Source organism: Pinus tabuliformis, chromosome 7, assembly GCF_031772625.1.
Source record: "Pinus tabuliformis cultivar Carrire ecotype Pingquan chromosome 7, CPIR1, whole genome shotgun sequence".
In the NCBI taxonomy this organism is placed as follows: Eukaryota; Viridiplantae; Streptophyta; class Pinopsida; order Pinales; family Pinaceae; genus Pinus; species Pinus tabuliformis.
Genome location: NC_142293.1, coordinates 1,670,279,254 through 1,670,423,432, shown reverse-complemented (window position 1 = coordinate 1,670,423,432; position 144,179 = coordinate 1,670,279,254). Strand labels below are relative to the sequence as shown.

The 144,179-nt window shown below is 38.2% G+C and overlaps 1 protein-coding gene and 2 pseudogenes across 1 annotated transcript; 2 read left to right on the top strand and 1 right to left on the bottom strand.

The window, feature by feature from the left end:
• Window positions 1–34,986: 34,986 nt before the first annotated feature.
• On the top strand, window positions 34,987–127,172 carry LOC149254871 (selT-like protein). The gene is made up of 4 exons (XM_089460249.1): window positions 34,987–35,220; window positions 69,251–69,336; window positions 83,067–83,385; window positions 126,645–127,172. Exons 1-4 carry the CDS (start codon window positions 35,050–35,052, stop codon window positions 126,729–126,731), a joined length of 663 nt encoding a protein of 220 aa, XP_089316375.1. The 5' UTR covers window positions 34,987–35,049; the 3' UTR covers window positions 126,732–127,172.
• Window positions 51,978–52,680, top strand: LOC149254873 (uncharacterized; annotated as a pseudogene).
• LOC149254872 (CBBY-like protein) lies at window positions 52,550–54,355 on the bottom strand (annotated as a pseudogene).
• Window positions 127,173–144,179: the final 17,007 nt, after the last annotated feature.

Sequence of the window (144,179 nt, the reverse complement as noted above, 5' to 3'; positions counted from 1 at the left end):
TGCTCATCAAACAAATAAAAGGATATGATGCCTGCATCCGCAACAAGAGAATCCAGAGGCTCAAACCTCCACCCTCAAAGCAAATCACAAAAGACCAAAAGCATGAGAATAACAACAGACACCATGACTCAATCCCCATGGTTCCCAGTGCTTCCAAATGAAAGCTCAACCTAAGCCTTCTTCAAGATTTTGTGGCAGTCTCTTTGCCATGCAATCCCCTGCATCGTATTTCCATGAACGCATAATTTTCAATGCATAAATAAACATAACAACATACCAATTACCTTATCTTGGTGTGCCAAGAACGTTGCCTTGTAACCAAACACATATGTGCCATGTCTCAAGGGACTCCAATTCCCTTGATAGATCTAGCTATAACTAGAAACCAGCTGTTATACCTGTCAAATACATGTCCATGAATATAACATATATCCACATCATGTCAGACAAGGTCAAGGTTAAGAAGACTTGATGTATGCAAAACACTCATCTGTTTGGAACTAGGGTTTCCAAATGTAGCCAAAGGAATTCTTGCCCCATTCCTTTCTTTTACCTTTACCTTGTTGCAACTGAGTCTTACAATGTATTGTCACATCACCCAATTGTTAGTTATATAAACACATCAACTATTACCTTGTCATGCTAATACCAAGCATGTTTCCTACAACTTTTGACACATGTTGACCACACGTTCCAAATCTCAATACAATCATATCTATCAATTTGAAAACAACCCTTACCAAGACTAAAAATCATGTCATAATCCATAGTCAACTCATAGTTATTAGACATAATGCTACAACTATCACCTACTACACTCAAGTACATATCAACTGTCTCAACACATATGTATTAGTACAATCATCTTAAAACAAGGTCATTGGAACACATACTCATATTATGCAATTCATCAAATATTCAACCAACTTGCAAACATACCATATTACATAAATCAACTAGACGACATAATAAACACCAAACACTCAAACACCAAATATACGACATAAGAAAACTCATACCTTAATGTATCTCAGGGGAGGCTATCTTGTTTGCACAATCAATCCAAATTAGCAAGATATAGCTTTACGACATATCAACTAAAACATAAATAAGGTCATGATATCCATAATAGTCACTAGCTAACATGTCCACATCATAAGCTCATAAACGTTTATCATTCATAAATAATAATCACATCTGCACAATTAGTCTAGATTAATATGACATAATATCACAACTTATTAACTCATACCTGAATGTCATAACCCTAACCATTCACATAGACCAATCCAACTTACTATGATACATATAACATCAAGATCTTAATGTAATAACCCTAATCATCAAGTTACTAGCATATAACAACAAGAAGTTATATATCATGCTCATCAACAACATATAACCTAATCATCAAGCTAACTATCATATAACAATAACAAGTTATATATCATATTCATCAACAACATATAACCTAATCATCAAGCTAACTATCATATAACAACAACAAGTTAACCTATAACATATTCATCAACAACATATAACATAATCATCAAGTTATCTAACATAAAACAAAAATAGAAATGCATACAACCATAGGTTACTATCATTCATGACTATCTGACACATGTGCATATGACTACACTAATCAACTAGCATCTATCATGTATGTAACCATAACATCAATAGAATTAAGGCATACACATAACCATAATGCACATAACAATCCTTAACCTACATACCTGCATGCCCAACATACAAACCTGTATGATGACATGCTCTTGCCCCGAGGTCCAATCCTACAACTTCACTTTGATGATCTGCATCTCTTGCTCTATCTCAACCAACACATTAACATCATAACATATCAATATCATAATGATGACCTAAGTGCATGCAATGACCTCATGCACAACAACCTTTACCATGACAATGCATGCATAACAACGTATAGACACCAACATGCAAAACATATACATATACCACCATACACTCATGACGACACATCCCACAACAACACCATCAACATTCACATGGTGACATCACTACACCCATGATCCGCACCATGCAAATGCAACAAGCACATGGACTACAAGCATAAGGAACACATATGCAATCGACATGAATGCATGACCAACACACAAACCATCCAGTCCGAGGGGTGAATCATGCTCTAATACCACTCTGTAACACCCTCCTCCCACATCTACCTAAGCAACCCGCCAGTCGGGGTAAACATGTGACGAGAGGCCACTATGATATGATTCGACCCAACCTTTCTACCAACCACTTGACCTCTGGACGCTCTCATTCTATGGGCATGCTAGCATCCAGGGGCCTCTGGACACTCTCATAGGCCTACAAGCCAGCGTCCAGGGACTCTTATATTTTGTTTTGTGCCAACATCCACATGATTTAAGCCACATTTTCAGGCCGAGAGCCCAGGTCACTGCCCAGAATTGAATGACACCTTCAAAACCATAAGATAACATGGAAATAATAGTACTAATGCATTTACTTGAATAAGACCTTCATTGGACCGCTATTAGCCATGACAGACATTTCATCAAACATATCACAATATGTAATCTACAGGTGTAAATAACGTATCTAAGCTTAGGGGTCTCATACTTATCTAAGATTCACTATGAGGCATTGATGCTTCAACACATACATTAGGTCATAGATACATTGTCCATCCATTTACAAGTAAGAACATGATGAGAGCCATACATAGCTATTGTCATAAAGCATATACATAACCAACACAATAGCAACAGAAATACCAATGAAATCACAACCATATAATCCACATATAAACCAGTATAATACTCACAGAAATACAAGGAGAAATATACCTCATATTAATGATGCAAAACCCAAACCTGGGATGGGACTTCCACGTTCCACCCGACCATAGAATGGTTGAGCCAAATCTCTCTTCGACCATTCACCCTTGTACCATATTCCAAGCATGAATGTGGGATCTCATAAAACACATAAATCTAAAACCATCTAGGGCTTCTAAAGGCCATCCACCTTAACCCATCAAACAATGATTCCACCTCACGTTGAACATCACAAAACCATCATCAAATTGGTCTCTATCCCATCCATCTAGGGCTCTAGAGTGTTTGTTCCAACCAAGGCTCCAGGACTAGTAGCTCAACACACAACTGTCTTTTGGCTCTAGAGCGTTTGTCCAACCAAGGCTTCAGGACTAGTAACTCAACCCACCAAGGGCTCCAGAGCATTTGTCCAACCAACGCTACGGGACTAGTAACTCAACACAAGTTGTTACAAGGCTCTAGAGCATTTGTCCAACCAAGGCTCCAGGAACTAGTAACTCAACCCAAGCCAAGGAAACATGACAACCAACCAAAACAAAACAAGGAAATAAACCCACAATCTCCATGGCTATCCAAGAAATGGAATGGCTAGGCAAATCCATTGTCAATTCCAACCATCCTCCATGCCAATGACAGATCAAAACCAAGAAACCACATGCATGTGCGACGCATGCCAAAACTAGCAAGGAAACAATACATGCAACTCGATTTCTGCAAAGAAATCCAGTTGTAGTTGTTGATCCCAATCTCCTCTTGCACTTTCCGACTCTTCCTTTGCCTTCTTGCTCCAAAACTCCAAGTATGCCACACTCTCCATGTAATGACCCAACTACTAGTACAAATGAAATGTGAATTATTAGCATGCATACGAGGCATGCATATGATAGCTACATATGCATGCGTCACATGTACTACACTAGTATTCATATTAAATTATGAAGAATTTCCAAGCATAGGATAAAAGACGTAATTGTTGAAGATACTAAATAAATACCTAACTCGCAAAAATATATTGAAATATGTATTTTGTGTGTGTCGTCATCATAATAGGTAACAATAGAATATTATTCAAAATAAAATATTAATACTCTATACTATACAAAATTAAATTATATGAATAAATAAAAGGGACAAGTATAAATGAAAGGAATGAACGTTGAAAAGGATATTATACATGTTATACAAAAAACAAATATAAAATAAATAGAAAGCAAACAAAAAAATAATATAATATGTTATCCTACCTAACTCAACCAATTCATAAAGACCTACTACAATATTAATATTGTGGAGGGTAAGTAATATAATACGTATAAGTTCCAAAGGTAATGAAAAACCTGTCATCTTAAAGAAAGATCACCGCATCCAATTATAAATTCCTTAGCTTCCTCACGAAGCCAGCACAAAGGAGAGGTGGTCATGCAACTGACTGAAAGTTCGAGAAGAGCCTCAGGGAAAAATATAAAGGGAACAGAGATGAAGTTTTGAGGGACGAAAAAATTTGGGGGAAAAGGAAGGAGAGAAATTTTAACAGAGAGTACAGACAGTGAGGACTGAGCCTTGATTGTATTGAAGTTTTTGGGCACGGGGGATCAGATTGCATCAATTGGGAAGCATTTTGAAACTGAGTACCTAGGTTGTACCTAGTTCGACAGGGAGGTTTTGGTTGTTTTGGTAACGGAAGCGAGAGAGGGAGCGAATCAAAGGCATCTTCAACCACAGGAACCCAGGTAGGTACTCAGCATCAAATTGATAAATTCAGAAATTGTCATATTTTGTTTTACACTTTAAATTAATTGGCCTTACATCTGGTATCAAAACTTAGGTTTTTAAACTCTTTCGGACCTTACGGACCCTAGATAGTTCTATTGATCAAATAATTCAAAGATATAGCACTCTGAGTATGACTAGCTGATCAGATAAATGGTTTCTAGTCTAAAGTATTATTTCCCAAAATTATGAGTTCATCTATACGCATTAGTGTGACTGACTCAGTGCTTAAATGTTAAACGAAACATGTCCTTCATAAAATGTGTGTGTACAGTAATTTCTATTGTAATTTTTGAATTTGACCTCGATGCCATTATAGTAATTACTGTTTTTTGAATGCTATGGCACCATTTGAATTTGGTTATCTATATATAAAAATAAACATACACAATTTTCTATCGTGCTTGTTCCGCTCTCTCATCCCCGACATGGTTAGCTTGTTCGATCTGTGCTTTCGTAACTATCTCTCTTGGTCTAAACTAATCCGTGTAATTGTTATAAGAACCCCAAACATCCTCGCGGACCATTCACTGCCCCACTTGCACAATACGTTGGACAAATTCTACTATGTTGTTTTTTTTACAGCCACTGGCCTCTTTGCGTTATTTGGTAGTCTTATTCAAATAAAACCACAATTCATATAACCACAAAGTCATCTTATCTATTGGGTAGGAAAATGATTATTCAAAGTAACCTTTAATTTATAATAAGATAATAAAAATCCAAAAAATTGTGAACATTGAACCTTCCAAGCCCAATTAAATTAAACGACATTACATTAAAGAATAACTTTCATATTCAACTCAAAAGGAGTCAAAAAAAAATATATATATATATATATAAATAACTAAAGGAGAGATTAAAAGTCGAGCATGCTAAAGTTAAAAAAACAAAAAACAAAATATAGTTAAAGTGAGAAAAATCTATATTTTAAGAATAATTAAAAGCTCCAAATGCTTTTGGAACGTTTCCTTGAATTACCAAAACTCCCGAAACATAGGAAATGGTGGGAATGGGTTTCCCAAGTCCCGGGAGTGATTCTCGGGCAACTAGACTAATGTGTGTTTTGTAGCAATGCCAAAAAAGGTAAATATTCAACCTTAGGTAGAAATTATTTAAAATAATGCCAAATTGATAATATATATATATATATATAAAAGTGTAAATAAAGATAAGGAATAATAGACTTGAAAATTTTATTTTAATATATTGTAAAAGTCTTTATTTATTTTAATATTTTAATCAAAAGTGAAAGTGACTAACATTTGAGTATAAAGGCAAAATTAAAGATTGGTGAGTATGAGTGGGAGTATCAAGCTATAAAGGTAATTTTTTTGCGAAGTAATGGTAAGGTGGTAAGAATATGATAATGAAGTTTTTTAAAATAAAAATAAAAATAAATAAATTTAATGGTAATTAATTTTTAAATTTTTAATAATGAGAAAAATTGAACAATATATATTTATTTTATATTATTATTTTTTAATAAAAATAAACTTAAATTATTTTTAAGAATCATTGGAGTATGCCGTAAAACTGCTTCTGCTTGGCTAAGAGCTCGTCTTCCTCGGACGTAAGGAAACAGGTTAACGGCCCAAGACCCAGAGGCATCTGGCAGGAGTGAGAGCCTGCTCCCGATTACGGACCACCAGCAGGGTTATGTCAGGTGGCGTGGTTTTCCTATTTAACAGTGATGAGTCAAACCCTGCATTCGCGGATAGCAGCCAGAGATGGCTGTCCTCACTGTTGGTTTGACACCTGAGTTGATAGGTTTTACCACCTTCGGAAAAAAAAAAAAAAAAAAAAAAGAATCATTGGAAGCCCACTCCACTATTATGGAAATTTGATACATATCACTTTATGCACATTCATATGAGTAGGAAAACCCACCAAAATGAATTTATATGTCTTTTATAATCAAAACGAGGCATTTTCATTGTATCACTATCGTGTTAGAGTAGTAGCATGGTATTGTTTCTTTTAATTACAATAAAAGAGAAATATGAAATTTATAATTAAAATTTCACGCAAAAAAGAAAAACTATATATTATAGGGATGAAATAAATTAACAATACCAATGAAGAAAGTAACATTAGTTAAAGTGTTAAATGGAGTTTAGGTAATTAGTATCTATTTATATCTTTTTGTATTTTGGTCTATACATATTTGTTAGATTACTTAGAAAAAGTAATCATGTCATTAATGAAAATATCCAAAGTAATAACCCCTTCCATAACCGCAGTTAAGACTAGAAAATACTAGGTAAATATCACGAAGTAATACTATGGTCTATGAAGATCCATGCATTTTAATAAACATTATTAGGCATTAGGATATAATATCGTGCATTATGACAAGGAGGTCATGATACCACCCTCCTTGACCTCGATACCAGTAAGACCTGCCTAGCAGGTAAAAATAGCAAAAAAACTATACCCATATGAGAGCTTGAATTAACGAAAGTATATTTATTAAATTTAAACCGTACCTCATATTTTAATAATTTTATTATGTATTCAGGAAAAACTATGATGGTAAGGACATATCAACGATGACGATGTGATCGAGTAGCATCAGCATCATTGATGCCGCCACTATCGTCATCACCATCTCCGTTGCCACCACCATCGAGACTATCATCAACGTCAACTGCTCCAGCACCAGAGTTAATCGTTATAATGCGCTCATTGGAAGCCATATTGGAAACATTAAAAGGGCCGCCAATAGCTAATACTAAAGAAGAACAACCTCAACTTGAAGAAAGAAATCCAACGGAACCTAAAGGTTCTAAGTATAGACAATCAAAGGAAGATATTTCTAAGGAGCTGCAGAAAATTAAACTCCCAGAATTTTCAGGAGGATGAGTTGGAGAACGTGTTGAAGCATGGTTAGAAGGAATGAACAGATGTTTTGCGCTAAGAGAGTACTCTTCTACTTCCAAAATGAAAATTGTCGTATTTCAGTTAAAGGAAAGCACCTTGATTTGGTGGGGGAATCTAGAAAAACAATTACACCTCACAACGGATAATGTTCCCTGGGAGTTGTTCAAGGAAAGATTTTGCGCCAAGTACTTACCTCCATATTTTCAAGAGCAGCAAGTCAGGGCCTTTCATACGCTAGTCCAAGGTAACAAAACAGTGGAGGAATATGAGATAAGGTTTATGGAGCTTGTGAAATATATTCATTATTTAGATTCTAACGAACATCAAGCTAAGTGCTTCGTATATGGATTAAATCCTCGCATCAGGGCCATGGTTAGGATGTGGAAGCCATCATCAGTAGCCGAGGCAGTTGAATGTGGTCGTTATGCAGAGGAGCATTTGGGGATAAAAAGGGATGTCAAACCGACAAAACCCCTACAGCCAGGATTTCCAAGAAAGACTCCCCGAATTTTTTTAGGGGAAGTAGCTTGAGACCACCTCCTTATGGTAATAGATTTATCCCTAGAGGAGTTGGAGCAAGAGTTCCCATGGCAATTAATACTATAGTTGTTGAATCATCAAATACAAGTCCAAGGAAATCTCGAGGAACCGCTAATAGAGGTAGAAACACGAGAGGAAGTGGCAGAAGAGGACGAAGTTCCCTGTATAGAAACTCGCAATTTGACTCAAGGGGATCACCCAAGCTAATTGTTGGGGATGTTGAGGATCGTATTTTCAACGTGATTGTCTGGAATCTTTATCAAGTATAATGCATAGAACAGGAAAAGAGCCATCGTCAAATACCTAAGGAAATCATAGAATCCATGCAGTAGTCAACAACAACCAAGCAACACATCAATCCACTATAATGGAGTATTTAAGTATTATTAACGGTATAAAATTCAAAATCTTATTTGATACTGGTGCCACTAATAGTTTCATTTCGTCATATGCATTAAATAAATGTGGGTTGGCAGCCTGCAAGCAAAACGATTTCAGATAGGTAGAAATGGCTTCAGGAGAACTTCAATTCGTAGATTTAAGTGTGGAGGAATGCAAAATTGATCTAGGGATCTGTTCGACTAAGTTAAAAGTTTATGTCACAACCCTAGGAACTTATGACCTCGTCACAAGTATGGATTCGTTAAAATCCCATCAAGCATGGGTAGACTGTTACGGGAAAAGAATTCATTGTATAAATGATGAAGGAGTGTGGATTCAAATCCAAGGTATCAAAAGAAAGGTATCTTTACGCTTCATCTCAGCAATGCAAATGAAGTGTTGCTTAAGGAAAGGTTGTCAGGCATATGTAGTTCAAGAAGTAAGCAAAGAGAAAGGACCGTCCTTAGAACAATATTCGGTGTGAGCTGAATTTCCAGATGTTTTTCCAAAGGAATTACCAGGATTACCTCTTGAAAGAGAGCTGGATCTCAATGTAGAATTGAAACCTGGTACAAAACCAATCTCTAAAACACCTTACAGAATGACAGCACTAGAACTTCAAGAATTACAAATTCAGTTGAAGGAATTATTGGATATAGGACACATTCAACCCAGTATTTCACCTTGGGGTGCTCCTATAATTTTTGTCAAGAAGAATGATGGTTCCTTGCGATTATGCATAAACTATTGAGACTTAAATCGAGCTACAGTAAAGAATCGGTATCCAATGCCTCAAATTGATGACCTCTTTGACCAAATGAAAGGAGTTGCTGTCTTTTCAAAAATCGATTTACGATAAGGCTATCATCAATTAAGAATTAAGGAAAGGATATCTCTAAGACTGCATTCCAAACATGCTTTGGGCATTATGAGTTCAATGTGGTACCATTTGGGTTGACCAATGCACCAACTGTATTCATGAGCCTTATGAACAACGTTTTTTGCATCTCGATCAATTTGTACAAGTTTTCTTAGATGATATTCTCATCTACTCCAAAAATGAGAAACAGCATGAAAAAAAATTACGGATAGTATTATCTTGCCTTAGAGAACACCAGTTATATGGAAAGTTATCCAAATGTTCCTTCTTTCATAAAAAGATTCATTACTTGGGTTATATCATATCTAGTGAAGGAATCTCAATAGATCCTGAGAAGGTAAAGGCAATCATGGAATGGCCAATACTGAAAAATGCACATGAAGTACGCAACTTTATGGGTTTAGCTAGCTACTATCAAAGGTTTGTGGAAGGATTCTCCAAAATTGCAAAGCCAATCACAACTCTCTAGCGTAAAGGTGTTAGATATGAATGGACTGAAGAATGTAATAGCTCATCTCTGAACTTAAAAGATAGCTGACTAGTGTACCAATCTTGCAGAGTCCCTAATATGGACAAAGCTTTTGTTGTATGTAATGATGCATCCAAGCAAGGATTAGGTGTAGTACTAATGCAGGATAGAGGCGTAATAGCATATGCCTCAAGAAAATTAAAGCCTCATGAAGAGCTCTATGCTACGCACAACTTAGAGTTAGCCGTTGTAGTGCTAGCTTTAAAGATATGGATACACTATCTAGTAGGGAGAAACTTTATGCTCAAAAGCGACCATCAAAGTCTACAATATTTGTTTACTCAAAGAGACTTGAATGCTAGGCAAAGACAATGGAGTGAATTCCTAAGTGAGTATGACTTTGGAATTTCATACATTAAAGGAAAAGAGAACATAGTGGCAGATGCTTTAAGCATAAGACCTCAGATATTTTCCCTCATACATATCAAGGTAGACTTAAGGCAGCGAGTACTAGAACATCTCTTGAGAGATAGTTGGTATTTAAAAGTGAGATCCAGCCTTGATAGTAAAAAGTCAAAAGAACCTAAGTTTGAGGGATATGAACTAGAAGATGATGGAATTTTGTGATTCCATGGAAGGATGTACATTCTTGATAATGAGGATCTCCGAGACACCATCCTTAAGGAAGCCCACAAAGCATTGTATTATGCACATCCTGGTGTAAAGAAAATGTATGATGATACAAATAAACTCTTCTTTTGGGCAGACATGAAACGCGATATCGTCAAATTCGTTGCAAAATGTCTTGAATGTCAGAAAGTGAAAGATGATCATTACCACGCATCAAGTCTCCTGCAACCTCACGACATTCCTATGACCAAATGGGAGACAATTTCTATGGATTTTATCGTCGGGCTATCTCTTACTCCACAAAAGCATAATGTCATTCTAGTTGTGGTAGATAAATTAACGAAAAACGCCATTTTATCCCCGTAAGAGATACTTATGAAGTTGCTGACATAGCTCGGGTATTTATAAATGAAATTATCAGATTTCATGGAGTACCTAAGAAGATCATATTAGATAGAGATTCACGATTTACTTCAAGGTTTTAGACTTGTATGCAATCAGCCTTAGGAACTCAACTAAATTTAAGTACAACTTATCATCTTGAGACTGATGGGCAAACATAAAGGGTGAACCAAGTACTAGAAGATATGTTGAGGATGTATGTTATGGATCAACAGTCACACTGGGAAAGTACTTTCCTTTTGTCGAATTAGCATACAATAACAGTTACCACAATTCAATCGGGATGTCTCCATTTGAAGCATTATATGATAGACTTTGCAGAACACTGTTAAGTTGGGACATGTTAGAAGATTGGGTAATAGTGGGACCATAATTAATTCAAGAGATGAAAGAAATAGGTGAAACAAATTAGGCAACAGTTAAAAGAGGCACAAGATAGACAAAAGAGTTATGCTGATACACATAGGATAGATAGGAATTATGAATTAGGAGATCAAGTTTTCGTCTGCATCAGACCAAATAAAAGCACAATCTGATTTGAAAAAGGGACAAAATTGTCACCCCGATTTATTGGACCATTCAAAGTTCTCGAAAAAGTTGGACCTGTCACCTATCGTCTTGCACTACCACCCCACTTGCATAAACTTCATAATGTATTTCATGTATATGTATTAAGACATTACATAGCTGACAAATCTCATAACCTTAAATGGAAGGAACATCAAGTATCAGACGAGAGAATCATTTCGGTCGAACCATTACGTATACTGAAACGTAGGGTTCGACAGCTCAGGAACTATTTGGTAGACCAAGTTAAGGTCCAGTGGGACAAGTATAGCCCTAGATCAACTACCTAGGAGGATATAGAGATCAAATATCAGAAATACCCCAACTTGTGTTAAATTTGAGGAACTGTTGAAAGCCAAAAATGTCAGCCTCGACATTGGGGGATAACCACCCGGTCCGGACCTTAAAGTAGTTCCTTTTCCGTTTGGGGTAGTGACTCCGACTGGTTTAACTAGGTCCAGTTACCTTTTCCCTATCGCTATTGGTTTTCAATGTATCTTAAACTACCAATAGACAGGGATATCAGATCACTTCTTCTTGTTGATCAGGCAAGAGAATGACCCTTAAACTAATTTGGGTTCAGCCAAGCCACAACTAAGATTTTGCCTCTTTGAGAAGAGAACTTAAAAGAATGTAGAACTTAATCTAAATGCAACTTATTCTAAAATGCGAGCAAAAGGAACTATCTTAATCCTATCTCAATTAGGCAGATATAGATCTGACCCAACCAAGAGCAATATATTTAAAGTATTGAGATTTAAATATGTCTTGTTTATAATGAATATCAAGTTAATGAAGTAGTTCAATTAACTGACATTATGGATACCAAAACACATCCTATTGAGACCTCTTAACTAAAATAATCAATCAACAACACTCAGGAAGAAATTCACAAAAATGATATTGATTGTCAAATCAGTAAATCCAATAATTAAACAATAATATGCAGAAATAGTTCGCAACACATTACTATTTAATAAATCATCTTTATAAGACATATTTCTGAGTAAATAGTTTCAAAAATCATAATTTAATCCATAAGCGCAGAGATACATAATAACAATATTGAGACAAATTACCCATATCAACACAAGTGCAAAAACATGAATAAAATGACACATTCTTGTTATCATAAAATGAAACTAGTATTTGAAACAATAGTATTAGAAATACCAATTTATTGAATCCATTTCTCTGACCCTGGTCTCCAACAGTGCTTTACATTGCTTGAACTTCTGCTTTCAAAACTAGAGCTTCAATAGTGCAAACTCTGCCCATCATACATAATTCAAGATACAAAGGAAAAATCCTCAATAATCCTCAGATCTGAGATTTTCTCTCCTCCCTCCTACAACTCTAAATTCCTATTGCAGAAGTGCTTTTAGAAGTCCAAAATTGCAGAGGAGAGCAGCCTCTTATTACATTCTGCAATCTGTCATTTATAATATTTTCAAAGGTATTTTTGAGAGGAAAGTTTGTTGAAGAAAAATCTGTCCAATCCAATTTTATTTGCTCAAAATTCCAATCTTTAATTGCTGGAGCATTCTCATTGATTGAGATTTTTTTCTCCATATCTCTTCTACTGTTTTCCTGCAAAAAAGAAATCAAAATAAATTAAGATGCAACAACAAAATCAAGATGCCAAATCTAGAATTAAACAAATCTAATCAAATGCAATTAAAAAGGAAATATGAGCTTTCTATTGATGCATATGATGATTTTAATTGGCCAAGGATATTATTGATGAATGAATCTGCACTTAGAAGAGGCTTGGGCAAATGAAAATGAAAAAAATAAAACTCAGAAAATTGATTTTGTTGAAAAATTCGGAGCTTGATCTTCTGCATGTTTTTAGACCCAATAAATGACCAAATCTGTTAGTGAAACCTTCTCATAAATGTTCTCCTTGATTTTATCTTTCCAATGAGCCATCCTGGGCCTCATTTGGCCAAGTAAAACTCAATCTATGAGCCTCCAAAGTTGATAAGTCAAATCTGGCACAATTCTGGAAATTCTGTTGTTGGGCTAGAAAATCAAAATTTTAATTAAAAAATCTAATTCTAAATTAGACTCTAATTATCGGATAATTAATTCTAATTTAATTGTTAATTATAAACTAAACTAATTATTTAATAAACTGTTTATTAATTAATATTAATCTAATTAACTAATTAATTTTAATTTAATTAAATTAATTATATTATATATTAATTAATTTAAAATTAAATATTAAATATTAAATATTAAATATTATTTTAACATTAAACTATAACTACTACTCCACTTTACTCATACGTATGAGTAATTTTGAAACTCAAACAAAACAAAAGTTAATGCCTCCATGCCCTTTTCGTAATCGGCAAATCGGGATAATGAGTTTATCAGGTTCTTTAAAAATGTATCAATTGAGAACCTTCGATGCGATGGAGCGATCACATTATTAATTTTTTACTTTAATATTAAATCATACTCTCTTTACCATTCCATACTTCACTCATTTGTATGAATGAGTTTGAAACCAAAATCGAATCACGAGACTTGGTTTAATATCTTATGCCTTTGACTTTTTTTTTTATGATCAGGAGATCGGGAGGATGGGGTTGTCAACCTTCCGATCGTGTAATATATTTTTATTTTATATATATTATTTTATTTTTTGATTTTATTTTAATGAGGTTAAGTTATGAAATTATTTAAAGCGTATTTTGTTTATCTAAACTACAACCATTTTGACATTCTGGGTTTTCGAGATTAGTAATCTATTTGAAAATAAAAAATTGAAATAAATGACTGAAATCTCGATGCTACATTATTTGGTTGGGTTATGTATAAGTAAAAATAAAAAATGTTAGTAATAACTAACTAGGGGTTAATATTTAAAATAAACACATTATTGAACTAATTTAATTATAAAAATGGAATATTGTACATTTTACACATTTTCACCCAGGGGACATAAATGATTAGACTTCAAAGGAGTGCCATTTATAAACCAATTGACCAAATGAGGCGAAACAAGTATCAATGGAAAGCTTATAAAAAATCGATCTCAACGAAGCAATCAAAACAAGAATCTAAAGAAAATAAAAAATTAACAAAATCATAGGATAATCAACTTAATAAAACTCCTAAAAGGCGTTTAGCTACAAATTTTATAGAAAGAGTCCCTATCGTTTGAAGTAAACAAGTAAATAATGGGGGGTTGTGTTTTACCACAACAATGGCGACACATGGGAGAAGAACCAGTTATTTCTATTTGATATGAATGAAATTTTCCTAAAATTAAAGTAAAAATAATCAAAGAAGAAAAAATTATTTTTGGAATGTTTGACTAGGTTCATTAGTCTTAATAAAAGCAAGAATCATCTTAGTGTAATTTTTCTTAAAATACTTCATAAAATAAAATATTTCAAAACTCTATACTAGTCCTTAATTAGTTGTAGAGATAAAGCAGGGGTCACTTTACAGCTTGGCTTTTAAAATATACTCATTTGTCACAGGTAGAACCACAGCTGCCAGCAAACATCTATAGTCTCGATAGGGGTACCTTTTAATCATGAATGATTCAGAATCCCATCTATTTAAGAATTATTGACCTAGATATAAATCCATTTATATATGTTTATTTTCTTTGTATTTTTTTATCTTTTATTTTTTTTAGTTCTTAAAAGCCATTGTCCTGGTTTGGTAGCCAAATAGTTGACAATGCCATTCACTGGTTATAATTGGACTGAACAAGTTGGCTTGTGATGAGACCTCTTGTCTTATAATTGTTTGCAATCATAAGCCATTACCCTGGTTTGTTTAGTAGTGTTGGTAATGTCAGTCTATTTTTCCCCTATGATCATGGTAAGCAGGCTCATGATGAGACCTTTTATATTTTAAGTTTAAATATATTTTTGGATTACACTCTAGAAAAATAAGACTTTTTTGGACAGGGAGAATCATTGACTCCTTAAGAGTTAAGAATGACAATTTCAGAGTTAAAGGTGCTTTGCTATAAAGTGTCTTTACCTGGTTAAAAATAACTTTTCTTGACTGATAATAAAACTTTGAAAGATTTTAATAAAATATTGAAATCTCAAAATAATTACAATTTTGATGAAAAAGAAATTTCTCAGATTCTATGATACTTTGTCAACTTCTTTTGTTTTGTAATCTCTTCCTTAAGTATGTCTACCTTTATAATAAGAAAAACAAATTTTATTAAGAGATTTTAAGAAAAAGCTAATAGTAGACTATTAACAATTTTTCCCTATGTATGCCGACCATTGTTAGGTAACAAGAAGGCCTTCCATATAAATCATGGCAAAGTCACCAAAATTAAAACTGAAAACAAAAGGAAAAGAATTCTTAAGCCAAAGTGACAAAAGAAATCAGCAAACAAAAACAAAAATGAAGAAATTTAAAAGTGGAAAGGAAAATCCAAGTTTTGAAAGACAAACTCTAACAAGAATGTTTATACCAATGTCTCAACAAAATGAAGTAAAGGAAAATAATCATGTAATCATTCCTTCTTATGTCGAGATTCAGATAAATTATACCTTGCAGGGTTGTAAATGTTTTAGGCTTTAGATAGCAGTGATGATAAAATTCAGCCACAATGAAAACTTTCTGTCTGATGTCAATCTTGTTGTTTCAAAGCATCATCTTAATCATTTTCTAAAAAAAATGAATGCTTAAAGAAACAGATTAAAGGTTTAGAAACTTCCTAGTGTAGCTATTTCAACGAAGATTATCGTTGCTTCTTGAAATAAAACCAGGAAAAGAGTATAGGACTTCCAAAATATGATCTGGCGGAGGATTGAAAGCTTTTATGAAGAGCTGCAAAACAGATTTATATATCAACAGAATTTAAAAACAAAACTGAAACTAAAGTAACGAAATGGAAATTAATGAAAGTGGGTACATGAATCTTACCATTGGATAATTGCATTTGATCTTACCTGAAAGGTATCAGTTTCTCCAATACTAGTTGACTTCTTCTTTTAGTTAACATTAAAAACATGAAGAAGTCAAACTAACCAAATTCTTATAACCCAAAATCATTATTTATTAAACTAAAGCAAGCAGTAAAATGTAAAAATAGAATGCTTTGTGTTCAAGGGAATCGAAATTGCATCAGAAATGAGAATGAGAATATGCGGTGATGAATGTTCTCAAAATATTATAAGTTTCATATAAACTCCATGTTTTTTATAAATTGTCCAAAATTAAGACCAAATCCAAGATGATGAAATTTAAATGTGAAGATAGAGAGGCCTTCAATTTCATATTTAATCATGGAATTATATATTTAAAACTGAAATATGTGAGAAATCGAAATGATTTAAATATGTTGCAATTGCTTTAGTACCATAGTAGTTACCCAAGATTGCTTTAAAACATTCCATATAATGCAATGCCTTATCGAATGATTCACATTGCATGATTCTTCACCATGCTTAAAGTTTAATCTGCAAAATTTCACCTTTGTTGATATGCCATATATCAATCTAAATGTTAATGGCATAGAGGCATGCATTGGAGTCTATTGCATCGGAAAATTTTAAGATAAGATTTCATTTTAATTTTGCGATGCGATATATTTGTTGCAATGGCAAATTTGCGATATGAGAAGATGCGATGAGATGGAAGGATGACAATATTGAAGAAATGTTATATCGAGGATTGGGGGATAGTTATGTCGTGCTTTGTACTTCGCACATCACGCATCGCAAATTCAAAATTGTGATATGAGCATCAAAAAAATGCGATGAAGCGATAGCGATATCGGCATATCGGAATATTGGAAAATAGTCATGTCGGAAATGCCAATATGATTCTTTCGATAGCGAGAATGCGATGGATGACATGGCTCTTAGGTGGGACCGACTTTGGACCTCAAAAGAAATTGGCGATCGGCAAAATTAAGTACAGGATGTAATATTCTTGATACGCCGATATGCGATGAAGAATGGACCCGATAGATTTATTATGAGAATTTAATATCATATCGGATCCGAGACATCGGTACTTTTAAAATTATGCCCCTACCATTATTGCGATTGAATGGACGCGATATTTCTTATGAACTTGATTTAAATTTCATATCGGGTCCAGAATTATGTGAACATCACAATATTGGTAAAGTCATTTTATCGGAGAATGATCGAAAAGGAACATCGGAGATGTATGGATTTTGTAGTATCGGCGATATGAAATGTTTCAATATGAATCTTCTGATACTGTTTTAAATGTCTATTGGGTTTTCTAATGAATGAAAGCAAAGTTAAAGAATGCTCAAATTCTAATGAATCAGATAAAATTTCCCTGAACTTCTTGCAAATTTGAAATGGGTTTGCTGCTTACTTCAAGTTTCAAAAACAAATGAAAACCTGTAAATAAAACAGAATAAGAATAAGAAATAAACTAAGGAAATGAAAAACTAATAATAGATGAAAATGAACTTGTAAATGCGTACCTAGAAGGAAATTGTCCGTAGATTTTACCTCATGAATCTTCAAATTCTTCCTTCAATTTATCAAAATTCTGACTTTGTTCAAAATCATCTCATTATTTATTCTAAATTAGAGTGGGCAATCAAGCTGAAGGAAATCAATTATTCATGTTCAGAAAATTTGAAATTCATAGAATCCATCAGAAACGTAAATGAGAATATGCTCCCTTTTGAATTGCAACTGCAATTTATTACCTTTGCTCATTTCGAATTAACTTGAGAAAAATCTGTATTGTTATAGTGACTGTTCAATAATGCCTTTAGTAAATAAATATGATGTGTATTGCAGCATCAGATAATAAACTAAAGATCAGAATAGGATAAAGCCACTCATTATGAAAGAATATAATCAAATGTGTGCACATAGTAGCATGGACACCCTTAAGGTCATTTTAACCAATTTCGAGGAAAATAACATAAACTTCATGTGATTAATGAGATCATGAAGCTTTGTATCCTCAAAACCTTTAACAAATAAATTTCAGAAGAAAATCTTATAAGGACATCTCGAAATGGAGAAAATTGGCTTTGAGGTGATGGGTGCCAAGTGCGAACTCAATTAAAGTCAAGACATTATTCGGAATAGGCAGAGATGTAGTTATGGGTAGAGGTATTGCTGCAAGAAATTTTTTGATTTAAAAATGGGAAGCAAGAATTAGAAATTTTCTGATGAGAGGAAAATATTTCCCTGAACATGTATATGATATGAGAAGGGCTGATTGTTTGCTTTATTTATATCTGCAGAACTGTTGAAAATAAATTAACTACATTAATTCTACTCCTATTCTAACCATATGCAGGAAAATGGCTAGGTATAGTCATATTTCCAGTGTAACCATTCTCTCATTTAAATTCCTTCATATATACACAGTTTAAATGTTAGTAATAAAAATACAAATCTAATTGAACTAAGAAAAATAAATCTGTAAGTAGAATTTACAGTTATTGTTAGCAACTTAATTAAAATCTCATTCTCTTGAAATTTCTTTTCCAATTGAATACCAATTGGATCATAGAAATCTGGATGGATTTCTATTAATGATTAGAAAGATTTGAAAAGAGAAGATAACAGGCTAGATTGTGGAGTTGAACTTTTAAATTCAAAGGCCTGAAAAAATTTGTTAGTGTTATGTAAGTGTTAAACTATTAACAATCTTCCATAAATGAAAACTTTCCAAATATTGTTCAAATGAGTTAATGAAAAATGGATGGAAATATGTTAGATATAATGGAAGATTATTAATTGGATTAGATTGCTGGTCAGGTTGTGAAAATGCACTCTCTTGTTGACACTGCCTTTGAGAAGAAAGACACAATTGATAAGAGATGAACATCGATTGAAATTGAAATATTAATAGCTTTTGATGTTCATGGTTATAATATGAAACTTCGATTTCCCAATCGGGCAATGCATCAATTGGATGTTCACTATTAAAGTGCTTAATACGCCAGCGTAAAGTGTCAAAAATTATATCATAAGCAAAATCAGAAAATAAATCTAAATTTAAACAAAATAAGTGTAAAAGAAAAAATAAAATGAAATTACTATTTGTACAACTAATGTTACAACACAATTGGGATTGTTTTGAAATAATTTATTTTTCACAATAATTTCCCAGAATAATGAAATTTGAATAATTGCCAATTCCAACTTGTGAATTAGAAAGAGAATTATGATTATGAGTAGGAATGAGAGCTTGATCATGATATGAATCATAAATTGGAATGTTTTCTCGAATGGTGAAATCATGAAGATAATTTGCTGCTCTAGAATGAGGATTGGTTGGAATAATTTCTAAATTAAAACGTTCCTCATTTTCAGATGTTATTTGAATTTTATTATGAGGATTCTCTTGAGAAAAATAGAAATCAACATCCTCAATGTCAGAGTAATTATCATAAATGACTTCACAATATTCTCTAGAATTCCCTTTGATTTCGTTCGATATATCAAAATAAGGAGGAATAAAATTTTCATGTTCATTAATGGCAAAATAATGATCAATAATTATTTCTCTATCTTGATAAAAAATTATTGGTAATTCATTTAGATCATCCTCTTTATTTTCTGAAATATCATTAATACCAAGAGGGGAAAAATTACCATCATTAAAAATATCAAGATAAAGGGAAAAATGTGAATCTGAAATAATGCATTTAAAAATGTCTCTGTTTGAGAAGTCTTGTACATTATGCTCATTATAAATTTCAGATTGTAGATCATTCTTTTGTGTACTCATGCTTTCTTAAAGAAGGTTGCTTTGCTGCTCTGATTTCGGCATTTGCTCATCATGAAAAAATTCAGAAATTTGTACAACAGTTTGCGTGTTATTATTTACTTTGATTGTTGCTTGTACTTGATGATTTGCGATCTGATTTTCTGAATTCACTACAGAGTAACTTTCATATTTCAAGGCAGTTTTTTCTCCAAAATTATTGCTGTTGTCTTCTTGCATTTGATTAGAAATGTTTTCTGAGCTTTGTAAAACCACTTCATCATAACTTATTTTCACATCCATATTGGAATTTTCATTTATGTTGGAAGGGGATGGAACAAAGCTTGAACTAATTTCATATGAATTGGGAATGGGAGGAAGAGAGCAAATATGTTCAAACCAATCTAGTGATTCTTCTTCTGTAGGTTTATCTTCGACTTTAAATTTTAAACAATTCAAATGAAATCGAATATTAAAATCTTTAACAGACTCATTTTCAAATCTTCGTAAATATTCAATTTCATCACATACCTGTTCATAATCATAGCCGTCAAATTTACAAATGAAAATTGTAACAAATTGATCCTAGCTGTGAATTGAGGCAACTGGAAGAGTTCTACACCAGTTTCTGGCTTTTGCCGTAAATGTGAGAGTAAAAATTCTGCATAAAATGCCTTCATCAATTCCTTGAAAATCATAATTTGAAACTTTTTGAATAAATTGAAAGACATGATTAAAAGCAGAAGAATTTCTCTTACCATTAAACTTTACCTGAGACAAGAGTCTTACCACTTCGGGTGGAGTATTGGAAGATGCACGTCCATGGATACAACTCCAAATTGGAAGTTTAAGAGGAGCCATCGTGATTTAAATAAAATGTTAAAATTAAAAAGACTCCAATAGACAAAAAGTTTTAGGCCCTCCTTCTAGCGCCAAAAATGTTGAGAGCCAAAAATGTCTGCCTCAACATTGGGGGATAACCATCCGGTCCGGACATTAAAGCAGCTCCTTTTCCGTTTGGAGTAGTGGCTCCCACTGGTTTAACTAGGTCCAGTTACCTTTTCCCTATCGCTATTGGTTTTCGATGTATCTTTAACTACCAATAGACAGGGATATCAGATCATTTCTTCTCGCTGATCAGGTAAGAGAATGACCTTTAAGCTGATTTGGGTTCAACCAAGCCACAACTAAGATTTTGCCTCTTTGAGAAGAGGACTTAAAAGAATGTAGAACTTAATCTAAATGCAAACTTATTCTAAGATGCAAGCAAAAGGAACTATCTTAATCCTATCTCAATTAGGCAGATATAGATCTAACCCAACCAAGAGCAAGATATTTAAAGTATTGGGATTTAAATATGTCTTGTTTATAATGAATATCAAATTAATGAAGTAGTTCAATTAACTGACATTATGGATACCAAAACACATCCTATTGAGGTCTCTTAACTAAAATAATCAATCAACAACACTCATGAAGAAATTCACAAAAATGATATTGATTGTCAAATCAGTAAATCCAATAATTAAACAATAATATGCGGAAATAGTTCGCAACACATCACTATTTAATAAATCAGTTTTATAAGACAGATTTCTGAGTAAATAGTTACTCAGAAATCATAATTTAATCCATAAGAGCAGAGATACATAATAACAATATTGAGACAAATTACCCATATCAACACAAGTGCAAAAACATGAATAAAATGACACATTCTTGTTATCATAAAAATGAAACTAGTATTTGAAACAATAGTATTAGAAATACCAATTTATTGAATCCATTTCTTTGACCCTGGTCTCCAACAGTCCTTTACATTGCTTGAACTTCTGCTTTCAAAACTAGAGCTTCAATAGTGCAAACTCTGCCCATCATACATAATTCAAGATACAAAGGAAAAATCCTCAATAATCCTCAGATATGAGATTTTCTCTCCTCCCTCCTACAACTCTAAATTCCTATTGCAGAAGTGCTTTTAGAAGTCTAAAATTACAGAGGAGAGCAGCCTCTTATTACATTCTGCAATCTGTCATTTATAATATTTTCAAAGTTATTTTTGAAAGCAAAGTTTGCTGAAGAAAAATCTGTCCAATCCAATTTTATTTACTCAAAATTCCAATCTTTAATTGCTGGAGCATTTTCATTGATTGAGATCTTTTTCTCCATATCTCTTCTACTGTTTTCCTTCAAAAAAGAAATCAAAATAAATTAAGATGCAACAACAAAATCAAGATGCCAAATCTAGAATTAAACAAATCTAATCAAATGCAATTAAAAATGAAATCTGGGCTTTCTATTGATGCATATGATGATTTTAATTGGCCAAGGATATTATTGATGAATGAATCTGCACTTAGAAGAGGCTTGGGCAAATGAAAATGAAGAAAATAAAACTCAGAAAATTGATTTTGTTGAAAAATATGGAGCTTGATCTTCTGCATGTTTTTACACCCAATAAATGATCAAATCTATCAGTGAAACCTCCACATAAATGTTCTCCTTGATTTTATCTTTCCAATGAGCCATCATGGGCCTCATTTGGCCAAGTAAAACTCAATCTATGAGCCTCCAAAGTTGATGAGTGGCACAATTTTGGAAATTTTGTCGCTGGGCTAGAAAATCAAAATTTTAATTAAAAAATCTAATCCTAAATTAGACTCTAATTATCTGATAATTAATTCTAATTTAATTGTTAATTATAAACTAAACTAATTATTTAATAAACTGTTTATTAATTAATATTAATCTAATTAACTAATTATTTTTAATTTAATTATATTATATATTAATTAATTTAAAATTAAATATTAAATATTATTTTAATATTAAACTATAACTACTACTCCACTTTACTCATACGTATGAGTAATTTTGAAACTCAAACAAAACATAAGTTAATGCCTCCATGCCCTTTTCGCAATCGGCAAATCGAGATAATGAGTTTATCGGGGTTCTTTAAAAATGTATCAATTGAGAACTCCCGATGCGATGGAGCGATCACATTATTAATTTTTTATTTTAATATTAAACCATACTCTCCTTACCATTCCATACTTCACTCATTTGTATGAATGAGTTTGAAACCAAAATCGAATCACGAGACTTGGTTTAATATCTTATGCCTTTGACTTTTTTTTTTATGATCGGGAGATCGGGAGGATGGGGTTGTCAAGGTTTTTAAAAATATTGCGATTAAAAACTCCGATGCAATCTTCCGATCGTGTAATATATTTTTATTTTATATATATTATTTTTATTTTATTTTAATGAGGTTAAGTTATGAAATTATCTAAAGCGTATTTTGCTTATCTAAACTACAGCCACTTTGACATTCTGGGTTTTTGAGATTAGTAATCTATTTGAAAATAGAAAATTGGAATAAATGACTGAAATCTCGATGCTACATGATTTGGCTGGGTTATGTATAAGTAAAAATAAAAAATGTTAGTAATAACTAACTAGGGGTTAATATTTAAAATAAATGCATTATTGAACTAATTTAATTACAAAAATGGAATATTGTACATTTTACACATTTTCACCCAGGCGACATAAATGATTAGACTTCAAAGGAGTTCCATTTACAAACCAGTTGACCAAATGAGGCGAAACAAGTATCAATGGAAAGCTTATAAAAAATCGATCTCAACAAAGCAATCAAAACAAGAATCTAAAGAAAATGAAAAATTAACAAAATCGTAGGATAATCAACTTAATAAAAATCCTAAAAGGCGTTTAGCTACAAATTTTATAGAAAGGGTCCCCATCGTTTGAAGTAACAAGTCAATAATGGAGGGTTGTGTTTTACCACAACAGGAACATAAAGCCATATTTTGTATATATTTACCTTACTTTAAATCATATATTTATAACTATTTTGAGATGGTCACATGTAAATATGAAAAATTTATGTGACTCGAATATGATATATGTTATTTGCTTAAATTTACTGGTACATGGATACCAATATGAAATATGTTATTTAAAGTTTAGTAATTGATTAACCTTGCTATGAAATCTAAATTATGAATTATGTTATGGATGAGAGAACTATAACTTTATTTCATTTCTGTATATCGACATGATCAATGAGATAGAGGTAAAAGAATGACTACATTTAATATGAAAGTTAACTTACAAATATATGGACTAGATATGGCTAAGTACGTTATATGAACGCAAAGATCAATATCGTAGATAGCAATATATGTGAAGTACACAAAAGTGTTATTAAAATACAATTATTTTGAATATATTGATGCATATGTTATAAAGTATGGACAAGTGTTTATATTGCAGATAACATCATTACCAAAATGACCATGCGATGACAAAAACTTCAAAACAATTAGGGCTCAATGAGATTCCATTATAGGGTGTTGACCCTGGTCCCACTAGGAGGGGTGGAGGTATTACCCACCATTTATCCTCCAAAACCTGGAGTTGTGGGAGGAATGTGCGAGTCACGCTCCTGTAGACGTGTGATGATGACTACTAAATGCCTATTGGAAAATTTGGTAGATGTAATCAACACTGCCACCCTTGAGGTTAAAAATGACTAGATCAATATAACTGACATCATGGCATGTGGAGGACGGATAGGATGAAAGCATAAGAGATTATAAAGGATAGGGTGATTCTATAATAGCTTGGGAGTCTAGCTGGGGCCAGGCTTAGCTATTAAAATTATAAACCTATCAATGTTCAAAACACAAATTTTAAAATGTTCTCACAATAAATAAATATTTAATCATGGAACTATATAACTGCATTAATTACTAAAATAATAATACACTATAATTACTAATATACTATATAAACCTTAACTTTGGGACGAAATTTTCTAAATGAGGGGTGTATGTAATGACTCAGCTACTAATACAAATGAAATGTGAATTATTAACATGCATACGAGGCATGCATATGATAACTACATATGCATGCGTCATCTATACTGCCCTAGTATTCATATTAAATTATGAAGAATTTACAAGCATAGAATAAAAGAAGTAATTGTTGAAGATACTAAATAAATACCTAACTCACAAAAATATATTAAAATATGTATTTTGTGTGCGTCGTCGTCATAATAGGTAACAATAGAATATTATTCAAAATAAAAGATTAATACTCTATACTACACAAAATTAAAACGGAAAATAAATTATATGAATAAATAAAAGGGACAAGTATAAATGAAATGAATGAACATTTAAAAGGATATTATACATGTTATACAGACAAAAAAATATAAAATAAAAAGACGCAAACAAAAAAGAAATATAATATGTTATCCTACCTAACTCAACCAATTCATAAAGGCATACTACAATATTAATATTGTGGAGGGTGAGTAATATAATACGTATAAGTTCCAAAGGTAATGAAAAACCTCTCATCTTAAAGAGAGACCACCGCATCCAATTATAAATGCCTTACCTTCCTCACGAAGCCAGCACAAAGGAGAGGTGGTCATGCAACCGATAGAAAGTTCAAGAAGAGCCTGAGGGAAAAATATAAAGGGAACATAGATGAAGTTTTGAGGGAGGAAAAATTTTGGGGGAGAATGAAGGAGAACAATTTTAAGAGAGAGTACAAACAGTAAGGACTGAGCCTTGATTGTACTAAAGTTTTTGGGCACGGGGGGTCAGATCTCACCAATTGGGAAGCATTATAAAATTGAATACCTAGGTTGTACCTAGTTCGGTAGGGGATTTTGGTTGTTTTGGTAATGGAAGCGGGAGCGAGAGCAAATCAAAAGCATCTTCAACCACAAGAACCCGGATAGGTACTCAACATCAAATTGATAAATTGATAAATTGTTATATTATGTTTTACACTTTAAATTTAAGGCCTTACACTCCAAGAGTGCTCCAAGAAAACTTTAAGAGTCCAAGAGTATGAGCGAGAGAGAATAGAAAGAGAGCTCCAAAACTGAACTGACCAAGCTTGCCCACTGATCCTCAGAAGTCTTTTTATTAATGAAGCCTCTATTTTCTTCATTTTCCATTATTTTCCTCCATTATTTTCATAAATAAAATGTCAATTAATGCCTCTTGCCTTTCCAAAGCCTTTGCCAATTTCCTTAGCCATAATAAACCGAATGAACACCCACTAGGATGTTTTACCCACCATTCAGCTTGGAATACGTGTTCCATCAACCATGACCTTATATATTTTTACATGGATTTTTAATGAGGGTTGTTACATTGCTAGTTATTAATGTTTACAATATATGATTAAATTGTTAAAAAATGCCTAATATTGATTCACCCCACCACCCCCTCTCAATATTAGTGAATATTCCAAAATTTATGTTTGATTTTGCGATCAAAAGTGAATGCATTTTATGAATACTCTGAGTCAAATACAATATTTAGACATGTTAAAAGGTGAGGCTAATTATGGACCATTGACCCTAAAAATATAGCGCAACAACATTGGTATATAATAATTAGTAATCATGGACAACAAGTGTCAAGAACATGGGAGAAATGGGTACTTTCATGAAGGTTGCTACATGCTTGGAGATCGACAAAATGATTGAGTTGGTTGAAAATTTTGTCTTTATTTCAAGTTAACTTTGTTTATTCTTTAATATTCTAACTTCTCTTTCCTGCTCACTCGATGTTTCACAAAGAAACCAACATTAGATGATGAATATCAATGATTAAAGCATGAAAAATCCAATGGACTAGACATCCAAAAGTAACCATTAGAATTATTTGACAACTTAATACAAGAAAGATCATGTTTGTACCTCATTTCTTTGTTACATAAATAACTATCAATGCCATTAATAAGCCACAAATAACCATACACCACGTAGAGTATGAGCATAACCACAAATATTTAAACTTGGGTCATTATGGTGACAACCACCCTAAGTTGCAAAAGACCACATGATGATATCCTTCAATGTCTGATCACATTGCGGTCTAAGGGCAACTTATCGTGGTTGTTGTGACAATGGTCTACATTCTAAACTTGGTCGACACGCTCCTCATGTGCATGGGGTTTGTCAAATGTGTTTATTACTAAATGTTGCCTTAGTGCCTTTTAGGCCTTGGGACATTTGTTGTTGCAACCCTTAGGCAATTAGGTTTTGGTCCATATTTCACCCTTTGAAAAGGGTTGATTATATTAGTTGTGTATTCCTTTGAATCATAGTGAGTGATGCTAGTCAACATTAATGTAATTTGAGTTAGCTTAATATCAACGTCCTCATCTTCATTAATAGAAATGTAAGAGGAAGGGGTTGCATGGTTCAGAAGTTTTTAGCATATCATTTGTTTTCTTGTTTAATATATATTCTTCTCCAAGGAAAAGTTTGTAGGGAGACCTAAGGGATGCTTCTAAAAGATGACATCCTTAGCAAACTTATCAATGCAGATTAGCACATCCAACCTAGGGGGTTTGAGGTAACATGCATACTTATTTAAGCAACATAACAAAAAATCTATATCATATGGTTGCACATTCTATAGTTCAATTTCAACAAGAGAGGAAATACAACATGCCTATAAGAAGAAATTATAAGCAACTTGGCATGCAAGTCATAAAATATATGGGTTAAGACACCTTGACTATTTGTACTATAATAAATTAGAAAAATTAATTATAAAATTTTAACACTAATCCTAAATTTATATTTATCTCTTATAAAAAGTATCTTGCTAATGTCCACTTATACCAATCTACTATGTTGAAAATGGGTAGCCCTTCCTTCTAATGGGAAAAAAAACCAATTTTTTAAAATCAAACATCTTTTTTTTTTGTCAAGTAAGAGTGGAGCCTTCAATTAACCGAAAAAAGTTTACATATGGTACACGTCTTTACAAGTGTAAAGACCAACAAAAGACAGACCTGTTGATGATAAACAAACAATAGGGTTAACAAAACCCAAAACCTTACACACACAACCCAAATTAGACCCCTGGTCATTATTCCTAAGAGTTCAAACTATTGCTCTCTCCCCAATTCTTATCGCTTAATCTCCCCACTTCTTATCGCTCAATCTCCAACGTTGATCAAACCTTCAATCAAACGGTTGATATTCTCTCCGATCAACAGAGTTGCACGATGAACCTGTACCGTAGATCAAAACCCATTTGATTTGACGGTCCTCAGTGATATTGCTTCGGAAAACTTGTGCGACACTTGCCCGCTTCACAGAGCCAATATAGATTATAAACCTTGGTCTATAAAACTTTGGGTCCACTCTTAGACTTAACCTCCGATCATTTTAAAACTCGATAACGAGAGCCATCAAATCCTATGGTCTTCGGCCCTTCAACTAGCACGTTGTTTACCAAACACTCAACCCCCGTAGTTAGCTATGACATAAGCATTGACTGTGGGATCGACAATCATGATTTACTACGGCACTTCAACCCAACTCAAGGAATTCCGCGCTCTCCAACTCCCGCTAGTCTTCCTCCTGCTCATTATTCATGGTCTGGAAGTACGCCATGTCTTTGGCTACCTGTCATTGACAATCATCACGCAATTTACCAAAGGGTATAGAATTCCAGTCATACCGAATATAGCTTTCCTTACATAGCACTCCTTCATTCGCCAGATGATCAGCTAACATATTGGCTTTTCTTCGCACATGAACGAAGCTGACGGTTCTCAGGGTTCACAAGTGGGAATGAATACGTTGAAAGACCTGCGAGAGCCTCCAATGTTTTGACACTTTTCCAGGTGTTGTTCCATTACACATTTTCTTGGCCGCATTAATGACCAATTCAGAGTTAGCTTCAATGATGGTGTTGTGTAAATTTGACTCCATCAGGATTTCCAGGCACTGCTCTAAGGCCATGAGCTCCGCCATGTTATTAGTGGCAGTCCCCAAATGACTATGAAAGATATCCTTTATGCGCCCCTACTCATCTCTTATGACACCGCCAAATCTAGCCATCCCTGGGTTGCCCTTAGAGGCCCCGTCTATATTGATTTTCAAAAAACCATGAGGAGGAGGTTGCCATATATCTTTACCATCAATTGTTTTGCTCACACCCTTGACAATGCCTTAGGGAACTAGAGAATGGAGACCCAACTGCAGCAGTATGCGAGCATCCTGGGGCGAAGGAGGGTCCTCAGGAATTTTCCACACAAGGGCTCCTACTGTATCTTTGAGCTGTCGTAAAATTTGGACAATGATGTTCTGGGTCGAGCCTGTTTTGTTCTTGAAAATCCTGCCATTGCGTTCTTTCCAGACATCCCAGATAATAAAGCCTGGAACCAGAGTCCAAGCCTTGTTAATGATTTCATTACCTAAGAAGTCTTTCCTCCAATTCTTCAAAGTGTTGGTGATGCTGAGTCTGTCCTTGTCAGTTTGCCTGAAGACTAAGGTCGCCCAATCCCACAAGGTAGAGGTGAAGGGGCAGAGGTTTAGTAAATGTTCCATCATCTCCTCCTGTAAGCCACATAGATGGCATTTGGATGGGCCAACAAAGCCCCTTTTTAGAAGATTCTCCCATGTGATAATTTTCTTTTGTTGAACCAACCACATAAACAACTTGGTTTTCATCCATCGTGAGTTCTGCCAAAGGTCATTCCACACCTGATCAAGGTTTGGATAATCAAAACCTAGGGCCATGTGTTTAGCTTCTTTGAGGTTGAAGGTGCCTTCGGTGTTTCGGCCCCATCTCAGTTGGTCAAACGAGGATGACACCAAAATATTCCTCTGTTCCAAGTCAAGAGCAAGAGAATCCGCCTGGGCCTTCAAAGGGCTTTCTTCACTATAATCAAGATCCTTCCACATTCTCCATTTACCATTGTACCTTGCCTGATCCTAGAAGTCACTTACCATAAGTAAACCTTTGTTGTCAATGTCATTTTTGAGAGCGGTTAGTTCTTCCCTACACAAATTTGGTTCCTGCTGCCAGTTGTCCTCCCAAAACCGTGCAAGGTTCCTAGCTCAGATCTCCTAGAAACTATGCTTCTGGATAATGGCTCTATTCTCCCAAGCAAGGTTCCAAATGTGGGAGCCCTTGATGAGCCCTAACATTCGGATATGATCACTCTCTTGCCAATTATTTGCATATTTCTGCTTCCAAAGCTTGGCCCAAGGGGTGGCCGATTCCTTGAGCCACCTCCACCAAAGTTTGGCTCCCGAAACTCTGTTGAGGATTTCAGGGTCATGAAGCCCCAAACCACCATGGGCCTTAGGTTTGCAGAGCTTGTCCCAAGCTACCAAAGCCCACTTCTTTTTCTCTTCCCCTTTGCCCCAAAGAAAATCTCGTTGAATACTCTTGATTTGTTGCATAACTCCTTTAGGAGCAGGAAGAGCTGAAATCATGAAAATGGGTATAGCCTGCAGGACAACCTTAGTTAGCACAAGACGCCCCACCAAATTCAAAGACCTGCAAGTCCATTTCTTGACTTTGTCCTGAAGTTTATTAGTTATCGGCACCCACACTCCCTTGCTAAGAGGTTTGTCAGTAAGAGGCATTCCAAGGTACTTGGAAGGTAACATATCTCTTTGAAACCCAAGAATTCTGGTGAGGTTCCTATGAATAGCAATGTCAATGTTAAAAAAAACACCTTTGATTTGTCAAGGCTTACCTATGTACTAGCGGCCAATGCAAAGTTGTTCAGGATTTCTTTGAAAGCTCTGGCTTCCTTGACCATAGGAATGCCTTGCAACATTGTGTCACCAACAAATTGTTTATGAGTAGAAGCAGCACCATCCGGAGCAAGTTTCAAACCCTGGATTCTTCCTTCAGAATTTGCCATTTTGATCGCTCTGCCTAGCCCTTCCATCATGAGAACAAAGAGGAAGGGGGAGAGCGAATCCCCTTGTCTGAGACCCCTAGAAGGCATAAAGGTTCTAGAGGGAGAGTCATTAAGCAGAATGGAGAAGCTGGTCGTGGATACAAGGGCCATAACCCATCTTATCCAGTTGTGGTCGAAGCCATAAGCTCTTAGCACTGCCCTGATGTAAGACCAGCTTAGCTTATCATAAGCTTTCACTAGGTCAAGCTGCATGATCATACCAGCTTGCTTATTGCTCTTAAGAGAGTGTACCACCTCGTGAGCTTGTATGATGTTGTTGAGAATCTGTCTTCCTTCCACAAATCTAGTTTTCTCCTCTGAGATGAGAGCAGGAAGAAGAGGCTTGAGTCTGTTAGCGATCACTTTGGAAATAATTTTGTACACCACATTACATAAGGCTATGGGTCTGAATCTGTCCGGTGTCATAGCTTTTTCCTGCTTTGGAATCAAAGCTATGAAAGAGGCATTAAGAGCTTTCAAAACAGTTTTGGATCTTCTAGAGTCCTCCACAACATCAAGGATATCTTGTTTGACTGTTTTCCAGCAAGCTTTGAAGAATTCCACATTGAAGCCATCAGGGCCAAGAGCTTTCCCATTTTGCATCTCATTGATAACTTCACTAACCTCCTCTTTAGACACTGGCCTGTTAAGATTGTGGTTGTCTTCCCTGGTTACAAGCTTAGGAATTAACTTGGTGAATTTGTTAATGAATCGAGATCTGTCGACGAGAGGCTCCTCTGTTATGCTAAGGAAGTGTTTAACTAGGACAGATTCCATTTCTTTGTGAGAGACGAGCTCTTTCCCTTGAGAATCTTTAAGTTTTGAAATTTTGTTATGAGATATGTGATCCAAGGTTGATCTATGAAAAAACTTCGTGTTTCTTTCTCCTTCTCTAATCCACTGCACCCTCGATTTCTGTCTCCAGAAAATCTCCTCTTGCATGCACCGATCGTCCCATTCGTTCTGAAGAGAGTCAGCCTGAATTTTCCGTTCCTCGATAAAACCTTCTGAGATGATGATTTGATTAATCTCCTGGAGTTTCTGCTCAACTTCTCTTTTGGCTTTAAAAATATTACCAAACTCTTTTTTGTTCCAATCTTTAAGCCTATATTTGATGTGTTTAAGTCTCTGCTGCAACATGAACATTTTAGTGCCTTGAATGGGCATATCTTCCGCCCACCATTTGTCAATATTGCTGGTGAAGTTAGGGTGAGAGAGCCAGACATTTTCAAACCTAAAAGGTTTGTTCCTCGGTGTACCCATGAAAGTAGCTTCAAGCTGGACAGGCTAGTGGTCCGAGCCTCTGAAGGGAAGGATTGAAGCTGACATATCAAGGCCTTTGAGAAATAGGTCCTTTGAGATTACGAATCTATCTAGTTTAGAGGCGACTTGAAAATCCCCTCCCCTCTTATTATTCCAAGTAAAAGTGCCATTTACTGTTTCGGTGTCCACTAGCCCCATGTTATTCATGAAGTTCTAGAAGGCAATGGAATCTCTGCCTAGTTTTCTGGTACCGCCTTTTTTCTCTGTAAGAGATCTGATCATATTGAAATCCCCTGCCAGAATCTAGGGCATATCAGGATATCTCTCTCTCAGCTTCTCAAGGGAGGTGAGAAGCTTAAGTTTGTCTTCTAGTTTTTGAGGACCGTAGACGTTAGTGATCATGTAGATCTCCTTATCACCCAAAGGTTGAATCACCAGTGATAGATAGTTCCTAGAAGCTTCAGCATCCAGGATTCCAAGTTTTTGAGGATCCCATAGAGTAAGAATCCCACCCGTCGAGTTATCCACTTTAACCTCTAGATACTCATACTTGATTAACCATTTGCTGTGTATCTCTCTGATCTTGTCCATCAAACATTTTGTTTCCTGAATAAAAACCATATTTGATTTTTCTTCTTTCATTCTATTGCTAAGAGTTCTTTGTTTCCTTTTACTTCCTAGACCCCTAATGTTCCAGGTTGTAAGCTTCATTAAGAAAGGTTTGTAAAGGAGTAACTGGTAAGATCCCTCATCTTACCTGAGTTAATCATAAGTTTCCCACATTCGGTCAGCAACTCATTCTGTGTTTTTCTTCCTCTTTTCCTACTCGGGTTCTTGGAAGAATGCATTGGTGTATCCTCCATCGTTTTCACTCCCATATTCTCCTGGCTATCATGGTTTCTTTTGCCTCCAGAACACTTCATTTGTGATCTCCAGAGGAAGAGCTGTTGAACCCTGTAAAACTCCTCTTTTGGCAGAGAGTCTACCCCTTTGGTGATTCCCTGCTCTAGAAACTTTTCTAGATCTAAATTCCCCCTCGATAGAATCTCCTGCAGTTCATGATCTTCTGTTCCAGCCTCACTTGGGGTCATCTCGTGGTCCCTACTGAGCTCCATAATGCTCGGCATATCATCCTTTTGTTTGTTGTTTTATGGTATTTCCTCCATATTAGTATCACTTTCCTTCTCAGTGGGAATATTCTCTGATTCCTGGTTTGTCCCGTTGTTTTCAACTTCTTCTTCTAAGATCTTGAAACTATTGTGACTTGGTTGTCCGTCTTCATTAATTTTCTTTTGGTACCGCTTGCCTCCTTTTCCTTTACCCCCAACCTTAGTAAAACCTTTGGGATCCTTGCCTGTAGTGGCTTTCATATTGCTCTCTAGCTTGTTCAATGGGCAGTCCCTGTATAGGTGCCTGTGCTCATGGCACTTACGACACCTAAATGGGACGTGTTCATAGTCCACTGCCTGCACCCATTCCTCGTCATATACTTCTAAAATGATTGCATCCGGAAGTGCCCCAGATAAGTCCATTTCCACACATATCTGGGCGAAGGAGGTGTATTTGCCTCTTAGAGTAGCATATGAGATCTTAATAAAATGCCCTAGCTTGTTGCCGATAGCCGCTAAAGACTTCGACAGCCAATAATCTAAAGGAAGGGAATATAGTCTTATCCATACCAGCGCTGAGGTGAAAGTTTCTCGTTCTGGGACAAAGTTCATTACCTATGGTCTCGTATAAAGGCCTACAGAAGTGTAAAAATAGGGTCCTCCTTCGAACACTCTGTCTTTATCCTCTACGCTTGTGAACACCACCGTGAAGAAGCCCTTGGACCCAAGGTGAAGGTCAATTTCCCCCTTTGGTTTCTAGTGGTTCCTTATCCATGCTTGCAAAGCCTTCTTCGTCGGCCAAATCCCCATAAATTTACAAATAATAGCATACTCCGACATGTGGTCTCTATGTACCTGCAGTGCTGGGTCACTTAAAACGACTTGAGGAATAGTGGTCGACTTGGGTTTACAGACCCTTGATGTACTCATAGGAGCAACTTTCGAACTGCTAACCTCTGTCCTCTCCTCCTTACTAGCTTCCTCATGATTCTCTTCCTGTCCTTGAGGTCTGATAGTTTCCGATTTTTCTGTATTCTTAGCCTCTGTTACCACCTCCGTTGGTTTCTTGAAGTGATGTGATCCAACTCCCTTGCTTCTGTCTGCAACCACTTGACTGTAGGAGGGAGCTGATCTCCCTCCTCCGCGCCCCACCATGGTGACCAACGACAAAGCCCTAGATTCTCACCTCCCCAAAATCCCCTAAAATCATACATCTTACTTTACAAATACACATAAAAACTTTATACCATCATAATTTAAACTTTCATTATTTGTATGACAAAAACCTCATTACAACCGCTAAACTAAATTAATAATTACACTAATTATATGACTAAACTTCATTAAAAAAACATTAAATTATATGTGAATTATATTTTTTCAATTTAATTTAAAAAAATTTCAATATAGCTAAATAATAATAATAATAATAAACTTATTTGTAAGGGTCCTAATATTGAAATATCTTTATTATTAAAACATCATAAATTTAATTTTCTATATCATTTAAATAGTGTTTCCTTCTTAAACAGGTTCAAAACCCGGAGATATCTGGAATATGTATGTCTTGAAAGACCTAACTATCCTTGTCCCACAAACGAAAAAATCACACACTACATTACATTAGTGTCTAACTTAACCATAACCTTAAAATTAAATAATACAAACCTTAAAATTAAACAATAAATAACACTAAGTAAAACTTATTATTCAGTAGAGTAATCATTTCCATTATTTGTTTATTTTATTGTCTTTCTCTGAGGCTTTTTCTTTTCACAGCAGAAGAGAGGGCGGAACACTGAAGCAAAAATGGAGAAGGTGCAGCTGTTGATAACGGGACTTTGTGCGTTTCTGTTTATTTCTGATATACTGAATGCATTCCATCCCCCGCCCGGTAAGTCCCACCACCATCACCACCATGTTCACTCGGAGGATTCGATCCCTATACCTAAAGAAGTCCTCAAACATACCGATTTCAAGGTAACGATCGACACTTCCATTTGTTTGCTGCACATGTTTTGCCTCTCAGATCTGAATTCTAGTAGATGATAAGTATTTCTTTATGTATTTTGTTAATCGAGAAATGCAAGCTTCGATTATATGGGGGTTTGTTCTTGCTTCCATTGTTAGAGCGTGGCCTAGGTTCCGTAACCCATAGCGTTAGGGTTTTAGGTATATTTAATTGTGAACCTGTGATTTTCGAAATTGCGTCTTCGAATTTCACCAAACCCTCGTGAATACTCTTAAAAATAATTTTGTAAGAACCTTTTCTTGAATTTCCTAAATTTATCGCAATAAGGCGGGAGGTGAACTATGCACAATTGGACGTCCTGGATTTATTATTATTTTTCTTATGCTGAAACTGCTTCAATTTATATGCCATGAAGTGCGCCACTATAAAGAGTGGACTTCTTTTGGCTTGGGTGCCACGGCCAAGGTGTGACTAAATTCACAGGAATTGGCTTTGGCAACGACCTGCCAAATAAAAAATTGGGGAGTCAACTCGGTGCCTTGTGAAAACGAGAGACAAAAATGGGCGATAACTCGGCTTAGGGAACATAATGTCCCTGATTCTTTTTGTTTTGGTGCCATGGCCAAGGTGTGGCAAAATTCACACGACTTGCGCTTGGCTACAACCTGGAAAATAAAAAATCGAGAGTTAACTGCGTCCCTTATGAAAACTATGGAAAAAACTTGGTGATAACTTGGCCCATAAAACCAGGGAACATAACTTCCAAAATCAAGAAACGTAAACTCCGCAAAACTGGGCGAAAACTTGGCTAACTGCGCAAAACCTTTCAGCTCGATAAGAATTTGGCATTAACTGGAGAAACTCCTACAAGTTTGGGGTTAGCTCGAAATTCAGCAATTACTTGGCTAACTTAGCAGACTGAACATTAACTTACTAAATTCGGCAGAAACTCAACACTAACTTGACGCTTGACCAAATTGGGGAATATTTGCCGAAAATCTCAACTCAACTTGCCACGCCAACAAGTCGAGAGGACTCTCCAAGTTCTTGTCGTACTTGGTGAGTCCTTCTACCATGGTAGCTGTTTCGTCAAAATTTGACTTGCACAAACTCAACTCGACAAACTCTGCAATAACTGAGCTAACGTAGCAAACTCGGCTTTGACTCAGCAATAACTCCACTTAACCAAATTTGGCTACTTTTGCAGAAAATCTCTAGAAGTCTTTCCATGCTGACGAGTTGAGTTGACTCGTCGAGTACTTGTCATTCTCAACGAGTCCTATTAGTATAATAGCTGTCCTGCCAAACCTGCTTAGGACTTGCAAGTTGCACCTTGACTTCATCTCTTTGAAACTCTTGTCATTGGTGTTGGGCAGATCACACTGGGATTAGAGACTTGTTGGATGGCAGATGGCTTAATACTCATTGGCCTCATTGGCGAACCAATGCCCCGTTGACTTGTTCTTTGGGATTGAATCTGTCTATCTGTTAATATGGCAGTTTTTTTTCAAGGTTTGGTAACCGTAGATATTAAGCACTGGGTTAGTAACAACCATAGGTATTAAGCAGTGGGTTGATAATGATCTGACATATTAGCACTAATCCTATCCATTATGTCAATGTTTCTTAGGATATGAATACATTGGCTGGTTGTTAAGAATCAAGATCCTCGAGCCAAGAACCGGGCCCACATGAACAGTGAGTGAGAAATTAGTATACATAGAGGAGATTATTGTACCCATTCTTCGACACACTTGCCTATGGGTCTTTCCTTTTCTTAGACACACTTGCCTATGGTTCTTTCTTTTTATTATCTTTGGGGGTTATTCACAGATATTCTCCCACTTATTAAAATCGCAGGTGTTACTCATCAATGAGCATTATTATGCGTTGGGATGCATTCGCCCTTTCTATACTTCTATGCAGTGTTTGTCTGGTTATTTTGCTAATTATAGCTTATCACTGTTAAACTTGCCGAGGAAAAACATCAAGTGCGTTCAAACACATTTTCCATTCTCCAGTATGAGCGTGTATGCCATATTGAATTGATTACCTTTTCCATTTTGTCATTTAAGGGCTTTTGAATTCTTAGAGAGAACAGATTTAGTTCATTTCCTACTGGTTGAATAAGACAATAGCTTCAGAAAGGGTTGTACATGGAATCTGATAATTGCTGTCAAGCATTTTGTTTCTGTAAGAAGTGCATGTAGAGCTTGTAGAAAAAAATTATATGCTGGCAGTCGTCTCAGTTTCAAAGTTTTTGTATAAATTTCATACCCACAGCCCCAATAAATGTGTTAGATGATTTAAATATTCATAACAAATTTATTTGAAACATTTAAGCTATCTCTACGCATTTGATTTTCCAGCTGATATGAAGAAAAATGGCAAGCAAGCACACTCAGAAAATATACATTTTACACAGTTATTTTTGGTCCAAAGACCCTGGAAAAACCCACAAGGGGAAAACCAGTCTTCAAGGAGGATTTTGTTGCTCTTAAGGAAATTAATTACACAGCAGAGATAAAGTCCAACTTATCTCCCTTTTTAGGTTGAAGAAGGCACTGCCAAGTTACACTGAATTCTAAGCCTCCACACAGTCATAAACTCCGACTGAAAAATGCATAGATTTCTGTGCATAGAAACACCCAACAGTGCTCTGATTTTTGTGCTAGAAGAGCAGAATTTAACCCATAAATTTCTGCCCTCTCTCAGCCTTAAAACTTTGCTGAGATTCCTCGAAATTAGTGCTGAAGGAGCCTCAAACTTCTCACTGTCAAACCCAGAAAACATAGCAGAGATGGACCTCAATTTTCATGCTGCTTTCAGCTCTTTCTTGGCCTGGAATCCCTCCTTAACTCGGCCTGGAAATGCAAGAAATTTGGCCCAAAAACACAACGTTAAATTCTCGGGATGCATGCCAGTCTGCTCCTGAAATTTTGGGCTAGACTATAGAGTTCAATTACCTTCTTCTCAGTCCTCCAAACTCTTCCTTAGACCTGCAAACTTGTCCTGCTTGCTCTCCTCTCCTCAAATCTCATGAGAATAATGAGAGTAAACCCTTTTCCTTTTCCTTGTCCTGTCATTAGAGAGGGAAAACTCAACCCTAGGGATCAAGGGCTGTTAAAATTAGCGACTAGGGCCAACTTCTACCTTAAGACAGCTCATATGATGGAGATGGTTATTGCATTGGATTCCTCTTTTGGAGAGGTACAATTTTGATATAAAGATCATCTCATTCGAAGAAGCCATAAAGCAAATCACACTCAGTGTACCTCTCCCAGTGTGATCAGTCAAATGTAGGCTCATGAAACCCAATGGATGTGTCTCCTCACCCTCAACGAAGTGTATAAATAAGAGTGACCTCTCTCTCATTTATATATCATCTCAACTTATCACATCATCTTCTCTCTCCTCTCTTGATTGGTTCGTACAACTTTCTCTACTTTGCACATGTGGAAGAGGACGAAATTTCAGGATTGTTTTGGAGGCCGAAAGTTAAAGGGATTACGGCAGTGTTGACTTGGACTGTTTGACCATGCTTTGACTTCGATCTGGAGGGCATAATTCCGATTTCTGGAGGCCACATTGATTGGCATGATTTTCGAGGTGTTTGGGGATTGTTTGACCGAGTTGACTTTTTTGATTCGACTGCAGAAATTACAGCAGGGTTTGACTGTGTTGACCCAGCTGTTTTTGGGTTGATTTTGACTTCCTTGGCAGGCTGAATTCTTTTGCTGTTGACCGAGCTGCTTGGAGGGCATTTTGGGGCAGCTTTGACCACCGTTGACTTTCTGGTTAGGGCTGCATTAACTACTGCTGATTTCGCAGGACTGCTTTGGGCATGTAATTCTGACATTTGTACACTCTCTCACTTTGCTGAACTATTGAAGAATAATAAGAAGATTTGATCAAAGGGTTTCCCCACATTGGGGTTTGTCCCTGGCATTCGCCATATCTTGTGTCTTCTTGTCTTTGCTTGTTTTCTGCACATGTTTTTATGTTTCATTCGCATTTACTATCAATGTGTTTAAGTTGATGCGATTGCTACTGAATATAATTGGAAATTGTCATTGGGCTGATAAGGAACATTGATGTAAATTGTGCTAAAGCATAGAACATACCATTGTTATCTAAAATTAACATGGTATCAGAGCTCAGGTGAAGACAAAGTCCGAGCAAGAGTGAAGCAAAGCAATCACAAAGGGAAGCTGTTGAACAAGGACTTGGAACTAGTCCCAATGATGACTACATCTTACTTTAAATCCGAGGACAAGCTCAAGGACAAATATGACTATCATGCATGGAAGATGACTCTAGATTTGACATTGGAAGAAAATGATGCCATGGACTATGTCAAAGGAAGGATAGCAGAGCCTCCTTCAAATGCATCCGCTGTTGCACAAACCAAGTACAAGAAAGGTGAGGTTAAAGCTAATAAGAAGATTAATGTTGATTCTATTCATAAGCTTTTGGTTGCCTATATTTCTGATTTGGAAACATCTAAGCGGATGTATGACAAGCTGGTTGGGATGTTCAAAGTAAATAATGCGAATCAAGTACTCTCAAGAACAAGTTGAAAGACATCAAAATGGATAGAGGAGAATCCATCCAATCCTACTTCATGAGGATTACTGAGATCAAGAATGATCTCTTATCTATTGGAGAAGTCATTGGTGACAAGGAGCTCACTCTTATTGCACTTGGAGGCCTTACAAGAGAATGGGATGTGTTCAACACTACCATCCTCAACAATGACAGGATTTCGGGATTTGATGAATTGTTGGCTAGATGCACTCAAGAAGAAATAAGGATGATGGAAAGAGACATGCCCTCAAATGGAAACAATCCTACCGCCTTCTTCGCTCATTCTAAGAGGAAAAACAATGTTGGTCCTAGAAATCAAGGTCAAGGGTTCAAACCGGGATTCCAAGAAGGAAGGAAAGGAAGATGCTTCAATTGTAACAGGTTTGGCCACTTCGCTAGAGAGTGTCCTCATAAGAAGGATACTCCAAGAGATGATGACAACAATAACAACAATTTCAAAGGCAATGGCAATCAAAGGAACAACAGGTTCAACAACAAAGGAAAGAGGAATGCTCCCGTTGCTCGGAATGGAAATGGTCATCCTCCCAAGAAGTCAAGAAAATCCAGGTATGAAGAAGTTAATGTTGTAAAGCAAAAAGAATTTTATCTTATTTCTGCCCTCACCATCGCCTCTCCTTTAGATACATTGGATCATTGGTTGATTGATAGTGGTGCCTCAAGGCACTTCACTGGGTACAAAGAAGCTCTCTCAAACTTGATTGAAAAGATGATTAATATGGAGATTATACTTGGGGATAATGCCACTTATTTCGTGAAAGGAATTGAGACTGTTACTCTTCACTTAAATCAAGGTCAAACCCTCCATTTACAAGAAGTACTATATGTACCTGATCTGAAAAAGAATTTGATCTACATTTTTGCAATGGAAGACAAAGATTTTAAGGTGACATTCAGTGATGGGAAGGTTTGTGTTTGGCAAAGGAATCCAAGAGATGCATTCAGTCTTAGATATGGTTCGTGTTTGGCAAAGGAACTTAAGAGATGCATTCACTCTTGGATTCAAGGTCGAAGGTCGCTATCCGGTTGGAGGAAGTCCATTGGGAGCAATGACTTGTGATACTTCTCTTCAATCCGAATTATGACACCAGAGATTTGCTCACCTTCATTTCAAAGCCTTACATGATGTAAGGAAGATGGTCACAAGTATGCCCGAATTTAACTTAAATCATGAAGGTGTTTTTCGGGATGTGAAGTTGGAAAACATACAAGGGGACCATTCCCCTCAAGTGAAACTCAAACCATTGATATTCTTCAATTGGTCCATTCTGATCTATCAAGTATGTTGCCCGTGACATCTTTGGGTGGATATTTGTACTATGCTATTTTTGTGGATGACTTCTCTCGCAAAACATGGATCTATTTCTTAAAGAAGAAGGATGAAGTGTTCAAATGGTTCCACTCTTTCAAAGCCTTGGTCAAGAATCAAACAGGGAAAAATATCAAAATATTGAGCACTGATAATGGGATCAAGAATGAGTCAAATGAATTCAAAGACTATTGTAGAGAAGCTGACATTGAGAGGGAGACCACTACTGCATATACTCCTGAACAAAATGGTGTTGCCGAAAGGAAGAACCGTACTATCATGCGATTCTTCATGATCAAGGTTACTTGGGAGCGAGAGCGACATTTTCAGAAGCTCTCGATTTGGGAGCGATTCTGAGAGCGAATTTTTATATATTATATATATTTTTTATATTTTGATGCATATATGTCAACAAAAGCATGTAGAAAGATGAATTAGATATAAAAAGCATAAAAAACATAGATTGAACCATATAACAACAATCATCTAGAAGTTATATTCTCCGTCAACCACGTCCACAAGTTAGTAACATACAACATATTGAGTCTCAGGATTCATCAATCTTAAAGTTTCAAGCTTTCAAAATTCAATATATAACATTTCATAACTAATCACCAAAGTTGTACTTGTAAGCTGTGTAACCATTACAACAAAGAATATCTAACATGAAATGAAACAACTTTCAACTTTCACGTAGCATCATATTCATAATTCATTACCAATGAGTTATAATTGCCAACTTCAAACTTCAAACTTAAATTGTCATATATTGTTTAAAAAAAATATCATAATAAATATGAAAGAGTCAACAGTTATTAAAACTACTAGAAACTAGAAAAGACAAGTAAATCTATTATCTACAGCTTCCTCTTGCCACGACAAATGTCTAATTTTTGAGCAGGTCGTGGTGGTCTTCTAGGAGTCTCCTTCTGCATAGTCGCACAACCAGAACCAGAAGGCACATGCCCTCCACGTGAGGATGTAGATGGAGGCGGCAACAACAAAGGAAAAGATGTTGAAACTCGAGCACTGGCACTGCTACTGGATGGTGGGGGTGGCATGGTTGTTGTTGCTTCATCACCATCTCTCATAAGTTCTGCTTCCAATTATTCAAGATGTATAGTGCCAACCTCCAAATTATCGTCCTCTGGGTGGTTGTTCCAAATTTTATATGTTGGATCCTCATAAGCCCGATCACAATAATGACTCAACAACCTCAAGTTGTAGTGCACAAAAACCAAGCTTTCTGCGTGGTTTTCATTGAGTCTGTTTCTTCTCACATCATGTATGGAGCAACCCTGTTCATGACCAAGGTCTACCAAAGTTCTTATGGGGAGAAGCTATCAACACCGCTGTGTATGTCCAAAAGCGATGCCCACATCAAGCTTTGGACTTCAAGACACTTGAAGTTTTCACTGGTAAAACCTGATGTTTCTCATTTTAGAATTTTTGGTTGTCCCGTATATTTTCATGTGCCGAAAGAGAAAAGAAACAAACTAGATGCATCTAGGAAGAAAGGAACGTTTGTGGGCTACAATGAAACTTTGAAGGCATATAGAATCTATGTGCCTGGTCAAAGGGAAGTGGAATTAAGTCATGATGTCACTTTCGATGAAGATTCTGCTCTTAGAAAGATTCGAGATCTTCCTATTCCTAGGAAGGACAATGATGATGCTGATGCAGAAAAGCAGGATGAACCTCTGTCTGATGAGTCAATGCCCGATGTTGAAGGCCTGATGGATCCCATTGATCCACCTCCTAGTGAGCCCTCTACTTCAAGAAAAAGGCCTTTGTGGCTCAAAGATACTCTTGAAGATGCTAAGAAACATATTGCACCGAGGGGGACATTTCGTGAAAGCAAGAAGCCGAATAGGTACCAAGGGTACTTAGCTGCCATGAGTACCATTGTACAATCTGAGCCTTGCACATTCGAAGAAGCCATAAAGCAACAAGTTTGGAAAGACGTGATGAACGAGGAACATGAGTCGATCATGAAGAATGATGTATGGGATGTGGTTCCTAGACCCAAGGACAAGTCAATGGTCACTTCAAAATGGCTCTACAAGATCAAACATGGAGCTGATGGGAGTGCTGAAAAGTTCAAGGCCAGATTTGTAGCTCGATGCTTCTCTCAAAAGGAAGGAGTAGACTATGATGAGATATTTGCACCGGTTGCCCGATATACCACCATTCGTTCGATTATAGCCGTTGCCGCCTCGCAAAGATGGAGCCTACACTAAATGGATGTCAAAATTGCCTTCTTGCATGGTTCACTTAAAGAGGAAGTCTATGTGGAACAACCCAAGGGGTTCGAGGTTCAAGATCGTGAGACACATGTATGCAGGTTGAAGAAAGCCCTCTATGGGTTGAAGCAAGCCCTTAGGGCTTGGTATGAGAGGATCAATAACTATCATGCGGACCCAAACCTATACTTCAAGGTTGAAAATGACAGACCTCTCATTCTGGTCCTTTATGTGGATGATCTCTTTCTGACAGGTGATGACCCTCTCATTCATCAATGCAAGAGGGAGTTGGCTTTCGAGTTCGAGATGAAGGACCCAGGACTGATGCGTTATTTCCTAGGGTTGGAGGTCTGGCAAAAGGCAGGTGAGATTTTCCTTTCTCAAGGAAAATACATTGCGAAGCTACTTGAGAGATGTGGGATGATGGATTGCAAGTCTGTGACTACTCCAATGGAACTCAACTTTAAGAGGCTATGTGGAAGCGCTGCTGGGCCCGGATTGGCAAACCCTTCGAGTAGCATCAAATTGTGGGGGCCCTGATGTTTTTGGTCAAATCCCGTCCTGACATATGCTTCGCTGTGAATACGTTGAGTCAATATATGGTTGGGCCTCATCACATTCATTGGATTGCTGCTAAGAATCCCTTGAGATATCTCCAGGGCACAATCCACTATGGACTGAGATACACTGCTAGGAATTTGAGGCTACATGGATATACAGATGATGACTGGGCTGACAGTGTGGTGGATCGTAAGAACACGTCTGGGTGCTGCTTCTCTTTGGGGTCTGCTTCAATATCTTGGATGAGCAGAAAGTAGAAATCAGTTGCACTAAGCACCGCCGAGGTTGAATACATTGCTAGGAGTATGGCCTGTTGTGAAGCAGTGTGGTTGAGAAAGCTCTTCAGTGAGCTATTTGAGCGTGTGCTAGATACCACCGTGATCTTTTGCGACAACCAGAGTGGAATTCGCCTATAAGAGAATCCCGTGTTCCACGACCGCTCCAAGCACATTGATTTCCGACACCACTTTATCCAGGATATGTTACAATGGGGAGAAATAAGGCTCCAACACATCAAGAGGATGAGCAAGTCGCAGACATTCTCATGAAGCCTTTGGGGAAGGTCAAATTATTAACCTTCCGGGAGAGACTTGGAGCTGTGGAATGACCCTCCCATGAGGGTCTCGTATGAGTTGGACATAGAGCTTTGGGAGCTCTTGGGGGCTTGGGGTACTTCTTGGAGCTATGAGCAACCATAGGGTGAGTGGTTCACCTTCCCCTAGTGGTGTGCTGGATACAGGGTGAGTGGTTCACCTTCCCCTGTGATACCCCATTATGATTGACATGTGTGTAAGATGAGTGTTTCACCTTCCCCTACCTGGACACATGCATGTAGGGTGAGTGGTTCACCTTCCCCTACCCAGACACATGCATGTAGGGTGAGTGGTTCACCTTCAACTATGATTCACATATGCATAGGATGAGTGGTTCACCTTCTCCTATGGCATATGAGCGAGATGAGTGGTTCACCTTCTCTTGTTGATGCCCCGACACACATCCTACCCATAGAGTCCGAGACTCATGGGGAGTACCTCTCATCCAGCCAATGAGTTGGAAAAAGATGGTTAGGGACCATAGTGCTACCGATGGACGCATTGTGTACTGCCGTACTTCCTATGACTAGGATGCATGGTGTTCAACAACTTGATCTGGGATCAAGGACTGACTTTTGTCAGTGGAGAGTGGTATGATCTTATGACTCACTCTCGATCGGTTCTTCTTCATTATTACTTCATGGTTCAGCAGAGTAGAGCAAAGCATAGCAGGGAAGTGATGACAGGGATGGGACAAGATGGCATGATGGCAGTTGTATTGGCAGGTGGAATTCTCCCTAGTTGAGAGGGAGTGTTAAAATTGGCAACTAGGGCCAACTTCCACCTTAGGACAACTCATATGATGGAGATGATTATTACATTGGATTCCTCTTTTCGAGAGTTAAAAATTTGATATAAAGATCATCTCATTATGACAATCTGAAATGGAATTTTGAATTTATTCTTTCTCATGGACAAATTGTCAAGGTCGGCCTCAATCAAATGTAGGCTCATGAAGCCCAATGGATGTGCCTCCTCACCCTTAACGAAGTGTATAAATAGGAGTGACCTCTCTCTCATTTATATATCATCTCAACTCATCACATTATCTTCTCTCTCCTCTCTTGATTGGTTCGTACAACTTGGAGACTTCTCTATTTCACACATGTGGAAGAGGGCGAAATTTCAGGACTGTTTTGGAGGCCGAAAATTTCAGGGATTAGGGCAGCGTTGACCAACATTGACTTGGTTTGTTTGACCATGCTTTGACTTCGATTTGGAGGGAAAAATTTTGATTTCTGGAGGCCACATTGATTGGCACGATTTTTGAGGTGTTTGCGGATTGTTTGACTGAGTTGACTTTAAGGTTGACTTTCTGATTTGACTGCAGAAATTACAGTAGGGTTTGACTATGTTGACTGAGTTGTTTTTGGGTTGACTTTGACTTCCTTGGCAGGTCGAATTCTTTTGCTGTTGACCGAGCAGCTTGGAGGGCATTTTGGGGTAGCTTTGACCATCATTGACTTTCTGGTTAGGGCTGCATTGACTGCTAATTTGGCAGGACTGTTTTGGGCATGTAATTCTGATATTTGTACACTCTCTCTGTTGAACTATTGAAGAATAATAAGAAGATTTGATCAAAGGGTTTCCCCACATTGGGGTTTGTCCTTGGCATCCGCCATATCTTGTGTCCTCTTGTCTTGGCTTGTCTTCTGCACATGTTTTTATGTTCTATCTGCATTTACTATCAATGTGTTTAAGTTAATGTGATTGCTACTGAATATAATTGGAAATTGTCATTGGGCTGATAAGGAACATTGAAGTAAATTGTGCTAAAGCATAGAACATACCATTGTTATCTAAAATTAACATGGTATCAGAGCTCAGGTGAAGACAAAGCCCAAGCAAGAGTGAAGCAAAGCAATTACTAAGGGAAGCTGTTGAACAAGGACTTGGAACTAGTCCCAATGACGACTACATCTTACTTCAAATCCTTACATATTACTCTTATCGCTTTGACCTTGGTGTCATCTCCAAGCACCACCTCCAAGTCTAAACGCTATGTAAGACTGGTAAAGTGCTCCCTCTCTCCAGTCATATGGCTGGATACTCCACTTTCTATAAGCCAGACACTCGTGGATATAGCACTAGTGGCTAAGCTCACCACTAGTGCAAACTCTGTGTCAAACCTCGAGGCGAACTCCTCCACCTCGGCAGATGCTGCCACATCCTTCTTCTTCCTCTTCTTCTCGAGACACTTGGATGCATAGTGACCCATCTTCCCACAAGCAAAGCATCTCACCTTGCTGATGTCCTTCTCAGACTTTTCTTCCTCCTTCTGCTGCTTGGCCCCACTGGTGGACCCCTACTTCTTCTTCTTGCCCTTAGTCGCAAGGGCAAAATTTTCTTCTCCTCATCTCTCCCACCACTCTGGCTGCCACTCTTGGCACTCCTTTTGGTCTCCTCCTGGATAAAATCATCCCATAGCCTCCTCCAGTCTGGAAAATACTCTCTTGCCACAATCCCATGTATGAATCCATCACATTGCTAGGTGAAACCATCTAGTGCGATTTTGACCAACTAGTCCTTGGGGATAACCTCTCTCACTGCATCCAACTCATCTCTCACCTGAGAGATCTTGGTGAGATATATTGAAAAGTGTAACTAGGTTCGGTCTTCATAATGACCTGTGTAATTATGATTTTATGTAATTGAGGTATGGTGAAAAGTGTAACTAGGTTCAGTCTTCATAATGACATGTGTAATTGTGATTTTATGTAATTGATGTAAAGAAGAAAAATAAAATTATTATTGTAATGCTTGTCTCATGGGTTTCATGAGCAAGGAATTTTATTTTTAGTAATGGCTCCCATTGTGAGCCCTTAGGATTGGTCATAAAGTAAAATTGAGTCAATGTCATGTATGAAGGACCCTTCTTGGGCATGTTACATTTGTATATGTGTCATTGAAAGAGTCTAAAGACCCTCCAAGACCAAGCTCAAGCACCTTCTTCAAGTCGACCTTAAACGAAGCAATGGAACTCCACCTAAAGACATGTCGGCCTAGATCACTGTCAAGTCGGCTTATTTGATGGGCTAATCACTATATATAGGGCAGCTTGGCCTCCACTTGAAGTCAGAATTTTGGTCAAGTATAGAAGACAGAAAAGTGTGAAGTTCACAAGGGAAGAAGCCTAGAATCAAGCGAAGAAAAGAAAGATCATCACTGAAGGTATTTCAGATTTAGGGTTGAATCTCTCCACACGTGCGAAGGATAAATGTTGTCTGTTGCAAGAAGAAGCCGAAGTATTGCAGTCCCATTGGAAGGTCAAGTCAAGGAGGAGACTAAGGTGTATCTCAAGCCGAGTTGCCAAGGAAGTAGCCTCCACCTAAAGCGAAGGGAATCAAGGTTCCAAAGTTGATCATTCACACGTGCTAGGGTTTTGAAGGAAGCTGAGATCTAAGGAGTAGCCTAGAAGGAAAGAAGAGTTAGTAGTTTGACCATCGTTGACTCAAGGAAGGAAAGGGTCAAGCTAAGAAGCCTTGTGACTTGGTCTTGGAGAGGTGAATAGGTCAAGGGTCTTGGTCTTGGTATTCGTCAATTGAAGTCTTTATAAGAAGAAGAATTTGGTTGGGTTTTCCTCTCAATTAGGAGAGGTTTTGGCCCTGGCTGATAGCCTACATTCTGTGTCTCTTGTCTCTTTATGGTTTATGTATTGGTAGCTGTTCGATGAAGAAGAACACTATAATAACTTAAGTAAAATAAGATCCTAATCTAAGAAGTAAAAAACATTCACAAGTAGTTATCATTATAGAGAAATCACCTAATCTGATTGCCCTAGATTTTTTAACAAGGTATGAGGTCACCTTGCCAGTCTTAGTCATCTTGGTACTTCTTAGCTTCTGCCTCAACACCATCTTTTTGATCTCATTGGAACTTTGGTGTAGTGTGACTAGGGACTCCCACATCTCGTAGGCAAATTTCTTTTCGGCCACATGAGGGAATAGGTGGTCTCTGATGGCATCGAGAATGATTCTCTTCGCTTTTATATTTTTCTTGTTGAACTCACTAAACTGAGTAGGATTTGTAGGAGGTTGCATGACATTCTCCACAATGTCCCATACCTCCAACTCCTCAAACAAAAGCATCATGCTCTCCTTCTAGGGGCCAAACATTTCTGCCCTGCCAGTCTGCCCTCTACCCTTATACCAGTCGCGACGACCCTTCAAACCAACACCAAATAGTTACATCTATCACAGATCTGTCACTAGGCAACCTTCCTCCCTCTCAACCAACAGTCCTTTGGGTTTCTGAAGATGGTTTTAGGCTGACATTCTCACTGTTTTAGCAGAAGGTGCTTGTTGGTCTCTTCTATCCATTGAAGAAAATCTTAGATCTAAAGCTTTCTTTCTCAGATTTGGAGCTTCCCAAGCTCTAATACCATGTAGGAAAAATTTATATGTTGGCAGCCACCTCACAGTTTCAAAGTTTTTGTATAAATTTCATACCCACAACCCCAATAAATGTGTTAGCTGATTTAAATGTTTATTACAAATTTATTTGAAACATTTAAGCTACCTCTACACATTTGATTCTCCAGCTGATATGAAGAAAAAATGGCAAGCAAGCACACTCCGAAAATAAACATTTTACACAGTTATTTTTGGTCAAAAGACCCTAGAAAAACCCACAAGGGAAATCCAGTCTTCAAGGAGGATTTTATTGCTCTTAAGGAAATTAATTATAAAGTAGAGATAATGTCCAACTTATCTCCCTTTTTAGCTTGAAGAAGACACTGCCAAGTTACACTGAATTCTAAGCCTCCACACAATCATAAACTCTGACTGATAAATGTGTAGATTTCTATGCATAGTAACACCCAAAAGTGCTCTTATTATTGTGCTAGAAGAGTAGAATATAACCTAGAAATTTCTGCCTTCTCTCAACCTTGAAAAACTCGCTGAGATGCTGTTGGGACTCAGAAATGTCATATTTTCATCCACCTTTTTCTTCACTATTCCTTACATTTCATTATCCCATTAACCTGTTATCGTATCACTTTCATACATACATTTGGGTTTCACCTTCTTATTTTCCATTTTATTCATTTTTGTATTTTAAGTGAATTTATGATTAATTATTAGAAAATGTACATATTTTTATATATATCTCAAGAATATGTGAGTTTTGTGATGTGTAGGAAATATGTGAAGAATTAATCCTCCACCATATCAAGGAGATAATTATGCAAGCCTTTTTCTAAGGAGAAAATCATGGAGGCATATCTTATCCTAAGGAGAAAATCATGGAGACATATCTTATCCAATTCCTAAAGGAGATAATTAGGAGAAAAACATGGAGGATTTGGTTGGCATATCTATCCAAGATATGTGAGAGATTTGTGGGATCATGTTTGAGAGATTTGTGCGATGATATCTTGTAATAACGGGAAACTAGTTGAGAGTGCTTGAGAGAATATTTGATATGTAATTATGGAAAGGTTATCTTCCTCATGTATATAAGAGAGTGCTCTCTCTTCATTGAAGGGATGAATAAGGAATAATAGAGAATATAGATTAACTTTGATTCATTGTTATGCCTTCATGATTTGTAATTTAGTTCTTGTAATATAATTTGACATAGTTTTATTTTTGTGAGCTCACATATGTTGTTTGCCATTCACTTCTTCACATGTTGTATTTATTTTCCTTTATGCAATTTCCTGCTTTCTAGTTAGTGTTTCAATGCTTTAATTTGATTTCAATAATTTAGATTAGATTAGATTAGTTCCACTTCAGTCCTGCATATATAGTGCATGTGTCTCGTAAGTCTACGGACCTCGGATTGACAAATTAAATAGTTGGGTAAGTACTACAATGGGATTAAACGAACATAGTTTCACCCAACATTTTGGCGCCGTTGCCGGGGAGGTACGATGGATTGAAGTTTAGTTTGATTTTTCATGCAAGTGTGTTTAGACATGTTCCTAACTCCGAGGTGTTAAGGCGGTAAGATGTGGGGAACAACCTACGCATCGCATTCGAGATACCGTAATGGGCTCGACCTCTTATGGATCAGGGCATGTAGGGTGTGTTTACATTTATGCAAGTGTGAATTTTAATTTCTGCAAGTGTGTTTGATTTTCGCAACTGTGAAGAGTGTTTGATGAATTCATGGTTCATGGTTATAATTGAAGCATTCGATTACTCAATTAATGAGCAGTCCTTGTAAGAGGGTTTAATTGAGTATTGAATTCAAGATTATTTCTGTGGTCCTTTTGTTTTTAATTCAATTTTTAGTGTGCTGATTTTTTTTGTTTTTTCAACATGATTTAACAATGAGTTTCAGCTTGGAACTACTCACTCAGATCCTAGCAGAAGTCGGGATCTCTTCTTCCTTGGAAGAGGAGATCTTGACAAGAATTAAAGGTTCAACTACTCCCCAAGAAATAAATGAAGACTCAACGTCTGAAGAATCCTGCGTATCTGATGGCGAACAATCATTCGAACAGGAGATCGAGGAAGAAGAGCAGCAAATTGGAGAAGAAGAACAGAAGTTACAGCATGATCTGAGTGAGAGAAACTGTGCTTATCAAAGCTTTATCGAACAATGGTTCCAGGTAAGTACTAGATTAGATTCATCTTTTTATTTTTTAGTTGATTTGCAGTTACAGCAACTAGACTCATCCACTCTCGAATATTGCCATTTTTCATTTGACAAATTGCTATTGAATCTATTGTTGCTACTGCTACGTGAATGGCTTCATTGGAAGTTTAACTACACGTAACTAATTTGTAAATTCTAATTAGTATAGAGTAGGTAGGCTTTCAGTTTTAGTTTTTGCTTTCATTTTCAGTTTTGCTTTTACCTAGAATAAGTATGCTCTCCTCCTGCGTCTTTGTACGATCTCGAGGATCAGAAAATAGGTTTCAACATTTGCTTTCATAAGTATGCTCTCCTCCTGCGTCTTTGTACGATCTCGAGGATCAGAAAATAAGGATGATATAGACTAATTTCAAGAATAAATTCATGTTTTGCAATATGCTTCAGCACAAACATCTTTCGATATGCAAATTATTATGTCCATTTGTTGCAAAAGAAAAAAATTAAGAGAAAGTTTAGTTTCTTTCTCAATTTTAGTTTTTCATTGATTAAAAAAAAAAGAAAGAAAAAAAAATAATTTTAACAACTAACCATTTTTTTTGTTTTTAAAGATAGGATTACCATTTTTAAAAATAGGATTAATTCCAATTTTTTTTTTTTTTAGACTTTTAATTAAAAAAAAAAAAAAAAAAAAAAAAAAAAAAAAAAAAAAAAAAAAAAAAAACCAAACCAAACCAACCAGCGCATTCATAAAAACAAAACAACACAAAACATATATAAAAAAAAAAAAAAAAGCCAGCGAAATCAAAAACACCTCTGCATCATTCGTTGTATATACAAAACATCAAACAAATCCACGCTGAGTCGCTGATAAGCCGAGCCCTGTTCAGTGTCTGAGTTTTGACCTACCCACGATTTTTTTTTCTGGACAAGACAGAGCGGCATGGAGATCGTGCTCAGGGACAAAGGAATGCTGTCCCTCATGTTAATGCGGATTGAATGCTCCCAGGACCAGCTCTCGGCTTCCATGGTCTGCAAAGACTGGAACGAGGTGCCGACATCATTAGCCCAGAGGTTGACAATTAGGTCGCATGTACTCCTCCCTTCTCTTCTTCCTCGCTTCAAACATGTTAAGCAGCTGAATCTCTCTTGATGCACTGATCAATTGCACGATCAAGATCTCCAGATGGCCTCCAAATGCCTTAAAAACCTACGTATATTATCATTAGGGAACCGTGCCCAACCGCAGGAATGCATTTCAAATGCAGGGTTTGTGAGTTTTGTGAAAACTTGTACCATGTTCGAGAATGTTTCCTTGACTTCCATACACAATTTGCAGGATTCAGGTATCGAGGCCATGGCTAGAGTTTGTAATAAGCTTAACGCTATTTGTCTGATGATACCCTGAAAAGCCTTAAAAACTGTGAGAATATCCAAGAATTGGGTTTAAAGGGTCATTTTGGAATTACTCCGTTTGGTTTGATAAAAATAGGTGAGAATTGTCCGACGCTTCTGAAGTTTTCATTCTGATGTGGCGACTTAGGAGAGTTATTAAAGTTATAAACTCTGGTTTAGCTGCTGTTTTGATTGAGCTACACTGAAATCAGCACTTGAACGCCGAGACTCAGGCAATGCAGCTACAAATCTATCCTTGTATAAAGACAATGCTCTTTGGGCAGACCCAATTAATCTAAGACACCCAACACACCGAGAGCATTCTGCATCGACGGCCTTCTGTCTATCAAAAGGAACCTTCCATTTGGCAGCAGCTAACTCAAAGTTCACCTCCTTTGCTACTCTTTGCTTCTCAGCAGCAACAACTTTCGTTGCCTCATTAGCTAAATGTTCATCAAGACTAGCAGAAACTCCTTTTCCCAGCACTAATTGTCCATAAAAACTGTTTTCAACCTCTGATTGACCCACTATTTTAATTTTATTCATTCTTTCTGAGCCCAACTTTTCCGCTATACACCTGGCAACATCTTCTCCATTCCTACTATAGGAAGCTAATATTACAAGCGGTATTCCAGCCCCAAGTGCATCATCTAAAAACTTCATAATTCCAGCACGCAAAGCTAGATTGCCACTTGTAACATAATCCCGTAGTGCACGATGCTTTTCCCGTATAACGTTTTTCAAAAATGGTTCTTTCTCATCAGTTGGCAATGATGTTGGCCACCCAATCCTCTCAAAAAAATTAAAACCAGCATCCTTTTCGCATCTCCCCCTCCTTTCCTGACTAGATCCATATAAACTGGCTTTGTCCAATTTGCACAATCTAATCCTAATTTCTGAAAAGCTACATTGAAGGCATGACGATTGCTGGAGCGGTTCACATCAGCAAGAACCCCTTCTACTTCGAGGAGAATAGCAATCTCCGGCTTCGTCGTCGTCATCCGCAGGGAATCCTGGCACTTAGCATTCAAATTTCACCAGCAGCGTCTCTTCATCTTCCTCTTATGACATGATTGTGGTCCAATTACTGAGCTTAAACGCATCTAGTTTAATTCCCAAAAATGAGAACGAAAGGCCCGCATGGCCAGCCCTGACTTCGTTTGCATGACTTCGATGTGTGCATTTACCCCATCCAAACTGCAGCTAAATTGCTCGATCAACTCCATGTTCGAATTGCTATTTTTGTCATACCCATAGGAGGAGATAACAATTTGATTTTGCAGTTATTAATCCAAGAATGGAGGCCAGCGCTGAATGGAGGGATTCTTTCTGCTCCCTATGATCCCATAACCCCTAAATCCTAACAGTGAGGCCATTAACGATTTTTGTGAGTTCAAAAAGATTCACTGAATCACTTATTAAAGCTCTGTTTCAGGAATGGCGACAGGAGGAGAGGTTTCAACCTTCTGATACCGCTATTCGCCGTCCAGTTTCCCGATCGGTACATTCGACAGGATGAAAGAAAATGGCAGAACATGGTGAGCATTCAGAGCCGTTTTATATTCATGCAGAGCACATGTATAACCTGGACAGGATGAAGCATCAAAAGCTGAAGTTGGGTATAGCTGTGTGGACCTGTTTTAGTATTGGTGTTGGTGTTCCAATTTTTGCAGCGGAAATTTGGTTTATCTGGACACTTTATGTTGGAAGGAAACATTAAATGATGAATTGGTTGTCCAGAATTCTTTAATGGTATTTCGATCTCGTGGCTTGTTTATGTATCAAGGGAATAAATTTCAACAGTAAAATCAGAATTTGGTTCCATATTCTGTTTTTGAATTTATTTGGAGACATTACGTTGGAACTCAATTTACTTACAAAAATATTATTTAAATCCTTTTAATGTAGACTAACAAAAAAAAAAAATTGCCCTCATTCATAAACTCACTACTTGTTCCCTACCAAATACAACGCCTTTTCAAATGTTTTCAATCAATTTTCCTGCAAACCAATAAAAACATTTTGAACAAGTATTGCACAATCAATGAATACATTGCATGGGGACATGCAATATTTCTAGTTGGGGAGGGAATCAAAGTATGTTGGATTTTTTTTGTGAATTTATGGGCAAAAGTTAGATATACTAACAAGTGAAATGAGATTGGTGTTATGTGTAGGACAACGAGAAGCTTATGCAGAAAGCTCAACATTACGATGCGACACCTTTTTCATCCACAATTAGAGTAACTTCGAAAATAATTTACAAATGGACATTTCATAAATTCTTGAAAATGAGCTAATTTGTTTTTGAAGTCACTTCATACAGGAATGATCGATGGAGATGGCACACGAAGATGACAATTTTTATGCAGGAATGGTGCTAAGTTTTTCAGAGTATGCAAAGTGATTTTTCGAAATCACAATGAAACATGCATCATTGGACGCTTGAAGGAACAAATTCTTCACTGCACATATCATGACATTTTCCACTACACACCTTTTGCGTCATGATTACTTCCCTTTTTCCTTCCACATACCTAGACCATCCTTGTGTTGCAGCCCATCTTCCATTTCCTTATCTTTCACGACTTCATGTTTCTGAATCGCATACATCCCTTTATCCTTTTCAGTTTAGTTTTTCCTTCTAGTTTGCCTTCTGAATAAAACTCATTCCCTTTCCATGATCACATTACCTTGATCTCCTAGCCATGCTGATCCACACTGCTTGTCCGTGGGTTCTTTCCATTTATAGTCCTACCAAATCTTTTTGTACAAACTCGCGTTGACTGATGTGGGATTCCTTAAGGCCCACCTTTCAACAAGTCTTGCCCCATCGACACCAACACCTTATCTGGGAAATAGACTAGAGTTCATTTTGAGTACCTAGAGGCTTGCATGCCTTAATGGCAAGCTCTCTCGCTGGCGATCATGGGAATACATCAATGTCCCTTGATCTTCAGATCTTGCAAGTGGCTTGACCTCGACACATCCATTCGCACTTCGCAAGATGTACTCCGGTACCTTGGCACTCATTGACATCAATGGTGAGTTGCCTCGCATTGGTTAACGGCATACATCAATGGCCGGTAATCCAATGATTTCTATTCATGCTCGACATCGACACATTCATTCGCATGTTTAGAATTGTACCATCGGGTTTGTAGCGGGTGAAGACTATACACTTTTTCATGACTCCCTCAGCAGTTACAGCAGCATGCATTCTGATCTATGAGAGTACCACAGTACCACTTTCAGCATTTATCTTTTCCATGATTCAGCATCAGCAGTTCAGATACCTTCATTCTCTAGGATCCAGTTACATCAGTCACATTTTCCTGATCCAGCAGCACCACCAGCTACATTCCTATTGCATACTTCATCATTCTTGGGTAAGTAGAGGTATGCTGTTTTCTAATCTTTAATCATGCAATTCCTTATATGCTAACTTGAATATTTTGGAAAATTCCTTCACCATGCTACATTTCCTTTCATGCGCCATGTTAAGTTGCATGCGGACATGCAACCAATTCAATTGAGGGGGGGAGAACTACATTCACTACATATTCACTTCCATGATTCCATTTCTTCACCACTATCACTCCATTTACCATTCACCAACATTTATTTTCCAATGATACTTTGTTGCACTTTGTTTCAAACGCAATATTGGCATGCTTCATTAATATTACAAAAGGGCTTTCTTATGCACATTATGATTTCCAGTGAGTGTTTACATTATTGAAGAAAAGAGAACAGAAAATGAAATGAATGTTGTTAACACAAGAACCAACATTCTTTGTATTCATGGTTGTCACACAAGAACCAACCATAAGAAAATGTAAATTGTTACTAATGTCTCTCACATATCCTGGAAACATTTAAGACATCATCATGTAAAGCCAAAGTTCAAGATGCCAAATGTTCTTAAAAGATACCCATGCATGGTTGCATGAGGACATGCAACAAGTTCAGTTGGGGAGGATGTTGGGACTCAGAAATGTCATATTTTCATCCACCTTTTTCTTCACTATTCCTTACATTTCATTATCCCATTAATCTGTTATCATATCACTTTCATACATACATTTGGGTTTCACCTTCTTATTTTCCATTTTATTCATTTTTGTATTTTAAGTGAATTTATGATTAATTATTAGAAAATGTACATATTTTTATATATATCTCAAGAATATGTGAGTTTTGTGATGTGTAGGAAATATGTGAAGAATTAATCCTCCACCATATCAAGGAGATAATTATGCAAGCCTTTTTCTAAGGAGAAAATCATGGAGGCATATCTTATCCTAAGGAGAAAATCATGGAGACATATCTTATCCTAAGGAGAAAATCATGGAGACATATCTTATCCAATTCCTAAAGGAGATAATTAGGAGAAAAGCATGGAGGATTTGGTTGGCATATCTATCCAAGATATGTGAGAGATTTGTGGGATCATGTTTGAGAGATTTGTGCGATGATATCTTGTAATAACGGGAAACTAGTTGAGAGTGCTTGAGAGAATATTTGATATGTAATTATGGAAAGGTTATCTTCCTCATGTATATAAGAGAGTGCTCTCTCTTCATTGAAGGGATGAATAAGGAATAATAGAGAATATAGATTAACTTTGATTCATTGTTATGCTTTCATGATTTGTAATTTAGTTCTTGTAATATAATTTGACATAGTTTTATTTTTGTGAGCTCACATATGTTGTTTGCCATTCACTTCTTCACATGTTGTATTTATTTTCCTTTATGCAATTTCCTGCTTTCCTAGTTAGTGTTTCAATGCTTTAATTTGATTTCAGTAATTTAGATTAGATTAGATTAGTTCCACTTCAGTCCTGCATATATAGTGCATGTGTCTCGTAAGTCTACGGACCTCGGATTGACAAATTAAATAGTTGGGTAAGTACTACAACGGGATTAAACGAACATAGTTTCACCCAACAGATGCCTCGAAATTAGTGCTGAAGGAGCCTCGAACTTCTCACTGTCAAACCCAAAAAGTAGAGTAGAGATGGACCTCGATTTTCATGTTGTTTTCGGCGCTTTCTTAGCCTGGAAACCCTCTGTAACTCGGCGTGGTTACACTTTGAAACTTGGCCCTAGTCCAACATTGTCATTCTAGCTTAAACTCGACTTGGAAACCCAATAAATTCGACTTAAAAACACAACCCAAGATTCTCGGGATGCGTGCCAATTTGCTCCTGAAATTTTGGGCTAGACTATAGAGTTCAATTTCCTTCTTCTCAACCCTCCAAACTCTTCCTTAGACCTACAAACTTGTCCTCATTGCTCTCCTCTCCTCAAATCTCATGAGAATAATGAAAGTAAGCCCTTTTCCTTTTCCTTTTGTCTTCTCATTAGAGAGGGAAAAACTAACCCTATGGATCAAGGGCTGAGATTAAATCTCAACCCATGAGATCAATGGTTGAGATCAAGTCCCCCACTTGACCCCTCTCTCATGTTGTCCTCCACTTAAAGAACTCCTAGTCACTTTAATATGTTTTGTACCTTGTGCACTTTTTCTCTCATAAAGTCAACATTAAAATATAAAGTGACTTTAATAATAAAAAGACACTTAGTATTTTTTCTCCTAAAGTCACATTTAAAACATAAAGTGACTTTATTATAAAGTACTAAACACATGAACCACTTCATAAAGTGACTTTACCTTCATGACATTAATATAACTCATAATGTCTCATGACAAAAGGTTATTAATGTGTCTTCTTAGGGCAAAAGGATAAATGCCTAGGATGCACTTCCTTGGTACCATTTTTGTCAACAGAGCTAAAGGATGAAACTCTGGTACAAATATTTTATTCAAAGGCATTGTTGTAGAGGACCACAATTTGGTCAAATAAATTTATGGGGAACATGTAGCTATAAATACTTTCTCATGTCCCATTTTTAAATTAGCAATGGTTTCAGACATGGAAGCTTTAGGGAGGTGTTACCACACAATCTCACACCCAAAGAAATTCCTAACACCTCGATGGAGACATGTGAAACTAGGAGGTTGGTGACTGTCACCTTACCGACACTCCTCTACACTCTAGAGAAAGGTGTACCTAAGTCAAGGGGGGGCTTCTCTATGTTGAAATTTGGGGCAACTTTGGGATGAATTTCCCCGAGGAAACCCAACTACCCATCTTGCCCCAAGAAGAATTCAAATTGGACAGAGAAAATTTGAAATTGGGTAAAAAAATATTATTATTAAATTGATGTGACAACACCATTTGGACAAGCAATTATTAAGAAAATATATTTCTTATAATTAAAATCAAAATTAAAGAGGGGTATGTTGGCAAGGTCAAGTCGACTTCAATTTTTGAGGGATCTATTTCACCCATGGCATGGCTATATTAAGGACGTTGGATGGCTCATTTATTACACTTGGTGACTCACATATCTATTGTCTTTCTGAGGTTCAAATATATTTATGTGGATCACAATTCTGGACTCACATCTATCTATTTATGGATCACATATGTCTATATCAAAGTGGCATCACATCTCTACATGCTCGAATCATTATACCCTGTGGCTTGCATTTCGTTATACTTTGTGGATCAGATCATTACACTAGCGGATCACTTTTTTGTTATACTTTGAGGCTCGTATTTGTGGCAACATATTACTTTGGTAGTGGCATCACTCTATTATACTTCGTGTGGCATTGTCTTACATTGACAGTGGCTTACAAAATATAATGGTTCGCATCATGATCAGATCGCATGACATATCTCATAGGTACGAATTCTAATATATAGTGGCTCGATCTATTCACAGTAGGTTCAAATCTATTCCTCCGTGGTATCATATGTCAGTGATCTCAATATGGCATCGCTCTTTATATTCTCTGTGGCTCAACATCGCTATTGTTACTCTGATCTAAGGCTTGACATTATCTACAGGGGTATCGTTGTTTCCCTGTTGTGACATTGGATTGTACATTGTGTCTGTGGCACCGCAAGTGATTGTTACAGTGGTAATACTCTGTGTGTGGTTTGTATTTGGTTTGCATAAATCACAGTGACTTGTATTTGGCTCGCATGGCCCACAGTGTGGCATGCTATACTTCACGTGGCTCACTTTTGTATTCTCGTGGTTCGTAGTGGCACGCTATACTTCTTGTGACTCGCTTTTGTATTCCCATGGTTCGCAGTGGCACGCTATACCTCCCGTGGGTCGCACTTGTGTCTACAGTGGCACATGATACTCACTATGGCTTGCAGTCTGTGTAACAGTGGCTTGCTCATATATATATTTGTGGTTTGGTTATATCTTGAGGCTTGCATTCTTTATGGATCAGATTGCATTCTTTGTGGTTTGATTATATTCCTATGGTTTGTATTCTACAATTCTCTTTTTGTTATATATACTTGTGGAAATCCTCATGGTACCTCTATATGGCAACGATATATGATGAAACCCTCATGACTGTAGGTATTTGACAAAGTATCTTTCAGTGATAATGATATGTGATAACTTGATCAATATGTGTATGGCAATGATCTTGACATGGTAGTGTCACTCAAATGTATGGATCTATAATGAAGATATTGAAGTGGCCTAATGATGACAATAAACTCAAATCAGTATGATAGTGGCAGTATATGGACAGGGATCTATGGTAGCTCATGCAACAATGATGATGTTCCCTATGTCATGGATGTTACTTCTTGTGACCAAGGTATGGCAACAACTCTCTAGAAATCAGATTGTTCAGTTCACGAATGTAGTTGTGAATTGACTTGGGTTGGCCCTAGGAGGCCCGACGTATGTATCTCATTCTCATTTGTACCTTGTATCTCAACTGAACATTTGATGAAAATCTAATAGAAGAAGAATCTAGTTGGGTTTTTCCCCTTGTGGGGTTTTGCCGTGGGCTATGACCTATATCTTGGTGTCTCTATTGTGTATGTTTTTTACTGTTCCGCTGCATTGTTGATGTTATTGTTCTCTCTACATAATTGCTAATAATGATGATATGATGGGGTGAATGTAACATGAAAATGTTGAAAAAGTTTGAAAAATGCAATTATATACAATAGAGAACAATATTGCCCTATAAATTAACACCTCTATGCTACTAGGCACACTTTGTATGTTATGGAATGTGAGTAAAGGAAGCCTAGCAAAAAATACAACAAAAGGAAAATAAGAAAATTTTAAAATGATGGGCTTGGAGATGAAAGATGGAAAGGGAAATCCAGTGCTTTATAACTTGGGCTATGGAGTTATGAATGCAATTTATGAGGGTGTTCTACTGATAATTAGTAAGAAAGGGATAACAAGGTGTAGAAAATAAAGGGACTCACAAAAGGAGCTCCACAATCCAAAATAAAGAGAGGAGTTGTTAGACATTCACTAACTATAGGAGATATATGGTTTTAAATTTCTCTCCAAGGCAAGGCACAAGCTTTCACTCACGATAGGAGGTTTAATACTTTAACTTTTCTCCTCAGGACGAGATGTTCCCAACTTTAGCTTTTGTCAATCTAACTTGCAATCAAGCATACTAGAGATGCACCTAAAACAATTCTAACATACATATAAGATTTTGTACAAAAACAACAACATCACTTACGTAGCAACTATCTTCAATTATTCGCTTGAAGTGAGCATGCTTGATGTTCTCCCATTAATCCTCTAAAGTCCAATTCAAGTTACAAATGGAGAGAGCAAACCTTTATATATAGTTTTTAGCTCAACTCTCCTTTACAATAAAATATTATTTTTCTAAGAAAATATTAAATTATCTACAATAGCTACCTATGAGGGCGAAATAGGTTGAGAGCCCATAGAAAAATGTTTGGATACAATGTTCTAGATGATTGTATTGCTATATGTCATGTTCCTCCAACCGTTTCTTCATGTAAAGGGAAAATTTAAGCATTCTTTGCCATCCTCATGTGCAAGGCACTCTCCAAGAAATAGCTTCCTTCGAAATATTAATAAAATACTTGGTTAATGAGGTAGGGTGCTCTCCTAGATGTGTACTGTAGGAATTTACAGGGTAAGTTCCTTAGACAGAACACCAAAGGACACCGCTCACAACCAGATCGCAGATCAATACACTAGTATTTTTGACGTGGTTAAAACCCTCAAAGAGGGAAACAGTCCACGGCCTGAGCCAATGCGGCCACTTCAGGCAATTTATTAATAAAAGAATGAAAATTTACATATGTTTCTCTCATGCACGGATTACCCTACAAATGACCCTCCATGCGCTTTAAATAGAATTCATGGACCAATCGGGTGTCAAGCCACGGATCAAGTGTCGGTAATACCGAGGAGAGAATGAACTGTCGGATCACTACATATCGTGACCGTCGGATTGTAAGTTACAAAATGTACAACGGTAAAGAAACACACTTTACCTAACTCTATACCTAACTCTACACTAGACCAAGTTGTACTTAACTATTTCCTATGTGTCGGAATATCCTAACATCCCCCCTTAAGAACAACTTGGGATAGGATTGAAGGGTTTACAAATATGACACAATAGGAGAAGGAAGGAGGCACTAGAGCCTATCCCCCCTTAGTGACAACTTCCTGAACTCCAACCATAAATCGAAGTTTAGTGAACTTCGCCTCTGTGAGAGCCTTTGTGAAGATGTCTGCAACTTGATCATCTGTTGAACAATATTGCACTTCAAGAACATGGTCATGAATGAGCTTTCTGATGAAGTGCATGTGCAGTTCAATGTGTTTGCTGCGCTGATGTTGGACTAGATCTTTGCATAGCTGAATGGCACTTTGATTATCACACCAAAGTGTAGTCGGACGCTGCTGCTGAAAGCCAAACTCTGACAGGATCTGACGAAGCCACAAGGCTTCCTTACTAGCTTCTACGACACCACGATACTCTGCTTCTGCTGATGAAAGAGAAATGGCAGCTTGTTTCTTACAAGCCCATGTAATAGGTCCTGAACCAAGAGTGAACACATAACCGACAGTAGACTTCCGATCATCAGGGTCACCAGCCCAATCGGAATCAGTGAAACCAACCAATAGAGGAGCTGCTTCGGCACTGTAATGAATCCCAAGCTGAACTGTACCTCGAACATAACGAAGTATTCTTTTCGCTGCTTTCCAATGACTTTCACGGGGGTTTTGCATGAACCGAGCAACAAGGCCAACAGCAAAGGAAAGGTCAGGACGAGTATGGGTTAGATACAAAAGTTTTCCTACAAGTTGACGGTATAAGGTAGCATCAACTTCAGGAGAATTACAAGTGATTGAAAGTTTGACTCCAGACTGAAAGGGAGAAGGGGCTGGCTTACAGTCTTCCATGTGAAAATGACGTAGAATATCACAAGCATACTTGGACTGGGAAAGGGAAATACCCTCCTTGGATTGCAAGACTTGAAGACCGAGAAAATAGTGTAAGTGTCCTAAGTCTGTCATTTCAAATTTCCTTTTAAGGCTAGACTGCACATGGTTTATAAGGTTGGGATCACTACCAGTAAGGATAAGATCATCAACATAAAGAACGAGGATGATAAGAGAGTTGCCCACTTTCTTGGTGTAGACAGTATTGTCAGAATGACACCTAGAAAAGCCAGATTCTAAAAGAAAGCTATCCATTTTGGCATACCAAGCCCGAGGAGCTTGCTTGAGACCATAAAGGGATTTCTTAAGTCGACATACAAGGCTGGAGTCTGTTTGTATGAAGCCAATGGGTTGTTCCATATAGATTTCTTCATGCAAGTCCCCATGTAAGAAGGCAGATTTAACATCCATCTGATGGACTTCCCATTTGAAAGAGGCAGCAAGGGAAAGAACAAGGCGAATAGAGTTCATTTTGGCAACAGGGGAGAAGGTTTCAGTGTAGTCAATGCCTTCAACTTGTGAAAAGCCCTTAGCAACAAGACGAGCTTTATGTTTATCAACTTTCCCATCTGGTCCATACTTGGTTCTGTAAACCCATTTGCATCTAACAAGTTTTCGTCCCTTTGGTAAAGGAACAAGATCCCATGTATCATTTGCCAATAATGAATGATATTCTTCATTCATAGCTGCTTCCCAATCTGGATGGCCTGAAGCTTCTGCAAAGGTGTCAGGATCATAATTTACTGGAGCTTGAGCCAGTAAAGAAGAGGCTCTCTCGAACTGAGAACGTGTGCGTCGCTGATCTGTAGGATCACCGGCAAGATCACCTGCTGCATCTCGAGTAGCACGAACCCATTTTGGAAGCTTAGGAGCTGAAGGAGGATCCTGAGATGGCGGGGGAGGATTGTCATCCTCACTTTCATCATCTGAAGAAGAAATGTTTTCAAAAGTAGAAGAGATAGGGAGAGGTGGCACATCCGCCAGACTAGGCTCGCAGGCCGATATATTTTCATCAAATTTTACATCTCTTCTAATGATAACATTTTGGACTTGAATGGAATAAGTCTATAGCCTTTGACATCTTCAGAATATCCAACAAAAGTACATTTTTCACTCTTAGGTTCTAAAGCTTTATGCTTTTCATCTGGAATATGGGCCCACGCTTCACTTCCAAAAACACGAAAGTGACTTACATCTGGTTTGATTGAGCTCCATGCTTCTTCTGGAGTGATATTCTTTAAAGCCTTAGTAGGAGTGCGATTTATTATGTAATTTGCACAGTTAATTGCTTCTGCCCAAAAACTAAGACCAAGTCCTTTAGATTGTAGCATACAATTAGCCATTTCCTTTAAGGTGCGATTCTTCCTTTCAGCTACACCATTTTGTTGTGGAGTATATGGAACAATATGTTGCATTTGAATTCCATTCTCAGTGCAATAGTTGATGAATGTGTTTTTAACATATTCTCCGCCATTATCAGATCTTAACTTAAGAATTTGATGTCCAGATTGTTTTTCAACAAAGGCCTTGAAGGCCAAAAAAGTGTTAAATACTTCACTCTTGAGTTTTAAGAAGTATACCCAAGTGCGTCTGGAGAAATCATCAATGAAAGTTAAGAAATACTTGCAGCCAGAGAATGACACAACTGGAAGTGGACCACATAAATCACTATGCACAAGCTGTAGAGGGGCTGAGGCGTGCCAAGAGGCACGTTTTTCAAAACTGTCCCGATGATGTTTTCCGAGTACACATCCGGAACAAACACCATCTCTGCAAGATACCATAGGAAGACCTGTCACCATATTTTCTTTACATAGATGCTGAAGGGAGCGATAGTTTAAGTGACCAAATCGCTCATGCCAAAGTTTGCTCACTTCATCGTTATGAGCAACAAATACTGAGGGAAGATTTGATGACCCAAAGTTGTGAAACTTATACAACCTTGTAGAATCATCAGCAATGCCAGTAGCCAAAATCTGTTTAGGATCTCTTAAGTCCTTGATTACAACATCATGAGGTGAAAATTCAACGATTTTACCTTCACCTGAATGAGTTATCTGATATACAGATAGAAGGTTGCAGGATAAGGTTGGAACACATAATACATCATTAAACTGACCATTGTCTAGATGAACAGTTCCAGTCCCTACAACATTAAGAGATCTATCATCACCAACATATATATTTTTGGTGTTACAATCATTTAAAGAAGAAAACATGGCTTTGTTTTTGGCCATGTGATAAGAAGCTCCAGAATCATTGAGCCACTCATGAGAATGAGAAGAAGAAGATACATTTAATGCATAGCCAGACCGAGATGCTTGACAACCACATGCAGAAAGTGCCATTCCTGAAGATGAAGTTGAAGTTGAAGATTGCCCCAAATGGATGTTATGCTTCTTCATTGCTGCTTCCAAGGCTTCCATCTTCTTAAAGCATTTTGATTCTAAGTGCCCATCTCGATTACAAAAATTGCAATGTCTATCAGGAGATCCTATCAAAATCTTGCTCGAAGAAGCACTCGAGCGGCAAAGGAACGCGATGATGGATAGCTTTGCGCAGATCCTTCAGCGGCTACCCAGAGGCGACGCATCGGCTTCCAACAGCGACTCTGGAAACGCCACACCGTTTAAGGTACAAGTTAATTTTGAAATCCCCATCTTCGAGGGTCAAATAGATGCAGATGCCGTAGATAAATGGTTAAATCTGCTAGATGGGTATTTTTCTGTTCATGAATTTTCAAATCGGGAAAAGATTGTTTTCGCTCTTCTCAAAGCAGCCCCCCACGTCAAGGACTGGTGGGAAACCTACTGCGAGCAGAAGGATGAAAGTACAGGCTCACTATTTTCAGCCGCACCCACTTGGAATGACTTCCGGGATGCCATCAAGGAGCAGTACTACCCTGTCGGAAGCTATGAGGACAAATACATCAAATGGACCACACTGCGGCAGGGACGAGACCAAGATGTGCCAGAGTTCACAAACATTTTTCATACCCTTCGCACACAGTTGGGTATCAAAGATTCTGAGCTGCATCTGGTACTCAAATACCGTGGCTGCCTGCACAAATACATCCAGGAAGAGATGGTGTTCTTGAACATCTCCTCACTCGGCACGGCGTACCGATACGCTGTCAAAATCGAGCAAAAGTTCAAACAGAAGAAGCGAGACTTTGGATCTGCAAATCCGAAGCCCAAAGGACAAAGCCAAGGCGGGGTGACCCAAGACAACCCGTCGAAGCCGCAAGAAAAGAACAATACCACGAAGCCGAAGAAGGACACAGGAAAGTGGTGTGAGTTCCACAAGAGTCCCACTCATAACACAAGTGAGTGTCGGACCAAGCAGTCACTGGTGGTCGAGTTGAAGGCTTCCGAGCCAGATGCATGTTCTGACCCTGAGCCAGAACTTGACAAAAGGAATGGCAAAGGGAAGCAGATCATTGATGCGGATCCCAGCGCCACTGTTGCCACCACCAAGATCCAGAAAGATGAGCCCGAAAATCCAGAGGAAGGGGAGTGTCTTTTCCACTCACAGATGTGGGTGAAGGGTTCGCCGCTACAATTCATTGTCGACAGTGGTAGCCAAAAGAACCTCGTTTCAGCAGAGGTCGTGAAGCGGTTGGGCCTACCGACTACACCACACCCACAGCCGTACAGTATTGGGTGGCTTCACGAGGGACGAGATCTAAAAGTTCGCCAGTAGTGCCGTCTTCCGTACAGCATCAAGCCCTTCACAGACGAGGTACTGTGTGACGTTACACCTCTGGATGTTTGCGATGTACTACTAGGCCAGCCATACTTATGGAGGCGACATGCTGTGTATGAGTCAAGGCCTCGCGCTGTCATTATTTCTTTGGATAATTCATTATACAGGATACCGGAGGTAGCCCCAGCTATCGCCACCTCTTTGATCACTACCAAGAAAGGCAGCAAGCTCATATCATAGACCAGGAAATTCATCTGTCTGGTTCACTCCCAAAGTAAGGGGAAGATCGTTGCTACATCCATGACCCCTGCAAAGGGTTCCTCTACGCAGCAGCAGCAGCAAAGGGATACAGTCATGACAAGACACAGGAACAACTTCTCCTCATCCACAGGGGTACCACACAAGTTTCAGGTGGGCGACAAAGTTTGGTTACATCTGCAGAAAGAACGCCTTACAAGAGCCCATCAGAAGCTCCGACCACTCCAACATGGTCCTTACACCTATACCAAGGCTATGGGGAACAATGCTTTGGAGCACATCATTCCTCCATTCCTTCGCCTTCACCAAATGTTCAATGTGGACCATCGTCGACCATGCTTCCCACCATCACTGGACACATCAGAGATTGCAGGACAAGTTCAGCAGATGGAGGAACTCAACGCAATGGGGACCATTGCTTCCTAAGGGGGGAGGAATGATCCAGGTGGATGTTGGTGGCCACCCACCTATCCCATTTGGACCCCCACAACTGTCTCTTTCAGCTTTTTCAATTTCCTAAATTGTAGCACAGTTTACTATTTTTAGCAGTTTTTCGGGTCCTGAACTTCCGGAGCCGTTTTGAGGCCCTAAACGACGTTTTTTTGGGAATCTGGGGCAACATGGGTCCATGGACCATGTTGCCTCCCAAAGTGGTAGTACTCGGATAGATCTTTCTAACGAGCTATCGTACGCGTCAAACGGAGATCATATGCCAAAGTTACGACCCCGGGAAATTGATGTACCAATTTACCCAAACGGGGCCCACAATTTGGTGTTTCATCTTCTAGGGTTAGGTTTCGGGATGTGAAGGGTTTTCCATTGTTTCTCAACAATAAATAGGCCTTCGAGCCTCATTGTAACACAGTTCGGAACAGTTCAGAGGCATGTAGCCGCCACATCTCTTCTCAGAGATAAGCTACCATCGCCCTAGCTGGTTTCTTTCCATTTCTGTTTGTAAGCATATTTCAGTATTTTACAGTAATGAAATGAAGTATTATTTCCGCTGCATCTCAGTATTTATGGTTATCTCATCTCTGTATTTATGGTTATCTCTGTAATCTATTGCGTTCCTGTCTAAATCCGGATCAATTGCTCACCAAGGGTTGGGACAATTATGGGTTCCTTAATGATGGAGGGGGGCTCATCTAGGGCCCATAGGAACCAGGGTGATGGCCATGGATAAAGGGGTAGAGCTCATGTTTGGCTTTTGCCCACGTGCTAAATTTGTATGTCCCGACCATCTTTTGCATTTATGGTACAATTTCCTGTTGAGAGTGGCCAAATATGCTTTTTCTTTTCTTTTTAGTTGCATCAACCTCCGGGGCAATGTTCTAGGCCTAACCCAAGGCGTGGACAAGAGGAGGGGGAGGCTAACTCCTTGTGGACCCAGTGGACAAATGTGGACCTGGATGGGAAAAGTGATAAATGGGGTTAAAACAAGCAGAAGGGAGTGATGTACATGGTGTTAGGAAGCGGGACCACACAATCAAAATCGGGATTTCCCAAGTAGTGCCAGCCCTAAAGCTAATATCCAGTAAAGGAGATCCCACGGGACTAGAATACAAGGCTAACCACCAAATTGGGCAGAGGAGGCAAGAGCACAGACCTAGCCCACTCTTTCTGCTGAATTTCCTTACCAATCCATGCCTAAAATGTCCATGATAAGTAAAGAAAATTATTCAACTACACCATTGAAAAGCCATACCTTCGGGGTCGTGAGGCCCACCTTCAAACATAAGATCATAACAGATGGGCGAGGGACCATTTGGTGGGCTCAGGTGGCGGAGATAGTGGCACATCGAGCAATCTGGTGGCTGCAAGGGGCTGCCGGCTGAGGACCATCTAGGAAAAACAATTATCTTATGGATATCACCTAGAAAGTGGTGGGTAACAAGTCCCATTGACCTACTTATGGTCATTCGTTGGACATTAATAAATTTATCTTATCTTATCTGGCATATATTATCTGGTAGCTGCAGTCTTTTTTGGTTTGTTTTCTTTATTGGAACTACTCGCTACTAAGTATATTTGATTCCCATTATAATATATGCTAATGACCGACATCAAATAGTCTCTTTAGCAGTTTGATTTATCTCTGATAGCATTGGTCATCAAGATAAATAAATGTCAGAATAGCAGATGTATGCACTTAAAGGTAAGGTTTGTTCATTAATTAACCGAATTGATATTAGATAGTGATGAATGGATGGAAGAAGAAAACAGTTTTCTGAATTTATGTGTTATTCGAGGGGAAGTAAACTTTAATGTATAAGGATAAGAGCACAACGTTCCTTTAAGTTTTGATTTACTTATTTAATGCATTTATGGTTATTTGTCTAGTATTGTAATTAAACTCCAGCTGCGCTAGTATCATCTCAACCCATGACAATTTTCCTTTCTTGTCTGAATTTTCTGATTTTTACTGTTTAGTGTTGTTAAGTATAAAATATTGACATATAAATTTTGCTTTATAGCCTCATGAATCTCTGGATGGAGGTGGAGCTGGAATTGGAGCTGGTGCAGTAGTTCAAATTTCTTTTTGTACATCATGCTCATACAGGTTTGTTTCAGTGACAAAATCCCTTTATATATATAATGCACTAATGATTGTTTAAACCTCGAAGCCTATAAATTCAGCTTTGAAATTTGCAATAACCCTAGTTTTCTTATCCAAGAAATGAATCGTACCTGGTTCAAATGTATGTGAATTGGAAAATGCAATGACAACATGATAGGAGGTGGGTTTGGGGAGGTTGCATAAAAGAAATGGATTTTATATTGAGCAGGCCTCACAGTTAAGAACACGTGTTTCCTTCTTGGAGACTATATTTTCAAATCTAGAGGTGGGTAGGGTATGTACACATCTGTATAGTAAAGCAGTCAAATCTTGGTCCAGAGGGGTTTCCTTTTCTCAAAATACACCAAAATGATGTCTGGCTATGCTGTAATATTAATTTTGATTATTATTACTGCTATTGTCTATATAATATATAAAGTACAAAAGTTATATATATATAATATTTTGTTTGTATTTTCGATATTAAAGATTTCAGAAACGCAAAAACAGACATTGATGATGAACTTAAAATTTAGAAATTAAATATATATAGTGCAACAAGTGTGTTTTTGAATTAAATATAAAACTATGTGAAAGAAAAGACCAATATCATTTTTCAAGAGTCAAAATCCATACTTTTAATGTATGACATTTTTCAAATTTCAAAATTTGTCACATGTGATGAAAATGTTGCAAAAACTAAAATGTAGTCCCTGAAAAAAACATTAGAAGCTAGCATGGCTCCTAATAAGGCGCATCATTATCCAAATGGCTACTGATTAACGGTAATGAAGTTCCAGAGCCTTTGGTTCAACCCATTTTTGGCATCCAAATATTCTATTGACTGTGAAGAGGCATGCCTTTTTGTTGATGCAGTGGGGATGACCTGGAATCCTCCATTTTCACTTCTGACAGCCCATAGGAAAAGGGAACAATCCAGAATCGCAAATATGAAAGTTCAGCTGAAAATCACTTGCACACAACAAGCACCAATCTTCTTCTTGCGGTTGAATGTTATTATCTTCTGTGTTTTGGTGAAAATCATCTCCCTTAAACGCCCTCTGGTTTGTCTGCTTGAAAACATTCATAGTCTGCTGAAATTGGAAAATGAAATGTGAAGAATGGCCCATAAACTTCATGAAATAAATTTGATTGGCCATAAAACCCTCAAAGTGAACTATTTCAACATAAGGCATTTGATGTGCTTCCTTTTGGTCTGTAATATTATAAATTTATATGTTACTGGACAAAGTTGGTTGTTACTGTGGTGGGTGTGTCAGCTTGCTATCTGAAGATCATATTTTAATCACTTTTAGAGTCTTACTACTACAAGCTAGAATGCTGCATTATTACATATGGTGTTATGGATAATCTCATGGATGTTTAAAATGTTATATGTTTGAGTTCTACTTGAAAACGGGAATATCTCAGTATTCAAGGTTCATTGAGAGTGGGTCAACTGACATCTGTGATAATAATATACCTCCATGGAGGATGCAGAGTGGCTGTAAACTTTCTTTATGAGGAGAGCTTCCGTATCATTACCATAACTTAATTGCCTGCCAGGATCCCATCTTAGAGTTGACTACTGTATTTGAATGACTCGATATACCATATCCTTTTGTACAACATATAGGTTCTTGTGAACATATGCCGCTTTTAAGCAATGCCCTTGAGTTTGAAGCATCCTAAGTTTCAAGTATCTAACGGGCATAACCACATTATTGTTAGCTTCCTGAACTTTAGAATGGGATGTTAGCCACTGACTTCATCTCATATTTATGTAGTCTTCTTGGGACGTGTGTAGAATTTTTTAATGTGTTGTAGCCCTTCCCAGGTTTCAAAGTTTTAGCATAAGTTTGATGCCCTCAGTCCGAAACTAGTAAGACTGATACAAAACTTTTTGAATGCACTTTATTTGAAACACATTTGAGCTACCTCTACCATTTAGTTTCAGCTGATATGAGAAATAAAACAAGCTCACACATACAATTTATACACAGAGATACACAGTTATTTTTGGTATAATGACCCTGGAAAAACCCACAAGGGGAAAACCAGTCTTCAAGGAGTATATTAATTGCTCTTAAGGAATTTTGTACAGCAGAGAAAAAATCAACTTATCTCCCTTTTTGCTTGTAGAAGTCTCTGCCAGATAACATAGAAAATCGAGCCTCCCTCACAATCATAAACACAGCTGTGATTTGTTTGAATTGTGTGCACAGATAAACACTGACAGAGACTTGGAACATGTGCCAGACAGAGCAGACTCTTCCCAGAATTTTTAGGCCACTGTCTTGACCAAAAACACCTTGGGATTCTCACTGTAAATGGCTCAGAAACGTGGTTTCTGGACTGAGAAAATTATCAGAATAAGGAGGGCTTGGACTTGCCGTTACCTCCACGAGTTTCAGCTGAGAATCACAGTCAGCCAACCTCCCAAAAACAGTGCCGAGAGTCTGAAGAATTTTCGGCCTCCTAACCCCTGAACTCGGCCTGGTTAGCTTCCTTAAATCTCGGCCCATTAACCTTCCTCAGATCTTGGCCTGGTTAGCTCTGAAACTCGGCCTAGTACCTCTACAAATGTGGCCTGAACCTCTGCCCGAAATTCCCGGGATTCGTGCTAGTCACCTAGCAGAAATTTCTGGCTTGCTTCTTCTTTCTGTACGCTCTTTCCTTATCCCTGCAATCTCTGCCTCCTTGCTCCTACTCGATTTTCTCCTCTGCCTCCTACGCTCTCCTCAAATCCCATGAGAAGAATAAAATAAAAATTCCCTTGTCTTTTCCCTTTTGTCTTCTCTAAGTGAAGAGAAACCTAACCCTAGAGATCTAATGGCTGAGATTAAATCTCAGCTCATTAGATCAAGGGTAGAGATCATTTCCCTCTCTTGACCCCTTTTCTCATGTTGTCTCCCTCACTTAATAAACTCTTAGAGGTGGCAATGACTCCCTCTGAAAGGATACAGTCCCCACTCCTATCACTCTGACCCTGGTGTCATCTCTAAGCACCACCTCCAAGCCTACACCCTCTGTAAGACTCGTAAAGTGCACCCTCACTCCAGTTATATGGCAAGATACTTGTTATGAATAACGTGTATATATATATTAAAAATAATATAAATAATAGTAAGACATAAACAACGATTAATTAACTAATAATTAGTAGAAAGAGGCATGTCTCTACAGACACCAATGTTTTAAAACTCCGACTCCGACTCCGACTCGGCCAAGTGTCGACTCCGACTCAGCCGAGGGTCGACTCCAACTCGGTAGAGACTCGGCCGGCTCAATTTCAATGACTCGGTCGTTGTAAAAAATACATTAAATATTTATTTTTTATAAAAACACATAATTTTAAAGATTTTCATTCATGTTTCCAAACACACAACATTAGAATATAGATAGAAGACAACATATGATCAAAGTAGGCTCATGAATATATCCATTATATCAAAATGGCACCCAGTGCACTGTCCAATACATACACGATGATGATATAGAGATCAAAACAAAAACACATAACCAAGGAGGCTAGAAATGGCCTCTACAACAAAAGTTTGTGACCAGTATTACTGGCTACTGCTAGAGTTGCCAACATCATCTGGCTCAGTGTTACTTGGGAGCGGGAGCGAAAGCGGGGAGTGGGAGCGAAAACGGGAGCAGGAGCGACATTTTCAGAAGCTCCTGGTTTGGGAGCGAATCCCGGAGGAGTTCGACAACCAATGTCACTAACATCAAGGTACATAGAGGGATTGGTGCTCTTGGTTAAATACGAGTTCCATACCCATACCCTAATACATGACAAAATTCAATGGAAACATTGCAATCCCCCAATCCTGAAATCTTGAAAAACTGATAGGTCTGTTGGATTTTGAATGAAATCTAAAATTCTACTTTCTCGATATGAAATCCAATGAGGCTGGAACCGCTTTCAAACATCCTGAGTCATTTCATGGTAATGTTAAAAATTTAAGTAAAAGGATGAAAATGAAGATTAAGGAGAATGTCACCTTTACTTTAAGAATTTAACATTACCATGAATAGCATATCAATAGTATTAAATAGGGTTTGGGAGAGGGGAATGGACCCCAAAGACCAACAAACCAATTCATAAAACCATTTGGAGTCCCCCACACTCAGAAAAAACATAAAAAAATAAAAAAAATTGCGTTTTTGGGGGTTCACTGGCCGCTGGAAGTGACCCGACCGGGTTGATACGGACTCGGCCGAGCCGGCCGAGTCATTACATGACTCGGCCGACTCGGTCTTAACCCGGCCGGCCGAACCGGTTCAAAGGCCGGGTTGCAAATTTTTTTACCGGCTCGGACCAACTCGGCCGAGTCGGTTCCGAGCCGGCCGGCTTTTAAAACAATGACAGACACGACTCTTCGTGAAAGGGTACTTCTTGACTATATATACAGGGTCCTCTCTCCCAATTGTATCATCATTCTTATTCATACATTTATATATATATTCTAGTATCTCAATGGAGATCTTTATATTCCAAGTCTTTTGGAGTATTTAACGTGAAGGACGAACTTTGTTTGTTCCATTTGGTATCGGAGCCGTTTGATCCTCTGGCAAGCTCGACCGCTGCACAAGAGCCTCGTTCTTCGATCCAGGCCTTTGGTCATTAGCATTCCGTCAACCTTGTTGCTGTATAATTGAAGCGTTTCGCTCAGAATTTGTGAGTTTCTCCTCTTCTCTATTTTCGCTATCAGGCCTTTGGCCATAAAAAAATAAAAAATGAGAGTATTAAAAAAAATAAATTAAAATTTACATAAACAAAGAACTAAAACAAATATATATATATATAAAAGAAGAAGAAGCAAAGCCTACCTTACGCCCCCCGCCATTCACCGCAACGCCATGCCCAATACACATTGACACTACCATCCTGCTCGACTTCTCGTCATATCCAGCAGACCACCGTGGAGCGTTATCCGCTACCTTCCAACAAAACCCCCTGCGGCTAATTGCTGCCACTGCTGTCGTCCAGACTCCGGTGATTGATCATTGCCGTCCGAAGCCACTACCGTCGTATAAACTAGCAACAACCTTCCCGTCCCCGCCGTCTCACGTAATCTCTGTAGCCATATCCGACCACCTCCGATGGCCACTAGATTCTCCTGTCGCCTCCGCCAGAGTCGCTGCCATCATTGTCTAGCAACCACTTCTCGCTGTCGGATTTTCCATTTTCCGCTGCTGCCATACCAAATCCGCACCACGCTGCCGCCATCGTCGCCACTGCACACACTGCTTACTTCCATCCACTATCGTCTCTGTGCAATTTAACATTTGGATTAATGGAGCCACCGCCCGACATTCCTCAGTGCATTGTGCTCCCAGACTTCCGTTGTTCTTCACTAAACCGTTGCCACTTCTCAGCGTCCAATTCCGTTGCCATGGTTATTTCCATTAAACCGAACCGTTGCCCTCCGTCAAGGTGACGTATGGTTGGAAGTTGTCTCGTCGGCCTTTACATACAATTAAAAAAGAAATACACATTAAAACCATATAATAGTTATTATAAAGTTAATTAATTATAAAGCTTTATAATTATATAATTATATAATTAAATGTATATATATATATATATTTTTTTTTTTTATTATTATTAAATTTTTCTATAAAAGTGTTCAAGTCCAAATAAAAAGGAATCTTTCATCAAAGTCGATCATTCAAGAAAAAGAAGATTTAATGTAAGGAGTATATATTAAAAAAAGGAGTACATTAAAGGAGAATAATTCAAAAAGGTATTAAGGGTTGCCGAAGGAGAAGCTTATACAATCAAAGGAAAGCTTATTAAAAAAAAACAAAAAGAAAAATGGAGTCTAAATCGGAATTGAAGGAAGGAAGATTTTTAGAAACCTTACCCCACTATGCTAAAGCACTATCTAACATTTTAAGGGGACTCTCGCAGGAAAAGATGTTACTATTTCTATCTCTCCCGCCGAAGATAAAAATTATTTAACACCTAAAATCACAAATCAATTAGTGATTCAGGTGTCAAATATAATTGAAAAATAACACTGTTTTGGCAAAAAAAAAAATATGACATAACTAATTTACAGTTAAACATTGAGGATTATACATTTATATCGCAATTCTCAATTTAAACCGTATGGAGCAATCAAGGTGACATAATTTTAGCGTCACCCTAGATGGAAACGCTAGGATCTGTCATCTTAAATACGAAAAAGAAGTTTTTAACATTTTCCTATAGGAAGAAGAAAATAACGCTCCAGGATGTTACACTAAAGCCAAATTTAGTGACACCAAAAGACATACAAGAAATTTCAACAGTAATGTAAAAAAGTTCTACAAAATATGCAAAGAGAAGTTGACAAGATCACTGCTGACAAAAATGAAGAAGTTTCTTGGCTTAAAGATCATAGTGAAATTTTTTTGACGCAAATTAAGAAGCTTAAGAAGGATAAGAAGTCATTGGAAAACAAGGTACAATAGTTTATCGAGAAGGAAGCATCGAATGTAGAAGTCCAAGTTGAAGAGAAATGAATTGATACTGAGCCAGTGAATATCACTACTCAAGAAGAGGACAAACTAGTTGAAGTAAAGATGTACTCAGAAGTTGCAGTTCCAGCAACAAAAGATTCAAGTGAAGATCTATAAATTAACCATTCAACTTCCATAGCTAAAGGAAATCAAGTGCTTCAAATAAATCAAGAAAATGACACAAACAAGATAAGGGAAAATCAAATCACTAGAATTCCTTATCGACATCTGAATCACGAGAGTAGACAACTCAATCAAGCCACATATTTAGAACAAAAACAACAAACTGATGTTCCGAAGAATACTAATGTCAGTGCAATCCACTCATGTGATAACAATTCATCACAAGTTTCCAGTCACCGCAAGATTCCATAGAAGATTAATCTAGGATGGTCTGATCCCTTCTCAGTGCAACAATTTTGTTTGTCACTTAGAGGATCATATCAACTTGTATCGACAAAGATGACTGATCCGAGACGAGACGACATTTGTAGCAGATAAGAGATCAAGCCCTTTCATCAACAAGTTTTGAGGACAATTTTTTTTGAGGAGGAAGGCAATATGAATAACTTATATATATATATATATATACCCTTTCATCAACAAGTTTTGAGGACAATTTTTTTTGAGGATGAAGGCAATATGAATAACTTATATATATATATATATATATATATAGTAAAAATAATATAAATAATAGTAAGACATAAACAACGATTAATTAACTAATAATTAGTAGGAAGAGGCATGTCTCTACAGACACAACTCTTCGTGAAATGGTACTTCCTAACTATATATACAGGGCCCTCTCTCCTAATTGTATCATCATTCTTATTCATACATTTTTATATATATTGTAGTATCTCAATGGAGATCTTTATATTCCAAGTCTTCTGGAGTATTTAACGTGAAGGACAAACTTTGTTCGTTCCAATACTCCACTGTCTATAAGCTAGATGCTCGTGGATATAGCACTAGTGGCTAAACTCACCATTAAAGCAAACTTTGAATCAAATCTCAAGGTGAACTCCTCCACCTCAACTGATGCTTCCACATCTTTCTTCTTCCCCTTCTTCTTGGGACACTTAAAAGCATAGTGACCCATCTCCCCTACTGTTGGAAAATAAAAAAAGGCAGAAAGATTTTTTTTATGTTGATAATTACTTGTGATATTCTTATGTTTTTATTAACTTTCTTGTATTCTTTTAACTTAGTTCATCAAGCAGATGCCAATAACCATAACACAAAGATCAAAGGCACTAGATGTAGGTGGACAACCAGGCAAAATCCCTATCTAGGGGAAAACCCAATCAACAACTCTTCCTTTAATAGTTTCACGAGATCATCCAAGACTCCTTGACCTAGACACAAACTTCCTCCAATCACCAAGTCAACCCTTCCTTTCTTCTACAGATGATAACCTTTCAGCAACAACATCGACCTAGTACTTCAATCTTGTAGCAGTAGAATTTTGATCTTCCCAAAATTTCGACCCAACAACAGAACTTCGATCAAGCAGAAGAAACTTCGACCTTGAAGCAACAACACTTCAACCTAGAACCAACAACATAATTTCGACCTAGATGCAGCAACAAAAAGTCGACCTTGATGCAACACTTCGACCTTCTAGCAAATAGCCCAGTAATTTCACACGTGTGAGAGAGAGACAACCCAAAAACTTCGATTTCCTTCTCCAACAAATCTCCTAATATTTATTTCGCAATTTTGTATTCTTCTGCTTCCTTCTCTTGGAAATCGAACTTGTGAGTGATGCTCCAAATGAATCGAACTGCACTTTTATACATACTCTTTTTTGTGGGTCGAATTACCCTCATGTAGGCCAACTTGATCAGGTTAGGGCCGACTTGGTGTGGAGGTGAAAAATGACTTATTTTACTCAATAATAATTTTCTTTTACATGATTCGAAAACCTAAGAAGGGTCTCATTAAATGGACAATGACTCTAACGACTTAATATGAAACCTAGAAGTCCTTAATGGAGACTTTGACCTAAAACATGATGACCCAAGCATGAAACCCATGCTTTAATAAGTCATAATAATAATAATAATAAAATTTCTTTTTCTCTCTTTTGATAAATACATTTCATTATGACTCATACAATTATGAAGGCTGAACCTAGTTACATTCTTCAACACTCACAAGAAAGGCAACTCACTTTGCTCATGTCGTTCTTGAACTTCTCTTCCCCGTTTTGCTGCTTGTCCCCATTGGTGGACCCCTTCTTCTTCTTGCGCTTAGTTGCAAGGGCAACATTCTCCTCCTCATCTCCCCCACCACTATGGCTGCCACTCTTAGCATTCCTCCTGGTCTCCTCCTGGATGAAATCACATCCCACATCCTTCTCTAGTCTAGAAAATGCTCTCTTGCCACAATGCCATTTTTGAATCCATCCCACTGCTGGGTGAAACCATCTAGTGCGATTCTGACCAACTCGTCCTCATGGATAGCCTTTCCCACTGTAGCCAACTCGTCTCACACCTATGTGATCTTGGTGAGCTATGAGGTCACTGGGTTGGTCTTGGTCATCTTGGTATTTCTTAGCTTTTGCCTCAACACTATCTTCATGTTCTCATTGAAACTCCATTGTAGTGTGACTAGGGACTCCTATATCTCATAGGCAAAATTTTTCTCGATCACGAGGGAATAGGTGGTCGCTGATGGCATTGAGAATGATTCTCTTTGCTTTTACATTCTTCTTGCTAAACTCACTCAACTGAGCAGGGTCTTTAGGAGGTTGCATGACATTCTCCACAATGTCCTATACCTCCAACTCCTCAAACAAAAACATCATCCTCTCCTTCCAAGTGTCAAAGTTTTCTGCCCTTGCCAATGTGCCCTCCACCCTTATATCAATCGCCATGACCTTCACAACCAACACAAAATCTCAATCTGTAAACCCCAAAGCTGCCTCTCTCTCAACAACCAATCTCTGGGTATCTGAAAGTAGTTTTGGTTCACTGTTCACTGAATTGTAGCAGAAGATAGTTTGCTGGTTTTTCTTATCAGCCGAAGGTTTTCCTAGTTTGCTGGTTTTTCTTATCAGCCGAAGGTTTTCCTCAGATCTGAAGGTTCCTTTCTCAGATCTAGAGCTTCCCAAGCTCTGATACCATGTAGAATTTTTTTATGTGTTTTAGCCCTTCATAGGTTTCAAAGCTTTTGCATAAATTCGATACCCACAGTCCCAAACTAGTAAGACTGATATAAAATCTTTTTGAATGCAATTTATTTGAAACACATTTGAGCTACTTCTACCGTTTAGTTTCAGCTGATATGAGAAATAAAACAAGCTCACACATGCAATTTATACACAGAGATACACAATTCGTTTTGGTCAAATGACCATGGAAAAACCCACAAGGGGAAAACTAGTCTTCAAGGACTATATTAATTGCTCTTAAGGAAATTTGTACCCCAGAGAGAAAATCAACTTATCTCCCTTTTTGCTTCTTCTCTGCCAGATTACATAATAAATCCAGCCTCCCTCATAGTCATAAACACAACTGTGATTTGCTTGAATTCTGTGCACAGATAAACACTGATAGAGACTTGGAACATGTGCCAGACAGAGCAGATTCTTCCCAGAATTTTCAGGCCACTTTCTTGACCAAAAACACCTTGGGATTCTCACTGTAAATGGCTCAGTAACTTGGTTTCTGGACTGAGAAAAATATTAGAATAAAGAGGGCTTAGACTGGTCGTTACCTCCACGAGTTTCGGCTGAGAATCACACTCAGCCAACCTCCCAAAAACAGTGCTGACAGTCTGAAGGATTTTTGGCCTCCTAACCCCTGAACCCAGCCTGGTTAGCTTCCTTAAATCTCGGTGTATTAACCTTCCTCAGATCTTGGCATGGTTAGCTCTGAAAGTAGGCCTGGTACCTCTACAAACACGGCTTGAACCTCTGCCTGAAATTCTTGGGATTCGTGCCAGTCACCTTGTAGAAATATCGGGCTTGCTTCTTCTTGCTGTACACTCCGTCCTTATCCCTGCAATCTCAACCTCCTTGCTCTCACTTGAGCTCTTCCTTCTCTGCCTCCTATGCTCTCCTCAAATCCCATGAGAAGAATAAAATGAAAAATCCCTTGCTTTTTCCCCTTTTGTCTTCTCTAAGTGAAAAGAAAGCTAACCCTAAAGATCTAATGGCTGAGATTAAATCTCAGCTGATTAGATCAAGGATAAAGATCATTTCCCTCTCTTGACACCTTTTCTTTTGTAGTCCCTCTCACTTAGTAAACTCCTAGTCACTTTAAATTGTTTAGTACCTTGTGCATTTGTTCTCTCATAAAGTCAACATTAAAATATAAAGTGACTTCAATAATAAAAGGTACTTAGTACTTTTTCTCATAAACTCACATTTAAAACATAATGTGACTTTAGTATAAAGTACCTAGCACAATTACCACCTCATAAAGTGACTTAACTCCATGACATTAATATAACTCATAATGTCTCATGACAAAAAAATTATTAAAGTGTTTTCCTAGGCAAAAAGGCCAATGCACTATGAACCACTTCCTTGGTACCATTTTTCTCAACAATGTGGATGTGTTTATGACATCGTTCACCGGTAACTGAAGAAGAAAGCTTGATATCATCAGCGTGTCCTTATTTGATAATGCCATTGCTTCTTATGTTAGTTGCATTTCTTTATTTATAATCTGAAACAGACTGCTGTAACAAATTGCTTGTACCTTTTGCACAAAAGATAAAGGCAAACATTGGAAGGATTGAAGGTATACATTACTAATGAAGAGTGGGAATTCATTGACATCATTATCGTATCTAGCTAAATAGGCATATTATTTATTGCCAACGAAATTGATATATTCATATTGTCCTCTTAACACAGCCAAGAATATGTAACTGCCATGAATCGACTCTCAAATATCTCTATAATTAGACCAGAATAATTAAGAGAGGAGTTTGGGTGAAATTGGTTTATTATTCTTTTACAACATCCTTCCTGAAAGTAGTTAAAATTTGTTAATCCTGTGTATGTGTCTAGAAGCTTTGCATACAATGTTGGCTCTGAAAACACTTGTAAATTCTAAGAAACTCTGTTAGATGATTCCAATTTACAGACAGCCATTGGTATTCTTTGTTATTATATGCACTCCCATGTATTTATTTGGATCTGCCTACTATTTGTGTTTAATATATATCATCTGCATATGATATTGCTGCAAGGATCTGTTTGTTGTTGTATAACCACTAGCATTCTTTCTCTTGGCAGAACTTTCCAATTTAACTGAGCATGGTGTTACATTTTGCTTCTCTGTGAGATCAACTTTGTCCTGGATGCCAGCTTCATATTTCAGGAAAACCTTGAGTGCTAATTTTATGTCATACAAAATATGATAATGTTCTTTTAAAATAGTGTATCACGAACTTAATGGTGATGTTACCCAAACCAATTAAGTTGATTTTAAATTATTTTAGTATTTGGAATATAATAGTTTTTGCTGCATCACAATTGCTTTATTATTATATGTTGCATGCAATTTTTAACCTATTCCAAAAATTAGTGTCTTGTCAATCTACTGAATATTTTGAATATTGAAGCAATGATGATACATTCTCTAGCACTTAGTGCCTTATATGAACCAGCATACAAACGATATTTGTAACATCTGTAAAGCTGCTAGGTGACCATAAGCAACCACTATAAACTTAGCAGTAGTAAATATATATTTTTAATAAATTGTCACACTGCATTATTTGAAAAAGGATTACTTGGAGTTAGTTTAATGAGTGTACTTAAATTTCAATAATCATCTAAAGAAAGTAAATTGCTGCTCACTATTATATGTATATTATAATGTTACATTTATCGGCTTGGTGAATTTATTGCTTAGGGTCTGGAATATAACTCATCAGAATGTTGGGGAAATATCAAATTTTTAGACATCTAAAGAAACAACATCAAGTAAACATTTTGCTACATAAATATGAAAATAAAACTGATATATAAGATTTATAAGATGTCAAGTGGTACATTACACATCAATACTGATATATATATATATATATATATATATTCCCATTTAATCAAGCGTCCCACCCTCTAGCCAGTAGGCAATGGTAAGATATTCTTCAGGGCTCAAGGCTGTACAACAAGAAAACTTGAAGCCATCACAACAATATACTCAATATGAGCTCAACATGTCACCTGTGGGAATTGAACCTGGGTGGGGAGGATACCAATCATTCCTCCCAACTACTTGAGATAAACCCAATTGAAGGTGATTCAAATATGATAGCTGTTTTAACTTTTGAGTCCTCAAATCCCAACATGATGATACAAAATCACATCAAAACAAAAACAAATGTATTTCATGATATGAAACATGGCAAGTACATCACACATCGATACTGAAATATGATATCTGTCCTGAGTTAGGTCCTGACAGGATGATACACAATCATATGAAAACAAAACTTAATGTATTTCATGAGATGAATCATGGCAATGAAAACATCAGTTTTGCCCTTGGTTGTTTGATGGAAAATGGTCACATTGTCCTCAAAGCTCAATTGCCTAACTCACTTTTGCAAAATGAGTGTTAAAACACCAAGAATCTGTTTATAAGATGAGATTGATGCAGGTAGGTTGATAATTTCCATCAGTTTGTGATAATTACTGAAATGATTGTGATAATTACAAAAGATGAAATTATGGCCAAATTACTGGTGTCGGGAATGGCTCGGGATATATTGTGATATAGGTGATACATCGCTTATAAATGTAACACTATATTTTAGTGAGGCTTCAAAGGTCGATGCTACTTGATCAACTTAACAACAACAATGATGTCAATAAATTTAATTTGCATCCCACGAGACACTACATTATTTGATTAAAAAATTATAAAGTCCTATGAAAGTTCTTGTGGAGTTTTGCAAAATAAATATCAATTTACCGTTAAGAGAGCTATGCAACCACACAACATAGAAAATATTAGTCAGTTCATATATTGTGTCCTGGCCGAGCTTTTCTTATCAGTTTTTCAGTTTCTTTGCAGGAGTTTTAAATTCTATTTGAAATATTTTCACAACACCTGGATTTTTTTTAGGAAACGAGAGATTTCATTGAAATATTCAAACTTCATGCTAATGTTTCAGTCTTTATACTCCCTTTATATCTATACAATTATTTTGGGTTTATTTCAACACATTTATTCTTAATTCTGCAGGGGCATGGCTTTGACTATGAAGAAAATGTTAGAGAGCGCATTTCCTGGAGTTGATGTGGAACTTTCAAATTACCCCCCACCATTGCCAAAGCGCGTGCTCAGCAAGTTTGTGCCAGTGTTACAGATAGGCAGCATTGTGCTTATTACTGCAGGGGATCACATTTTTCCTAGACTGGGATACACAGCACCTCCTCCTTGGTACTACTCTCTGAAACAGAAACGCTTTGGAGTTATCGCAACTACCTGGCTTCTTGGAAATGCATTGCAGTCGTTTCTTCAAGGCACAGGGGCTTTTGAAGTAATGTGTAATGGTGATCTTGTAAGTAATCTCAGTGGCCTTTAGCAATAAGGAACAGGATGGGAATTATAATGCTTTCATTTTTCTATCTGTTCTAAAATGCACACTTAGGGCCTGAAGCTTGAAATCTTCATGATTTTTGGAGTATCACTACAATTACAAGCTAGAGCAATTTTTATATGTTAGGCCATTGTTTAGAATGGTTTAAAAGGACACGAAGGAAGCAATGAACAGACCTTGTTCAAGGACTGCACATAACGTTGTGGTAGTCTTTTTTACAAATGGAAATACTGAAAAAGCCAAATTTCAACCAACAATACCTTTTATTCCCCATTGATCTACATTCACAATAACCATAAAAGAAATGATGATTAGACAGGATAACGTAAAAATCATTTGATGCATTTGCACAAAAATACAGCCAGAAAATACAAAAAAAAAGCCAAGATACTAATTAGTGAAAAAGGTACACCTTAAGCCTCCTAAAACATCTAGTGGAATCAACATATATCAGCATGCATAGATTGTATTTTTTAAAGCACACAATCCTGGGAGCTTAAGCACTTCTTAAAATCATTGGTTTGAATCTACAGAAGGATACGTCTAGGAATCAATATAGTAAAATGTTAGATTAAACTAAATTCTTCAAGTAAAAATCTCGTGAGTAAAATTCTCTTCTTGCGTTGGTGTTAGTGGAGCTTGATGGACCTAGCTAGCTAGAAGGGATTCTGACGTGTATTAGTATAGTACCTATGGGTTGATATTTCATTAAACACGTGTTGAGAAAATGGTTGTTATTGATGTCAAAGCGTATTTAGCTAAAAAGAATGATATTACAAACTTAAAGATCGTCTCAACGCTGTGTCACAGGGTTCGTCGAACCTAAAGGTTGAGGTCCGAAATTCGTCGAATTTCAAAAAAAATCTTAAGGTTCGTTTAAGTTCGAGAAGGTTCGGTTCCTGCTGCGTGCATTAATTTTATAACGGCATTCATATTGTTATTACCCTAAGGTTTAGGTTCGAGAAGGTTCGGTTCTTGCTACTGTGTCCTAACTTGTACAGTATTCCACATAATCGTCCCAATCTCCCAGTGAGCTTGTGTGCGATTTCCGAGTCATGGTTCAAATTTGTTTGCTTACGCGTTGACATTATTATAATTTTACAAGCATTATAATATATTGCAGTATCGAAATCTGCGTACATACATTATAATGTGTTAAAAGCATTATATTATAAGGCGTCAACATTATTATAATTCTATAAGTATTACAATATTACAATGAACTCAACGTACATGTATTACAAGCAATACAATATGTTAACACATTACAATGTATTGAACTCAGCTTATATGAGGCATTACGATAGGCTAATGTATATTTTTTTTTATTATTATAATAATAATAAAGATAAGTTAACATAATTTAAAAATTATATATTTTTACAAGAATTATTTTTAATATATTTTAAATTATATTACATTAACGAAATTAGGGTATTGTTATTTTAAATATTATAAAATAATATAACGTATATTTATGGAAAATTATAAATTTATTGATATAGTATATGATTAAAAATTATAAATATATATTAATTATAAATGAATATAAAAGATTTATGTAATTTTAATTATTATATATATTTTTAAAATTATATACATGAACGAACTTAATGGCGAACCTCATTCGAACCTCATCGAAAAATTCGAACTTGAATCGAACTTAATTGTAATCGAATTCGAATTCGAACCCGAACCATGTGACATTGGTCTCAAGATCTTTCCAATGAGGTACGGCTCGCCCTCTAACTCCTCTCGGTTGAGGAGATATGAATTTTTCCACAGAAAAATTGAATTTTTTGGACCTAGTCAAGTCGGCCCTGTTTGGGGCTCAACAAGGTCTATAAATAGGCCAGCTCCTGTCCCATTCGGCCAAGGAATTTTCCAAGCAATCCAAGGATCATTTTGGATCTGTTGAGCAGCAGAGAAGAGAGGTTCATACCTCATGAACCTGGGCAGCAAGAAGCAAGAAATTTAGCAGCAAGTTTGAAAGGTCTGTTTGGTTTGTGAAAGCCTTTTTTGGTTTATCTTTGAAGCAGGTTTTTGGATATATGACAACCTTGGTTACAGCCCTGAAATTCGGCTCTGTGGTAGCCCTAAAATTCGGTCCTTTGGAAGACTGAATTTTGTCCGTATGATAGACCCTAATTCGTCCCTGTGACAACCTATATTTCGGCCCCTGCAACAGCCCCAGGTTCGGCCCTAATCTTGGTCCAGTAACAGACCTATCTTGGCCCTGTGACAAACCCTCTATTTGGCTCTGTGACAGGCTTTTACTCAGCTTTGTGGCAGCCCACAATCACAACCAATCTCGGCCTGTTTAAGAGTGAAATTTAAGCTGTTGGAAGTCTAATTAAAAGCTGAACTGAAGCCTGATTTGAAGCTGTCTTGGAGCATGATTTGAAGCTGATGTGAAGTCTGAAAAGGAGCAGTTTTTGAAGCCTGTCTTGAAGCTTGTTTAGGAGTCTTGGAGCAGATCCTTGATCAATTTTGGAGCCTATCTTGAAGTCTGTCGTGAAGGAGTTTTGGAACTTAAATCGGAACAAGGTTTTGAAAGGGATCGAAGTCTACTTTGAAGCAGTTTATCAGGTTGGTGCCTGAAGAGGATTGGTTTCCTCATTCTTTTTTGCTAGGGTTGGTGCCTCAGCTTGTTCAAGAGGATTGGTGTCCTCATTCTAGGTTGGTGCCTTGGTTTGTACTAAAGAATTGGTGTCCTTATTTGACAAGTTGGAGTTTGAATTTGTAAAGGAGGATTGGTGTCCTCATCATTGTAATCTAAGCTAAAATTATACAAGTAATTTTTATTTTTATTTCTTGTCTCATGGCATGGTTTGTGCTTCTTATCTGTAAAAGATTTTTAACTGGGAAAATGAACAATTCGATGAAACACTGATTCACCCCCCCTCTCAGTATTTCTAGCAATTGGTATTAGAGCCAGCTTCTTCAGAATAGCCTAACAACTGGGAGAAGAATTGTCCAATCTCAATGGCCAGTAAAGAAACTTAAAGTTGCCCACTTTGATGGAACAAATTTTGCATTTTGGAAGATCAAAATGAAGTACTATCTGATGTCTCTTGGTGTTGAAGTTTGGCAATCAGTTATAGATGGATATAAGATCTCATCTCCTCTGCCAACAGACTAGGACGGAAGGAAGGCATATGTAGCAAATGCCAAGGCCATGAACTCTATAGCGAGTGGCATGTTAGATTCTGAATTCACCAAAGGCATGAGTTGTGAATCAACTAAAGAAATGTGGGACAAGCTTATCAATATCTATGAAAGTGATGGGTAAAGAAGGCAAAGCTTCAATAATTCAGAACTTAGAAGACAGTTTGAAAGTCTCAAAGTAAATGATGAAGATGATATTGCTGCTTACTTCCTCCGAGTAAATGTAGTAGTCAACTCTCTCAGAGGGTTGGGTGAAGATATAGGAAAAAACAATTGTTCAAAAGATTTTGAGATCTCTTCCAGATTGTTTTGATGCTAAAGTTTGTGCCATAGAACTTAAAGATCTGGACTCTTTATCAATGGATGAACTTCATAGATTTCTCATAGCATATGAGATGAGGTTAGGAAATCCAACCCATAAGGAAGGGACATTTAAAGCATCAAAGTCATCAAGTAAAGGCAAGAGTAGTGAATTGCACCAACGATGATTCAAATACTGAAATGGCACATCTTGTCATGAGGCTGAAAAAATGATCCAAGCTTAAAGGTAAGTTACCTCTCATTTGTTTCAGATGTGGTAAAATAGGATATTATGCTGTCAAGTGTCCTTTTAAAGATGACAGTGATGATGAAGAGCCTAAGAAAAGGACGTTCAAAAGGGGAGTGTAAGGTCCTTGGTTACGGACGCGTTTGGACGCCGGGCAAAATCACCGCACGGGCGGGCGCGGGCTGCACGACCGGCGGGCGGGTTTGCACGACGGGCGGGCGAGGCTGCACGGTGGGCGGGTCTGCACGACGGGCGACTTGCGACATAAAATGCGACGATAGGTGCGACGGAAGGAAAACGCCGAAATGACTAAGTATTGAAAACTCGCACTTGGGCACGCGTATAATGAATGTGCGGTGGCATATGTATATTGAAGAAACGGTGGATAATAACACTCACCCAAGCCGACATGTAAAATAGGCTTAAGGGGGTGTTCATATTAGCATTTACAAGGTCGGCCTCAAGCAAATACGCTTGGAGGCAAGCGTATAAATAGAAGGAGGCTGCGCTCCATTTGACAACACATCTTCGCTCTGATATCTTCGCATAAGACAAAGGATAAGTGCGCAGTTAGGAGGGGAATGCGCATATCTCATGCGCATTGTTCCAAGGAAATTGCACGCTTAGGTGGAGTCTTGTAATAAGTGTGAAGGTTGGGCTAGTGTGTCGGTTTGAGGAGGTTCGAGTGTGCAGTTTTATGCAGGATTTGGTGGGAAGGTTGAGTGGCTCGGGTGAGCACTCCTTCTTATGCAAAGGTGCATAAAATGTTGTAAAAGGCAGGTGGCCCGTCTTTTGTAAAAATTGGTTAAGTGTGAGACTTGGTTCGGCCAAGACACACTTGTTGTAAAATCTGATATTCTTGATATAATAAAATTGTCGGGCAGACTTTCTGGGAGTTGCCCCTCCCTTTGTACTTGTTTATTGTTGATGTTCTCGGTTTATTGTTCATGGTTAATAATTGAGAATGGTCTTCATTAAAGTATAAAGGATAATGCTTCTACTTGGTTATAAAACACAAACTAAGTATGTTAATGTTGGAGTAGTCGTAGTCCATGGGTGTTAGTATTGTTAAAAAGAAAGCGCTCGGTGGTGCCGCACCTCGCTATAAGCGGTTGGAAGACTACTGCAGGTGTAGGGGCGTGACAGTTGGTATCAGAGCTCGGTTGGAGTTGGTGAGCAAAGGTTGCTCGTGACAGTGACAAGGGTACTTGCAGGTGAAGGAGACCGTTTCACACGAAGTGGAACAAGGGCCGGTTCAGGTTGCAGGTGAAGATGTCTATCTTGCAGGAATTGGGTTATACATCCTTCGAAGAATTCGAAGGGAGTCTACTTGAAGAGTCAGAAGGAGTAAAACAAGGATTTGTAGAATGGGGCAAAAGGTTGTTTGAAACAAAGGATGCTCTTCGTGCCTTGATTAAGGAAGGGATTTCTGATGAGAATAGAGAGGAAGCTCTTCGACTTGCAAAGGAAGTAGACTTGATTGAAGCAGAACTCAAGGAGCTCGGGATAAGACAGAAATTGAACCGAAAGAAGTGGGATTGCCTAGCTCTTGAGAGGCATCTCCTAGCCTTGAAGAGGAAGGCTGAAGCTGAGAAAGAGCTTCTTCAACCCGGTTGGGCAATGGAGCAAGGTGAAGTTGCAGATTGTGCCAACAAGGAAGAGGAAGCCGTGATAGAGGAAGATGTTGCAGGCATGACTACGATGGAGGATGAACTTGAAGATGATCAAGTTGAACCAGGATCGTGCAGTTTGTCAACATGTATGAATGAGGTCACTCACATGGAAGAGCCTCATGATGATGAAGTAAGTGATGATACTTGTGTTTCATTTGGGCATTTGGGAGATGGACCATGTGCAGGGAAGGGCAAAGCCAGTTTGCCAAGGCAAGAGGACATCTTACCATGGATGACTATGATGGAACCTTGTATGGAAGAGCAAGGATTGTCAGTTGTTGGAAGACTTGTTGGGGTTACTTGTGACCTTGTGATGAAAGGTGCAAGGACCCGGAACAAGGATGGAACTTGATGATCGTTGTGGATGATTGAGTCATGCTTTAGCCATATGGAGAATTGGCTAAGTGCCCGGCATGACTCATGGACAGATTAGAGGGCACACTCTTGGGGTTGATGATGCTTGGGTGGACTTCTCATGGCCGAGACCAAGAGGTAGTCTTGGTGGACACTTTGGTGGAGGAGCTATGATGAAGGGACTCATGACATGATGATGAGATGGTTGGGTGACCGAGTTCACTAAACCGAAAGTTGAAGACTTGGATGGGAGGGCTAGATGTTGTGATGTGTCTACTTGGTTGGACTACATGGGAAACTTAGTCATGGACATCAGGTTGGAGACTTGAAGACATGGAACAAGGCAGACCTATGCAAGGACATTGTGTGGAAGCACTTGTAGAGATGTCAAGGGACATCCAAAGAGGAGTGCTAGGGCAGGAATGTTATGCAGGAGGACTTGCTAGTGTGACATGGGGACTTGAGGATGGCACATTGCAGATGATGAAGAGGACTTCATGGACCTGAATGGGGCACATCAAGAGTTGATAAGATTGGAGACTTGAGGATGGCACATTGCAGATGATGGAGGGGACTTCATGGACCTGAATGGGGCACATCAAGAGTCGGTTTGATGAGATGATGGACAACATGTTGCAGATGAGATGGATGGATTTTCCATGGACCTGAGCATGGAATGTGGAGATACATACTTTGGTATGGGGAGCTTGGTGGCAGTGGTCACTAGGCCGAGACATAGTGGAGAAAGAGTCTCTACATATGTTGCAAGGATGTTTTCCTTGTGTAGAAAGGTCGACATCCTGGATGAATAATGATCTTGGTGGATGGCTACCGGGATGGTATGTTGTCAAGGACGACAACGATTTCAGGTGGAGGAGGATGTAAGGTCCTTGGTTACGGACGCGTTCGGGCGCCGGGCAAAATCACCGTGCACGGGTGCACGGGCGGGCGCGGGCGCACGGGCGGGCGCGGGCTGCACGACGGGCGGGCGGGTCTGCACGGCGGGCGGGCGAGGCTGCACGGCGGGCGGGTCTGCACGACGGGCGACTTGCGACGTTAAATGCGACGATAGGTGCGACGGGAGGAAAACGCCGAAATGACTAAGTATTGAAAACTCGCACTTGGGCACGCGTATAATGAACATGCGGTGGCATATGTATATTGAAGAAACGGTGGATAATAACACTCACCCAAGCCGACATGTAAAATAGGCTTAAGGGGGTGTTCATATTAGCATTTACAAGGTCGGCCTCAAGCAAATACGCTTGGAGGCAAGCGTATAAATAGAAGGAGGCTGCGCTCCATTTGACAACACATCTTCGCTCTGATATCTTCGCATAAGACAAAGGATAAGTGCGTAGTTAGGAGGGGAATGCGCATATCTCATGCGCATTGTTCCAAGGAGATTGCACTCTTAGGTGGAGTCTTGTAATAAGTGTGAAGGTTGGGCTAGTGTGTCGGTTTGAGGAGGTTCGAGTGTGCAGTTTTATGCAGGATTTGGTGGGAAGGTTGAGTGGCTCGGGTGAGCACTCCTTCTTATGCAAAGGTGCATAAAATGTTGTAAAAGGCAGGTGGCCTGTCTTTTGTAAAAATTGGTTAAGTGTGAGACTTGGTTCGGCCAAGACACACTTGTTGTAAAATCTGATATTCTTGATATAATAAAATTGTCGGGCAGACTTTCTGGGAGTTGCCCCTCCCTTTGTACTTGATTATTGTTGATGTTCTCGGTTTATTGTTCATGGTTAATAATTGAGAATGGTCTTCATTAAAGTATAAAGGATAATGCTTCTACTTGGTTATAAAACACAAACTAAGTATGTTAATGTTGGAGTAGGCGTAGTCCACGGGTGTTAGTATTGTTAAAAAGAAAGCGCTCGGTGGTGCCGCACCTCGCTACAAGCGGTTGGAAGACTACCGCAGGTGTAGGGGCGTGACAGGGAGGCTCAAGAAAGAAGAATTTCTTCTCCAAACAAGACAATGATGTCTTTGATGAGGAAGAGTATGATGAAAACAAAGAAATCTTATTCATGGCTGTCTCAAACGAAGTAGAAAATCTGAAAGAAGATGAATAAATAACTGAATGTATGGATGATTTATTTACCAGTTCCTTAGAAGAAAATGATAGACTTAGAAAAAAGAATGGAAAGTTATCCAAGGAAATCATCTCTTTCAAAACTGAGATAGAGGAAGCTAAGCGAGTAGAAGAATTCTTGAGCAATAAACTAAAGGAAAAGGAAGAAACCTGTGCCAAACTGGAAGTTGAAGTGGTATATCTGAAAAAGGAGTTGGACAAAGTCAACAAAAAATTGAAGAGCTCCCAAACCTTGGACGCCATTCTCAACTGTCAAAGGCCACCACATAACAAGTCTGGGCTTGGTTATACAAGTGAATTTTCTAGTTCAGAAAAGGCTAACACTAGTACTCATCATGAAGAAAAGCCTGGGAGCTTCATAAAAAACAACGTTGAAAAACCCAGACGTTTTGTTGATGTTCTTAAAGGGTCTCATCACATTCCTCAGAACAATCTAGCATGAAACAAAGATCAACCAAGGAATGAGAATTCAAAGAGACAACCTTCCGTCGAAAGAAATGGCTTATCAAGGCAAGCTTATACCAACAGGTATCAAACTATATTACTTGATCATTGTTTCTTATGTAAAATTTTTGATCTTTAGGTAAAACACAAGAAGGCTTATAGGACTAATTGCAAACCTCCTAAAAATAAGGCTGTTGACATTAAAATTTGCGACTAGATCAGACTCATAATTTCTTTGCCCCTCTTTCCAAGTGTAGTCTAGAATGTTATAGGTGCAACAATCTAGGTCATGAAGCACAAAATTGTCCACTAATGCCAAACGGAGTCTGGAAAAGGAAGATTGAAGAATTTGCACTTGAGAAATGCGGACTGGTTATGTATGCTCAGAACAAGGAAAGGCAGTGTTGTTGATAGTGGATGTTCTAGGCACATGACAGGAGACTAGAAGAAGTTCATCTTGTTAAGCAAACAGAGTCTTCTTGTTGAAGAGACTATTCAAGGAACAAGAATCATCTAGGGTTTTTGTTGTAAGGTTGCAGACCTACAAGAAGAGGCTGAGAATTTGAAGGAAGCCAAGAAGAGGAAGAGGAAGAGAAGCGTTGAAGAGGAGGCTAGTGACTTGGTCTTGGGAGGACTCTAGTGTCAAGGGTCTTTGTCATGGTCTTGGTATTCGTCAATTGAAGGTTCTATAAGAAGAATTTTGTTTGGGTTTTCCTCTCAAAGAGTGAGAGGTTTTGGCCCTGGCTAACAAGCCTATATACTGTGTCTCTTGTCTCTTTATTCTTCATGATTTGGTAATTGTCTTGTTGAAAAGAACTCAATAATAACTCAAGAAGAGAAAGTCGTAATCAAGAAGTAAAAAGACTAGAGAAATCACCTATCTAGTGATGCCGTAGATTTCTCAACAAAATCAACCTTTCTAAATGGCGACATAAAAGAAGTATACATGGAACAACTTGAAGGTTTTGACTTGTCACGGAATAAAGGTTACGTATGCAAATTGAAGAAGGCCATTTATGGATTAAAACAAGCTCCAAGGGCTTGGTATGCCAAACTAGATCACTAACTTCAACAAGAAGGGTTCAAGAGAGGAGTTGCAAGAAGCAACCTATACATGAAGACAGACGAAGATAACTTGCTAGTCATGCTGGTGTATGTGGATGATCTGATTTTCGATAGCAACAATGAGGAAATGAGTCACAAATATACCCAAGAAATGTCAAAAGAAAGTGAAATGTCAATGATTGGAGAGTTGTCCTTCTTCCTTGGGCTTCAAGTAACTCAAACCAATGTTGGAATTTTCATAACACAAACAAAATACCTCAAGGAAATGCTTAAGCGGTTTGGAATGGAAGAATGTGCAACTGTAAATACACCTATGATTACAGGTTGTAAGCTTAGTAAGGATGATAAATCTCTTGAGATAGATGCAACTCTCTACATATCGATGATAGGAGGTCTCTTGCATCTGACAACTTCACGACAAAACATCATGCAGGCAGTCGGTATGGTGGAAAGGTACTAGTCAGCTCCTAAGGAATCTCACATGCAAGCTGTAAAAAGGATATTCAAGTATCTGAAAGGCACCCTTGATTTTGGACTATGGTATCCAAAGAGCACAAGTCTCACTTTGACAACATACACAGATGTTGATTGGGTAGGAAGCGTTGATGACCGGAAGAGCACTAGTGGAGATGCATTCTTCTTAGGGGATTGTCTTGTATCTTGGTTGAGCAAGAAACAATTGTCTATATCTCTTCTACAACGGAGGTTGAATATATAGTAGTAGCAGATTGTCGTACATAGATTCTATGGATGAAGAAAACTTTGAAGGATATCAAAATGGAAATAAATCAGCCCATTACTATATTCTGTGACAATACCAACACGATTAGTCTCTCAAAGAACCCATTCATGCACTAAAAAATGAGGCATATTTTGATCAAGTACCACTTTCTTAGAGAATAGGTTGTTGATCGAACATCAAAATGGAATATATCAACAGATTGCGGACATCCTCACCAAACCTCTGCCTCGAAAAACATTTGAATATCTTTGTCAGAAGTTGGACGTCATCCGTCTTGCATCAGTATAGCATCACTTTGCTATTGATGTCAAAGGGGGAGAGTAGGAAGTCAGGGAGTAGCATATAGCCAAGGAATGTAGTTGTCATAATGTTGCCATCAATAACAAAGGGGGAAATTGTTGAGAAAATGGTTGTTATTGATATCAAAGGTTATGCAGCTAAAGAAGATGATATTACAGGCGAAAAGATCGTTTCAAGACCTTTCCAACGAGGTATGGCACATCCTCTAACTCATCTCAGTTGATGAGATATGAATTTTTCAAGATAAAAATTGAATTTTTTGGACCTAGTCAAGTCAGCCCTCCCAATGGTCAGGTCGGCCCTAATTGGGTCAAGTCGGCCCTGTTTGGGGGTCAACGAGGCCTATAAATAGGCCGTCCCCTCTCCCATTTGGCCAAGGAATTCGTCAAGCAATCAAGGAACATTTTGGATCTGTTGAGCAGTAGAGAAGAGAGGTTCATACCTTATGAACTTGGGCAGAAAGAAGCAAGAAGTTTAGCAGAAAGTTTGACAGATCTGTTTGGTTTGTGAAAGCCTTTTTTGATTTGTCTTTGAAGCAGATTTTTGGACACAAGACGACCTTGGTTACAGCCCTGAAATTCGACTTTATAGTAGCCCTAAAATTCGGCCCTGTGGACGACTGAATTTCGACCCTGTGGTAGACCCTAATTTGACCCTAATTCGTCCCTGCGACAACTTGTATTTCAGCCCCTGCAACAGCCTCAGGCTTGGCCCTATAGCTGTCTAAGGCTCGATCATAATCTCAACCTAGTAACAGATCTATCTTGGCCCTATAGCTGTCTCAGGCTTGATCATAATCTCGACCTAGTAACAGACTTATCTCGGCCCTGTGACAAGCCCTCTATTTGGCCCTGTGACAGGCTGTTACTTAGCTCTGTGGCAGTCCACAATCACAACCAATCTTGACCTGTTTTAGAGTGAAATTGAAGCTGTTGGAAGTCTAATTAAAAGCTGAAGTAAAGCCTGTTTTGAAGCTGATTTGGAGTCTGGACTCTGAAAAGGAGCAGTTTTTGAAGCCTGTCTTGAAGCTTGTTCACAATTGAGTCTTGGAGCAGATTCTTGATCAATTTGGAGCCTATCTTGAAGTTTGTCGTGAAGGAGATTGGAGCTTATATTGGAACAAGGTTTTGAAAAGGATTGAAGTCTACTTTGAAGCAGTTTATCAGGTTGGTGCCTGAAGAGGATTGGTGTCCTCATTCATTTTTTCGAGGTTGGTTCCTGGGCTTGTTCAAGAGGATTGGTCATTGGTGTCCTCATTCTAGGTTGGTGCCTTGGTTTGTACAAAAGGATTGGTTTTCTTATTTGACAGATTGGAGCTTGAATTTGCAGATTGGAGCTTGAATTTGTGAAGGAGGATTGGTGTCATCATCATTGTAATCTGAGCTAAAATTATACAAGTAATTTTTTATTTTTAATTCTTGTGGCCTAGCATGGTTTGTGCTTCTTATCTGTAAAAGATTTTTAACTGGGAAATTAACAATTGGATGAAATACAGATTCACGCCCCCTTTCAGTATTTCTATCAACATGAACCAAAACTTCATAAACTGAAAATGCTGATCGAGTTTTGCTTGTGACACAAACTCGGTGATTGAACTAGAAATGGAGTCCTTTGACAGCCATTGTACAAATCGTGAATTTCTTTATCATTACAAAGTCGAGTGTGACAAACTTTGTAACAAAAAGGGAAGGTATAGTAATAAATATTACTCTTATTTTTATACCACTAGATGATCTGAGTTGACAAGGTTTAATGAGCCGTCATGTACAATACATTATGTATTGCCATTTTTAAATAAGAGTCGAAAGCTGCGTGGCCAATTATTAATGAAATGCTATGGCATCTTAATAAAGATTTATTTTTGTCATCGTGCTACTAATTAATCTGAGTTCAAAAGTGATGCAGGTTTCAGGAAACCCTGAAGTTTGCTCTCCTGCAATATGCGGTTTGCACTTTGCAATAAGTGGCAGTGTATGAACATGTTATAAAATTTGCAAAGATTGGAATCTAAGCTGTGAGACCTTTTTCCTTATTATAGAGAGTTTTCAGTTCCCTGACCGAATCTGTCTCTTGAGAATGCTTTCTGCATTTGGTGTTGTAGCCTCACCCTTCCATTGCTCACTTTAACATGATATTGCACTGATTGGTATGTGAAACACATTTTAAGAAACTTTCATGCAAAGACAAACGACCTTGGTGATGTATGTAGTGGAAAAAATTGCTCTCATCTTTTTCCGGTGATGAGGAGATGTATTTAGAGGTTCAATCCATGGTCCCCTATTGTAGATCACCCTTGATCTCAAATAGTATTCCAGCTTTACAGGCCACACTAGCAAAAGTATTTTATAAGCTTACTTCTAAAGCATGGGGATATCATTCTTTGGTTTATTAAAGTGCTTCTCATTTGTTAGGGAATTTTGTTAAGTTTTTATAAATAACATAAATATGCAGTAAAAGCAAAGTTCGTTTTTTATTTCAGAGAGTCTGCTTCAAGACGACCATATTATGATATACATCCATTAGGGTGTGTCTTACAAATGGGCAAGTTGTGTTTTCTGGTGATAGACCTGTTCTTGTTTCTTGCACCGAGAAAAGCAAGGTGTAATCTCTGTACCCCACTGAATATGACACATGGAATACAAAGGCCCAGTATAATTTAAAAATAATTAAAAAAATAATGGATGAGATCCATTCTTATAAAGAAAAAAAAAAAAAAAAAAATACCAAGCATGAATACATGCACATGCGCACACACACACACCAATTTAGATTCACCCTAACTCTAGATCTTTTAAGCATCATCAGGGTTTCATCTAAATTTTTTTCTGATCCCCTTCAATGCTTAATAGATCTGTAGTTAAGATGAATTGGTGCTGGTTTACTGTCAGTGCCATTTAGGCATTTTGCTGAATTTTTGGGCTCCACTGATCAGTATCCTATGAACATAAATTTTCCAGTCTTCATGTTTTCCAACAAAGATTTTGAACATTGTTTCAAAATTTAGAGGTTCCATGTTCATGAATTTTCAACATTGTTATTTCCTGTATGTGAATATAAGCTTGCCATTAGTTAGGCACCCTCATTTTTCATTCTTGTTGAACCCATGTTCTCTTTTTCTGACGTTTTGTGATTTTCTTTTTGCAAACCATTCATCTATGAAAGTTTGGTTACATTCCAATGGGCTTAAATCCTTAATTGCTATTTAGGAAAAATAATTTAGTCTGTCCTCACCAACAGAAAATGCTTTGTGTTGAACTTTCAACAATGGTATATCCATGACTGCTAGGATGGAAGTCAGGTATCACAGGTTTCCAGCAAGACATTCATAGTTCTCCAGCCCGGATCTCCTTTCTGCTTCACACATTATGTAAAGCAGTGGTGTCATATCTTCGCAGGCAATGCTTTTCATCAAAGATGCTTCCGTTTTTGTGCAAGTGTTTTCACCTTGATAGGAGTGCACTAGGTCACCTATCCCCCTTTTGGTCTTCATTGACATATGGATGGCTTTGTTTGGGTTGATGCTTGACCTTGGTTAGAGTGCTATTGCTAACATGGCACCTTTTACCTAGGAGGTTGTTACCTTGATTGACACGATGACTAATCCATTGGGTGCATATAATGGGGAAGTTGATTGCTTAGTTAGGGGAGGTCTGAGATACGTACTTAAGAGGAACACTTAGTACTGGAGGGTGCTTAGCCCTAGGAACTTGATACCAGGTGATATACAAATCAGAGGTGTAATGTCCTCTTCTATTTAAATTCCGCAATGGAGGACATAGTAGCCTACTTAACCCCGCAGGCCATAGTCATTTGTAAAGGGGGAACCCATCAATGCGTGGAGGGTTCTTAGCCCTAGGAGATTGGTACCATGTAATATACAACTTAGAGGTGTAATGTCCTCCAAATATTAAATTGCACAAGGGAGGATGTAGTAGCCTACTTAACCTCGTAGGCTATAGTCATTTGTAATGGGGGGAACCCATTATTTGATGTTACTTTTGTAACATTAGATAATTTGGGGCAAATGGAGGAAAACATGTAATAGAAGTCAAATTTGAGGCAAATGGAGGGAAACTTGTTAGCCACTCAAAATTAAAATTAGGAGGCAAAACCCCAAGGGGAATCTATGAAAGGGAGAGAAGAGATTCATTGTGAGCATCATTATGGATTGTTGATCTTTCTGATTTTGGGCTGAGGCTCTTGGAGGGCTTTAAGACCCCTTTTCTGTGATTGGTTTCGGTGGTGAAAGATTCCACCCTAGCCAATTCTCCTTTCCCTCTTACTATAGGACCGAGCTTTGCTTAGCATAACTTTATGAGGCAACATTTATTTGGCAACTAGGGTTTCTGAGGCAACATTCTATGGTAGTGAGGTTTTCTAGGGCAACGTTTTGGGTAGCGAATTACTCCTAAGGCCTTATCCGTTGCAAAGAGCTATCTTTGAGGTATTACTTGTGACAACGAGATATTTGTGAGGCATGTGAGGGTTTTTTCTTGAGGAAGCAAGGTTGGCAGGTCAATCCTGAGTCAGTTTTGAGTCAAACGAAGGTTGTTAGCAAGGTTGGAACCATCCATGGGAGATAACAGGCCAGTTCGCTGAGGTAACGAGGTCAGAGACCCATTCTTTGTGGCAGTGAGGTTGGGAATCACCTTTCTGAGATAGCGGAGAGGTTATCTAGGGTTGTGCGAGACCCATTCAGGCCTAATTGAGGTAGAGTACAATTGGGAACCAATTCCCTGTGACAACGAAAGATCAAGAGGCTATTTTTGAGGCCGCAAACCGCAAAAAAGGGGACAAACAGAGGGCCACAAGGTTTAGGAGAGTGACGACTGATTGGGATTGAAGCAGCTTGGGCAAATACAGTTCAGAGAAACCAACAAGGTTGATTCTTGACATCAAAGAGTAAAGGATAAGTTGAGGTCAGATCAGGGCTGTGGGGGAGCGCCCCCCCCCCCGAATCCACTCTTGAAATTTGCTTCGCTCAGGAGCGCGCTCCCAAATTTTTTTTTCACTCCCTAGTCTGTTGGGAGCGATTGCTCCCGTTTGCTCCAGGAGCGACTTTTAAAGTCGGGGAGCGAAACGGGAGCGATCGTTCCCGATCGCTCTTGCGCCAAAATAATAATCAATGAATGAATTGAATTGATTTACAATGAGCAATGAAGCTCAATAAATAATACAAAAGTATTTACAGAAACAACGAGTTTCTACTAAGAAAGTAGAAACAGGTAGTTTCTAAATAAGAAACTGCTAATAAGAGCACAGACGATCTTATCTACATAAATGAGCATTAAACACTAAAATAACATTATTCTAATACCCTCCCTTAATGCTCAATCTATCTACAACACCTATAGATCCTCTGAATTTTACAAACTTATCAGGACCAAGAGGCTTGGTGAAGATGTCTGTTGGTTGCTCCGTTGTGGGAACATACAGCAACTGAATGGATTCGTCTTCAACAAGTTGTCAAATGTAGTGACAATGGGTTTCCACATGCTTTGTTCCTTCATGGAAGACTGGATTCTTGGCGAGTTTGAGCACTCCCTGATTATCACAGAACAAGGGAGTAGGACCTTCCTAGGAAACATGCATATCTGCAAGCATACGTCGAAGCCAAACTGCCTCACAAGATGCCTTAACTGCTCCCTGATACTCTGCTTCTGTCGAGGAGAGAGCCACTGCTTGCTGCTTCTTACTAGTCCATGTGACAGCGCCGGATCCCAGACTAAATACATACCCAACTGTAGATTTACGGTCATCAACCGAACTTGCCCAGTCGGAATCTATGTAACCACTGAGTGTAGGATTTGAACTTCGAGTGTACAGAAGTCCATAATCAGGAGTGTCACTCACATAACGCAGCACACGCTTTGCTGCTATCCAATGATCAGCCTTAGGCGCTGACATGAAGCGTGAAATGTAGCTCACTGCAAAACTGATATCAGGTCTAGTGGCAATGAGGTAGATGAGGTTGCCCACTAATTGCCTGAATAAAGTTTCATCCACAAGTGGTGAGGATGACTGTGCTGAAAGTTTGAGCCCTGGTTCTATAGGAGTCGTGGCAGGTTTGCAATCCTACATTCTGAACCTGTACACAAGATTTTTGACATACTTGGACTGAGAGAGAAAGATGTTGTTCTCAGTCTGCCAGACTTCAACCCCTAAACAGTGATGTAGAAGTCCCAAATCTGTCATATCAAAAGTGCTGCACAAATCCTATTTGATCCCATGGATCAAAGGTGCTGAACTGCCAATAATGTTAAGGTCATCCACATAGACAACCACAAACAGAATATCATCACCAGTATGCTTGATATACAAGTTTGCATTAGATGGACTTCGCTGAAAGCCATGATCTGTTAGGTACTTATCAATTTTCATGTACCAAGCCCGAGGGGCTTGTTTTAGACCATAGAGTGCTTTGACTAATCTATAGACTTTCTGTTCTTGACTGGCAACCTTGAATCCTGGAGGCTGCGTCATGTAGACTTCTTCCTGTAAGTCACCATTCAGAAAAGCACTTTTTACATCCATCTGATGGACTTTCCAACTGAACTGACTTGCTAAGGCAAGGATGAGCCGTATGGTACTCATCTTGGCTGTAGGAGCAAAGGTCTCCTCATAGTCTATGCCTTCCTTTTGTGAGAACCCTCGAGCAACAAGGCGAGCCTTATACTTGTCTAGGGTTCCGTCAACTTTGTATTTCACTTTATACACCCATTTGTAGCTAATGGGCTTCTTCCCTGCAGGAAGATCAGAAAGGATCCAAGTGTGATTCTTCTGAAGACTCTGGAATTCAACTTCCATAGCCTGTTCCCACTCAGGTATACCCTTAGCCTCTGAATAGGTTTGAGGCTCAAAAACACTGTGTAGGTTAGCCATAAGAGCAAAATTTACTGTAGGCTATTGTTTGCTCTTATTTTTAAAAGTTCTACCTTCAAGGAGCTCATTATCCCAGAGATCACCAATAGTTTTAGCCCACCATTTAGGCCGGAGAGTTGAAGAACCAATATCTGGAGTAGGTGGAGGAGGCTCAAGAATAACAAGAGTAGTGAGAGGAAAATTATTTTTCGGAGGGAACTTAGGTAGTGGATTATCAAATACTGATGTTGCATCATCCCTCCCATCAGGTGGACCTAACGGAAGAACACTGTGAGGCTGATCCTCAGAACACTGCTCAGACGGAGGGGACTGAAAGAACCCTCTGTCTTCATCAAATACTACGTCCTAACTGAAGATAAGACGATCAATGTTTAAATCTATTAGCCTATAGGCCTTGTGGTGATAACTGTACCCTGTCATCATGAGTTTCTGGCTTTTGGAATCCAACTTAGAGCGCTTAGCAGCTGGAATCCAAACATATGCAACCAAGCCAAACACTTTGAGGTGATTCATCTTAGGCTTACGGCCAGACCAAACCTCTTCTGGAGTGTTCCCCTTAACAGCTTGAGTAGGTGATCGATTAAGAAGATAGACAACAGTAAACACTGCTTCAACCCAAAATTTGTTTGGAACACTCTTGTGTTGTAACATGGAACGAGCCATTTCAACAACCATACGGTTGAGACATTCGACAACACTGTTCTGCTGAGGAGTGTAGGGTGTAGTTAATTGGCGTTTGATGCCATGATATCACAGAAGTTGGAGAAAGCAGAAGAACAAAATTCTCCCCTGTTATCTGTCCTAAGAGTTATGATATTACAACCAGACTCTTTTTCAACTAATGATTTAAACTTCTGAAAGAACTAAATACATTAGATTTATGTTTTAGAAAGTACACCCACATCTTTCTACTGAAATCATCTACAATAAGCAAAAAATATTTGCAACAAGTAACTGAAGATGTATTCATAGGACTACAAATATCAGCATGAATTAACTGGAGTACCTTAGATGCATGCCAAGATTCTCCATCCTTGAATGAAGACCGATGTTGCTTGCCAGCTTGATAGGCACCACACACTCCCAACTGCTGAGTCTGAATATCAGGTAACCCTGACACAAGTCCCTCTCGAGATCGTTGAGAGAGATACTAAATGTTTAGATGCCCATATCTCTGATGCCACAGAGTGCTGATGGGAGAAACACGAGCTGCTAGAGCTACTTCTGGAGAATCACCAGTGTCAAGAAGCCTGTATAGACCATGATCCTCTAGGCCAACAGCAACCGTAAGACGAGTTTCCCTATCAATAATGGAACACTTGTGCGCACTGAACACTACATCAAGCTGAGGAGAGTTCCTCATAATCTGGCTGACAGACAACAGATTAATTTCCATACCAGGAACATAGTACACATTCAGGAAGATGAGTGTGCGCCCATCAGACTGGATCTGAACTGTACCTCTGCCAACCATTGTGTACTCTTCACCTCCGCCGAATACCACGGAATCACTGAAAGATGAGAAGTCAGTAAACCAGTCACGCCTGTGAGAGAAATGACGTGATGCACCAGAGTCAATGTACCAGGCAGAAGACGGGGCATGATCTGAGGACCTCTTAGCCATAAAGGCGTAAAAGGCAGATTCCTTCTGCTCGGAATGTTCTGCAACATTCGCTTGCTGATGAGACCCTCCTTGCTTCTTCTGTTCAGAAGCAATTCTCTGTCGGCAATCTTTCTTCATGTGGCCGAACTTGTGACAGTAATTACACTGCACATTTTTCTTCTTAGCAGGATTAGAAGGCTGAGAAGAACCTTTCTGCTGAAAGGACTGATATTTGGCAGCAAAAGCATTTTCTGAGGAGGCTGATGAAGCACCACTACCAAACTGCTGTTTCCAATGATCCTGCTGCATGAGTTTGGTGCATAACTCCGGAAACTTCAGATCAACATTAGTGGAGGTAATGTTGAGTGTTTCTATGAAGTGCTCATAAGGTTTTGGTAGACTTTTCAGAGTGATGACTACCATATCTTCTTCCTCCATGGTCCGACCAATGGCTTCGAGCTGATCTCGAATGTCTTTAATCTTGTTAAGATGTTCCTGTAAAGACATACGTTCGTCCATCATGATGGAGAACAACTGATTCTTTAGAAAGAAAGCTCTGCTCTTGTCGGATGTCTCGTGCAATTCCTTCAAATGTTGCCAGATTTCGGCAGCTATTTTGCTGGAAGGAATCTGTGGTAACTGATCATCAGTCACAGAGAGTTTGAGAAGCATAACAACCTCTCGATTTCGATCATCAAACTTATCTTGATCGGCACCAGCTATACTAGGACTGAGCTCTTTGCCCAAAACGAGCTGGTCAAGACGCCTATATTAAAAAATGGTCAACATTCTTTGTTTCCAGATGTTATAATTCGTGCCATTAAAGTGTTGACTACCTTCCAACATCAGATTGGTTAGCGAAGCCATCTGCACGTTTCCCAAGACACAGAAAACAACAAAGGAGTCCGGCATGGATTTCAATGCAGATGCCGGCTGATCCTGGACAAAATCTGACAGGTGCTGGTGCAATATAAAATAGAACCAGAAATCGTTCTGAGAAGCGGGTTCAAGGAAATATATAGAGCACGATCTTTTACCAAAATAACTTACCCGACAAGAATCCCCACAAATGAAGATACCCGAAACACAACAAATGAAGATACTCAAACTTGATACGTGTTACTTCATCTGCCGTAAAAGCTCCACCACGTTGCAGTCTCTCTCACACATCTGCCTGGACTGAGAATGAATGTGTACGCCCCAACAAGTATTCATGCCTAGCGACACAAGATTTACCCACAAATTTGTCACTGTTTGTGGAGAAATTGCGGATTTCACCTAGTCAAAGTAATACGGCCCACCAGAAATGTCATACAAAAGCAGTTAGCACTATTGCTGCTGAAATGCTGTTAGCACATACAAGCGCAATTTAACTCTAGGAACATGGATCAACTCCTAATTATCAGCCCCTGCAAACAAACTCAGTGGAATGAGCCCCCTGGAAATCGTGTAACATTTGGACTGATAAATTCGCACAGGAAGAGATGCTTGCGTTCAGCTATACGAAGAATGGGTATCCACGACACCTCCAACACTGATGTCAAACTCCTCCCTTATTATTACAGAGCTCGTTGAGAAATTCTTACAAACATGACGAACAACTCGAATACTGCGCGTATCGAACACCGCGGAATTCACAAAAATCGTCCCGGAGAAGCCCGATTTTACCCTCTGCGTCCTTGGATAGCAAGTCTTGGGAATTGAAACTCCGATATGCCTTCCGTGCCGGAGCCAATCGACGACCGCCGCTCCGCCAAGTGTCCCAATCAGTCGCATTGGGGTTTTAAGGCCCAGTGGAAAACAACAGTGAACGATGATATTAACATTCCCTCCGGCGGCTCGAACGCTCGACCTCTCGACACCCGCGCCACTGATTTCCTTGCTACCAAAATCTAAGCGCGTGGATCCGGTGAGATAAGTCGCAACGACGTCCCCCGTGCTTGAACCGTCAAAAGATAACCGGGAGGGAATTCTGATTACGCGGAACGAGATTCTGTAGAGAACAGTGACAACGATGTGGTGCTATTCGTCGGGAACCTGCAATAGTGGACCACGATGCCCAAAGAAGGATAAAAAGCGACGCCAAATTTTTTTTTTCAGACTCTAAGAGAGCAATTTCGAAATGAAGCATGAAATTTTTCAAACAGTGAAAAATTATTTCGAAAAAAATACCCGAGCTCTGATACCATAATCAATGAATGAATTGAATTGATTTACAATGAGCAATGAAGCTCAATAAATAATACAAAAGTATTTACAGAAACAACAAGTTTCTACTAAGAAAGTAGAAACAACAAGTTTCTAAATAAGAAACCGCTAATAAGATCACAGATGATCTTATCTACATAAATGAGCATTAAACACTAAAATAGCATTATTCTAATAAATAACCACTCCAGCGGCAAAAGAAATCGCGCGAATTCTTTTGGGAGGGAAGGAAGGGGCCAAAAGAAATAAAAGGCCTCCTCTCCTCCCACAATGCATTATTTACATGTTTGAGAGAGCAAGAGAGGGCTTTGTAGCTTGACTTGAGGAGGTGAGTGAGAGGAAGATTGAGAGGGTTTGAGCTTGAGGAGCTTGCAAGGGAGATTGAAGGCTGCCATTTGAGAGAGCTTGGGATATTGAAGGCATCACCATTGGAGAGCCAAAGAGGTAGGGTCTAATCCCATTCTTTTTTTTTTCCATGTAGCTTTTGTGTTTTTTATATGTTGAATGAAAGAAGTTCTCATCTCCTACTCTTTCCCAATTCCCATTACTCCTCCATTTTATTGCAGGCAAGAAACTATAACTCCACCAAACATCATGGCTATATGGCTTGGCATTCTCTTGTTGTTGGTTCCTCTTTTTGTTATGATGGTGTTGGGGAGCAAAAAGAGGAGTGATGAAGATGATGAAGAAGTGGGTAGTGGTGGATTAGAAAATCTTGGAGAGGAGTACCAAGAGGAAGAGGAGGAGGAGGATAATGAGAGTGGAGGTGATGATGGAAATAAAACCAAGGTAGAGCAAACCCCTTGTGGAAATATGTTACTAGGATTTCAAGAGGGAAAGGGGGTGGAACCACTAAATTTACATGCCCTCATTGCAAAATCACTTACATAGGTTCATATACCCATGCTAGAAAGCATCTCTGTGGGAAAATGGCATGGGATGGAAGTAAGCAAATAGGAATCAAAACCTGTTGAAGTGTGTCAGCACAACAAAGAGCCAAACACACAAGCGAAGAGGAGGAAGCCCAATACAAATGTAAAAGATCAAGGGTTGACTTTGAACATGACATCACTAGCCCACAATCACATAGACTAATAACTCCATCAACATCCACCCATGGTAGTGGATACAGAGGCATAGGCATAAACATCCCTTTAAGGCGTAGAACCATATCAGATTTCCTTGATCAAGGGTGTAGGGATCATGTGGATGCAAGAAATTTCTGGTTTCTTTATGCATGTGGGATACCATTCAATGTTCTTCAGTCACCTTATTGGCATGAAATGGTTGGTGCCATCAATAATGCCCCCAAAGGATACAAGAGCCCTAGGTATGGCAGAGCTAGAACCGTGGGACTTGATCATGAAAAAGCCAAAATAACACATGCTTTGGGTAAATTGACAAATTCTTGGAATGACTATGGGGTATTTATTATATTTGATTGCTAGACAAATGTAAAAGGCAAGCCATTGCCATTTGTTCTTGGTTTGTCTGCTACTAGTGCAATCTTTCTTTCAACACATCATTACTCAGAAAAGTTCAAGATTGCCATCAACATTGCACAACCATTACTTAAAACAATTGAAAGTATTGGGCCATACAACGTTATCCAAGTCATCATCGATAATGCTTATAATTGTAAGGCAATGGGAGCAATCATTGATGATAAATACCCCAACATATTTTGGTCTGGGTGTTTGGTTCACATAATGAACCTTTTGATGCGTGATATTATTAAGATCAATGAACCTTAATACAGATGGATTGGTGACTTGTACGAGAGAGGCAAGAGAATGATAAAATTTATTACCAATCATAGCAATACCCATGGGCTTGGGAAGACTAGATTTTCTAGCTATTACCTCACCTTCAGGTGCCTTTTGAAGGTAAGAGAGTCATTGGCTAGCATGGTATCAAGTCCACATTGGCAGGTACTAAATGATAGGGCTCGAACCACAACTGACAAGGAAGCTTTTGAAGAGGTGGACACTGCTCTTGATGGTTTGTTTTGGGCACGTGTGAGGGATGTTTTGCAATACACCAAGCCCATTTATAACATCATTCGTTTTGCTGATATAGATGCACCAATGATTGGGGAAGTGTATGAGAAGATGGATAACATGTTGGGGCAAATAAAATATATTGTCCAACCAAAAGATCCCAACTTGTATGATCATATTTACAAATTTGTATGTGCACAATGGGATAAACTTAATGTTCCACTATATGCCTTGGCGTATATCCTTATGTCAAAATACTATCCATCTTGGTTGGGTAAACTTGCACCTGGGGGTGTGGTTAGGACCAAACCCCATACAAATCCAGAGGTACAAGTTGGGTATGTGCCAACATTAGACAAGCTGGAATGTGATAGGGAGGAATGTGCTAGATTGTGTGGAGAATTAGGCAAATACTTCAATCAAACTGGAGTGTTTGGTTCTTTGCATGCAATGGAAGATAGAGATTGAATGGATGTTGTCACATGGTGGAACATGTATGGCTGCAGGGGACCTTTGGCAAAATTGGCAATAAAAGTGCTTTTGCAGGTTGTTAATACTTCTTCTGCAGAGAGGTGTTGGAGCACCTATAGCTTCATCCATAAAGTGAGAAGAAATTGCCTCAATAAAAACTGGGTAGAAAGCTTGGTTTTTGTGCACTACAACTTGAGGTTGTTGACACATTATTGTGAGCGGGGTCCTGCTTGTTAGAAAATCGGAAAGACAAAAATATTTTCTTATCTTGATAATTACTTGTGATTTCTTTGCAATCTTGTTAACTTCTTTTTATGTCTTTTATCTTCTTATCATCAAGCAACCTACCAAAACATAGATGCATGAAAATCAAAACAAGGAGACAGGATGTAGGCTCTCAGTGAGGGCAAAACCCTTCTTCTAGGGCAAAACCCAAAAATTCTCTTCTCTTCTTTTAGAACCAAATCAGATGACACAACCAAGACCCTCAACCAAGACAAATACCTCCTCCAATCCAACAAGTCAGCGTCCCAAGATAGTCCTTCCAATCAACTTCTAATCAACAATAGTCAACCTTCATCAATACTGCATCAACCATAAATTTTGGCCCTACTGCGTCAAAATTTTGGCCTTACTGTAGAAGTGCAATTTCAGCCCCTTCCTACAACCGAGAATCTCGCACGTGTGAGCTAGAAACAAGAGAAAATGTGCTTCTTTCCTTCGCTAGGGTTTCTTCTCCTTCTTCAAGCCTTTTTCACCTCCTTTTCTTGCCTTCACACTCCCTTTCAATTGCAGATCGAACTTCACTTGGGATAGATACTCAAATAGGTCGAATTGCACTTGTATATATAGTCTCTTCAAGGTGGTCGAATCCCTTCAATGAGGCCGACTTGGTGGGGAGTGACAAGTGACATCTTTTACATAAAAAATAAATTTCTTCTTTGATACAATGAGCCCAAGAAGGGTCTAGTACATAATGATAAGGACAATGACTCATGTCACAAACCCTAGAAGCACTCAATATGTTCTTTGACCTAGAAACAAAATAAGTAAACATGAAACCCATGCTTATAAATAGTTTTTTTTTTGAAATTTTTTTTTTTCTTTCGTTTGACAAATACATAAGATTTACATTATGTCATGAGCTAGGCAACAATTATGAAGACCGATGCTAGTTACATTTCTCAACACTCCCTTTTAAATAGGGAGGTATTCATAATTGTTCAACTGGTACAAGGTTGACCTCAAATTGAAATGTTCCAAGAAGAGTACAACAACATATGCAATGCTAGATACCAAACTACCAAGGTATCATATCAAAGATCCAAGTGTCAAGACACTATTTCAAGGATCCATCAACTTAAGGATCCAAGTGTCATTTCCAAGACACTACTACAAGGATCTCAGACACTAATAGGGACTAAGTTGTCATTAAGGCGAGTTGTCACTATAGGTACCTTCAAGCTATAGCCCTGGTATCAATCCAACAAGATGTAGATACCATCTAGGCCTTCATGCCAATACACCAACCCCTTAGGGCAATAGGTATCATCATGGTCAAACACTAACACTTAGCTCCACAAGACCAAGATACTCTCCCACACTGGGATCTAGACATCATCAAGGCCAAACTATAACTGAGATATCAACACCAACCAAGCCAAGATGTCCTCCAAAGTACCACCATACGGGAAATTTATGGTACTCATCTCTCCCTCTCAACCTATTCAGAGATATCCCACCCATCCAAGTATGCTTCTATACAAACTTTTCAGGGAGAGATCAACACATCAACTACTTGTTCAACCATTTGAACATACTGTAGCCTCACGACTCTAATCACTTCCAATATAATGGTTCTTTATTATTGATATGCTAGCACAATCTCTGGGGTGCTCAACCATTCTGATGCTACTTAGTTTATCATAATATCCAAACAAATGTTGATGGAAGCTTCCTTCTCCAATCTCTGGGGTGCTCAACCATTCTGATGCTACTTAGTTTATCATAATATCCAAACAAATCTTGATGGAAGCTTCCTTCTCCAACTTCTTCAGCAACACCAAACTCAACTTCAACACTTCTCAAAACAACTGAATCTTTCATAAAACAAGAGTAACCATCAACAATGCTTTAGCTATTCTCTGATCTTATTCTTTCTTCATAGTCTTTACTATACATCATGTCCTTCTTTTCAACTATGGAGGATATACACTTTCCTTCATCCAAGCTCCCTCTCAACTAGGGATAAATCCATCATCAACAACTTTATTCTTCCAGCTACACAGGCTCCTTTTTTTTTTTTTTTTTCCATTAGCATATCATCAGAGAACTTTTACCTTTCAAAACATCATTCCTTATCTTTTCATGGCGACAAAATCATCTTTCAAACATTAATGTAATCTTCAATGTTATCAAGGTCCCTACAACTCCCTCTTTCCATCATGCTTAACATCATCATAAGGTCATCATCAAGTATGAGGTAGACATACCTCATACAACTTCTTGCAAACTGTGTGCTTGCAAATCTCAACAACAAGTACAACCAGACACACAAATATATATGTACAAGAGCATGAAATTAACTTTATCAATAACATGTTATCACAATGAGAGCATCTAGGGTTATCAAAACTTCAAACAAGAAAATAAACCTTAGATATTCAAAACCTAAACCTTGTTAGGGTTTCAATTGTACAAAAGCATTTAAACCTAGGGTTACACTTTTATGCCCTAGACTCTTACAACAACCTTTGCTAGGGTTTTGTCAAAACTTAGATATCCAACAATTAAATCATGTTAGGGTTTCAACCATAACGAAAGCATCTAGGGTTTCTCTTTCAAGTCCTAGAATCTTATTTCAACTTTTACTAGGGTTTTTATCATAAACCCTAGATAATATCATCAAACCCTAAAAAGCTGTTGAAGAATGTAACTAGTATCGGTCTTCATAATTGTATTTATCCAAAGAAAAGCAAAATAAATTTTATAGTAAAAGAAGAATATTTGGAAGCATGGGTTTCATGCTCTTTTATTTATTTTCTAGGTCATAGCCTCCATTGAAGGCTTCTAGGTTTTGTCATGAGTCAAAAGAGTCTTTGTCACATTTATTAGACCCTTCTTGGGCATTTGTATCATGTAAAGAAATTTATTTTTGAGTCAAAAGTGTCATTTGTCACCTCCTCACCAAGTCAATGCTGTCTTGAAGAAGTTGGCCCAGAAAGAGGGAATTCAACCCTGTGGAAGCAGTATAAATAGAGGCAACTCGACTCATTTGAAGCACACATTCACAAGTTCGATCTACAAGAGAAAGAGGACAAAAAAAGAGAGCGGATTGCAAGAGAAGAAGACCTAATTGATGGAAGAAGCAAAGTCAAAGTTTGGAGCATCTCTCTCTCTCTCACACGGGCGAAGTTTTTAGGGTTTCTAGGCTAGCAACTGGGGCTGAAATTCTGGATTGAAGCTACATCTAAGAAGCTGACACTTGGAGACTTTGGCTGAGATCATGTACTTGAAGGAAGGGCTAACTTGGTGATTGGAGGAGGTCTTTGTCTAGGTCAAAAAGGTCTTGGATAGTCTCATTTTGATTTGAATCTACTAGTGGAAGAGTTGGACTCGGAGGGGTTTTGCCCTTGGTTGAGTGCCTATATTTTGTGTTCCTTGTTCTCGTGATCTTCATACATTTAATTTTGGTAATTGCTTGATGAAAGATAACATAATAAAGAAGTAAAAGAAGCCAACATAAATCAGAAGTAATTATCAAGAAAAGAGGAATCAAACCCTAATCCCTACATGCATTGATTTTTCAACAAAAGCTAGGTTTTTTATTGTATGATCTAACAAACTCTAAAAGTCACAAGTTTAGGGTTTTACCAAAAATGAACAAATAGCAAAAGATAGTTATTACAAGGGTTGATTTAATATAAACACTTTAAGAAAAGAATCTTTACGATTCTATATCAAAACCCTAGACATGAGAGAGTTATTAATAATTTAATATAAAGTAAATTTTAAAGACAAGATTATTGAACCTTATTTTACGTTAAGGACTCACTACAAATCTCGTGATTTTAAACATACCATGAGTTGCTCTCTTTACAAACCTTGAAGGACTTTCTTTGCAATAAAGCTTCTCAAGTCTTCCTTTTGGAGGCTCCCTCTAAATCTAATAACAATCCTTTCTTCTTTAGAATTTACTTGCAAAGCTTCTTCCAAAGAAAATACAAGGAAAGGATTATAATCAAGCAACACAAATAAAGCTAAATATATATAGAGGGAATCAACAAAATAATGGAAGAAATAATGAGTACCTATCTTTTTGAGAAAAGAGAAGCTCCCTCTTGATCTTGCATCAATCTAGTCTTGTGAGGGATCCCTTTATTGAAACAACTCAAGATCTTCCTAACAAAACATATTAGATACATAAATTCTGGAAATAAAAAAGAAAGATTGATCCTAGAGAAAGAAAGATTGATCCTAGAGGCAAACATAAGAGAAACTTTCCAAGACCTAATAACCTATACTATAAGCAAAGGATATACAAGGGATAACATCTCCAAAGACTTAATAGAATAAGTCTTTGATTCCAGAGTCCTCAATTTTGTTCTTCTTTGGTGGAGCTGCGTTAGTGGCAACAATGGCTTGATCTCTTTCTCTCTTTTTGTTCTTAGGATTATCGGGGCATTGGTTCTTATAATGTCCCATCTTGTGACAATGATAGCATTCTATTTTAGAGAGGTCAATCATCCCATGATTTTTCTTTGACCCTCTAAACTTCTTATTTCCTCCTTTCTTCTTGAAGTGAGATGAGTAGGCATTTGAGGTATTTTCTTCATCTTCTTGCTTACCTCCTATCAAGGAAAGATGAGCTTCTTCTTGAATACATGCATACCACATTTCTTCGAAGGAGGGAGAATTTTTCCAACTACTAATTCCAGTTGCAAAGGCATTCCAAGACTTTGGTAGTCCTAGAAGGGCAACAATCACAAGTTCCTTATTAGGAATTATTTCATCAACTGCTTGTAGTTCATCTCTTATACAGGTAATTCTTACAAAGTAAGAGGACACTGTATCATCTTTGGTCATTTTGACAATTCAAAGTTCATTCTTTAGACTTGCCACTTGTCCAATATTCTTGATTGTAAATAACTTGGATAGAGCATCGTACATTTTCTTTGAAGTATCTAGAGTGGATATGTAGGGAATCAATTTGTCTTTAACTCCATCCACAATTAGGTTCATGGCTATAATGTCATTCTCTTTTTATTTCTCCTTCCAGCATCATCTGTAGGTTCTTTAACTTTTCCTTGTATTAATACCAATACTTTATTCCTTGCAAGGATGAGGTCCATCCTTGTCTTTCATGCTCTAAAGTTAGAGGCTCCTTGAAGTTTGTTCTCAGATTTCATTGATGATGCCATAGGTATACTTGTAAATGTCACCCTTACTAGATATCTTTGAAGACTTCAAAAGGTTCTCTTCTTATAGTAGACAAAAACTAGTATATGATCTTCCCAAGACTTCCTTCCTTCTTGTAGATGAAATCCTTCAATAGATCTTCAAAGGTTTAAAACTTCACTTCTCCTTATGATCTAACTTGGAAACTTCTCTTGAATCCTTCCTTAAGATGATGAGAGCTATTGATCTTCAAGCTACCTTTTTCTTCTTCTACTTCACCTTAGCTCTGATACCATGTTAGAAAATCAGAAAGGCAGAAATATTTTCTTATCTTGATAATTACTTGTGATTTCTTTGCAATCTTATTAACTTCTTTTTATGTCTTCTTTTATCTTCTTATCATCAAGCAACTACCAAAACATAAATGCATGAAGATCAAAACAAGGAGACAAGATGTAGGCTCTTAGAGAGGGAAAAACCCCTCTTCTAGAGGAAACCCAAAATTTCTCTTCTCTTCTTTTAGAACCAAATCAAATGAGACAACCAAGACCCTTGACCAAGACAAAGACCTCCTCCAATCCACCAAGTTAGCCTCCCAAGATAGTCCTTCCAATCAACTTCTAATCAACAATAGTCAACCTTCTTCAATATTGCATCAACCATAAAATTCGGCCCTACTACATCAGAATTTCAACCTTACTGTAGACCTGCAATTTTGTCCCTTTCGACAACCCAAAATGTCGCACGTGTAAGCTAGAAACAAGAGAAAATGTGCTTCTTTCCTTTGCTAGGGTTTCTTCTCCCTCCTCAAGCCTTTGTCACCTCCTTTTTTTGCCTTTGCACTCCCTTTCAATTGTAGATCAAACTTCACTTGGATAGATACTCAAATAGGTCGAATTGCACTTCTATATATAGTCTCTTCAAGGTGGTCGAATCCCTTCAATAAGGTCGACTTGTCCTCTTTTGAGGCCGACTTGGTGGAGGAGTTCCTTACATAATTTTTTTTTTTTACTTCTTTGATACAATGAGCCCAAGAAGGGTCTAATATATAATGGCAAGGACAATGACTCGTGACACAAATCCTGAGGCATTCAATGGGTGCTTTGAACTAGAAACAAAATAAATAAAACATGAAACCCATGCTTGTAAATAATTTTTCTTTTTCTCTCTTTTGACAAATACATAAGAATTACATTATGTCATGAACTAGACAACAATTATGAAGACCAATACTAGTTACATTTCTCAACATTGCTGATACATCATATATGATTTGGGACAACAACCTAGAAGAAGATAATTTGGAGGATGGAGCTATACATTTAAAAGAATTGGAAGCAAAACTCTGAAAGATGATGATGAAGCAACAACAACAACAACAACAACAACCATGCCACCCCCATCATCCAGTAGCAATGCTCGAGTTCCACAAGCTTTGCCGCCACCTCCTCCATCTACAACTTCACGTGGAGGTCATGTGCCTTTTGGTTTTGGACATGGCTGTCTGACTATGTGGGAGGAGACTCCCAATAGACCATGAGAAAAGAAATTAGAAATTTCTCGTGGCAAGAGGAAGCGGTAGATAATAGATTTATTTGTTTTTTCTAGTTTCTAGTAGTTTTTATCACTGTTGACTCTTTCATATTTATTATGATATTTTTTGTAAACAACATATGACAATTTAAGTTTGAAGTTTGAAGTTGGCAATTATAACTCATTGGCAATGAATTGTCAATATGATGCTATGCTTCGTGAAAGTTGAAAGTTGAAACATTTCATTTCATGTTTGATATTCTTTGTTATAGTTTTGGCAATGGTAGTAGTTACAAGTACAACTTTAGTGATGACAAATGTTATATATTGAATTTTGAAAGCTTGAAACATATAACTTGTTGACATGTGGTTGATGAAGATTATAACTTCTAGATGATTGATGTTATATGGTTTAATCCATGTTTTTATGCTTTTTATATCTAATTCATCATTTTGTATGCTTTTCTTGACGTAGATGCATCAAAATATATACAAATATATATTATATAAAAATGCGTTCTTGATTTGCTCTTGACTCGGGAGCTTTGGAAAATGTCACTCCCCGCTCTTGCTTCTACACCTGCTTCTTGCTTCTGCTCCTGCTCCCAAGCAACCCAGGGTCATATTAGTATTATAAGAGCAACAAGGTCTATTGGTGTAACAACACTAATTGTGAGTCTAAAACTACATTGTGTTATTGGAAAGATTGTGGATTTGTAGTCTGCTATGTATTGTTGAATTGGTTTTACTTGTATTTTTGTTGGTAAAATCAGCTATTTTGTTTACACAGTTTGTGCACTTGATATCATCCCTGTTTTGAAAATTGAAGAAGTATTGTGGTACTAGTATAGAATACAATTTTGTCATGTGCTATTTTCAACCCTAAGGGTAATTTTCTGGTGAGGGTATTAGAGTGGTATCAGAGCTTTGCATCTTGCCAACCTATGAGCTTATGAACTTTGGATGCTTTCGGGAGATAGAGAAAACGTTATAGTCAGGAAAAAGAAGGGTATCCACAACTCAGTCATGGAAGGCAAGGATGCGTAGCCACCAAAAACTAACCGTTTTGACATCTTAGGGGAGCTAGCAAGAGGGCAACAACAGATAAGCCAATAGATGGCACAAGGGTAGCAACAAATAGCTCAACTATTGACACAAGGGCAGTGGCAGATGGCCCAATTTTTTGCCTAGGTTTTAGCAAATCCGAACAATGTATGTAAGAATGTTGCTAGTGGATTTAATGGAGGTAGCAGGATTTTTGCAGAAGGAAGAAAAACCATAATCTCAGCCCATTTAACATATATGCACAAATTAGCACAGGGGCAACTAGTAGAAGGAACCCTAGACCTCTACTACTACAATTTCTACATGGCCAGGGAGCAACAAACCAAGGACCTGCAGAACAAAATATATATATATATATATTTTTGTTGTTTTTGTTTTTTTTCTCTTTGAATATTTTCGAGAGTATGCATCACTAGGAGAGGATGTTCGAGCAACCATAACCTTTACTTTTGTATTATGAAGGAGAAGTCACTTCATGACAAGACATCAAAGTGTGAGTTTGGGATGACCGAGATCCTTTATTTGGGACATGTAATCAATGCACAAGGAGTACAAGTGCATTAAGAAAAGGTACAAGCCATACAAGATTGGTCCACACCTAAAAACCTTATCGAGTTGCGAGGATTCTTTGGGATTTACAACTATTACAGGTAGTTCACCAAAGGATTCTCTCAGTTAGGCGCACCATTGACAGACTTGATGAAGAAAGTGGCGTTCAAGTGGACAAAGGAGTCTGATAAAGCATTTAACAAGCTCAAGGGGGTGATGAGCTCATTCCCAGTGTTGGCACTTCTGGACTTCAACTGGCCCTTCGTATTGGAGTGCGAAGCTTCGGGTGAGGGGTAGGAGCTATACTGATGTAGAATAAACACCCGATAGCCTTCGAGAGCCATAATTTCAAGGATTCAGAGGGACTCTATTTTATCTACGACAAAGAGATGCTTGTCATTATGCACGCTTTGACAAAATTCAAATAGTAACTTGGTAGGGGTAGGTTTGTGGTCAAAACAAATCACAACAACTTATGACCCTTCTTGGAGAAAAACAACCTGAATGAAAGACAACAAAAATGGGTAAGTAAGATTTAGGCCTATGATTTTGATATTGAGTACATTAAAGGCAAGAAGAACATTATGGCTGATGCACTTTCCATGAAATCAATCGCATTTCACTCATGGAGATCAAAGGGGATTGGAAAGTCCACCTCTTCGTAGAATATTCCAAAACAAGTTTGCTTGTGAGTTGATGGATGGCCTCATTCAGGATGACAGGTACAAAATAATAGATGACATAATTTTTTGGTACTTGAATCCACACTTAAGGAGAAGATCTTGGAATGCTGCACACGACATGCCATTAGTAGGACACCAAGGATTCTTCAAAACTTACAAGAAGATTAGAGAGGTTTTTTTGGAAAGGCCTCAAGGATGATGTGTTGAAGCACATAAGGGAGTGCATGACTTGTCAGTAGAACAAGCCCGAGCATACTCCTCTTGTAGGATTGCTACAACACTTGCCAATTCTAGAGCAGAAATGGGAGAGCATATCGATGGATTTCATCACATGTCTACCAAAGGCACAGGGCAAGGATTGCATCTATGTGATAGTTGATAGGTTGACCAAGTTCACACATTTCTTTGCGATTTTGACAAGTTATAAGGCCGCACAAGTCACATAACTGTTATTGAAGGAGGTTTTTGGACTCCATGGGCTGCCTAAAAGTATTGTTAGTGATTGAGATGGCAAGTTTATGAGCGCATTTTGGCAGGAGCTGTTCAAATTGGTGGGTACGAAATTGATCCCTAGTGCTAGCTATCATCCTCAAACAGATGGCCAAACATAGATTGTGAATAAATGGATTGATTGGTATTTGCGTAACTGTGTCAGGACAATAAAAGGCACTGCTGCAACACCACTTATCATCTATCCATTGGGATGATCCCATTCAGGGCACTGTATGGGTATGATGCCCCATCATTTGTCGATTTGGCATTTGGGGATAGCAGGGCTCCAAAAGCCAAAGGTTGGATAAAAGAGAGTCAGGACATCCTTAGGATCCCTAAGGAGAATCTGTAGATCACCCAGAATCAACATAATATGTATGCAGACAGGCACAGGGTAGAGCGCAACTTTGAGGTAGAAGACTTAGTTTTCCTAAGATTGTAACCATATAGACAACTTTCACTCAAGAAAAATGGTGCAGAGAAACTAAAACCAATATTTTATGGGCCTTACAAAATAATTAGATGGATTGGTGAAGTAGCATATGAGCTGGAGTTGCCAAAGGGAAGCAAAATTCACAATGTCTTCCATGTATCATGCCTTAAGAAGGAATTAGGTCAACAAGTTACTACTTCAGTTGAGCTACCCCCTTTGGATTGATTCTAGAAGCTATGATGGTTTTTAGAGAAGAGATTGAGGGGCATAATGATCTCAGAATATCTCATTATGTGGAAGGATCTTGCAACATCCGAATTTGCAATTGCTTGAGGGCAAACAATGTCAGGAAGGGGGGATTATAATGTCCTCTTCTAATTAAATTACCAAGGGAGGACATAGTAGCCTATTTAACCTCGTAGGCTATAGTCATTTATAAAGGGGGGAGACCCATTATTTGATGTTACTTAGGTAACATTAGATAATTTGGGGCAAATGGAGGGAAACTTGTTAGCCACTCAAAATTAAAATTAGGAAGGAAAACCCCAAAGGGAATCTATAAAAAGGAGAGAGGAGATTCATTATGAGCATGGATTGTTGATCTTTCTAATTTTGGGCTGAGGCTCTTGGAGGATGACCACTTTTCTTTGATTGGTTTTGGTGGTGAAAGATTCCACCCTAGCCAAACCTCGTTTCCTTCTTACTATAGGATCGAACTTTGCTTAGCATAACTTTATGAGGCAACATTTTCCATTCTATGGTAGCGAGGGTTTCTAAGGCAGCATTTTGTGACAGTGAGGGTTTCTAAGGCAACATTCTATGGCATAAAATTACTCTTGAGGCCTTACATGTGGCTGTGAGCTATCTTTGAGGTTTTACCTGTGGCAGCCAGATATTTGTGAGGCATTTGAGGGCTATTTCTTAAGGAAGCAAGGCTGGTAGGTCAATCCTGAGTTAGCGAGCTATCTTTGAGTCAAACGAAGGTTGTTTCCCTAGGGACCAAGGCTAGAACCAACTGTGGGAGGGAACGAATAAGTGCTCTGAGGCAATGAAGAGGTGAGAGACCCATTCTTTGTGGCAGTGAGGTTCGAAGTCCCCTTTCTGAGATAGCGAAGGGGTATCGAGGCTGCGGGAGACTAGTTTAGGCCTGTCTGAGGTAGATTATAGTTGGGAACCAGTTCTCTGTGACAATGGAAGATCAAGAGGCTATTTTTGAGACCACAAACAACAAAAAAGGGGGCAAATAGGAGGCTGCAAGTTTTGGGAGAGTGATGACTGATTGGGACTGAAGCAACTTGGGCAAATACAGTTTGAAGCAACCAACAAGGTCGATTCTTGACAACAAGGAGTAAGGGATAAGTCGAGGTCATATTAGCAGTATGAGAGCAACAAGGTATGCTGGTGTAACAACACTAGTTGTGAGTCGAAAACTACGTTGTGTTATTGGAAAGATTGTGGATTTGTAGTCTACTGTGTACTGTTGAATTGGCTTTACTTGGGTTATTGCTGGTAAAATCAACTATTTTGTTTACACTATTTGTGCACTCAATATCATAAATGTTTTGAAAATTGAAGAAGTACTATGATACTGGTATAGAATAAAATTTTATCATGTGCTCTTTTCAACCCTAAGGGTAATATTCCTAAGAGGGATATTATAGGAGGTTGGACACCTAACTTGAGGACGCTTACATTGAGGAGCATACATCATGGAGGATGGTGATAGATTTGGACACATGTTGAGGAGGAGCATTAAAGCTTAGCAACCACATTAGCACACATAGAATGACATTAGGTGCATGAGAGGACATGTGGCACATAGTTAAAGGAGGAACACCTTGTATGAGGACACTTGAATAGCAAATCATCATGGAAGAGGGAGTTTTGGATTAACAATTTGTTGCTTTACTTGGATTATTGCTGGTAAAATCAACTATTTTGTTTACACTATTTGTGCACTCAATATCATAAATGTTTTGAAAATTGAAGTACTATGATACTTGTATAGAATACAATTTTATCATGTGCTCTTTTCAACCCCAAGGGTAATATTCCCAAGAGGGATATTACAGGAGGTTGGACACCTAACTTGAGGATGCTTACATTGAGGAGCATACGTCATGGAGTATGGTTGTAGACTTGGACACATGTCGAGGAGGAATATTAAAGCTTAGCAACCACATTAGCACACATGAGAATAACATTAGCTGCATGAGAGGGCATGTGGCACATAGTTAAAGGAGGAACACCTTGTATGAGGACACTGGAATAGCAAATCATCATGGAAGAGGGAGTGTTGGATTAACAATTTGTTGTAGAGTACACTATCTTGGTGGAGGGACATTGAGCCCAAGGAGGAACATGCTTGGAGGGTTTCTCACTTTGGGGGTTGGTCCTAGTTTGCCATAGGTGCATTTTCATATGGAGAGCACTTCATGTGGGTACATATGAATAACATTGGAAGCATGAGAGGACATATTGTACATAATAGAGGATGAACACCTTGTATGAGGACACTTGAATAATGGGCCATCAGGAAGGAGGGAGGACATATTGTACATAATAGAGGATGAACACCTTGTATGAGGACACTTGAATAATGGGCCATCAGGAAGGAGGGAGTGTTTGCTTAACAATTTGTTGGGGAGTGCACCATCTTGGATGGGCATTGAGCCCAAGGAGGATCATCCTTGGAGGGCATTTCACTTTGGGGGTTGGATAAGCCCTAGTTTGACGCATGTACATCTTTGTAATTAAGAATGCTCCATGTGGGTTGCCCTGTTGGTTAGCCTCCTTAACCTACTCTATATATAAAGGGAGGAGAGAGTTCTTGCATTCATTATCATCATTGTACTCTATTTTTTGTATTGCCTTGGGAAAGTTTTCCAAGGAGTTGCCCCTCCTTCAAGCAAGGCTACCTATAGTAAATTTCTTCAATCTTCTTCAGCGGGGTAGGTTGGAGATAGGAATATATTTTTCCATTTTCATGTTTTTCGAAGCGTTTCATGGATCCTAATGCACATGGCTCCTAGGTCCAAAATTCAAAAAGGGCGTGGGTTGATATCTTTGTTTTTGGTTAGCCTCCCTAACCTACTCTATATATAAAGGGAGGTGAGAGTTCTCGTATTCATTATCATCATTGTACTCTATTTTTTGTATTGCCTTGGGAGAGTTTTATAGAGCACTGTTACCCCTCCTTCAAGCAAGGGTACCTATAGTAAAATTCTCCGCTCTTACTTAGCAGGGCAGATTGAACACAGGACTATATTTGGCCATTTTCACATTTCTCTAAGCATTTCATAGATCCCAGTGCACATTGCTCCAGGGTCCAAAATTAAAAAAGGGCTCAATTTGTTCAGGATGATGCATACATGCCACTTTGAAATTTTGGCAAAAGAAGCCTTTTTCAAACAAAATTCAGCATTAAAGGGGGGATGTGGGCATAGTAATGCATGAGCAAAAGGTGGCAAAGTATATTTGTGCTGCATGTGAGATGTTTTACGTTGCATGTCATGCACAGAGCCTCCTATTGCACGTGCAGCCTCATGGAGCCCAAAAGTAGCAAACATTGGAGTTCTAGCACTCATGCAAGCAAAAATGACAATTTTCATCTCACATGTGAGAGTTATTCAAGGTGGCCTACGTAATGCCCTAGCTCCAAATTGGCCATGCGATAGCTCATTGGAATCCTTGTGACAGGGTCTACGCCCTTGAAGCAAAATGCTGGAGAAATCTGGTAGGGCGTTTTCTGCACAAGGCAATTTTTGGGATTGGTCAATTCAAACGCCAACTCACACATGGGAATCAAAGAAGGGTCAAACTAGTTGTTGGAGCCACCTAAGCTAGTCGTTGGGCTACTATTCTCTTAGATCAAGTCAAACATGGGAAGTTGGATTCTTGGGACATGGACACACCCTGCAAGGTTTAACAACTATTTCATGGATGATTCAAGGGAATGTTGGTCATTATTTTCAAGAAATAATAATTTATGGACTTTTTCTTCCCTAGTTGGATGGATCAATCCACCTTTTTGTGAGGATCTATTATTTCTCATTGTACGTGTGGCTTTGACCAATTTATTTTATTAATTTTGGGCATATGTATAATAAAATTTTGTGTGGCCAGTTGAGTGATGATTTTAGCATGGAAGAGTTGTGCGCATAAGAGTGAGTGAACATTTTCTATAAGTTACTCTTATTTTGGAATTTCTGAAGAATCCAACGGAGGAACCATCACCTGAATGAACTATTTCTATAAGTTAGTCTAACATTCTGGAATTTGTTGCTGCAAATATATAATGTCAAAAGTCTGCGCCATATAATGCATCTTTAGCTTCCTAGTCATTGAATTTAGAAGTAAGGCATGAGTGGTATCCGACATTTTAGATCATAGCATCCGTTTAAAAACTCTTGGACTCCCGCGACCTGGTTTAACAAGGCGAATCCATTGAAGAGGTGTACAATTAAACAATTGCTTTGGAATATAGCCATGGAGCGCATGATTCTAAGAGAGGTCATGTATTCGTAGCGCTTTCTGCTGGAATTCTCCCACTCAAAGCATTAACGGAAAAGAGAGAGGTTCCCAATATACGGGGGTAGCGTACCATTCAACCAGCAGTAAGGGAGAGAAATTTCAACAACTCGTTTGGCGTTTGGTGTGCACGAAATTCCGTTCCACAGGCAGACGTTATGTGATTTATTAGCCGTCCAGTCGGAGAGCGATCCATCTGGATCGAATGTGATGCCCTTCCGGAAGCTCAGAAGCGCCTCCAGTTGCTTTTGCGTGGAAAGTTGATCAAGTGAAGCTCCAGCTTGCTGAGTCAATAACTATTGTGTGGACCGAATGATTGCTGGTGTTGGCAAACCTCCAACAGCTTGCTCAGCGGTTTGGTAGTAGATTTCCAGCAGCTTTGTCGACTCCACCAGGGAAGAACATTTTGGTTTGTTGGGTTTGGTTTTCCCGGACCACACTATATGTTCAGCTTTATGTTTCCTATTTCACTAACCAGTAGACAATGTAGAAAATTGGCGCAAGTAGTATTGTGAATTTCGCAGTGCACCATTTTATAGGTGAATTGGTTCTGTTCGCCATCAGTGTAGATTCGAAGGCATTGCATTGCATTCCATCACATTCTACAGGAATCCAATCAGTTCCCGTGGAGGCAGGACTGTCCCTCTGTATATGTGTCAGTGTGGCGGCATTTTCATGACCCAATTTCACCACTCATTCCACAACGTCTCTATTTTTGGTTTCTAATTCACTAAACTGCCATACCATTTCACACAACGCATTGGCTCCACTACAAACCGTCGCTCCATATGCCTTCGGTCCTCCACAAAGCCTAACACGTTTTTTGTGTCTATTTTCTGAGCAACAAGGACCTACATACTTGCCCGTCGTATACCAACAACTGGAAAGAGCATCCTAAATCAACAAAACCAGAATTCTGAAGGAGGGTGCGATTCTGTAACCAGAGCGATAAAGGTATTGTGGAAGCACAAGAGGTAGACCCAGGATGTCAGAACGAAAATGTGAGGTGTCTCTGTTTTTTTGAAGAAAATTCGAACTCCTGAGGGACGGTGCAGAACTGTGTCAAGAGCAAGATCAATTTTGTTGCAGATTGAAGACAGTTTGTTCGGGTGAAAATCACAAAGGAATTCTAGCCCGTGAATTGAGCAGATTTATGCAGATGTGGAATCTGTCGTAGTGTATGACGGGCTCCACGCAAGAATCGAGTACACACTGTGAGGCAAAACTCGGATGCTTGAGCAGACCAGACTTCTTTTAAGGTTTTTAGCACTTCTGCTCCTTAAAACTTCCTACAAAGTTGAAATATTTCTTTCATCTCTTCTTCATTCTATGGCTCGACAGGCGCCATTATTCTGGATCACCAACTGATCACCAACAGCATTACATCTCTGTTAGGGTGCCTCATAAGGCGTTGCATGCAAAATTCATCGTAACCGTGTGCACTGTTCGTTGGGCCCATCGTTGCCCTCTAAAATATTCGTGTTTATTGACAGTGTATGCCTTGAATTTCTGTAATATGTCTGTCGAAGCATTTGCACAGATTTTCCAGGAATATTTTCTTCATGGTCATTATTTGTGAAAACGGAATTGAATTCACAAAATTTGGGTTTAGTCCATTATTTTTTAACATTCCATTACATAAAAAAAAAAAATCAGTGCTTCCCCTATAGTTGTCAAGTTTCAAGATTTTATTTTTTGGGGCTAAAGAGAATACCTTGCAGTGACATTGGTTCATAGTTGTAAACAAGTTTTAAAGTGTAAGTTTGACATTGGAGAAAATGACTCAAATTGGTGAAATATTGGAGTTCTTAAAAACTCTGATACATTCCTCTGATCATGGTACAGTAAGAATAAGCAAAGCTTCTCTTGTTGACATTAGAACCTGTTTGCATAATGTACAAGAGAATATTGAGTTTTTGCAGCTTGAGACAAAGCTACAGCAGGAAGAATTACAGCAGTGGAGTCATCATTCTGAACCTGTTTCTGTTCAGAAGATTGAAACAGATTCCCATAAACAACAAAACAATAATGTTACAGTTCATTCAGATTTAGTACCCCATAAAGCAGCAGTGGTACATGCAGATGCAGAAACTCAATCTGCTATTTCCAAGCACATTATCAGACCTTGGGAAGAGCTTGTCCACAACAAGCATAGAACTGGTCTTGGATATGACAAGGACTTGTCCTTTCATATTCCAGACTATGCCAAGCCCATTCAGTTTCAGAGTGCTGGATTCATTCATGACAGTTCCCCTGCTCCTCATGACAATTCAGCTTCAGCTGTTCCAGATTCTGCTCCTCTTCCACAGCGACAACAACAACAACAAAAACAACAGATCGTGAAATGCCAACACTGTGACCGAGTTGGCCATTTGAAAGATCACTGTTTTGATCTTCATCCATGTAAGCACTGTCATAAAACCAACCATTCTTCACACAGATGCTTCAACAACAAACACCCTGCAAGAACAAAGATTCATCTTGGATGGATCGCTTCTTGGCAATGGGCATCAACAGCCAAGAAGATATTCCAAACACATGTCGGAACTTGTTCCAGAGTATTGAAAAGTCTTGCAGCTGAGTTTTCTCCATCTTCTCACCTTGTATCTGACAGGGGGGGAAATGATGGTCATCTACAAGCTTCAAAGTCACATCAAGCGAGCCTGAGCCACAACCTGCCACACCAGTTTCAGAGTTGTAGCCAGAGACAAAGATGCCTGAACATGCCTTCAGTTGGCAATCTGGGACACTTCCTCTAGCAGAAGACTTCAGCTTCTTGCCAGTTTCGGAAGCATTCTGGGAACAAAATTGAGAACACTTCCTCTAGCAGAAGACACCAGCTTCTAGCCAGCTTTGGAAGAGTTCCAGGAATTGCATTAAGCATTCCAGAGTTGTTGGTCATCCTTAAACCATCACAGGTTGAGACTTCCCTTTTCAGGTTGAAGTTTTACCTTTTATGCGGGGTGAGACCTCCCTTTTATGGTTGAAGGTTTCCCTCTTTAAAACAATAGGATCACTTCCTCTAGCAGAAAACTTCAGTTTCTTGCCAGTTTTGGAAGAGTTCCGGGAGCTGCACTAAGCGTTCCAGTGTTGGTGGTCATCCTTAAACCACTGCCCTTTATACCAACATTTCATAGAGCACATTCAGCCTAGTGCTGCCATGCATTTTTTGCACATTTTGTATTACAGCTCTCTTCTTGGACTCATACATAACTCTTCGGATGAAGGGGGGGAATGTTGGACACCTAATCCTAAATGGGTTAGTGTGGAAGCCGAATAGAACAAAGCAGTCCAAGAGACCTTGGGATCTGAAACCCAAGAGTCACGTATTGTACTATAAATGTATATCTCATGTTAATAAAAAATGTACTGCATGATTTATCTTTCATATTGTCTTTGCTTTCCATGTGTGTTTAACAGCTATATCAGCCCTTCACGAATCTTGTGGCAACTTCTTTCTATTTGTAGGTTCACTGGAAGATATGGCTATTATGCAGGTGCCCAGATGCATTTTTTGATGTCTTCATACACTGTTTTACAGATATGCCATTCTATACAGTTGAGATACCTGTTATTTTTTCTGCATCCTTCCAGATTTGTTGAGCATATGGACACTGGATCATCAATTATCCAATGTTTTCTTTTTCTCCCCTGTACATATAGCAGATGCTGGGACCATTCTTTCCCCCTTTTTTAACATATCCCAAATCAGGACCCTATTTTGAACAGCTAACCATAAGAAAATCGTGGTTTTCATAGGAGTCTTAACTATTCCAAATCTTAGTCCACCAGCACACCTCTGCCTGGTCTTATGATTTATCTTGTGTCCTAATCTAGCAGTATACATTCCCAAAGTCTTATCCTGTGCCCATGCCAACAAATCTGTTCCATACATCAGCCTTACATGAATCTATTCCGAACTCTGACACTAGTAATTCCCCTAGCTTCTCTTTTCCTTTCTAATTCCAAAGACTGCGCTGTTCTCCACCCTTGAGAACAGATGGTGGCCAAAGCTACCTGCATTTAAATAATAAATACCTTGACCATGTAACTGTGCTTAGTCATCAGGAGGTAATAAGAGTGCATTTCCACACCCCCGAGATAGAACCAATACCTAGTCTTGCCTGAGTGCTCCATCCACTCTTACAAGTCAAATTGTCCCAAGTAATACGGAAAGCCAAAATTAAAGCCTTACACTTGATAGTCTTTAAACTCTCTCTAGGGTTGCTGATCCAATCTAATAGGTATCCTGGCACTGTATATTTCTGCTCAATTACTTTCTTTCACAACTATGTTTAGTCAAGGGGTTTCATAAGCTTTTAGCAGCAAGAGGTTTCTCAAATGGATGAATGTATTTTAAACCTAAACCACCCAGATCCTTTGCCATTGCAATCTACTTAGCCATGAATCCCTTGATCGTCATTTTTGCCTCTCCATAAAAGAGTGAAGCACACTTTCCTAAACCTCTCAAGAACACCTTTCAGAATAAATGCAGGTGAATGCCAATACACAGGAGGAATAGCTTTCAAAACAGAATTAACCAGAGTTAACACCTTGATAAGCATCTGTTTTTTTTTTTTTTAATATCATAACCGGCAATTGCACAACTGTTATGATACTATTCTGACCATGTCATAATTACCGTTAAAAAACGAGATGTCAAAGTCGGAGAACATTACCCTTGATAAATTCTTCTAATAAACATTTCTCATGAATATTTAGAAGAATGTCAAACATGTTATGGAATTAAATATCACAATATCCGAGCCTTCTTATCTGTTTTCTGATTTGATTTATTTATTTATTTACTGGTTAACAATGAACACAGTTTCACGAGCTTAGTGAGTTCGTCTATGGTCTCTGAATTTTTTTAGTTTCAGCAACTATAACTAGGATTTTCATTCTTGTGAAACTAGTGTTCATGCACTGGAATTAAAAATTTATTTCCTATTCAACCTGGACATGACTCTTTTCTTTTCTTTATTGCAGGTGTTTTCTAAGCTAAGAGAGAATAGGTTTCCAGGTGAATATGAATTGAGGGAACTTGTTGGCAGCTCGTTGGGAGCAAAATATTAGCCTGCTCTAACTCTGCATTTGCTTTACAGATGACTGATATAGATGAAAATGTCGTGAATCTTATAAAGCACGTTGGTTCATTGTAACTATTCCCACACATTATTCTTTCTTTCACTAGTTGCAAAAAGACATCTTTCTTTGAATTGAATGTCTCACTTTCTGTGGTATGCAAACCTTAATTGTTGCTTACAGATTAATGCACCTATTGAAGACATGAAAGTGAATTGTAAGGGAATATCTGCAGTAGTATGAAGGGAATTTTAATTGGTGTTAGTTAGTAACATGGATTTTGGAACCAGAGTGTAGATGTCAGAGTGGTATGTGATGATCTATCATTGCAAAACCTGTGTACTAGTGTTATCTGGTTCGATATCTGTGGCCTGGCGCAGTTATCATTTTCAGTGTTGCAGGATACCTATAAAATTGTTTCCTTTGTATGGATATGCATTGTTTGCAGTTGAAGTCTGGATGTCTGAAAAATAACAATATCTGGGTTTCTTATTCGCATCTCGAAGTGGAGATTGGTAGTGAATTATAGCGTGTAATTGCAAATAATTATGAACCGATTCAGCACTAAATTTAATTCATCGTTCCAGTGGGGGGGCTTATTTACAAGCTATTGTGCGAGGTGGTTTTTCGTATGTATCTGAGATGGAGATTGGCCATGAATGCGACGAAGTGGTTCCAAATAACTATGAATGGAATTTATCTTGGAACGCGAGTTCTTGAAATGGGGTATTTAATATAAATGTGACGGGCTCTTTCTCAATTTTGGTAGTTCAGTTTAGCCATGTTGGGTTTACAAAGAGAAGCATCTAACATCATTCTTTGTGACGTATTCTATGTTAATAGACACTCTGAAGCTTTTCAAAATGGCTTAATAAAACATAAATAAATTAAACCTAAGAAAGGAGGATTTCTTTTGACATTTTTGCTGTTATAAAAGTCGAAACCATAATTTGCATTTGGAACAGGGATATTGATAAATAATCGAGATCCATACCGCATGTTGTCCCATGTTATGAATAAATACGTACATTTTGTCAAAGAAGAGAATTAATATCTCTTACAATCTATGCAACTCTTCGTTTTTTAAGGCAGAAACAATTTGCTTACTTCGACATTATTTGTACAAGGCTCTTTGTTTTTTAAGCCAGAAACAATTGGCTTAGTGCGACATTATTTGTACAATGTGTTTATTTTTTATTATATTTAAATGTGGTTGGATCTACATAACATTTTTGCTTACAATGTACACCTTTTTTTGTTTTTTAATATATATATATATATATTTTAATATTTTTAAATATGGTTGAATTTATAGAACATTTTATTTCATTTTTGTTTGCTAGGTGATGTGAGTCTTGAGATAACTGTTATGCTTAACTTGTGGCTTAAGTAGCCGTGACCTAAGGGCATTTAAACCATCAAAATTACCAGGGGGTCTGTGGTCTAATGACAGTAGCCCTTAGTATGGTTGGATTTTTACTCGTAAAGTTTTGAATTAGTGACCTTTTCACCACAAAGGGCCTTAACATAGCACCTTATCACCATGTGCTCTATGCCTTGTGGGAAGATCTATAAAACATTTTTGTTATAAAAGCTTTTTGTAATTAGATCTTGTTATATGTTATAAAATGTTTATATTTATCTTGATAGACATGTCTATTTTGGAATAGGGCTACCAAAACTTTAATTTAAATTTCATTAATTATTAGGTTGATGGTAAGGATTTAATCCTCCTGAAATCTTTTAGGATATTTAGTAGTCATTAATAAAATGTTGAGATTTATTTGAAAAATGGTTATATTTTTTCTATCTCTCTAATTAAATTGATTAATTAAAAAAATGTCATATGAACAAGTTTCATAAGAAATGAGTTATAGTTTTTTGGGCATGAACATTGGAATAAGGTTTTGAAAGTTTTAATTTAATTATCACAAATTATTAGGTAGATGGTTGGGATTTAATTTCCATGGAACATTCTAGAATATTTTGAGTAGTAGTCACACATCAGAGATTGTGATTTATCTCAAAAGTAGTTATGCCCATTTTGATTTTATGATTAAATCGATTAATTAGGAAAATGTCATATGAACAAGTGTCATATGAAATGAGTTATGATGGGCATTTTGTATTGATGAGCATCAATTACAATACATATATCATGATATTTGATTTTACATGAATAGCTGAGGGAAGGCATACCCATGTTCAACTTATAAACTTTCATTACATGTACATAAATAGTCTTTTATAGATATAAACCCATTATCGGAATGACTATCAATGTAAAGCCATTGTACATATGATTTAGTACTCTTTATATCGCAGCCCGGATGGATGAAAGGAGATCCGGGGTCTCCAATCTCGTTCAACCGTTCGCTCAAGTACGAGTCTAACCATGTGAATATGTGATCTGAAGTCGAACATGGGAAGACACCATCTGATTACCAGCGGATGATGTAAGCTGTTAACAGATGCAAGAGAAATCACCGATAATGATAATGATCCTCAAGGTACTGCAATACATTCTGCATGATGTGAATGAATGATTTGATGTCGAACACCATACAAAGTCTTTTGGTCGAAGACCATTGATGTATCACTGTCGCCAAAAGCGAGAAACCTGCCATTGATGCATGCAAGCCCCAAGGTACTGAATGGGTGTTTCTTAAGTCAACTTCTTGGATAATGAGTTGATGTCGACAAGAAGCGACTCGTCGCAGGAGGGCCTTGATGTATCCCACATCAACGACATGAACGAATGTAGTGATTTAAGAGATGGAATTTCACTGATGACACAAAGTTCAGGAATGACGGTCATGAAAATGAAGGTTTATGGTACTGCAAAAGATGGATTTTCACTGGGTGACTTCTCTTGAACATGTCGGCGAGACTAAAGTGAATTGGTAGCATTGACCCAAAACAAAGCAATGGATGGTATGATAGACCAACTGTGTGATAACCATCAAGCTAATAACCCAACCCAGATAGTCACGGTGATGGAGTGAAAGTGTCATGTTCAAGAGCGACCTGCTACCATAAAGTGGTTTTTCCCTTTTTCTATTTTCCCTAGTCATTGTTGACCAGTACCTCTTTATTTTTATCAAGCTTGAGGAAGATAACATGCTTGTTGTATAATTTCACCCTTTGGGTGAATCCATCACTATTTGATGTTTTAACGAGTCTAGCGAAGGTGAAACTCGGTCTTGTCTAGATGGACAAGTTTGTCGCTATTTGATGTTTTTAACGAGTTTAACGACAAAGATAATTCGGTCCTTTTCATGTTTGGAGAGTTTGAAAATGGACAAAAAAAAAACTCCACAAGTTCTTTTTCGTAAATTAATCTCTCGAGTTGGAAAAAGCGTAAAATAATACATGAGATATCATTTCCAATTTGTTTATGCGCTGGAAAGGACAAGCGCTCGACAATCTTTTCATGTTTAGAGAGTCTGAAAATAGCTTAAATAGGACTCCATTTTGAAGAACAAGTGGTGTTTAGGGTAGCAACTGGGTCTAGTGATGTGGGAACTTCTCAAAACATGTTGATTTATGTGAAGAGGTTGGCTAATAAGACCAGTCATAGCAACTGTTCTTCAAAAAAGGGTAAAACAACCAAGTGAAAGCGTATGATCGGCCAAAGGGATGGTGGCGATGGGATGAAAGCAACCAAGGCTCATCTGACGAAAGAGGCTGATAGAATGGCAATCACAAGGGTTAAAAATGGAAATGGGTTCATTTTTACACAAGCTTGAACCATAGAGAACTATGCCTGGATTCAGTTTCATGATTACACAAGCTTGAAACGAAAAACTATGCTTGGATTCAGTTTCGTCTTTTCACAAGCTTAAAACGAAGAACTATGCTTGAATTCAGTTTCATTTTTACACAAGCTTGAAACAAAGAACTATGGTTGAGATTGGTTTACACGCTCCCAACATGATGAAAGGGAGAGTCTCCTGTAACGAGATGGAAGTCGCTGCGGTGAAGTAGGACCGTTATCCAACACCTTTTTGGCTTCGTCCAGATAGGGACAAAGGTGAATGGGGTGATTCCCTTCACATAACCTACAGGAAAACTTAACTTTACCACTAGGTGCATGCCCCCCAAGCTTCATTACATTCACCTAAGTAGACTACTCGTTGCTATCAGGTGGATGGAATGAAAGTTCATTTACGAGATCAAGTGAAAGACTCGACTGAGATTTTACGATATCTACTCAAAGACTTAACTTGGAACTTTGCTCCAGGGGACCTTGTTTCATTTTTTAATGAGCTTGACATAAGAAGAGGAACTATGCTTATACCCTTTGTTTCATTTTTTAACGAAGTTGACACAAGACCAGGAACTATTCTCATAACCTTTGTTTCTTTTTTTAACGAGGTTGACACAAGACAAGGAACTATCCTCATATCGCTTGTTTCATTTTTTAACGAGGTTGACACAAGACTAGGAACTATCCTCATATCCTTGGTTTCATTTTTTAATGAGGTTGACACGACAAGGAATTGTTCTCGTGGGTTTATTTCATTTTTTAACGAGGTTGACACAGTAAAAGAACTATCCTCATTTCCTTGGATCACAACTCATAAGAGGTCATGAAGGAGAGATATGGTTCCAATGCCCCCTGTACATGATGTACAACATAACTGAATTGGTTGTCAGTTGATGTAGGTATGGAACGAGTTGCCACATAATTAACCCGTGGCGGGGATGATACCATTGGTACAAAAGGAGGACCAATTAGGGAAGATGGTTGACTGGAAGCCATATGTGGACTAGGAAATGAAAGTTGGTCAACAGTGATAATTCTGCTTTCATGCAGGAAACAAATCACTCGAAAGAGTATTGAAACAATAGCTCCCATGTCATAAACATAGTCACGCCTAAGAAGTAAATTGTAATCTAAGGGTCTGGGACTACCATCACATTTAGATAAACGATTTTTCCTCCCAAAGTAATAGGTAATTGAGAGAGGATCCCTAATGTTTCACTAGTTCCTCTGTTAAAAGCCAACAAATTTTGGGTAACAGGTACAAGTGGCGGCGAACCGAGCACTTGCCAAGAAGTTGAGGAAATGATACTCACTGATGCACCTTTATCTATAATAGTGCTAGATACGATCATATTACAAACTTGTACTATGATTTGGAAAGGCACATAAGAAGGAAGACAAAATCCTGCTAGCCAATTCCAATCAAAGGAAGTGACTAGACTACTTGGAGGGGGTACCGTAGAAACGGGAGAATTAACCCCTTGAGTTACGAGAATTGGAGGATTTTCCTCCTATCTTAATGGAACATGAGGACTACCCCCAAGCTCATTAGAATCTAAAGAAACAAAAAGAACCTGAGTGGTATCATATTCACTCTCTTCAGGAAAGGTACGATTAGCTGAAGGTGAAATCGGGTCAACTGTTACCTCGACCTGTTGATTTGGGTCGGTATAGAGTCATAGGATTCACTTTCAGAGAGAGTAGGTTTGATCGACGGTTGAATTGAGTCAGTCAATTCATCAATTAGTGAAGGATTTAGGGAGAGTTTTTTGTAACCAGATGGAAGTCGCTGCGGTGAAGCAGGACGGTTATCCATCACTTTTTTGGCTTCATCCAGATAAGGATAGGTGAATGGGGTGATTCCCGTCACATAACCTACTTGGAAACTTAACTTTACCCTTCTTTCCATGAACTTTACTACCACTAGTTGATGGTGTGCCACCAACATGATCTCCATAAGTTGATGACATAGGATGATGTGAACGAGAAGACCATTCTTCTAAGAGCTTAGGAATATCAAGACAATTTCGAAGAAGATGGTCTTCCGCACAAAGTTTGCATGGATATCGAACTTTGTGAGGTTTGATGGACGATTTTTCATCAGAGGTTGCATTCAAAGCAATGGTTGCTTGGTTGCCCTTCTGCTGAATTTGCTTCTTCTTCTTCTTAGCCACCTGGTTACTAGTACCAATACTTTCACCAAGCGAAGAGGAAGAAGGGGAGGAAGAAATAACCGAGGAAGAAGGCAAAGGGTCAACTTTAAGATCAACCGGAGGTTGATTTTGTCCAGTTGGAGGTGTACTCAATTGCGGAGAAATCACGACATTTTGAACCAAGGAGGTTGAAAACAACCATACTGGCAAGCCAATGGTAAATCCCGGAAGGGACAGTATAGCCATATATGGAGCACCGATATTTCCAAAAGGAGGAAAAGGACTAGGATTCCCATCAAAAGGATTTCCTTGATCGGTGGACTCCGGATTTGTCGCCATATGTTTCAACCTAAGATCAACTAAGGAGCGAGCGTGGAAAATGTTATCCACGGTTAATTAATTTTATTTTAATCAAAGTAGCATAACAAAACAAAAGAGGGATAATCTAGGCAAAAGGTTTACCAAGCAACTGTGAATTGCAGAATACCTCCTGGCGAACCAAGAAGTACAAGCAGATAATCTCCCCGAATGCTGTGTTCGGTGTATCACAGTGTACAAGGCAACCGACTCGATTACCTAAGGATGGATAGCAACCTAGTGTTGTCCTCCCACATATACCCGAAAGTACATGGAGGCCCAATCCGTATAAGTGCTGTCTAATGCAAAATCGCATAGTGAGAGCATTCCCATATACTTTATGTACTGTAAAACCGCTCGATATACTTGAAGGTACGTGGATGAGCTACGATATACTCACGTACATGGAATGAGGTATCACACTCGGGATGTATTGCAGACAAGTTAGCGACAACTGCTTTGTTTTACGACGCTGGAACACGTCTCTAGCCTAGACCTCTAAATGTTTTTCGTTAGGTGACAATGCTCCATTAGGTAAATTCAGATAAATTTTAAGTTGATCTTCTTTAGAATTTTCCTTTCAAGGTTCACCACGTGATGTATGTTTGCAATTCCTAAAATGCAACTAATATGATAAGTATTCTTTCCATTCAATTTAACAATGAAAATCCTTAGCTAGTAGGGATAGAGCAATAAGATTTTTGACAAAGAGCAAAGAGCACATCTAATGCAATTTCCATAGCTATTCCTTTCAAGCATTCACAAACTACAATATGAATAATGCAATTTTTTCTTTTCGAATTCCTTAATGTTATGATGAACAAAAAGGAAATATGCACATATAATCAATCAATCTTTCATAAGAACGAAGACTTTTACGACAGTTCTAATTCGAAGGAAGAGAACACTTTATGACACTTTCTTTCAAATGAAGATTAATCAACTATATTCTAATTTTGAAAATAGATTGATAATGACAAAGAAAACATTAAAGAAACATTAATCAATAAAATCAAAGTAGGGCTAGCAAAGGAGATAAAAAATTTGTTCTCTGAGACATGACATTCATTGATCAATCAGTAAGCAAACAAACAGAGAAAAATTGGCAAAAACACTTTCCAAAGGTGGGAAACTAATCCTAAGAGGATCAGCGCAGCCCAGAGTGGGAGACAGTGCGCTTCAGAGCACTGTCCCTAAGCCAGGGATGCTCTGCAGTGCACTGTGTCCCTCACAAGCTTGCGCTGGTGACAGTGAGCCATTTCAAGAGGCAATTTGACACAGTTTTAACCAATTTTTTCAATGTAAACAACTGAATTACAATCTATGAACACAAATAGAGTCTACAAGGATGTCTTAGGAGGTGGATAAGCTACTAGGAAAGAGGATTCTTCCCCAGTGGAGTCACCAATTTGTTTTGGAGAATTTAGCATCTACAGATAAATTCTAATTCAATAGACAAGTAACTGTGCCTAGAACAACAATTTAAAGTGTTTTAGACTTTCCCTATAAGCAATAGATAAGAAGAGAGGATAAAAGGCCTACATGTAGTTCCGTTTTCCTCTCGTTTCCCTTGTATCGATTTTGTCGCTCCTTCCCGTACTTAAACTGCTTGAAAAGTACCATGTCAACACAACAGAAGACAAAAACCGATCAAAGCATATGATCCATTGAATATAAATGAAAGGAATCAAAAGAAATTCATACATATAAACATTATGAAAGAACACAAATATGGAAAAAGGTTCAAACACTTTATTAGATAGAAGGAATTACAACCATCTGTGTCTGATTCAAAGTCATTCCTTCATCTTGGATCCCATCCACATCACATCAAAAGCAAGACAAGCTTGTGGCATCACATCATTTGCTCCAAAGTCAAGTCTCATAGCAGCATTATCTCCTTATAATTCAACATAATCCAGCCCCTGATCACTTAGATGAGTGGTCAATTTATAGGAAGATGAAGGAGGTTTTGTCATTAATGGTGACATTGAATGGCCTTCCATACTTAGAATTAGTTCCATGGAGGAAGGGATGAGAGGATAGGATGATCCTTAACTCATTCCTCATCCATTTTCGAGCTCATAGGAGTTGATAAGACAGGGAAACTTCTAGATGACTCCATAAGATAAGAATATTCCCAAACCCTATGTGAATTTCTCTCATTCTCGCCCAACGCAGGTGAAAGGAAGCCTAAGTGCTCTGCAGAGCACCCTGGTAGTGGACTTAGCTGCTCTGTAGCGCACCTTCATAAGGGCTTACTTGCGCTGGTCCCTCTAAAGGAAATCTCTGAGTGTCTTCAAGTCATGAAACTGTCTGGGAAGGAGGCATTCATAGGGTTGACTTGTTTAGGGCATGAAACCACTGATTTTAGGGTTTGATGAGTCCTAAATCACTGATCTGAATGTTGGGATTTGATGTTCCCAAATGGATCTGTAACAGAGCTAGAAAGTTTGATATGTTCAATTTAGATTGTTAAAATTTTAAATAGAAATATCAATGAAAATAAAAATAGCAAGTGAAATAAGGAGACTAGAGAAAGGTTGAGTATTGAATACATATGTGGAGGAAAGTCCATATTGGTGAATAAAAGTTGTCTACATGTCCCTTGTTTGAGGAGGTTTGACTTGTCAGGTGAATATCAGATCTTGAATTAGGAAAATTGAGGCCATGGATTTGTTCGAAACTCTTTAGCACAAAACGTGTCACCAAGTTGTAGACAAGGTCATGATTAAGTTAGACACCCAAGTGGTGTATGAGGCCCCCTTATTTGTGGGAGAAGGGAAACACTTCACATAGAGATTTGATTGTTAAAGTTTACGGAGTTGTACATACTCTACCCCGCTTTGGATCTGAACCTATGACTTCCTATTGGGAAAACACATGTTCTTAACTATTAGGCCCACTGTATATGGATAGATGGTTATGTACAACTAAGGCATTGGGTTAGTTTTATGAAGATATTGAAGATTGTATCAAATGTGTAATAAAAAGGAACATTAAGTGGTATAACTCCCTTGTTTGTTACATTGCTTCCTTTTTCTTGCCTATTTATAGTAACATTATAAACTCACACGTGGGAGATTGAGGCATAACCATTTAACATGCTTACAACCAAACAATGAGATTTATATCAAGTAGACACACAATCTAAGAGGTCCCAAGAGGACAACCATATTTTATCTTTGGTCTAAATCTTCAAGACCCTGCTTTCTCATGAAATTTGAGAAAACAATTTCTCTAAATGAGGTTTACAATGTTGCATTCTTTCAAGTTTTTTGGCTTTTTCCATGAACATGTTATACTCATTAGCCCAAATATTAGTCCATTTATATCTTGAATGATTCGTGGGAGGATTCTAGATTTGGAAAGTGAGATAGCCCTCCTTCATTCTATAGGAACTTGAAAAATTTCCCCAATAAATGAAGTTATACAATTGTTGTTGTCTGAAAAATCGATAAAAATATCACTTGTTTCAATTAACTGGTAATTATCCAATGCATTTAATTCTGAGCAAAACTATTTTACTGCAAACACTGAATAAAAACAAGATTGCAATATTCACCAAGAATAAATTGTGGAAACTTGAGAAAAACCAATCACAAAATGGACACCAATATTTTTGGACAAAACGTCCCTGGAAAAACCCTGAAGGGAAAACCAGTTCTTTAGATATGATGGGAAACCCAGTTCTTTAGATATGATGGTTTTATCTTCATCAAATTTTGTAATTGATAAATATTACAATACTACTTGCCAAACCTTGACAAAGTTTAGGCAGAATATTTCTTCACATCCACAAGTTGATCTCACCCCTGGAAGGCTCATGACCTCCCTCTGCAACTTGGCACAACCTCACACTAGAAAATACATCCTTGGTACTTTTTGTCAATTGAATTTTGGAGCTTTCTCTCTGTTTTCTCTCTCTCTCTCTCTCACTCTTGGATACTTAGATTTTTCTTGGAGCACTTCAACATTGGATCAAGAAAAACAAAGAAGGCAAGAGGAAGCAAAGATCAAGCAAGAAAGAGCAGGATCAAGAGGCTACAACTGAATTATTTGTAGGTATTGAGTTGCATGTATGATTTCCTTGCTAATTTTGGCATGAATGGTTATGCATGTGTGTTCTTGTTGCTCTTGTTGTTATTGGCATGGGTTTTACCAGGTGTGACAATGTTCTTCAACCTTGCCTTGCCATTTCTGGATAACCATGGTGTGATGGATTCTCATGCTTTTGGTTGAGCTGGATTATTGGATGGATTCAAAACTAAGTGAGGTGGTCTCTGAAAGAAAGAACACATGACCTAGTGATCCCTGAATCAGTCTATGGATTGCGGTAAAACCTTTGCCTAGTAACCCCTGAACTAGACTGTCGGTTGCGGTGAAACTGGGTTTTGTGTTACCTCAGTGGGCCTAGAAATCCTCGACTAGTGAATGGTAGGATATACATTAAATCTTAGAGGTGGGTGCCCTTGATCAAGCCTAGGAATCCTTGGCCGGTGAAGGGCAGGATATACGGTAAATATTGGAGGGTGGAGTCTTGATAAGGCCTAGGGATCCTCAGCCGTTGTGTGGCGGGATGTATGGTAAAACCTAGAGACTAGGAGACAGGCAAATTCCTCACTATGTAGGTGGAGAAATCCGGTGGAATCCATGCTTGTTTAGGGTTTAGTGATCTAGTGTGGATTATGGTAAAGCTTCGTTCTATTGACGAGGGTGAGGTGATTTAACCTCGAGAAGCCCTAGTTGATTTTGGTTATGAGTCCCACGTTCATGCTTGGAATATGGCACTGGGGTGATTAGATAAAAGAAAGATTTGGTTCAACCAATCTATGGTCGGGTGCTACGTGGAAGTCCCAAAGCTGGCTGGATTTTGCATTCATTAATAAGAGTTTCCTCCCCTTAGTATTTCATGTGTAAATGTATTGGTTTATATGTGGATTTTATGGTTGTGGTATCCTTGTCATTTTTGTTGTTTATATGCTGGTTATGAGTATGTTTTATGACAGTGATGATGTCTGGCTCTTATCATGTTTTTGATTTGTAAATGAATGAACAATGAATATATGACCTAATAGATGATAACGCAACTATTGTGGTATGACAACAATGATTCTGAGCAATTCTCAGGTAAGTATGGGACTCCTATGCAAAGATCTGTTGATATGACCTGTAGATTACATATTTGTGACGTTTGACGAAATTCCTGTCATGGCTAATAGGGTTTAGATCAAGTCTTTGTTCAATTATTTTCATTAGTATCATTGTTTAGATGTTATTTTTTCATTTCTAGAAGTTTCATGAAGTTCTAGACAATGGCCTGAGACCTAGCCCTGGAAAAGTGGCACAAAATCCGGGGTCGCTGGCTCAGAACTAGCTGAAAAAATCCCCAGTGGTTGGCATGCCCTTATTGTGGGAGTGATTGGAGGGTTCCAATTGCATGCATGCCCATGTCATGGGAGCGACTAAGACTCTATGTTAGTAAAATGTTAGGTTACCTTAGGGGTTGGTCACTTGGAAGGGTTGGTTGGTTCTTGAAGGTTCTGTAACATGTATAGAAGGTCCTGCAACATGTGTAGAAGGTCAAATTGGTTGTATTTTGTCGGTTCCACTTCCTTAACTGTACATGGGGAGTTGAATAAGATCATAGCATCGTTTCGTCACATGTTTTCCCCAATGGACCAGTTAACTTGGGTAAATGTGGGAGGATGGTGTTATAGAGTGGTATCAGAGCGTGGTTCACTCCTTGGACTGGATAAACGGTGTGTGTTGGTCATGCATTCATGTCGGTTGCATATGTGTTCTTTATGCTATGGTCTATATTCTTGTTGTGTATGCATGGTGTTGGTGATGGCTGTAGTGGTGTCACCATGTGAAAGTGGATGGTATTGTTGTTGGATGTTGTTTTCATGAGTGTATGTCGGTGATGCATTGTTGATGCACGTTGGTGCTTACATGTTGTTAAGTGTACATTACTATGGTTGTAGCTGTCATGCATGAGGTCATGATGTGTGGTTGATATGGTCATGCATTGATGACTGGAATATGGTTAGGATGATATCTATATGATGTTATGATTATGTTTATACATGTATCGTGCTAATCTAGTTGATCTTGTAGATGAGATATCCTCCCCTGAACTATACTGAGGTATGTTGATTATGTTTATATTTTGGTTTAGTTGACATGGTATTCTTTGCAGGAAAGAGATCAAAGATGACTAACAAGATGGTAGACTACAGTTCACGAGATTCTCCTTATGGATTAGATGAGTAACATGGTGTTGGGAATTCTTCTGACTTAGCAGACACATTGAGAAGTTTGAAGACAAAAATAAGAAGTTGCAAGACAAAGAATGACGGAATCATGCAGGCACAGGAAAAAAAAACCAGAAGTTAATGCAGTAATCCTTCAGAGTTTGTCAGAATTGCAGAGACATGGATCACTTTGGATCAACCATGGGTAGGAGGATAGGACTAAAGGAGAATATGGCAATAGATCTCATGGTGGGTACAGGTCAGATAGGGATGACATGGTTAGAGATGGAAAGCTCTTGGATACTCTGGATATGAGAGGTGATGGACACATGTACTATTCTAGTTCTGGTTCTGATAGGCACTATGATCATCATCATTATCACCCTTACAGGAGGAGTGATAGGGGATACTTTCTAGATGAGTTTAAGAAAGCTAAGGCACCTACCTTTGATGGATATTTGAAGAAGCTGGAGGATGCATAGGCTTGGTTACTTGGGATGAAGAAGTTCTTTAAAATACATAAGTTCACAGAGAATATGAAGACCAGAATAACTATCTTCAGCCTCAAAGGGAAAGCAGACACCTGGTGGGAAGATGTAAAATAGGTCAAAGACACCAGGACATAAGGCTTGAGTTGGCATGCATTCCAGAGACTCTTCAAGAAGAAATATTTGTCAGAAAGGTACTACGACAGTAAGGCCAAGGAATTTTATGAGCTAAAGATGGGATTAATGACAGATGAAGAGTATACGACTAAGTTCTTGGAGCTATTGAGGTATGTACCGTATCTTAACGATGAGAAGGCTAAATTTTAGGGATTTGTTAGTGGATTGGCATTAGCATTTAGAGATTAGATTGAGTATGATGAGCCTCAGTCGCTTGAGAAAGTTATTGGGAAATTGAAACATTGTTACGGGCAGTCAAAGCATAAGAATGAATCTTGGCAAGGATGGAAAGGGAAAGATAAAGGTAAAGGTAAATGGCATTCGGAAAGAACAAGGCCTCAAAATGTAGAAGAGAAAGAAAATGTTGCACCATATAGGAAGTTCAACGTAGCTAGACATGGACATGGGTCACAATAGCAGAATAGAAGTGATGGTGCATGATAGTTGGAGTGTTGAACATGTGGTAAGGAACATATTAAGAGGGATTGTCCGCGGAATCAGGGTGGTAGGCCTAAAATATATAGTGCACAAGAGGCACTCTCTGTTGGGGATGTTAGGCAAAGCATTCCTCGTATCTATGCAACGTTGGATAACAGGCAGATGAATCACCAAACATCTATCATTGAGATGGACAGTAAGATTTGTGATCAACTTGTTTCTATTTTGATTGAACCTAGATCTAATTATACTTATATTAGTCATGAATTGGTGGATAAATGTGGTTTGAATAAAGAAGTGCATGTAGAATCTTGGTTAGTGTAGTTGGCTATAGGTACGAAGAAAATAATGCATCATTGGGTAAGAGCTTGTGCATTTGAGTTGAATGGCATGCCTACTTCAGTACATTTGAATGCATTTACATTGGGATCATATAGTATTCTCTTCGGTACAGGTTGTTTGTATCTTCAGAGGACTAAGGTGGATTGTTATGACAAATCCATTAAGTGTTTGGATGACAATGGAGAACAAGGAATCTTGCAGGGTAAGAAGAAGGCAACATCAGTTAGGATGGTGACAAATGTGCAGGCAAAGCATAGTCGTAGAAAAGGGTGTGTGTTATTTATAGTGCATATTTATAGCGATAAAGATAAGGAGGATGAGGATGCAGAGGTATTAAGAAGGTACCTGATCTTGCAACAATTTCAGGATGTGTTTCCAGCAGAGATTTTAGAGTTTTCGCCTCACAAGGAAGTGGACCTTTCCATTGAGTTGGTACTAGGGGTAGCATCAACATCGAAGACACCGTACAAGATGAACACATCAGAGTTAGTAGAGCTGAAGTTACAATTGAAGGAAATGCTCGACAAGGGATACATTAGGCCAAGTGTATCACCGTGGGGTGCACCAATATTTATTTTGTGAAGAAGAAGGATGGTACTCTAAGATTATGCATTGATTACAGGCAGTTGGACATGGTGACCATCAAGAACATGTATCTATTATCGATGATTGATGACTTGTTCAATCAGTTGAAGGGATAAACAATGTTCTTAAATATTGATCTGAGATATGGATCTCATCAGGTATGCATTAAAGAAGAGGACATCTACAAGACAACTTTTCGGACCAAGTATGGGAATTATGAGTTTGTTGTATTTCCATTTGGTTTGAATAATATTACAGCTACCTTTATGTGCTTCATGAATAATGAGTTGCGTCCTTATCTAGACAAGTTTGTTATTGTATTCATTGATGAAATCTTGATATATTCTAAGAATGAGGAAGAGCATGTCGAACATTTAGCAACAATATTGAGATTGCTGAGAGAGCATCAATTGTATGCTAAACTCAGTAAATGCAGTTTCTTTCAGACAAAGGTACATTACTTGGGACATGTTTCCAATGAAGGCATAAAAGTGGATCCAGAAAAGATAAGAGCTATCATGGAATGGGAAACTCCTAGAAACGTGGACGAGGTAAGATCATTTATGGGGCTAGAAAGATATTATAGGAAGTTCATCAGGAACTTCTCTCGGATTGCATATCCTATTACGTCACTACAGAGGAAAGGTAAGAAATTTGAATGAATAGAGGAATGTGTAATAAGTTTTGAATAGTTGAAGAAATTGTTGACAAATTCTCCAATGTTAAAGATCGCAGACCCGGAAAAAGAGTTTGTGGTATGTACAAATGCTTGCAAGAGAGGACTTGGTGGAGTCCTTATGCAAGAGGGACAAGTAGCATGCTATGAGTCACAAAAACTAAATGAGCACGAGCAGAATCACCTGACACATGATCTTGAGTTGGTAGCGATCATCCATGCTTTGAAGATATGGAGGCACTATCTTCTTGGCAGGTGGATCATCTTGATTAGTGATCACAGTGGATTGAGTTATCTATTTGAGCACCCGAATCTAAATTCCAAGCAATTTAGATGGTTGGCCATGATTAGTGAGTTTGAATTTGAAATCAGGTACACTAAAGATAAAGAGAACATGGTTGCATATGCTCTTAGCAGGCGGATACAAGTGAATCATATAGAAACTAGGAATTCTTATGGGATATACATACATGATCGGATCTTATAGGCAGGTCAACATGATGACAGGTACATGGAGCTTATGCACAAATTGTAGCAGGGTACATGTAATAAAGATGTGGACTATCGTCTCACAACAGATGCTTTGATCAAATTTAGGGACAAGATATATATGCCAAACAATAGTGAGCTTAAGAATACTATCTTGAGAGAGTTTCATGTGAAACTGTATTCAGGTCACTCAAGATACCATAAGACATTGACAATAGTGAAGAAATTTTATTATTGGATGAATCTGAAGAAAGATGTGGCAGAGTTTGTGGCTACGTGTTTGGATTGTCAGCAGGTAAAGACAAAGTGTAAGCATCCAGGTGGATTACTATAGATGATCCTGATTCCAGAGTAGAAGTGGGAGGTCATTTCCATGGATTTTATCACAGGTTTACCGAGGATATTTAGACAACATGATTCCATCATGGTTGTGGTAGATAGGTTGAAAAAGGTAGCGCACTTCATTACAGTGAAGTCTACTTATTCAACTAGTGATGTAGCATAGGTCTTCATTAGAGATGTAGTGAGGTTGCATGGAGTTGCAAGGAATATTGTGTTAGACAGGGATGCTAAGTCCATTTATAAGTTTTGGAAGGAGTTGCTTGTAGGTTTAGGGACAGAGTTGGCCTTCAACACAACTTATCATCCGTAGACAGAAGGACAGACAAAGAGGGTCAACAGTGTATTGGAGGACATGTTGAGGATGTATGTGATGCATTAGTAGAGGAGATAGGAGGAGTACCTTCCATTGGTTGAGTTTTCTTACAACAATGGGTATTAAGAATCTTTGAGACCTGAGTCTGTTCGAGGCATTGTATGGGCAAAGTTGTAATACTCTCATCAGTTGGAGTGATCCAATGAATAGGGTGTTAATTGGACTAGATATGTTGGTATATATGGAACATGAAATGAAGATTATCAAAAAGAATCTATAGGAAACACAGGACAAGCATAAAAATTATGTAAATCGGAATAGGTTGTTTAAGGAGTTTCAGGTTGGGGAACAAGTGTATTTGTGCACCAAGCCGAAGAAGAATTCCTTTAGGATTGGATCATGTGCCAAGATGGAACCTCAATTTTGTGGACCTTTCAAGATTCTTAAGAGGATTGGACCAGTAGCCTATCGACTTGCATTGCCTCCGATAATGAAATTCCATGATGTTTTCCACGTGTCATTACCTAAAAAGTATGTTAAATATGTTGATCATGTGATTGACTAGTATGTATTGTAGGTGGAGCTAGATGGAGAATTCTAGTCGGAACCTCAGTGTATATTGCATAAAAAGATGCTAATGCTCTGGAACCGAGCAATTGAGCAGGTTAAAGTGTAGTGGAAGCACTTTGGGACCGATGAAGCTACATGGGACATGGCAGATCAGATGCAGGTTATGTATCCTTGTCTATTCGCTGGTTAAGCAAACATTTTTGGCATATGTTTTGGTACATGTGTATATATGTATATGGATGTAAATACTGCCATGAGTTGTGTTATAAAACTCCAATAAGCAGTATTGGTGTCAAGTTTTTATGGTTATTATGGCGTTATTTGTCATGTTGGTTTTCTTCTTAGCATGTTGATCATTGTAAATATTGCATTGAGCTAAGTTATAAAGCTCCATGGGTAGTATGTTTCGCTTACAACTATTTTATTGGTTGTAGGTATCGTTGAAAATCAAGGACGGTGTTCCCCCAAGGGGGAGGGTTTTGT

Bases quoted from the DNA above. Each gene is read 5' to 3' on its own strand.
- LOC149254871 (XM_089460249.1), top strand. From the start codon at position 35,050: ATGGAGAAGGTGCAGCTGTTGATAACGGGACTTTGTGCGTTTCTGTTT. The intron at 69,337-83,066 runs GTTTGTTTCAGT...TTAATTCTGCAG, and splicing joins TGTACATCATGCTCATACAG to GGGCATGGCTTTGACTATGA. The intron at 83,386-126,644 runs GTAAGTAATCTC...TCTTTATTGCAG, and splicing joins TAATGTGTAATGGTGATCTT to GTGTTTTCTAAGCTAAGAGA.